Source organism: Microcaecilia unicolor, chromosome 1 (assembly GCF_901765095.1).
Source record: "Microcaecilia unicolor chromosome 1, aMicUni1.1, whole genome shotgun sequence".
Taxonomy (NCBI): Eukaryota; Metazoa; Chordata; class Amphibia; order Gymnophiona; family Siphonopidae; genus Microcaecilia; species Microcaecilia unicolor.
In genome coordinates, this window is record NC_044031.1 from 293292481 (window position 1) to 293436659 (window position 144179).

Consider the following 144179-nt stretch of genomic DNA (forward strand, 5'->3'; position numbering starts at 1 on the left):
ATCCTTTGTGTCCTGGAGCATAGCCAACTAAAATGCCCCTTTCTGTTGTGGAATCCAGCTTATGCCTTCTTTGCTTTGGTATATGAGCATATGCTGTACTTCCAAATGTTCTTATGTGTGTCAGGTTTGGCTTCCTACCATGCCATGTCTCATGTGGTGTGCGCTCAGCGCCTTTAGTTGGCATTCTGTTTTGTAGGTACACTGCTGTGAGAATGGCTTCCCCCCATAGTCTTTTAGGGAGATTGCTATCTGACAGCATACATCTGGTCATTTCCACAAGTGACCTAAATTTTCTCTCTGCAATAGAATTTTGCTCTGGTGTATAAGCTACTGTTGTGATATGCTGAATGCCTTCTTGTTCTAGAAATGTGCGCATGCTTTGTGAAGTGAACTCACCACCATTGTCGGTCTGAAGAACCTTTGGTTTTCTTTCAAATTTATTGCTCACCATGGCTACGTATTTCTTCAGCATGTCTGTGACTTGACTTTTTTCTTTCAGCAAATAGGCCACACAGTATCTAGAGAAATCATCCAAGAATATTAGCACAAATCTGTTATTTCCCAATGATGGGATATTAAACGGTCCACATAAGTCACTGTGTATTAAGTCCAGCACTTTATTACTCCTATTTCCTGTGTATGCAGGAAATGAGGGTCTTACACCTTTTTGAGTAACACAGTCTATGCATTTCTCCATTTTACCAGCATCCGCACTTATCTGAATGCCTGTGGCTAGTTGCCCACTGTGAAGATCCTGGATCACCTTAAAATCACGATGTCCCAGGCGGCGATGTCAGATTTCCAGACTACATTTACCATCATTCTTCCTTACTTGCGCCATATGTGAGGCTTCACCTGAAATGCTCAATTTATAAACATCATTATGCATAAAAGCTTCAGCATACACTTCATCATTTTTAGAGATTGTGCACTTACTGTTTTCAAAATGAATCACAAATCCCTTCTTATCTAATGTAGATACACTAAGCGTATTGCAAACTGCTTGGGGAATATACAAGACATCACTTACAGGAATTTCTTTAACTTCATTAGACACTTTGCATTTTAAGAATCCAATGCCTTTTGCTTGGATCTTAGCAGTCCCTGCGTTTGCAGTTTTAAGAATACCTTCTTCTGGACACATTTCCTGAAAGAAATCCTTACAATTGGTTAAATGGCATGTGCTCCCCGAATCCAAAATCCAAGTACTTTCATTTGAATTATTATTTACCATAGTCAAAGATTTTTCTGCCATTAGAAAGCTCTTATGTTTATTATTGTCCTTCATACATTTCCTGGTTGGAGAATTCTTTTGTTCCATTGGCTTAGGTGAGCTAGAGGGGGTGTTTTGTGTTTCCTTACACCATTTAGATACATGTCCCTCCTTTCCACATGAGTAGCAAATCAGCTTGCCCTTGGGTGGAGTTTTCCCATAGCTCCGCCTTCCTCTGTTCTTTGCCAAGAAATTTGTTTCATTTCTCTCTGACTGACTTTGAGAACACATCTCCTCAGAATCATTAATTATGCATTCCTGCCTCAGTTTTGATGCTGCCTGTTCAAAAGATTGCCCTTCAATGGCTTCATTTACAGACCTAAAAACATCAAACTTCTTTGATAGTGAGGTAAAAAGAAATGTTCTTTTCAATGCATCACACATGGGAATTCCAGAAAGTTCTAGCTTTTGAAATGAAGACATAAGATGCATAATGTGATCATTACATTTACTTTTATCCCTTAATTTGGTTTCATTCAACTCTGCCAACCAAATTGGTTGCTGTTTTGCATATGTAGTTGCATACATAGTTCTCAGTTTATATAAGATGTCCTTTGGTGTATCTTTTCCCTCCACTAATATGGCTTGTTTCTCTGAGAGAGCTTCCAAAAACATGCACTTCACATAATAGTTTGCATTGTCCCATTCAGCCATATTTTCAGCTGTTCTGTTTTGGTCTAAGCATATATTTAATTTCTTTGCTTGAAGGAGACATATGAATCTTAGTTCCCACTGCTGATAATTAAATTCAGTTAATTTAGGCACCTTGAGAGAGTAGAAAAATGGTGAATTTCCTCCCTCAGCCATTTTCTTAGCCTTGCCTGCTGTATGGTGTGTGGGGGGAGAGAGAGACAGACTGAATCTTTCTTTTAAAACCTAAGAGAAAAATGTGGCTTTTTTACTGCCTGGTAATATTTCTCTTCCTTTTTCAATTCCTGGCCCTGGGCCCATAACCCTTTTGTTGGATTATTTGTAGTAAATAATTAGCAGATTTTTATACACACAGCTTCAGCTTTAGAAATGTTAATTTCTTTTCTTCATCTCTCTCTCATTCACCCCAGAATAATTCACTGCTGAGTCACTTTAAAGTTGAAGTAACAAAACATCTGTTTACTCACAGTTTGTAGTTAGATTATATTCAGACAGGCTTATATATACATAATACTATACATTTGGATTATCAGCTCTTTCCATGTGCTTAGATGGTAATGGATGCTCACACCACCATAGATCCTCTCAGCTTAGGAGAGATCATGAGCTCCATGTGCTGTGTCTAACCCCCACAGGAAGTTGCATGGGTGTGACCTCTCTAAGTAATTCACATCAGAGGTCACAGAGTAATCACAGAGAAAAAACATTTCTGACAGGCAATGCATGTTAAATACAATACATTCCAACAGCTTCCCCCCCCCCCCCCATAAAAAACTTTTTTTCAAAAGATTCTTGTGATGATTTGAAATTTTGCAGCAGTATACAGCCATGTCCTGACATACATCATTGACCTGAATTTGATCATGTTGGCTTTTCTGTGGAACAGTGATTGCCAGATAATTGCTATTTATATGCAGCTTTTTAAAAAATGTTTTTTGGCACAAAATAATGGTGGAGGATAAATTATTAAAGACTGTGTTAAATAAGAATTTAAAGAAAAATTGGGACTTAGGTGTGCCTGCAGCATCTAAGGCTGTAGGCTCAAAAATGGCCGAGCTGAATCCAAAATGGTTAAGGGAGAAGGGGACTGGGTTTCAAGGAAAAGGATAGGATGAGTTATGGTGATTGGCAGGGAGGGTGGGCCAGGGAGGAGTTTGTAGAAAGAAGACTTAAAAGGTGCTTTTGGGGGATTTGTTGTTTCGGTTGGTGAGGCAGGAGGGTGAATGGCATTTGCGGATGTTTTATGGAGTTCAAACTTTGCTGTGATCCGCCGGGTTTTGGGCTGGCAGGAGGCAGATGGGTGGTTGTTTGATGTGATGGGGGGTAGTAGAGTTTAGGGCTGGTGATTGACTGTGTTGGTGCTTGTGTACTGCAGGGGAATGGTTTGGTCACTGTGCTGGGGAGTCAGGCGTGGGGAGTCAGGGTGGTCAGGATTATCTCACCATTGTACGTTTGGAACCTGCATGTCTTGCTAGAGCCTAGTGCTCAGCAGTCACAGTCAGCATTTAAAATATATGGTGAGATGTTTACATTCAGTAGCTAGAGTGGCAGAGCTAGCACTCACTTCACTTAAGGATCATACTCTGTGTGAGATCACGCCTTTGGATTGTCAGCTTCCTCGGAAATTGAGAGAGAAGATTTTACAGGAAAGGTATTTTTCTTTGCCTGAGCAAGTGGGTGCTAGGAAGAAGAAAGAGGATAACGCTAAGGATGACAGTAAACTATATTTAATTGGTTGTTGGGTTTCCATGTGTTTGCTAGTGTGTTGGGAGAGATGAAGCCAGGGCTTTATCCAGCTTTGTTGTGACTTGATTCTGAATGCCTATAAGACATAAAGTAGATGGGCATGGCTTAATTATGATGAGAAGTTTAAGAAGAGTATGGCTAAGGATTGGTCAATTACCTGGGAGTTTCAGGATGTAGATCTATGGTTAGCAGAGTTGATGCTTTTGCGTCAGTGGCCCTTTCAGATGGGGTCCTCCCCTGTAGTGCCCTTGGGAGGTCTGGGATATCTGAAGTATAACCCATGGAGCCAGTTGTTATCCATAGAAAATGTATAAGAAACAAAGTTGCAGGTACAGAATTCTCTTCCACTGAAAATTCCAGTAAAGTTGAAACATCTAAAGGGGAATCCAAATTATTTACTGTTGACTAATTGAGCTTAGGCAACAGTAAATAATAAATTTTTGCAACAGGTGGAACCTGATCAACCAGAAGTTTCAAATGCTCATTCAAGTATTTCTTAAACAAATCCCTTGATTATATCAGATTTTGGAAAATTAATCAATGTCAAATTAGAACTTCTCATTATATTTTCTAGAAAATATAATGGGAGGGGTTTTCTGAGTGGTTTATCATTCCTTTTTCTGGCCCCCAGTTATCTCATTTTTGCAGGAATGCTCCATCTGTTAATTGCTTAAAGAGGTGATATGGGCTAAGCTGCACAAGGAATTGAGTTTAGGGAGGATTACAGGTCTTTTCACAGTGCCGCCATTTCCTGACTCTGTGGTATCTCCTTTGGGTATGTTGTCCCAAAAAAGAACCGGGGCATTCACAATTTGTCTTATCTAGCAGATCATAGTGTCAACTCTTTCACCGACTGCAATGCACATGTTGTTAAGTTTAGGTTGTGAAGCTTTGATGGTCAAGGCCAACATTGAAGTGGTTTTCTGGTTGCTGCCGATGCACCTGCAGTCCTTCCAGTGGTTGGGAGTTTGGTTTGAGAACCATTATTATTTTGACTAGTGCATGTCTATGGAGGTGTGCAGTGCCTTACACATATTTCAAGGCTTTCTCTGCGTTTGTACACTGGATGGGTCAGTGTGTATCTGGAATGGATTCAATTGTGCACTACTTAGAAAAAATGGTTTGTTTGGAATGATGGCTGACTCAAAGTAATGTGTCTCTCTTACTGTGGTTTTTCGGTGGGTGGTTTGGGAATTGGGCATTCCCTTGCAGAAGGAAAAATATGAAGACTCGTGTACTAAGCTTATTTTGGAGGCATTGAACTTGATTCTGTTAGAATGGATTCTAGGTTGCTCTACAGCAAAGTGCAAGCCTTGTGTGTGTGTGTATGTGTGTGGTAGGTTATTTCAGTAACCTCTTTTGAGAAGAAATTTACGTTACAGGAAATTCAGTCTTTAGTAGGTTTGTTCAATTTTATTTTGTGTGTGATTCCTATGGGCTGGGTTTGTCCAAAAAGCATTTTCGAGATCATATTCATAAAGGAGTCTAGAATAATTCAAATTTGTTGGGGGGGCTATTTCAGGAGCATTAAGGGGGGGTGTATGGCAATAGCCTCAAGTACCAAATGTTAACTTGTAATTGTTCACTGATGCCTCAGGAGGGCACAGTTTTGAAGTGTATTGGGTGGGGAGGGGCTCTGTGTGCTCAACCGTGGCCTGATTCTTGGTATGCACTGGGTTGGTATAAGAATATTATTCTTTTGGAGCTTTTCCCAGTATGAGTGGCTTTCATGGTTTGGGGGCACTGTTTGAAACATTGGTGAGTTCTATTACATTCTGACGATACAGCAGTTGTGCAGGATATAAACAGTTAGTGTGTTGCTCATTGCTGTTTGAGGTGTTGTGCTTGGTTGTCTTGCACTGTCTGCAATTGAATTTGATGCTTGCTGCATGATATGTTCCTGGTGTGAATAAATAAATTGCTGATGTCTTTTCTCATTTGCAGTGGACTTGCTTCCAGGCCCTTGCAACATGTGCAGATGATGTCTTAACACTTATGCCTCCGGAGTTGTGGGAGCAGTTATGGCGGGTGTGCAGAGTTGCTGAAGAGTTCTTTGGCACTTAATAAGTGGAATGCATATCGGTTGGGGTGGCAGAATTTGCAGGGTTTTTTTAAGATGGGAAGGGAGATCATTTAGTGGAAATTATATTGTTTGCCAAATCGTCCAACTAATCCTTGGGGTAATTAACAAAAGATATTGTGAGTATGCCTTCTGTATCTAAATTGAATGGCTGCCTTATTCTTGGTAAAAAAACAAAACAAACTTCATTTGTGGCTTTGGTTGTGTGATAACCTGGTTGAGTGTTTGGCTGCCATGACTGCCTATTTTATATGGTGATTTGATAAGAATTGGGGAGGCCTTGACGGCTGTGTGTTATTCTGGTTTTGAAGTGCTTCTTTTCAAGTTGGCATTTTCAGTGACATTCTTTGAGGCATTGTGGGATGGGGAGCCAGTGGCCTCCTTTAAGTAGGCTGGGGGTTTGACAGGCTTGTTATTAGGGATGTGGTATGACATTCTTTTCTTCTGTTTATTTGCATTCATCACTTCAAAACTGTTCAGATGAGGCATGGTCTTTTGGATCCAGTTGTGTAGGGTGCCTGGTTTACAAACCTGTCTAGTAACATTGGCTGGGGAATATTTTGGAGACAAGCCAGGCAGATGGATTTACTGGTTAGTCCATATAGATTGGGTACCTCTTACTAGGTATCAGTTTGCTGGGTGCTTAAGCATTTTTTAAAAAAATTAGGATTTATTTACCACCTTTTTGAAGGAATTCACTCAAGATGTTGTTCAGTAAGAATAAATCAAACATGAGCAATAGACAATTACAGCAGTAAAAATATTCAAATAACAGTACAAAATATGGCACACAATACTTCTTACAAAGTCAACATAATACGTAACAGAACATTTTAATTGACAGTGTAAGGTATAAGTTAAAATGGAATATATAGATAGGTAAGAGAGTAAGAGGAGTTAGAGAATAAGGTGACTAATTTAAAGAAAGGTGCACATGAGGTCAGAGAGATGGCTAAATATTATCTCAGCTAGCATAGGAATGGATAAACATGTCCTGCTGCAGCATGTGCAGCCCGTGTCACTCGTGTGTATGAGTGAGACTAACAAGTTAGTTTACTTGCTATTAACATAATGTAACCCTTAGGGGTTAAAATATATATTTTTAAATATAAATAATAAATGTACCTGGGGCTTGTTCAGAATTTGTTGTGGCTTTCAATGGCCATTTCTAGTGGTCCGGTGTGGCTGAGGTGCTTCAACCTCCGGGGGTTGCTGCTCTGGTCAGCCCGGACGTGTTTCGGCCATTTGGGGCCGTCTCGTTGTTGCCCAGATGGTCCGGGAATCATTGGGCCCATTTTGTGCCACTTTGTAGTTGAATTGGTAGTCAGGGGAGCTCCGAAGCCGGAGCACCGTTAAAACGCATCCAGCCGCGAAGGCATGCTGGATGCGAATGACGGTTCTCAGGCTGAGTCCCGGCCTAGCCTATTGGAAGGGAGGGGGGACTGAGTGAGTGCAAAGTTCGCACATGCTCAGTCCATCTCTGGAGCTCCGATTGGGCCTCACTGAAGTCTAGGGCCCGATTTTAGAGCTGCCCAGCCGGAGTTCCAGGGATCCTAGTGCTTTGCATGGTCTTTTTATTTTTGGACACAATTTTTGTTGGGGACCTTTGAGACTGGAACCATCAGGGGACTCTGTGGAGTCAGGTAAGGGGTCCGTTGGTCTGAAAAGTTTGTTTGGTTTATTTTTAAATTGTGGATTTTGAGATTTAAATTTGTAGAAATTAAAGGGTTAACGGAATTTTCATTATTTTTGTAATTTGGGGTTTAAGAGAATTTCCTGAGGATTACTGGGGGGGGGGGGGGGGGGGGGTAAATTTGATAAAAGATTTTAGTGGTAGTTTTCCCGGGGGGGGGGGGGGGTCTTAAAGGGGGTCTTTGGCAGGGTTTAAAAATAAACCACCGACGGAGTGGGTGTCTAAAGAGTTAATCAGATTTTTGATGGGTACTCTGATTTATTTTGGAATTTTTAAGGGGGCTAAATTATAGAAAAATGTGTGTGTGGGGGGGGGGGGGTCGCTCAAAGGGGTTAATTTTGGAAAGTAAAACCATGGTAATGTGGGCATTGTAAAGTATGATTGAAATAGTGAGTTTGGTGCGGTTTGGTGTAAGAATACATCTAAATATCTAGTGAATAGCAGTTTTCCATTATTTTCTATGGCAAAATTAAAAGTAAAAATGGAGAATCAGTTAAGTTCAGACAGGGTTCTATACATCCATAAAAAAAGGTTCTAAAGGAACATTTCTATTGGTCAAGAGATGCCAAGTATTCTAGCTGAGTCACCATTGCCTAGGAAATGGCGGGCTTGTGAAAAAAAGGGCAGAAGCAGCTGAAGAGAGAGAGAGTGTGTTGGGAGAGTGTCTAGAGGAGAAAACAGGAGAAAGCAATTCAAAAATATTTTAAGAGGGACTTCCAAGGTTTACTAGGGAACCTGAAATATAGTGATGAATGTGAATATTTTCATTAATAAATGTCAGAAGTTCTGGGAAGTGAATAAATTATTTTGGCTGATGTAAGTAGCAGAGTGAGTGAAGCTTAGTAGAGAAAATCCAAAGGAGTATTCTTCCTTGAGAGGTGTGGATGGATGCAGTGTATAGTAAGCCTCTGTGTTGTTTTTCTCTGAATGGAAGTAAAAAAAATGAGGTATGAAATGTAGTGTATGGAATTGAGTGTAACAGTGTTTCAGCTGTATTTGCTTCTGTTTCCGCCCATTTTAGTGAAGGGAAAGTAAAAGAAAGGTAAGGCCTGGAAGAGAGGGATTTTCCAATTACTTTTATTTTCATTAGTTTAATTGGCCAAAGTATTTGCATATCCCTTTAAAAGTCACTTAGTATAGTTGTTTTTTTAGTGACAGGAAGATAAGGTTTTCTCTTCAAATGTAATTTGGTTAAGCTAGGTATAGGAAGAAGTTCCACCAGGAAAGGAAACCAGGGACTACACATCACTTCTTGGAAGGAAATCTTCTGGCCCCCACGCAAGAAAGTCTCACGCTTCCGACATCATAAGAAAGGAGACTACAGCTAAGTAACTGATTAAACAGGAGCATAAACTGACATACTTACCAGAATATCACCTGGGTTTTTCCATGGTGAAACCTGTGAACATATAGATTATTCACAAAGAATCAAATTCCAATTAAATTCTAAGAATTCAAAAGGTTAAAAAAGAGAGAGTTTATGCATACTAAGGTTAAAGAATTTTTACTTATCTGATGCTTGTGCTGGTTCTGTAGTGTTTTGGATAATTCTGTTAAGAGAGAAAAAGTTAGTATAAAAAGTTCTTTTGGGAAAATGTGTGTTCAAATGTTAAAAGCTAACAAATTATATTGAATTTCTAATATATAATAAAAAAAACTGACCAAAGTTGGTTGAGAATATATAATAAGGATATAAAAACTGAATTTGTTTTTGCTTTTTCTCTTATATCTTGAATGTCGGGGATTAAGTTTAATGTACACCCGCCCTTTACTCACAGCGGTGTGATCCTTGGCCCTTGGTATGATTATAAATATTAATATCCTTTACACTGGAACTCATTGTTTGCAGTGAACCTCAGAGGCGGGGGTGGTTACATTTTGGCGTAGTCGGCAGGATTGGGCCTCACTTTATTAAAATAAAGTGAACTTGGTGTACACATATATAATTGTGAAGGGATATTTACCTTGTTTACCTGAGAGTTCAACACTGGTCAATGTAAAGATAATTGTTCATTCCTGTTTGAAAGAGTTATTAAAAAAAATCAATTTTAGGAGGGTTAACCTCTGAGTGGGGAGTAGAATTTTGTTTTGTTGTTAGATCTCACACACCAGGTGACAGGGAAGGAAATGGAGGAGTTACAGAGGCAGATTAATGAACTGAGAAATTCAATGGAAGGTTGGGAACAGAGTGGACCGAGTCAACAGCCAACCACAGTTCTTATCCAAAAGGAGAAAAACATTCCTGACTTTTATGGATTCCCTACGCATGTTGGAGATTTAACAATAGAAGAATGGGTAGAAACGGCAAGATCAGCTCTAAAAATTCTTCGAGTACCAGTAAAAGATCAGTAGGAAATTTTAAAAGACCACATAAAAGGTCAAGCGAAAGACACCGTGAAGTATACGGCTCGAGAACGGGGACAAACCATTGAAGCAGTATTTAAACTGTTGATGCAGGTGTATGGAGACAAAGTCCCATTGGGATTAAGAGTAAAGGAATTTTATGACCGGCGACAATGAGATAGAGAAACTATTAGGGCTTTCGCTTACCAATTACAAGAAAAGCTGGAAGCTATTCGAACCAGAGACAGCACCAGAGTGGGATGTCCAGAGAGCATGTTGAAGGAGCAGTTCCTATTAGGTTTAAAAGATGACACATTGCGAAGGAAGATGACTCGTCACTGGGAGGAAAACCCTGAAATCAGTTTCACTGATTTGATGCAGGCTGCCTTCAGATGGTCAGAGGAGGAACGCATACCCGAAGTAGGGTCCTCAGGTGTAAGGATCTTACAGCGGGGCCTTAGTGAAGCACCTGAATGTTCCATGTCAGCGGAGACAGAGGTGTTAGTGTCAGCATTATCTGAGATAACTAAATTACTTGGACAAATGGGAAAGAAACATGATGAGTTGTTGGAAAGACAAAGAAAAAAGAGACAATATGCTGTTCCGAGGACATGAGAAGAGAAAGAGCAGTATTATATAGGAGTGCAAATCAGAGAACACCTTTGCATAATGTTAGGGGTCTGCTGATATGCTACAGGTGTCAAGAACCAGGACATATAGCTAGGTTCTGTCAGAGTGAGAGGAGAATGACTTCTGAACTACAACAGACGGAGAATGTTAGGAAAGATAGTCAGCAGCAACCTAGTACAAGCAGTATAGAGTTTGAAAGAAAAGGAAAAGCACTCGGAAAATCTATAATGAATGATGGAGAAGTTCAGAAGACTATAGTAAGGATGCAGACTTTACAAGGGGAAAACTCTAAATCTGATTGGGAAGCCTTTAAAGAAAAAGCAATTGGAAGTAGTCCAGTACTAACAGTATCCTTTTGTGGAATTCATACCAAATGTATTGTGGATAATACAGGGTCAGATGTCAACACAATTGTGGTGAGTCATTTTTACAAGTACTTCAATGATATAGATCATTGCAAGATGCAAGTTGCATCACCTTAACAGCGGCAACGGCACTGATTTACCCGTGGTGGGGTGCATTGAAGCAAATGTGGAGTGCTTGGGACAAATGGTGGCTTTGTGCTGTATTTTCATTGTCTGGTGGGATAACATGCTTCTGATTTCCTACTGAATATTGTTGCCATAACTGAGACCCTTGGTTCAAGGCCCGAGACTTTGGTTCAGGATCTAAAATGAGAGAAAACCTTACAGGCCCATGAATTTAACCTGAACTACAAGTGTGACTGCAGAATTCATGATCTGTTGTGACATTCATGCAGCAGAAAGAGTAACGGGCGTAGGTGGAAAAACAGAGTAACATCGTTTGGCAACATTGTGGTCACAGATGTTTTGGTGAAAAACACTACTACTACTACTACTACTACTACTACTACTACTACTACTATTTAACATTTCTAAAGCGCTACCAGGGTTGCGCAGAGCTGTACAATTAACAAAGATGGACAGTCCCTGCTCAAAGGAGCTTACAATCTAACGGACAAAAAGTGCAGTCAATCAAGATTGAGGCAGTCTAGATTTCCTGGATAGAGGTACAATGGTTAGGTGCTGAAAGCGACATTGAAGAGGTGGGCTTTGAGCAAGGATTTGAAGATGGGTAGGGAGGGGGCTTGGCGTATGGGCTCAGGGAATTTATTCCAAGCATAGGGTGAGGCGAGGCAGAAAGGGCGGAGTCTGGAGTTGGCGGTGGTGGAGAAGGGTACTGAGAGGAGGGATTTGTCCTGTGAGCGGAGGTTACGGGTAGGAGTGTAAGGGGAGATGAGGGTAGAGAGGTAGTGAGGGGCTGCAGATTGAGTGCATTTGTAGGTTAGTAGGAGAAGCTTGAACTGTATGCGGTTCCTGATCGGAAGCCAGTGAAGTGACTTGAGGAGAGGGGTGATATGAGCATATTGGCCTAGGTGGAAGATAAGACGCGCAGCAGAGTTCTGAATGGATAGAAGGGGGGATAGATGGTTAAATGGGAGGCCAGTGAGGAGTAGGTTGCAGATACCTCCTCAGGAAGATGACTTAGAGGGGGATAATCAAACGGGGGCACCCATCTCTAAGGATGGCCCTATAAAGGGGCGGGGCAACCCGTATTATCGAAACAAGATGGACGTCCATCTTTCGTTTCAATAATACGGTCGGGGACGCCCAAATCATGAAATTTAGGTCGACCGTAGAGATGGTCATCCCCGGTTTTCGGCGATAATGGAAAGTGAGGACGCCCATCTCAGAAATTACCAAATCCAAACCAATTGGTCATGGGAGGAGCCAGCATTTGTAGTGCACTGGTCCCACTAACTGAATGGAAAAAGCCCTTCCCTTACCGATCCGGAAAGGAATGGGCATGTATGAAAGAAATTGCATGCAAATGAGCTGCTCTCTGTTAGCTCATTTGCACATGATTTCCTTCCTAAGGAGGGGAAGCGACGCAGTTGAGGATGTCCAAAATGTGGATGTTTGTGAGAAGGACATCCATGCCTGCTACGCCTCTGACACCCCCTTTATTTATTTGGATTTTGGTTTACAAGTAGCAGCAGTGGGATTTGAACTGGCCACCTCTAGATTGCAAGACCAGTGCTCTAACCACTAGGCCACTCCTCCATGCCCCCGAAATTTGGCCATCCCTGTGGGGGGCAGTTGAGGATGTCCAAAATGTTTGAAAAAAGAACATCCATGCCTTTGTTATGGCCCGCCCTGTAAGGCGTACAAAACCCCAACCTTGGCTGACTTCTAATATCCGCTACCTATGTTCCTGTACCCGCTCCGCCGAACGCCTCTGGCGGAAATCTCGGGCCCTTGCTGATTTCTTACACTTTAAGTTCATGCTGACCTCCTTCCAATCTGCTCTTTTACGTGCCAAACAGGATTATTATATCCAATTGACCAACTCTCTTGGCTCTAATCCTCGACTTCTCTTCACCACATTGAACTCTCTCCTCAAGGTGCCCCCTCCCCCAACTCCCCCTTCATTATCTCCTCAGACCCTTGCTGAATTCTTTCACAACAAGGTTCAAAAGATAAACCTTGCTTTCTCTACCTCACCAGCTCTCCCTCCACTAGTCCGTTCCCCTCTCTCTCCTTCCCCTCATTCCCTTTCCTCCTTTCCTGAAGTTACTATTGAGGAAACTACACTTCTCCTTTCTTCCTCAAAATGTACCACCTGTTCCTCTGATCCCATTCCCACCCACCTTCTTAATGCCATCTCTCCTACTCTTATTCCTTTTATCTGTCACATTCTCAACCTCTCACTTTCCACTGCGACTGTCCCTGCTGCCTTTAAACATGCTGTGGTCACACCTCTCCTTAAGAAGCCTTCACTTGACCCTACTTGTCCCTCTAATTACCGACCCATCTCCCTCCTTCCTTTTCTCTCCAAATTACTTGAGCGTGCTGTTCACCGCCGCTGCCTTGATTTTCTCTCCTCACATGCTATTCTTGACCCATTACAATCTGGTTTTCGCCCTCTCCACTCAACCGAAACTGCGCTTACTAAAGTCTCCAATGACCTATTACTGGCTAAATCCAGAGGTCAATATTCCATCCTCATTCTTCTTGATCTTTCCGCTGCTTTTGACACTGTCGATCACAGCATACTTCTCGATACCCTGTCCTCACTTGGATTCCAGGGCTCTGTCCTTTCCTGGTTCTCTTCCTACCTCTCCCTCCACACCTTTAGTGTTCACTCTGGTGGATCCTCTTCTACTTCTATCCCTCTGCCTGTCGGCGTACCTCAGGGTTCTGTTCTTGGTCCCCTCCTCTTTTCTATCTACACTTCTTCCCTTGGTTCATTAATCTCATCCCATGGCTTTTCCTACCATCTCTATGCTGATGACTCCCTACCTTTCTACCCCTGATATCTCACCTTGCATCCAAACCAAAGTTTCAGCGTGCTTGTCTGACATTGCTGCCTGGATGTCTCAATGCCACCTGAAATTAAATATGACCAAAACCGAGGTTCTCATTTTCCCCCCCAAACCCACCTCCCCGCTCCCCCCGTTTTCTATTTCTGTTGATGGCTCTCTCTTTCTCCCTGTCTCCTCAGCTCAAAACCTTGGGGTCATCTTTGACTCTTCTCTCTCCTTCTCTGCTCATATCCAGCAGACCGCCAAGACCTGTCGTTTCTTTCTTTACAACATCCGTAAAATCCGCCCCTTTCTTTCCGAGCACTCTACCAAAACCCTCATCCACACCCTTGTCACCTCTCGTTTAGACTACTGCAATCTGCTTCTTGCTGGCCTCCCACTTAGTCACCTCTCCCCTTTCCAGTCGGTTCAAAACTCTGCTGCCCGTCTCATCTTCCGCCAGGGTCGCTTTACTCATACTACCCCTCTCCTCAACACCCTTCACTGGCTCCCTATCCGTTTTCGCATCTTGTTCAAACTTCTTCTACTAACCTATAAATGTATTCACTCTGCTGCTCCCCAGTATCTCTCCACACTCGTCCTTCCCTACACCCCTTCCCGTGCACTCCGCTCCATGGATAAATCCTTCTTATCTGTTCCCTTCTCCACTACTGCCAACTCCAGACTTCGCGCCTTCTGTCTCGCTGCACCCTACGCCTAGAATAAACTTCCCGAGCCCCTACGTCTTGCCCCATCCTTGGCCACCTTTAAATCTAGACTGAAAGCCCACCTCTTTAACATTGCTTTTGACTCATAACCACTTGTAACCACTCGCCTCTACCTACCCTCCTCTCTTCCTTCCCGTTCACATTAATTGATTTGATTTGCTTACTTTATTTATTTTTTGTCTATTAGATTGTAAGCTCTTTGAGCAGGGACTGTCTTTCTTCTATGTTTGTGCAGCCCTGCCTTGTAGCGCTATAGAAATGCTAAATAGTAGTAGTAGTTCGTTATGCCTCCGCTGACACACACATACCTCCCCCCCAGGGACCTGCATAGTACCCCCCTCCCACAGGGATGATCAAATTTCAAGGGAGTGGAATGGAGTTGAGGCATGGCAGGGTGGCCTAGTGGTTAAAGCATTGGTCTTGCAACCCAGAGGTGGTTAGTTCAAATCCCCCTACTGCTACTTGTGATCCAAAATCTAAATAAATAAAAAGGTTGTCAGAAGCATAGCAAAGGCATGGATGTCCTTCTCACAGAAACATCCATGTTTTGGACGGGAAGGACATCCTCAACTGCCATCGCAGGGACGGAGGCACACACTCTAAAAAAAAAAAGACAAAAGTTTTTGAAGTTGTTTTTTCGGGGTGGGAGGTGGTTAGTGACCACTGGAGAAGTCAGGGGAGGTCACCCCCGATTTCCTCCGGTGGTTATCTGGTCAGTTCAGGCACCTTTTTGATGCTTGGTCATGAAAAAAAAGGACCAAGTAAAGTCAGCCAAATGCTCGTCAGGGACGCCCTTCTTTTTTCCATTATCGGCCGAGGATGCCCACCTGTTAACCACGCCCCATCCCACCTTCTGTACACTGCCGACATGCCCCCTTGAACTTTGGTCATCCCCACAACGGAAAGCAGTTGAGGATGCCCAAAATTGGCTTTCAATTATGCTGATTTGGGCGACCTTAGGAGAAGGACGCCCATCTCCCGATTTGTGTTGGAAGATGGGCGCCCTTCTCCTTCGAAAATAAGCAGGTTAGTCTTCCAGTAAGAGCTGGTCTATTATTTTCCAGTAAATACTAATCAACTCATTACAATAGCTAATCAGTGTTAACCATTACATTAGCATATATCCAATAAATGGGATTATTGTCAGAATGACATGTTAATGAGTGTAAATAAGTGATTGTACTTCCTATTTCTTTGGTGTGAGACTGTCACAGCCAGCACCTTTGTGCAAGCAGGGCGGCTCTCTCCCATGAGAAACCAATCAATTGGCAAGTAATCCTATTGTATCTGAATTGGCAAGTAATCCTATTGCTTTCTCATAAGTATCCTTGAGTCTTTTATATCTGTAAATTGGCTTTAGCTGGTAATTTGGGGTGAGGGTGAAAAAGACCCTAAAATAAAACATTAGAGACTCAGACCCAGAGAACACCTATGTGTAGCTGTGGTACTGTATTCCCATGATCATTTGATTGTACATATATTTGGAGAATAATAAATAAAAGTATTTGCCCCTCCGAAGGGACACCACCTTGTAAGTGGTGGAGGGGCTTCCGTGTTTCAATGACTCAGAGGGCTATGCTGAAGGGTTACCCATATCAGACAGGCCTCTGAGGAGAAACCAAAGAGTGTCCCAAACTGGAGGATCCAAGATGGCATCGAGGGAGGATGTACGTTGGTTGAGTTCCCGTTTTACACCAGAATACCTGAAGAAGTAGGCGCACTCCACAGAGAATGGGGAAGAAGAAAGGCAAAGCCATGGTGTTGCCCTCCTCGAACACGGCTGGGGTTCCCACCACTTCTCAGTTTACTTTGGAGAGATTCGGGGTCATAACGTTGGGGATATCAGTTCCTGCTTTGGGGAACAGCAAGGCTTTATTGCCGAATCTCAGTGGAAAGGGAGTGACTTTGAATCCCCCTGTTGGCATGACCTCTCCAAGACCCGGAAACAGTAACGCTTCGCTATGGAGGTCGACAGTGGAAATGCCTGAAGTGGGTTAGGATTTTCACGTGATCCGAGGAGGTCCTGGCGCAGCATTGACTCCGGATAATAAACCAACTGGGGGATCGGAGAGTGAGCTCTGCCCCCAAAGATATCTGGAGCAGTTTCTGTGGAGAAATTGGACCTGGTGAAGCCAAACAATGTCACAATGGACCCACTATGGGAAGTGCTGCAGAGTATGAATAACTCTCTTCTTCAGATGTCAAAAATTTTGTAGGAATAAATATGTGATTATATCAATACTTATCTAACAAAGTGGAAGTCCAAGATAAAAAAATAAAGACTTTGATTTCGGAAATGATTTCTCTATGAAAATCAGTTAATCTGGTAATGAAGGACAATTTATGTTTCTTGTAAAAAAATTGGAACTTCTGGAGAACCAATTAAGGAAAAATAACTTGAGAAAGATAAATTTTCCTAAAATACCCTGTATATAGAGTTATATTATTAGTGACTTTTGCCTTTGATTTAGATAGGAACAATGGTTTGAAATTGTATTTCCGACATATGGCTGATAGTTTTTTGGGGTTCAAAGATAAATATATTTCCTGACATATCAAGGGAATTGCAGACTAGGAGGTGTGAACTCTTGGCTTTTAAGCCAAGAATCATTGCCCTAGGTGGGACCTTCCTAGAGCGATTCCCTTGTGTTTTATTTCCTGAATACTTATTTGTTGAACCCAGGAAATTTGTGGTCTAAAGAAGAAATTGTTATGTTTGCCTTTAAACTGTTTTTTTTTTGTAATTTTTCCTTTTCTGAGTTACCTGTCAAGTGTAATAGCTTGTTAATTAATGAAAATCAATAAAATATAAATAAAAAAAATAAAAAAAAAAAAAAAGAACAGATGAAGAACCCTCTGCAGCAACTTCCTTTAAGTTACCACTGTACCGGCTGTAATTACCGATTAACCTTCCTCCCTCAGAAAATATGAATTGTAAGATTAACCATTCCGTGTTTTTCTTATTTTCTTTGAGATTGTTTTTCTGATCTTGGATCCCCCAATTGTGGACAATAATGTGGACTAACAAAGATGATATTTTTCCTTAATGTTTGTTTTAATTGATATTTTCTCTTTTCTTTCCCATTTATGTATTGGACATAAATATAATATAAAATGAATAAATAAAATAATTCAAAATAGAAAAAAAAAATAAAAGTATTTGATTGCTAGTACATCCTTTAGAGTCTCAGATATAAAAGTAATGTCGTGTAGCAATGTTCTGTACTCTCAGTGAGATACCACTGATCGGTTAATTGTACAAATACTTGATAAGAAATAAGGTATCTAATAAAGAGCAAATGATGCAGCCTTGGATGATTTATTTCTTCCTAGGTATTGGTGGGTGGACCACCATATTGGGAGGGATAAAAGCACCCTAAAAATACACTACCATTTTAACGAAACCCAATCTTTTTGTTGAATCATGTTCCTCAAATTTTTTCCGTTGCTGTATCTCGTGCCAGATTCTCCTCTTAGCTGGTGTTGTACATCTGGGAGGGAATGATTTATGTAAATTAAAAGGGGTGGGCCTTATAAAATAAATTAAAGGGGACTTCTTTTTCCCTCATACCTTATTTGTTTGGTCCTTTATTGTCCCTAGATTGGTATGGAGGGAGCCCAGTAAGGTACAGATGATAGAGTACCTTTGATGCTGGTTTAATGGGGATGTAACCAGTTTTGTAGTGGCTTTGGTGGAGGGGGGCATGGTGGTCACACAGGAGCTTTTAACTGCTGATATTGGGCTTGATATTTTTTTGAGTGTCTTACAGGATTTTTTGGAAGCATGTTATATTGTATTGTAAAAGTGATTTCTTACAACAAATTACTTTCCTATGCATTATTCTTTGTTATGTATCCTATACTGTTTATTGTAAGCCACATTGAATTCAAACTTGTGTGGGATAATGTGGGATATAAATGTCACAAATAATAATAATCACAGTTTTAAGGGTGTTGTCTTCTGTTGTAGGGAGAGTGGTGATTAGGTCAAGGCTGTCACCACTTTGGTGAGAATTTGTGGGAAGGTATGCAATCCCAGATGTGACATTGTGTTGGGTCAAATACTGAGCATTTGACAGCTTGTTTGTAGCACTGTCCCAAGCTGAATTGAAGACTGGACATAACCGCAGGATCAGGAGATCAAATGTATGCTAATTTTGGCTAGTTCGTAAATGTTTCTATGTTATTTGGATTTTTGGATGAGTTTTGCTGTGAGAGAGTGCCGCACTGGGTTGGGGAAAAATGCTTCTTGGTGTTCTTCGGTTGATTGTTAATTTGTTCAATAAAGCTGCGGCCCTAGTTTGTGCCACTTAATAATTTGCTTCCTGTTAATGTATTATTATTGCAAGAGTATTAGATTAGGATGAATGTAGAAGTGTGTGCAAGAGCCAATGTTATGATTAGAACAAGATTAAAGCAGTAATGAGTGTGCTGTGTTCAGCACTAATAAGTGAAGTTGCTGCATTTATTGGACATCACTTATTTCCCCTTATATTATGGTCCAACCACACAAAAAAAAGTTGAAGAAAAAAATTTATAAGAATTATTATTATGAGTTTATTTTGAATAGCACAGTGTTTTTGGATCTACTACTACTACTACTATGGCTGGAGTGTTTTAGAAGTTTTTTTGTGATATTCAAGCCTTCATTTAAGTCGAGAAGTGCACATTTTGGTTTACAAAAGGAACATTCAAGTTAGGATGGTTACAATTCCTCTGAGTATTTCACAAAAGACTCACTGATGTGGAACCTTTTTTTTAGATATCTATAAGGACATGAAGAGTGCACGTGTATTTGCTGCAGTGGGAACCGCAACTTACAAAACAACACATGCAAAAAGAACAGATTCAATGAGAGTGTTAGACATCATTGGAAGTACTCATATATGTAGGAGCTGATTTTGTAACTTATACATGTCAATGCCAGTAAATACATGTTTGAGTACTGTATTTTATAGAAATACATGAACAAGAGAAGTCAATCAAGAAACCAAGGGGTCCTTTTACTAAGATGCGCCGAAAAATGGGCTGCGCTAGTGTAGGCACGTGTTTTGGGCACGCGCAAATCCATTTTTCAGTGTGCCTGTAAAAAAGGCCTTTTTTAATTTTGCCGAAAATGGATGTGTGGCAAAATCAAAATTGGCAAGCATCCATTTTGGGTCTGAGACTTTACCACAGCCATTGACTTAGCAGTAAGGTCTCACGCATTAACTATGCAGTAATCATCTACATGTGTGGAATAACGATTACTGCCCATTTTTTGCCGTGTGCCAGAAAATAAAAATTATTTTCCGGTACGCATAGCGGATGCGCATCAAAAATGAAATTACCCCAAGGGCCACTCGGTAGCTGGGTGGTAACTCCAAATTGATGTGCGTTGGGCACATGTAGGCACCTATGCAGCTTAGTAAAAGAGCCCAAAAGTTCTAAACCTCAAATAACTGTACTTTTGAACTGCCTTAAGCTAGAAAGACAAGCACAATATACACCCAGGAGGAAGTAGGCATTCCTCCTACCTCCGACTCAAGATATGTGGAGAGGCTCTAGGGGTGGAGGGTGAGATTACACTAGACCATCGGGGCCAGTGTTCACTTAGGGTAGGTTGGAGGTACCGCTTGTTTTTAGCTGCTAGGGCAGGGGTTTTCTATGCACTGGTTCTCTGTGCATTGGATGGAATTGCTAATGAGCTTGTTTTAATACCAGGAAGCTCATTGGCATGAGATATTTGGTCACTACGGCTGTGAGACAGACTGATGAAACCAATATGGCGCTGTAGACCACAAAAGCCAGCGCATGTGCTTTAAAAGTCTTCCCAATGTCAGATTGCATAATTGTTCTTTAAAATTGTAATCCTTACTACTACTAATCACTTCTAGACATGTGCCGTGCACCTTTTATGCTGGTACTTTCTCTGTCTCTAGAGGGCTCACAATCTAAGTTTCTTGCACCTCAGGCAATGGACAGGTTCAGTAACTTGCCCATGGTCACAAGGAGCTGTAGTGGGAATTGAACACAGGTTACCAGGATCAAAGTCTACTGCATTAAGCATTAGGCTACTCCTCCACTCCAGCCTTATTCAGTATGAAAGAATGATTATGTAACCTGATATTGAGTCATCTGTGAGTTAGTTTTGAATGGCACTGTGAAGGCTTTTAAAGCACGTGCACTGCTGTTTGTTGTCTTCAGCACCATATTGGTTTTTCCAGCCTGTCTCACACCTTATACAGAGGACTCTCGGTAAGTTGTTTTTCTGTAATTTAAAGTTTGTGAATATATTGGAAATTTGGAAGCCAAATCATATATGGAGAAGCCCCTTCCTATATGGACACTCTCATTAACCTGCCGCCCAGGAACTCCTGAAGGTCAGCCCGCTCGTACCTCAATCTCCACTATCCAGCTCCTAGTGGCCTCAAATATAAGACCATCTATAGTTCCTCTTTCCCTTATCTCAGCACTCAATTGTGGAACGGGCTGCCTCGAGAGGTCAAATTCACTCCAGATCACCCGACCTTCAAGAAGCGACTTAAGACCTTCCTTTTTGGCAGAGCATATGCTGCGAGCCCTTCAGGTGCCTCACCCTTTTAATTCACGACTTTCTCTGTAATAATTCATCACCCCCCTCTCTCCCTTTTCTGCCTCAGTTATTTTCTTTCTCCCTCTTGTGACCTTGTAAACTGTATTTTGTACTATTGTTTGCTTATTAACTATTGTACGCCACATTGAGCCTGCCCATGGGCGGGAATACTGTGGAATATAAATGCCATAAATAAATAAATTCTTTTTCTTTGGAGCCCCTTTTACTAAGCTGTGGTAAAAAGGGCCCTGCGCTAGCAGCAGGAGATATTTTTGCCGCATGCTGCGGCCATTTTTATCGCAGTGGGTAAAAAAGGCTGTAAATGGCATGGCCATGTGGTAAGATTGCCCTTACCATGTGGCCATACGAGGGGGAGCACTTACTGCCACCCAATGAGGTGGTGGTAAGGGCTCTGGCACTAACCTGGTAGCAACTCGGTAGCGTACATTGTTAGCGCCATACTAAAAAATACAGCCCTATTTTCCCCAGCATGAGAACTGGTGTGCACTGGGGCTGGAACTACCACCGGTGCCTGTGGTGGGTCAGTAGTAACTCTAGATCAGCATCCGGTAAGCCCACATTGGGCTTACTGCTGCTTTGTAAAAGGGCCTCTTTATTTTTTAGATTATTACCCTGATGAAGCTGCTAGTCACAACAAAACAGGTCCCATTGGAACCAGGGAGAGAGAGGCTGTTTGTGGCTTTGAATTCTGCCTAAAGGTCTAGTGGTGAAAGGCACTTTATAAGTCTGTGCAGAAGAAAATTTCCTGTCAAAATTTTTTAATTATATTTGGATAAATCTGTGAAGAATTTGAATTTCAATAATAAATATATGTTGATGTTGAGAATTAAGAACCGTGTAGTTATTTAATCTCGCTCCGTTAGCGGTCAGTTAAAGTGTATAGTTTAGTGAGTGGTCTGCTATGTTTTTCACAGTTCCATCACTAATCATAGATGTTTGGTGGGGGTGGTTTGATCAAAATTTGATAATTGATACATGATTCACGTTCCGTTTTTTTGGCCACAATATTTTTTCTCCTTATAGGAGTTTTTTTTGATGATTGTGGTCTTTTTTGGAAGGCGGTAGGGCCTGTGATGTTAGTCAATTCAGTGGAGTCCTATGCATAGGTTCCCTGGGCATCTGAGGCTGGTTTTTCAATTATATTTCAATTATTTTTTGATCATAATCCTGCACCAGCATCGTTTATGAAAAAGGAGTGGCGGTAATAGTTTCTTTAAATAATAAATATATAAAATATATTTGAAGTCGTGAGAGATCATTCTTTCTTTCTTTTTTTTTTATTTTTCATTTATACATTAAGCCAGCTTTTTAAACGTTTACCTGCCACTTATCCTTTCCAAAATGACCTCCACAGTTTTCAAATGTGTTAATGTCAAGCAGCCAGTGGGTTCATTTTTAGATACTGAGTAATTTGTCACCTTTGCTTCATTATTAATGTCAATGGGGCAAGCTATTTTCTTCTAGAACAGAAAGTTTTCCATCCATTTAAAAAAAAAAAATTGCTTAAAAGTTTTCTCAAAGATATCTGTAACAGAGGCAATAGCACTAAATAAACATCGAGTGTTTTTTTCTCAAAATTAACCCAGTGTCCCTGTTCTGTTGATTGCAGCTCTTTCCCTCACCCAAAACCTTGCCATAATACTTCTACTGCAATCTGTTTTTCCTGCACTTACTGAAGAGAATCTTTCTGTTCCCTCTCCAAAATGTTGTACCTCCTCCTGAACAGCTTTTAACCTTCCATCTCTAAATGTTAGCCAAGCTAAATGCCACTACATGTAGCCTTGACTCTGTCTGGCTGAAACTCCCATCACCAGGTCTTCTCTCATTTATGCATGATATTGTTTATACTCAGGAGCTGTTCCAGCTCAATTGAAGACTGCTGTCTTCTGTACAATTCTCAGAAAAGTTCATTTAGATTCTGTTACCCTTAGTAATTATCAGCCTGTTTCTAACCTACCATTTCTTAGTAAAGGGCCCCTTTACAAAACAGTGGTAAGCCCAATGCGGTCTTACCGCTTACTAAAGAAGAAAGGTAGTTCCCACCCCCAGCGCACCGTCATACCCGGCTGTAATTGGGCAGTACCATGCTCTACCTGGTTACCGCTGGGTTAGTATGGGAGCCCTTACCCCTACCTCAGTGGGTGGCAATAAGGGCTCCCCTCCAAAATGGCCACGCAGCAAATGCTTCACTTGCCGCAAGGCCATTTCCTGAAGAAAAGAAAGACCTACCTTTTACCCGTGCAGGCCCCCTTTTGCTTCACCAATTCGATTTTCAAGCTGTCTTTAGTACAGAAACAGTTCTAGCTGCTCTCTTGAGTGCAATTCATAGCAAGTCAGATAGTGGCTTTAACATTTTGGTGGTATCAGATCTCTCTGCAGTGTTCATCCTTCATTTGTTTGGTAGTGAGCAAATCATTCTCTAGATATGACCATTGTTGTAATTATTTTAATCAGAGTACTTATGTCCTGTTATTGCTCCTACTGTTGTGTGACCACCTCTTTCTCTAATAACTTAGAAAGCATAGACAAATTAGAAATTGACCTGTAATTTTCACACATTTTTTCCACCCAGTCCTGATCTTTTTTCATGACTGGTCAGAACTGCCTCCATCAAACACTGTGGAACACATTGTTGCTTCAATGACACATTCAATAAATCTGCCAACAAGCCCGTCATTATATGAGACCCCTCTTTGTACGAGACAATAGGGGCAGGGTCCAATGAGAAACAGGTAGTGTCCAAGGAGGTAACTAACACCTTCACTCTTTCAGCACTACCTTTACAAAACACATCTAACTTTTTATCATTCCTCCTTATCCTCTGACCATCCTCCTCTATTCACTTCGGTAATCGCATTTAATCTTCCTACTTCATAACAAAATTCTGCCAAATCCTCTCTGACACTCTTGTCTCAGTCACTTTTCCTCCCACTGCTCCTTCACCTATTATAAACCTTTCACAATTGCCAACTGTAACTTCCACAAATACATATTTGCTTCCCTTCTCCATTTCGGCTTAATCTCCGTTTTACCCAGTTTGTCCCAGACCATTTACAATTGCCCTTCTGTTTGCAACTGCATAGTTCCTATGAATACCAACCCTATTGTTTAGCATCAAATACTCAAACCAGAGCAATGACATCCAATACTGTACTAGAAGACCTCACCAGTCTTGTACCGATCCTTCGTATCTCTATTCATTTATTTGTGTATTTATTTACACAAGCTTGAAATACTGCAAATTGTAATATATTGCAGCAGAGCGGTTTACAAAATATAAAACCCCATAGAGTGTAGAGTAAAAGAAGGTGGAGAAAGAGAGGGGAGGACAAAAAGGTGAGAGAAAGAAAATGACGTTAACATTAGAGTAGAAAGGTTGAATCATGTCCTGTTTGAATTGAATGCTTGCTGAAAGAGCCAGGTCTTAAACCAGTTTTTTTAAAGGTAGGATAGAGGGGTTTAGTTTTGATTTCTGTGGGTAAAGTGTACCAGAGTTTGGGTACAGCATAAGCAACTGCATTTTCTTGAGTTATGTCCAGATGCATATGAGAAGAAGGAGGAAACTGAAGAAGTACTGACTGGGAGAAACTGAGACAACAAGTGGATGTGTAAGAAAACAATAAACTTGCAGTGTAGTCTGGAGTTGAAGGCTGTAAACCTTTTTAGACTAAAGTCAGTAGCTTGAATTTTATGCAAGCTGAAATGGGCAACCAGTGTTCTGTGATAAGCAAAGGTGCTACATGATCAAATTTGTGTGCATTGTAAAAACGTTTTACCACTGTTGACTGAATGAACTGTTTTAGAGATGACAGTGGGAGACTGGAAAATAAAGAGTCACATTAATTTCACCCCTTACTCCTATCTCACAATGCTTCATCCTCCCATTAAGCCACATCAACTTTACCCCTGACATTCTTTAGATAATCCACTCATATGCTTCCATTATCCCCCTCCCCAATCACAAATCAAAGAAAAAAATAATCCCAAAGTGATCTGAGCAAGGAATAGGACAGATCTTCCATATTTCACAACTACCTTATACTTTAAAGAATTCAAACACAAATACTGGGTCTAATAGGTGATACACCCCCCCCCCCCCCATGAATTAACTCTAATTATCCTCAACAAGCCCTCCCATTTAACAGTAAGTAAGAAATAGATCTTTTAATCTCCTACATCTTCAAAATGAGCATTTAAGTCTCCTAACTTCACCATCTTCTTGTATTGTAACCATAACTGTGGTATGATTTCAGCTACCTGCTCTCATACTACATGCCTAAATCACATACGTGCCCAAATAACAATTTTCTGAAAGCCACTATTTGGATATGAATACTCCCTGGATGCAGAGATTTAAAGGAGCAGAGCTGGGGAGTTGTACTGGTGTGGTATGGGCATGGCCCCAAAATAGAACTATACCTCCCATTTTATAACTGGAAGACACATCTAGATTAAAAAATACTAGTGGTTTTTACACCTATTCCAAAGTAGAAGTGCTAACTTCAAATTTGGACCTGGAAGGTCAGTAAAAAAGGGGTAGATATGAAAGCCAGTATCCCAACAGATGTATTAAAGATGTCCCAGATTATGATCAAGGGATGATTACTCCATTGTCAAGTTAATAACAAAAAAGCCCCTCCCCCCCCAAAAAAAAATTAGCACCTAGAACATCCATAGTTTCTGAAACTGTCACAGATCCTGGTGTCCATTCACTGCCTCCACTGTATGCAAATCTCTCTCATGAATATTCATTGTGGATATTCTAAAAACTTAATTGGCTGGGGTGCCTCTAAGACCAGGTTTGGGAACCACAGGATTACCCTCTTAATCCCCCAGTAGTTCCTGCCCCCATCCCAAATGTGAAACTGGACACCAAGCTCTGTGACAGCTTCAGAAACTATGGACGTTTAAGGTGCAAAATTTATTTTTATGGGTTTTTTTGGGAGGGGGAGAACTTGTCAATGGAATAATCATCCCTTGATCATAATCCAGGACATCTTTAATATGTCTGTTGGGACATTGGCTTTCATATCTACCCAGTGGCGTTCCTAGCGTGGATGGCACCTGGGGCGGATCGCCGATGCGCCCCCCCCCCGGGTGCAGCACGCCCTCCCCCGCCTGAGAAATGACACCTTCCCCACTCCCCGGCGAAATGACACCCCCCCCCCCCGGGTGCATGCCACTGGGGGGGTGCCGTGGCGCGCGCCTGTGGGCTCCGAATGCACGAACTTCACTCGTTCGCTGCAGCTCCCTCTGCCCCGGAACAGGTTACTTCCTGTTCCGGGGCAGAGGGAGCTGCAGCGAACGAGTGAAGTTCGCAAATTCGGAGCCCACAGGTGCGCGCCACGGCACCTCCCAGCGGCGTGCACCCGGGGCGGACCCCCCTTGGTACGCCACTGTATCTACCCTAAGGAGCCTCCAGGATTGGGTTTGGGAACCACTGCCTTAATCCCTTGAGTGGAGAGCTGTGCATTCAGCACCTTTCTGTAACCTAAATGTGCTGGGTACCAGATCTAAACACCTTCCAATTTATTTTCTGAAATTGGAGTTGGATGCCTATAATTTGGCTCCTCCCTAATTCCACCCAAAACATGTCCAGATAATGCTCCCTTGATATAAGATGTAAATTTGTTTTAGATATCCATATCCTAGCTTATAAAATAGGGAGGTGAGCTTCCATGCAATATGGATGTCTAAATTCTGATTTTCAGATGTCCAAAACACAAATAGAGCTTACAAAATAATGGCCATAGGCTCTAATTGTCCAAAGAATATTGTAAACCACACATGATGAAAACAACATGGAAAAACAACAAAATATGTGAGAGCTTTGTTTCATTTCCATTCAGATGAGTGGAAAAACAAAACTGAGCAGCAGAGGAGACCGCAGTGCAGGGGAAGAACTGCACATGTTCAGAACTTTACTCTATAGTTCTGAGCCCTGAAATGAGCAATTGCATCCTAGCACTGTTGGATGACATTACACACTTGTGTACCTAACTCAGTTTTGCTTGATGACAAAACAAAAAAAACTCTGTCTCAAGATAGATGTAAGTATATGAAAGAATGGATGTGCCAGTATTTAAATTATTTACATGCATAATCAGCACGTAAATGTTAGCACCGTATTCATAGAGAGCCCCTTTTACCAAGCTGCGGCAGAAGGGAGCCGGTGCTGGCATCTGTGTGTCTTTTACACACGAGCTGAGGCCCCCTTTTACTGCAGCTGGTAAAAGGGAAGGTCTCGCTTTCCTGCAGGAAATGGCTGGGCAGTAAGTAAAGCACTTGCCGCGGCCATTTCGGGGGGAAGCCCTTACTACCACCCATTTTTATAGCATCGAAAGTGATGGCGCGGTAGGGGTGGGAAGTACCGCCGGGCTGCTGCGGTAGCCTGGTGGTACTTCCGTTATAGCGAGTGGTAAACACGCATTGGGCTTACCTCCGCTTAAGAAAAGGAGCCCAGAATTACCCTCATACCCCCGGATTCTATGTAGTGAGCCTAGTGTTCTGCCCCAAAATCCAAGCGTATTCTATAACAACATAATAATGAGCACTAATTGGCAATATTTAGAATTTACATGCACAACTTGCTAAATGTATTCTATAAAACACCGCACCTAAATTCTAATGTGTGCAGCCAAAAAGGGGCATGCTTATGGGTGGAGAAATGGGCATTTCATGGGCATTCCAAAATTTACACGCACTTTTGTAGAATATGGGCCTGCGTGCCTAAATCTATGTGCTGGCATTTCCGTTGGTGTAAATGGATGCACATAGTTTTAAGCACTGTGATATCAACTAAGCATATTCTATAAACCACATCTAAATATAGGCGCTGCCTATAGAAAACACTTATGTGGAAATTTATTCTACACAGAGTTTTTAGGTGCCGTATTTAGAATCTGGCCCATAATGACTGCTTCTATATAGATAATAACTTTTTAATACAAATATGAAAGGTTGAAAGATGAGTAATTGAAATACGAGCAAAGTATCCTAGAGATATTTCACATTTGGCATTTATAGAGAAAATTGTTGAATATATATTGTCTTGAATGACAGACAAAAAAATAATGTCTAAAAATACAGATGGGAATACTTAATGCAATGTTCTGAGTTTTTATTCCTCACATATTGTTCACAATTACTTCTCGGTAATTGTTCTCCAGATGGATGAACAAGAAAGTTGCTCCCTCTAGATTTATTGCCAGTGTTCATTTCTCTTTCTTTAGTCACTATGGAAGTGAGTCCTCTCTCTTGTACATCACAGGCCTCTAACTATCCTCCTTCTGGAAGCCATTTTTTTATTTGCTTACCATTTTAATACAGCTTGTTCTGAATTCCTGATGTGCTCGCATTTGATATAACATATTACAATCAATTGTGCTTGAAATCTACTAAAGCAGTGTTTCCCAAATCTGGTCTTGGAGGAACCCAAGCTAGTGAGGTTTTCAGAATACCCACAATGAGAATTCATTAGAGAGATTTGCATACACTGTTTTCACTGCATGCAAATCTATCTCATGAATATGCATTGTGGATATACTGAAAACCTGACTGACTGCAGTGCCTCCACGACCAGGTTTGGGGACCACTGTACTAAAGCATAATAAAACAGAAGAAATATATTCACTCTTAGAGATTAATTATGATCTTAGTATATTGCAGTTAGAGAGTCTTTTACTAAGGCATGCTAGCATTTTTAGCTTGCACTAAATGCTGAGATGCCAATAGGACTATAATTCCACTTGGCACATAAATGTAGACAGTAACAGCAAATAAAACTGTAAAATTTCACATTGCAATTCCAAGCTGCTGCTGAGAAATCAGCAAGAAATTCCAGAGGGTTATTTTTTTTTTTGCCTCACCCTGTAGAATTGATCCATGATGCTTTTCTGTATACTGCCCTGAAAACCAGACCATAGTAACTCAAAATTTTGTCAGAACTAAACTAACTTGTCTTATAGTTACTCTGTATTTCTTAATATGGAAGCCATTTAAAATTTGAATTTTCAAGCCTGTAGCAAAACTGCAAAACACAGTGGCCTGATATACAGCTGGTGGTGGGCAGCGTTTTTTCTATCTGCCACTAGCGTTAAACCTGGATATTCAAAGCTGGAGCATTTCTGGTGACCAGGATTGAATATCCAGGGATTTTTAACTATGAAAATGTTAACCGGTTATGCCAATATTCAGCACTAACCAATTAACGTTTTAGTGATTAAAGATAGGTCAGATATTTATGCGGTCCTATTTGAATGCTAAACTTATCCGGTCATGTGATAAAGCCAGTTATGCGCTAGGTGATAACTGGCAATATGCAGCGGAGATATCTGGTTATCTCCCACTGAATATTAGTGGTTAGGAACCAATATGCTAATTAACCAGTCAGCTGCCATGTTTGACTAGTTAAGTACTTTTGAATATCAGGAAGAGTAATTCTTTATAAATAGGAGATACGTTAAGCCAGAACATAGCACTGTATTACAGTAGTTTTGGTCAAGAATTACATCATGGGGATTTATTCAAAGAAATCAGTTTTTTTTACTTTTCTCATATTTACAATCTCAACAGTTACTGTGCTTGGATTTTCAGGATATTGTATACATACAAATTCTATAGAGTAATGTAAAAATACATTGATATGCTAGTCTACAAAATGAATGATGCGTGCTCTTAATTGATAATAGTGCAGCACTTCAGACAAACAAAATGGCTCAGTATCCACACAGACATAGCTGATGTTACATTCAATTATATTTCAGTTATGGAAACAATATTTTTCTGCTCTACATATTAACATGCTAATGCAAATTATCCCATATTGGTTTACATTTTCTTTTTTGATATTACTTAGTGCATTGAGAGTCTAAAAGATGTATATAACTACAGTAAACAAAGAACAATTTATATCTAGGTTGGTTTTGATTTCTTTGCAAGATGATGATAGTATATTATCTTAGTAATATAGGGGTCCTTTTACTAAGCTGTTCAAAATGTCAGCCTGCATCTAAGGCTCTAATGAGACAGAGCCTGATGGGAAGAGGTAGAAATATGGAGACCTATGCAGGAGTCCCATGGAATCAGTCACTGCCACTTTTAGCCACTTTCTGATGCCCTTACCTCTACTGGCATCCTGCCTTCTTTTGTGGTCCAACACTACTAATTCTTTTTCATACCAGTCTCACTCCCAGACTTGCCACCAGTGACAATGAGGTTTTTCTCACTGGTGGCTTGTTCTGGGGCCCACCATTTCCTGTTGTTGCCTCTTCCTGTCACCTCCTGATCTTCTCATGTTTAAATCAGACTGGCTAGGAGAGAGCCACCACAAGTAAATAGACAGAAGCTTAATACTATAGCATCTCTATAGCCATGCCAACTTTAGTTCCCCAGTAATTGTTGCAACAACAGAGACTGCACAATGAGACCAAGGGGCTCATTTTCGAAAGAGAAAACGTCCAAACCGTGTCATAAAGCACCATTTGAATGTTTTTCTTCTGAAAAAGTCCAAATTGGTATTTTCAAAACCTATTTTGCAGACATTTATCTCTGCAATTCATCTGCAGTACATCCAAATCACAAGAGAACATGGTGGGGGCATTTCAAAGGTGGGATTAGGGTGTGCCTAGCACTTGGATGTTTTACAACTTGGATATTTTACAGCCATAATGGAACAAAACAAAAACATCCAGGACTAAAACCAGAAGATTTTGGTCTAAACCTGTTTTCAAAATGAATAAGGCACAAAAAGGTGTCCTAAATGACCAGATAACCACTGGAGGGAATCAGGGGTGACCCCTCCCAATAGCTGCACAGTGATCACCGACCCCCTCCCACCCCCCCCCCACTTCCAAATGTGAATAAAAGTATGATTTACTAGCCTCTATGACAGCCTCAGATGTTAAAGTCAGGTCTATTAGAGCAGCATGCAGGTCCCTGGAGTAGTGCAGTGGTCGGTGTAGTACACAGTGTGGGGACCCAGGTCTTTATCTTCCTCTACCTGTCACTGTTGTGGTGGAAACTGTGACCCCTCCCAAAGTCACCAAAACCCTACTGTACCCACATATAGGTGCCCCCCTTCACCCATAAGGGCTATTGTAGTGGTATACAGTGGGGTGGGGAGTGAGTTTTGGGTGGTTTTTGGAGGGCTAAGTGGACAAGATAAGGGAGCAAAGGTGCACTTGGAAGCATTTTCATGAAGTGCACAGAAGTGCCATCTAGTGTGCCCCATTGCTCTTCTGAGACGTCAGGGGGACCAGTCTACTAAAAATTCTGGCTCCTCCTATATCCCAATGGCATGAATTTCTACATTTTGCACTTATTCATTTTTTTAATGGACCAAAAAACAAAACGTCCAAAGCACAAAACCTTGTTTGAAACGGTATTTTTGAAAAAAAAAAAAAAAAAAAAAAGACATGGCTCAGTATCCACACAACCATAATTGATGTTACATTCAATTATATTTTAGTTATGGAAACACAATATTTTTCTGCTCTACATATTAACATGCTAATGCAAATTATCCCATATTGGTTTACATTTTCTTTTCTGATATTACTTAGTGCATTGAGAGTCTAAAAGATGTATATAACTACAGTAAACAAAGAACAATTTATAACTAGGTTGGTTTTGATTTCTGTGCAAGATGATGATAGTATATTATTTAATAATATAGGGGTCATTTTACTAAGCTGTTCAAAATGCCAGCCTGCTTCTAAGGCTCTAATGAGACAGAGCCTGACGGGAAGAGATGGAAATCCTATTCGGATTTTGGACGTTTTGTGCAAAAACTCCAAAGTCGGACTTAGACGTCATATCGAAAATGCCCCTCCACACCTATTAAAAGGACAACAGACCTATGAGCAGCCTAAGAATGACAATTTATTTGTAATGTATCTGTATTATACAGTTCTGCTATGAATGTGCTGTACGGGGATGCGAGGAAAGAACATGGGTGGATAGTAGGGAAAAGATTTGAGAAGGAACAATGGAGGGGCAGAAAAAAGATGCAAGAAGGGGCCATGGGGGATCATGAGGAAACTGTGTGATACCTTTTAGGGTGAGAAGAGGAAGTCCCTAATCCAAGCCTAGGATCAGAGACATCTGAAGAGGGCAAAGTCACCGGCAGTGTTGTGGAATGGTGCTTTCAATTTCCTAGTCCTGCATTGCGACCTGCATGGTGTGCTTTTCATTTTTGTGACTTTGTGTTGCTATCACCAGATTTTGGACTCTTGTTCTGTATTTGTTGAGGGTATATCTGTGTTCTCTGTATGTGAATGATGTGAGGGGCTCTGCTAGTATATTGTTTATGTGTAGGGATCTAAAGTAGTCCAACGTATTTTGGTTTTCCAGTAGGAGGTATTTTGATGCTCTAGGGAGCAATATCTCCAAATGGGTTCATTTTGGCATGCCAATGACAGTAATGATCCTTACTGCTAAGCCAGGATATGAGGAATGGCCAAAAGGGCTACTGAAGTGGTATATTGTTGAGTACAGTAGGTTTTTGGTGGGTTTTGGAGGGCTCCCCATACAATATAAGGGGGTAACTGTGAGATGTATACCTGGGACCTTTTATGTGAAGTCCACTGCAGTGCCCCTAGGGTGCCCCACTCTCTGCTAGGATGTCTGAGTGGCCAGTCTGCTAAGAATGCTGCTTCCCCCCCCCCCCATACATCCCAATGGACCAAAAAGATAAATGCACAGTGCACAAAAACATCTAGCAAATGGCTATTTTTGAAAAAAAAAAGATGATTTGCTGTTTTGAAAATCGCTATATTTTCTATTTGGATTCTGGATGTTTTGAGCAAAACATCCAGTGTTGGACTTAGATGTCATATCAAATATGCCCCTCCACATAATACCCACTGTATTTGTGCAGGTACCACTTCTTTTTCTTTCTCTTCTTGCACAAATTCTGCTCTTTTCTTCTCTGCATGCACTGTTGAATTCTCACTCATGCCTTCTACTTGTCTGAAGTATGCACAGGTTTAATGATGGAAATGGACATTTACTTTCATTCTTCAAATACATTTTGCATATTTGGACCTGGTTTAAACTTTTAAATAGGCCTAAAAGCCTATAGTTCTATATATATAGGATCTCATTTTCAAAAGGAAAAAACATGCAAAAAATGGCACAAGGGGCAGATGGATGTGTTTCTCACATGAAAAAATGTAAACCATATAATCAAACAAACAAACAAAAAAAAGTATAAGTCCAATATTTGCTCAGAGAAAAGAGTTTTGAGAGTGGATGTGTCATGGGCATGAGGTGGGCAGTATTATGTGATGTAATTTTTGGGGGGATAATGGAAAGCAAAATGATTTCTTGGTGTTGGAAAGAAAACCGTCATGAATTAGACCTGCTTTAAAAGTGAATAGCTCAAGATCAAATTTGTCTTTGGACCCATTTGTGATTTTGCTGAGTTGGAGAGTGGAGAGGCTGAATTGTTGGTTTGAGAAAAAGCGTGGAGAGTTGCTAAGTGATCTGTTACCATATCTGAACCTTTTGCTTCTCACATTTCCTGCCTTGCCTCTTCTGTTTCTCACCTCCTTAAGTCCTTACTCACACCTGCCAGCTCCCCAGCCACACTCATCCCTTCCTCTGTATCTGGTCCCTTTCCCCCACCAAACCTTCATTGTCCCCAAACCCCTGCTCCTCCCATTCAACCCCCCTACCTGCTTGTCTGTTGTCTCTCATTGTTGCTCTGTTTGTATACTCTCAGTTGGGAGAGACTGTCCTATGTGTTGCTGAGGTTTGTGTGAGGACTGTTTGCTGGTGCTGGAAGAGTGAGTGCTGGGTGCTGGTGTTGGGTCTCACTGGGTGTAGTAGGTGGAGGAGTGTACAGTGGTGTTACTGGGCTTAGTGGGTTACATCTGCGGTGTGGGACACCTGCATATCAAGGATGGATGCACTGCATGCTATTGTGGCTGACACTTTCCCAGATGTGGATGAGAGTTTGGAGGGGAGGCCCAGGAGGAGATATCCCAATCCCAGAGTATTTAGGCCCAGGACCCACTTTATGGACCTCACTGACTGGCAATGCCTTACTACAACCCCTTTTCCATACCAGGCATGCAGGAAATATCCAGTACTAGGCTACCTTAAGGTCACTGTCTCTCTCACCTTTCTTGCCATTGGCACTTTTCAGTCAGTGTTACTAATTGGTGCAGGCCTCACCCAGCCTGCCATCTGTCTTGCCCAGTTCCTTGATGCCTTCATCACCCACAACTCACACTATATTACCTTCCCACTAATGTCCAGGCTCTCCAAAACAATATGGTCCAGTTCTACGCCATAGACTGCTTCCATTCAGTCATAGGCACCATTGATTGCACATGCGTCACATTAAGACCCCTTGGGCACACAAAGAGACCTATAAGAACAGAAACTCATATCACTCCATAAACAGGCATGTCATGTGTGATGCCCAGGAGGAGACTGTGGATGTTTGTGCTCAGTACCCGGGATCCACCCACAATGCATATATCCTGGATCATTCTGAAATCTACTGCAGATTTGGCTAAGGGGAGATCATTAGTGACTGGCTCCTAGGTAATCAGTACTGGGATTCTTAACCCCTATACCTACCTATTGCCATGTCACCCACAATGTAGGCCTCCACATCTTATACCGCAGGAGCCAAAGGATATGGTGCTCAGAAACCATGATGCCAGACAACCACACAGTCAGGTAGGTAAAGGAGACATGATAGAGGGAGTAGTCTGGAGAGCTCAGTGAAAGGGCCACAGATGCCTTGAAATCAGAATATCCACTGGTTGGTGAGGGGCCAAGGAGGAAGGGCGAGGGGAATAGGGCCTCAAAAAATGACAGAAATAGCAGGACTCAAACCAGACCTGAGTGCTACCAGACTTAGCCACCCCATGCTGATTTGTTAGGATATAGCCCCTGATCTCCCTTTTGCCTGTAATCTGGATTGCTTTATCCCCCCTTTCCCCCACTTCTCTGTGAATCTGTTGTGCAGCTGGGTTTCCTATAAGCCCCACACACTGTCCAAGCTTGCTGCAGAGAAGGTGAAATAGAGAGAGCAGCAAGAGCATTATTATTCCCCAAGCCTTACTTGATTCCCCTGCTTGTGTGGAGGTGTCAGGTCATGGATGCTGTCTTTGAGAAAGAGTCTGCACACCATGCACTCCATCAGCTGCCTCCATTTTCTTTTGATGTCCTCTATATCCCGATTTGGATGGTGGACCACATTAAGCTTGTGGGCTATTGTCACCTATTCTTTCTGCTTAGTGTAAGCACAGATAGCTTGCCTATTGGGAGCAAACAGATTGGTATGGTATGCCCAGTGGTGTGCTGGTAAATTTTTAACAACAGGCTCTCTCCCCGGTCCACCTCGGCGCCCCCCACCCCCCGTCCACCTCGGCGCCCCCTCCAGCCACCTCTGCGCCCCCCGTCCACCCCTGCGCCCCGCGTCCACCTCTGTGCCCCCCCAAAAAAACAATTGCAGAGCTGGCTATACCCAGGGGGGGGGGGGGGCAGCGGCCAACACATTACTCTCTCCAGGAAAAAAAATTAAATGATCCCAGGTTCCAATCTAATTCATGTTTAATATGGGATAAAATGCCATAAATAAGTAAATAAACATAAACTTTTAACATTCAGCACCTGATTCTCAAAGTGGACATATTCCAAACACTATAATGAAAATAAAATTATTTTTTTTCTACCTTTGTTGTCTGGTGACTTTGTTTCTCTGATCATGCTGGTCCACTATCTGATTCTGCTGCTCTCTATCTGTTCCCTTGACTCCGTTTCCAGGGCTTCCTTTCCATTTATTTCTTTTCTTTCCTCCTTTCTTCTTCATTTCTGGTCCTCCGCATACTTGACTGTACAGTGGATCCAGCTTCCTCCTATTTTCTCCATCCATGTGCAGTTTCTCTCCTCACTTCCTTTTCCCTCATCTAATCTCCTTCCTCTATCTTCCCTCCATGTCCAGCATTTCTTCTCTCTCCCTTCCCTCCCCTCCATCCATGTCCAGAATTTCTCTTGCTCTCCCTGCCATCCATGTCCTGAAACTCTCCTCTCTCCCCTGCCCCTCTCTAGCCATCCATACCCAGCAATTCTCTTCTCTCCCTTGCCCCCTCTGCCCAGCAATTCTCTCCTCTGCCCATTCATGCCCAGCAATTCTCTCCCCTGCTTCCCTCTGCCCATCCATGGCCAGCAAATCTCTCCCCTGCCTCCCTCTGCCCATCCATGGCCAGCAATTCTCTCCCCTGCCTCCCTCTGCCCATCCATGCCCAGCAGTTCTCTCCCCTGCCCCCCCTCTGCCCGTCCATGCCCAGCAATTCTCTCCCCTGCCCATCCGTGCCCAGCAATTCTCTCCCCTGCCTCCCTCTGCCCATCCATGCCCAGCAATTCTCTCCCCTGCCCATCCGTGCCCAGCAATTCTCTCCCCTGCCTCCCTCTGCCCATCCATGCCCAGCAATTCTCTCCCATGCCCCCCTCTGCCCATCCATGCCCAGCAATTCTCTCCCCTGCCCATCCGTGCCCAGCAATTCTCTCCCCTGCCTCCCTCTGCCCATCCATGCCCAGCAATTCTCTCCCATGCAGGGGCAGGGGTTCGATAAGCCTAACAGCAATTATGAATGACTGACTCTGCTTTAAGCTAAGTAGTTGATTTGAAAAATACAAGTGCTAGTTCTTGTAATTATGAGAAATAATGATACTTTAACATAATTTAAAAAGAATAAAACGAACCAATAGAGGTTTTTTGGAAGCCAATGATGATGAAGCCCAGCTCTCCGTAGTAAAATACTAAATTGATGGTATTTACTGGAGGCTTCTAGAGGCTTTTTCCTCTAAATAAGCACTTTATCTTTACTAATATTAAGATTTACAAATAGTGCTAAGTGACGCCACATATGATTATCTCCCCACTAAGTTTTTGACTAAGTTTTTGATAATGTTTACTTATTACTGATTTCGGGAGATTACTTCTTTTCATGATTTAGTTTGATACTTATTATATTCCAATCTCTTGGCTAAAGATTGCAAGGCATGGCCTCGCACCGCTGCATATGATAAAATAAAGTTTGACACTGGTGATGATACCTGATCACTGGAAGCACTCTGTAGTTTGACCAGTGGAGAAGGATATAAAGGAAGACTGTTTAAAAGCACAAAATTATAGACCGATATCAAATCTTTTCAGCTAAGATTGTAGAACAATTGGTTTTAGAACAATTAGTGAACTTTGTAGAAGCAGCAAACATCTTTCATCCCAGGCAGGCTGGATTTAGAGAGGGACATAGTACAGAAACATAAATTAATGGAATGCTTAATGAAGTTTATGAATCATTGGATAGTGGTGATATCGTTCTAGCAGTATCGTTGGATTTAGCCTCCACTTTTGACTTGATTTATATCTCATTATTATTACAGCGGTTAAAAGATATTGGAATTACAGGGATAGTTCTGCAATGGTTTTCTTCTTTTTTTTTTTTTTTTTAAGTAGAAGGACATTTCAAGTTCATTTAATTCTTTATGCTCTCAGGAATATCAGTCTGATTGCGGAGTCCCACAGGGCACCGTTCTTTATCCTATACTGTTTAATTTATTTTTAAGTCCATTGATTACATTGATACAAACTTTTGGTTCAAGTTCTTATTGCTATGTGGATGACATTTTGATCATTGCATGGATATGTCCAAAAACATGGTAGAAGGGATTGCAGGAAGGTTTAGATGCAGTATCGTAATGGCTAAGGTTGCACCGTTTAGTATTGAATGTCTTAAAAACTACTACTACTACTACTACTATTTAGCATTTCTATAGCGCTGCAAGGCGTACACAGTGCTGCACAAACATAGAAGAAAGATAGTCCCTGCTCAAAGAGCTTACAATCTAATAGACAAAATATAAAGTAAGCAAGCAACTAGAGTTTGTTGGTTTACAGGGCATCATGAGATACCCACCATTACACCAGTCTTGTTTGGCTTACCAATGACAGCAGTTGGATATTTTAAATATCTGGGGGTATTTATTGACTCAAATTTGACTTTTGAATGCCATATTAAGAAAGTTGTAAAAAATGGATTTGTGGTATCAAGCAGATTAGTGGAGGAGTGGCCTAGTGGTTAGGGTGGTAGACTTTGGTCCTGAGGAACTGAGTTTGATTCCCACTTCAGGCAGAGGCAGCTCCTTGTGACTCTGGGTAAGTCACTTAACCCTCCATTGCTCCATGTAAGCCACATTGAGCCTGCCATGAGTGGGAAAAGCACGGGGTACAAATGTAACAAAAAAGAGATTATGTTTATTAAAATAATTATTTAGTGAAGCAGCATTACATACATTGTTGCATGTTTTAGTTAAAGCATGGATAGACTATGCTAATGTTATTCATGCTAGTTTACCTGGGTATTGACTGAACAGATTGCAAACTGCTCAAAACGCAGCACTAAAATTATTGGACAGTAAGTATAAATATGCTCATATAACTCTGTTGTTCATGCAATATCATTGGTTACCTATTAAATCCAGAATTTCTTTTCAGGTATTATTATAAATTACAACCATCTTATTTAAATTATTTGGCAATACTTTATATTCCATGTAGGGTGCTTAGAGCTTTACAGGATTTTAGAATGGTGATTCTGTCCAAGGCCAGAATAAAATGGGATTAGATAAGAGAGAGAGCTTTCTCCTGCCTTGCTCCACAATTACGGAACAAAATTCCAAAAAAATATTCCAGCTGAATTGATTCTAGGGAAATTTAAACCTATGCTCAAGCCTATCGACAGGCTTTTAATATTGTTGATGATTCGGACGTATGGACTTACCGAGGGGCCCTTTTACTAAGCCGTGTAAGTGCCTACGTGCGCCCAACGTGTGCCAGTTCTGAGTTACTGCTCAGCTACCATGTGGCCCTTGCAGTAATTTCATTTTTGGTGCATGCCTACTATGCGCATCCGAAGAATATTTTTTATTTTCTGGTGTGCCTCAGCTCCGTGCGCCAAGTGGCATTTGATGCGCGTAGGTCATTACCGCCTGGTTACTGCGTGAGACTTTACCGCTAGGCGGTAAGGTCTCAGACCTAAAATGGATGCGTGGCAATTTTCATTTTGCCACACATCCATTTTCGACAAAAATTTTAAAAAGGCCTTTTTTACAGGTGCACTGAAAAATGATTCTGTGCGCGCTCAAAACATGCGTCTACACTACCGCCTGCCATTTTTCAGTGCGCCTTACTAAAAGGACCCCTGAGTTTACTGCAATTGAGAAGATCTTATGAAATGAAAGCTTGTCTATCTTGTGTGGATGTGGTTAGGCCTTTCCTATTTCCTATTTAGAGTTCTAGTCTATTATATAATAATTGTATTTTATGTATTTGTTAACCACCTTGATCTGACAAAGCTATGCAGGATATAAAATGTTTAAATAAAACATAAAACATGCTACTGTTCATCTTAATGCTTGTTTAAATGGCTTACTGCATAGCATGCTATTTTTGACATTTGCCGAAAGAGCTTTAAAGTGCATATTGAACTTTATTACATAGGCTCTTATGTCCATTCCTAATGTACCATGTTCCGAAAACATAATTGTAACTTTCATGGATGGTTTAACTTGCTCCTTGTAGTTTATTAGAAAGCAAATGAAACACGGAGTAGGAAATGCTCTGAACAACGAAACCTTTATTCACTTCTCTTTTCTCTTTTTCAAGCACTCAGATGTCAAAAGCCACCCACATACCCATCTGTGCCTCTAAAGATATATATTTTTTCAGATTCCAGCACCATTTCTTAAGGCCTTTATTGCACAAAAGCATATGAAAAAATACATAGTAATATGCTCTTTCATTGCTGAAAAGCTATTCTTCTCTCTAGTGTCTGCACTCATATGGAGTAGGTGGAAAGAAAATCCATTTGCTAATCATTTACTGCAGATAAGCATTTGCTGCAATACTGTGGCCAAATATTACTGCTCAATGGCGTACAAGTTGCTGGGAATCTCTAAGCTCTAAAGAAATCAAACTTCAATTTACTCTTTATTACACTGGAGAGGAGAGCAAGCTACTTGTCTTCAACAATAAAACCAGCTGATAAAATCTAGATAAAAAGTCAACAAGTTTTATACTGTCAGATTGTGTATTACACAGAAATATTGGCACTAGAATCTGTAATACTTGGTTAAGCCAATTTTATCATTCTGTGTGCCGGATTTACATATGAAACAAGTAAGGCGAAATACAGATGTTTTTTTTGTGAAAAGAAAGCACAGGGAAAATGGCACTTTCTGCCTTTTAGCATAACCCACTAAAAAAGGCTGTGTGGTGTAGTATCACTTCCATCAAATTAAAGGTCCAAACATACTGAATCCAGGGAATAGAAAAGCTTTTACAGAATAAATTGTTTGCAAAGAATGTGAGGGATCCATCCCTCTACTAAGCTGCAGTAAAAAGTGGCCTTGTGCAGGCTTTCCTGTGCTCTAGTACCATTTTTACTGCAGCCCTAAAATGGTCATTTCTCTGTCCACACCAGACACACCACCTCGCCACCATCCCCAGGCACACCCTCTATCTGTCCCCGAAACACCTCCTCTCTGCCCCAATACACTCTCTATAAACCCCAAGCATACCCATCTCCATTGCCCCCAGACACACACTCTCTCTTCCCCCATATACCCCTCTATCCACCCCAGACACACACCCTCTCCACCGTTCCCAGACACACCCCGCCTGCCCCCCCCCCACAACTTCTCTGCCACAACACACCCCCTCTCTGCCCCCCATACACACCCTCTATCCACCCCCAGACATAACCCCTCTCTACCACCCCAGACATACCCCTTTCTCTGCCCTCCCCAGACACACACCTTCTCTGCCCCAGACCCAACCCCATTTCCACCCCAGACACACCCCCTCAAAAATATTTTTTAGTGCACAATTAACACGCATACATTTTGGCACTTAACACAGGACACTTGAGCATGTCCCGCAGTATTCCATTTAAGCTACATTAGCGCCAAATGCAGCTGAGTAAAAAGGCCCTTGACTGAACTAACCAAAATGCCCATAAATCTAGTTCAGAAATGAATGAAAGGACTCAGAAGTGCCCTTTTTCTAAGGAGTATTAAACTGTACACACATGAATTAACACGTGCTGTCACTGCACAAACATGATAACTGCTGCCATGACAGTTAGCACATACTACATGCAATGTATGGGGTGGCTGGGTGGGTTATGGGAAGAGAATGGGTATAAACTGAACACTGCAGTTAGTGCTGTGTACTTACAGTTGCTGTTACCTGTAGAACAGGTATCAAATGCTTTTGTAATAATTCTAAACAGTATTAATACATGTCAAAGGACTTCAGTTTGGTAACTGCAGACAACTTTCTGAGGACGCCCCCCCCCCCCTCCCCAACAAATACTGCACAGTCTTTGCACTTACTCCCTCATTCTCTAATCTTGGATGCCAAATTTTAAGCTTAAAGTGTAAAATTAGGCACACAAGTAATAGAATGCTTATAGTTATGTGTAGCTTAATTGTAAAATTAGCCAATTGTTGGGGGGGGGGGGAGGTTTTGGTGCTTATTAGAACATAATTTGCAGTTACATGTGTAACGGCACTTAGGGGGGAAGTTATGAACGTGCACAAACGTTAAGATGGGTTATTTTTTACCACAAATTGTGTTCCATTTTATGCAAAGGGATCCTGTGTTAAAACAGCATGACTTGTGGTAAAAGAACAAAAGCCCACGTTGATAACTTCCCCCCTTTGTATGCTGTAATCTTAGCAAGCAAATTCTATAGCACATAGTGTAACTGCAAGGGGATGTGGATGGGGAAGAGGCATAGGAGGGTCAGGGATATGCCCAGCACTTGCACACTAAGGTTACAGAATACCAACAGCTATGCACACAACTAACATTAAGGGGGGAAGTTAACCTGGACTACGTTAAGACGAATTATTTTACTGCAAGTTATGCTATTTCAGCATAGGGTCACATTTTATACAATTAAAATAGCACAACTTATGGTAAAATTAGCCCATATTGATAACTTGCCCCCTTAGTCATGGACATTTACACTGCAGTGACCACTAGACTGCACCTCTGCACTGTTGGGATGTCTGTGTGGTCAGTTCAGTAGGAATGCTGCTAGAAAGATATCCCTGTGGCTTGCTTTTCTACATTTTTCTCTGAGACTTTTTTTTCAAAAATGGTGCTTACAGATGGATGTGTTGAACCTGAAACCTTCTAGCTCAAATCCATAATTGAAGCAGAACTTTAGATGTTTTTCTGGTTCTTTTATGGCTGTGTGTTAGACATTGTTTTGAGATGTTTTTGGCAAAACGCAGTGTTACAGTTACAGCTTTTATAGTCTGCTTTAACCAACTATATTTCTAAGTGGATCACAAATAAAGAAGCTACATCACCTAGCTAGGAAGTCACAAGAAGGACATAAATGACCTTGCTTATAAAACTGATAATACAACTATCTAGACAAAACATATTTGCAAAATAAAATTGTTGCAATTGCTTTTTTAAAAGTATCAAAACTTGCTAAGAATCATAACTTTTTTTTAGGCAAAATAGGGTAGATGATTGCCGCTTGATAGGAAAAAAAAAGAGAAACATTCTCTTAGATGAGGTGCCTTTTGGAGTTGGAAATGACAATTGCATTAGATTTTGAGATATGTAATACTGATTAATAGTTGGTCTGCACCTAAGTGAGAGCATATACTGAGGCATTTTCTTTTCAGTAGAGGGAGGGTTGATGGGGTTACATGCTAAATTGGTTCAGTATATGAAAATAGTTGGTGACTAGATGCATTCTAATAGACTGATTTTAAATCTGAATATGTCTGAATTAATGCTTTTAGGGAAGGATGAAGATTTGTTGCATTGCTAGTCAGTAAAGTTGTGTGAGAATGAATTAGTGGTGAAGAGTAGGATGTGAGTTCTGGGAGTGGTTTTAGATTCCCAGTTGTCTGTGGCATGATCGGATTTTGTATGTAATTCATTCTGCCTTTTTTCAACTGCATCTATTGACTAGTTCAAAACCAATGCTATCTATATGTAATTTCAGGTCTGTAGTTCAGAGTATGGTGATCTCTTGGATCGATTTCTGCCATGTGTTGTATCTAGGTATTTCTAAATCCAAGATGCAGGCATTGCAGACAATTCAAAAAGCTGATCCAAGATTGATGGGTAATAAATCCCAGTTTGTGCATATTTCTCCAGTACTTTGAACTTTACATTGGCTATCTATTCAATTCAGAGTATTGTACAAGATTGCATGTTTGATTCATCAGACGTTGTATTCAGACCCTGCTCCATGGTATCTTAAGGAAACTATTTCTTCGTATCAGCCAAGAAGGGCCTTGCATTTTTAACATGCGATGTTGTTAGAGACTTTGCATTTGCATTCCGTGAAGCTTAACTGTACTAGGAAGACAGCCTTTTTCATAGCTGGTCCACAGGTTTGGAATACTTTAACTGGCACGCTACGGTTGTGTAACAATATGATTGTAGTTTTTTTTACTGATGCAAGATTATTTTTTATGTATGATTTTATTGTGAGATTTTCAAATTTAAAAAATTAATACATTTTATACTTGTCTTCCAGTAGAATAGATTCCATACTTCCTCCCTAGACAAGCAAGATGAATCATTCATACTCATGTAACTATGATGAGAATGGAACATTACTAGCTATATCTAGAAAAGATTTGAATGCCTGTATACATGCATGTTATGAGATCCCTTAGTATTTTTTATTTTCATAGAACCAGTTGGATATGTTTTCATATTGGAATGAAAAAAAAAACCAAAAACAAAAATGAGCAAGTTATAATGTGACCGCACCTTGAATATTGTGTTCAATTCTGTTCACCGTATCTCAAAAAAGATATAATGGAATTAGAAAAGGTGCAGAGAATGGCAACAAAAATGATAAAGGGGATGGGAAGACTTCCTTATAGGAAAGGCTAAAGTGGCAAGGGCTCTTCAGCTTAAAGAAAAGACAGCTGAGGGGAGATATGATAGAGGTCTATAAAATAATGAGTGGAGTGAAACGGGTAGACGTGAAGCATCTATTTACGCATTCCAAAAATAGTAGGACTAGGGGGCATGCGATAAAGCTACAAAGTAGTAAATTTAAAACAAATCTGAGAAACGTTTTCTTCACTCAACGTGTAATTAAACTCTGGAATTTGTTGCCAGAGAATGTGGTAAAGGTGGTTAGCTTAGCGGAGTTTTAAAAAGGTTTGGATGGCTTCCTAAAGGAAAGGTCCATAGACCATTATTAAATTGGACTTGGGGAAAATATTTCTGGGATAAGCAGCATAAAATGTTTTGTACTTTTTTGGGGATCTTGCCAGGTATTTGTTACCTGGATTGTCCAATGTTGGAAACAGGATGCTGGGCTTGATGGACCTTTGGTCTGTCCCAGTATGGCAATACTTATGTACTTATATGTACTTATGACACAATATTCCCTCAGACTGTTTTTCAACATTTTGTTTTAATGTGATAGCCTCATAGTGATAAGTTTTGAGGTCTTTTCTTGTCCTTTAAAAAAGTATTTATTGTTGCTGGTTTTCTTTTCTGTACAATGGCTGAAAATATGATCAGGGTGTTCAAAAGGTATACTAACTGCAATAAGAAAATTTCTATCATTGACCACCCTATCAAATGCATGAATTTCTTATAATTTGAAATCTTATTCTTTTAATCTCATTGGACCTGATATTCAAACCATGGGAGGGAACCCAGCTAACTCCCGCAGTCAGTGGTCAGCCCACATATTCAATGCTGGGTCACTTCCAGTGACTGGCATTGAATATCTGGGTGTTTTTGGCTGGTTTAAATTAAATGCATTTTACTGTCTTGGGATATTGCCAGGTACTTGTGACCTGGATTGGCCACTGCTGGGCTTGATGGACCTTCAGTCTGTCCCAGTATGGCAATACTTATCTACCCGCATAGAGCCTGTTTTAAAATACATAATGAAATGAATGTTTATGCCTCAGTTACCAGCAGGAAAATCCATTTTAGAATCATAAATGTCTAAAATAAGATCAGGTGAACATGGACAGATGTTTATGAGCCAATACATAAACATTTCTGTCAGCCATTTTAAAAACATAAATGCTTATTTTTTCCGAAACTATCACAGATTGCGGTACCTTTTGCCAGTTTTGCTTTCTCGGGAGGGACATCAATCATTGGGGGATTAAGGGGGTAAGCGCCCCTAATCCCTCTTGTAGAGCAGTTATTGATTAGAGTGCTTTTCTGAAACCTAGACACCCCAGGTAGCAGGTGTAAATCCCAATATCTATTGTTTTGGACATAGCCATGAATTCCCCTTCTGAAATGGGGAATACACATTTATTTAGACCCACCCTTGTCTTGCCCCCAAATGCCCACATGACCTATCCTTCCATGTGTAAGTTTTAGAGTTTTAGATATGTATAGGCTGACTTTGTAAAATTGGAATGTAGACATTTGAGAAATATGAAATCTATGGCTTGTGCACATCTAACACACAAACCCCCAAATTCTCTATAAGTTGCTAAATATTGTGCATGTAAATTTGGGTGTTCACCCACTTTGTGTGGGCAATTTAATTGAATAATGAGCCAATTAGCACCAAAAAATAAATGCTATCAATTATTGGTGCAAATTTTCATGTGGTAAAATTAACACACATAAATTTACCTGGCTGGGTCTACACATAAACTTTGCATGTGGGTCCAAAAGGGGATGTGACCATGGGAGGGTCATGGACGGATCAGGGCCATTCCTTTAATTTACGCATATTGTTATGAAATAAAGGGGATCTGAGCCTAATTTAGACGTGATGATTTATACCATGTTTATTGGTGTAAGTGATCATGCCTAAATGGAGTCATGTGGTAAATGAAGTTAGCTTAGCAGGGTTTAAAAAAAGGTTTGCATAATTTCCTAGAAGTCCATAAGCCATTATTAAGATGGACTTGGAAAAATCCACTGCATATCCTAGGATAAGCTGTACAAAATCTGTTTTGCTGTTCTGGGATCTTGTCAGGTACTTTTTCAGCACCAATATTTTAGGCACAATTTATAGAATTTAGCCCAAGTAGTGCTTCTAAAATAAGTACCTTAACACCTGATAATAGGATGAAGTTAAATGTTAGGACATAATAAGTGTAAACTAAATAGCCTACACAGAAGAGCATACCACATTCTCTAGTAAGCTTTGAATGAGGTTTCCTTTTCCTCTGATATTCCTTCATTTATATGTGTATACATGACCATGTCTTTTCAGTCTAATTTAACATTCATGCTAAGCTTTAGTATAGAAAGGTGCTTATATGCTATTCTATATCTGTCTGAGAAATAACACTGAGATTTGAATAGTAGCAGGCAAAATAAAATCTGACAATAAATACGTGGAAAAGTACTTTACTTACATAAACAGATAAAATGTATAGCACATTCTGCTGATTTTTGGCATGTCTCTAAATTACATTTTCCTCTACATAGTGAATACACCACTTTCCTGTAGCTACATATCAAAAAGAGTTGTCAATATCAATGCAATTCATGGAGATCTTATTCCTAAGAGAAAATGTATGAAAGCTTTAAATAAAATTTAGAAGAAAGTGTGGTAATATATGCATATGTCACTCTGAAAACAGAACAAGCATGTTATCTATTATTGTTTAAACATCAGTTTTCTTTTCCTTCTCTTTGGAAAACAGTTTTCATGATTGGTCAGTGAGTGCTCATGGATCAAGGTGTACAAAGCCTGCTCTGTATGTTTACATTTTTTATTTTCAAACGTTTTACAATGCACAAAATAACATAGGTAATCAGTCAATGAGATCTGAAAAAAGAAAAGTCACAAACCTGTCAATGTTTAGTTGGCAGCAGTCAGTGTTCTTATTATGCACTGATCATCGTCAACTAAATTCAACCTGGATATTAAATGTAGGCTACGTCTAAGCACCTGCATTGAATATCTAAGTCTGACTGAACTACTTCTGGTGGCCAGGTCTTATGTGCATTCCAGCCAACATTCAGCTGGGACCAACATAAGGGATTAGGGGCCCTTTTACTAAGCTGTGTAAGTGTCTACGCATGCCCAATGCGTGCCAAAATGGAGTTATCGCCCAGCTACCATGTGGCTCTTGTGGTAATTTAATTTTTGGCACACATCTGATACATGTGTCCAAAATGCGCATATTGGTCGCACTTAGGTCATTACAGCCCAGTTATCACGTGAGACTTTACTGCTAGGTCAATGGCTGATGGTAAGGTCTCAGACCCAAAATGGACGCGCGGCAATTTTCATTTTGCCACATGTCCATTTTCAACAAAAATTTTAAAAAGGCATTTTTTTACAGGTGTGCTGAAAAATGATTATGTGTGCATACAAAACACGTGTCTACACTACCACAGGCCATTTTTTAGCGCACCTTTGTAAAAGGGCCCCTTGCTAAGCTCCACCACCCCCTTCCCCTTTCCGTGATTATAATCTCTCCCTAAGCAATACAAGGCCTTGTAAGCACCGGATAATATATGCACAATGGACCACTTACTGTACAGTTGGCACTGCAGGCATCTTCCCTTTATTCTTCTAAATACTTATAGAATATCAAACAGCAAATGTTGACTCCTCCATTGGCCCTGGCCCCTTATCATACCGCTTTGGACACACACCTGAGGCCATACACCCATGGCTATACGCTGTAGCTTAGGAGTAGTCTTAAGAGCCAGGTCTTCCTCACCAGATGACAGCACCATGGGGGTCAGGTATTCCAAGCAGCACTTACACTCCTCCAATAGATCAATCCCTTATCCTTCCTTGGCAACAGCTACGTTTGCTGATCTTCCAACTTGCCACCAGATGATAGGAGTCAAGCAGCTCTCGCAGATCAATCCTTCATCCTAGGAAACAGGGATTTTGTTCCTCCTTTTTCTTCAACTTGCCACAGCATGAGTGCAGTTTTAAGGGCAGATATATTGAGAAATTTTACTTTGAAAAGCTAATCCTTATCTTATTCTATGTATTTGTATGCCACTAATACCAATAGGACCTAGGCGGTGAGCAACAAAGGTCAACAAATTAATGTTAAGATCATACAAAGAGTATTAACTAATTACAGACAGAACATATTTAAGTACTCAAACTTCAGATACTTATTAAATAAATGAGTCCTTAAATATTTTTGAAAAAAAAAAAACAGAAAAGGTTGAGATCTAGTCTGAGAAGGAATACTGTTCCAGATTTTACTGGGCCGAAAAGAAAATAAGATACTAGCTAAATTGTAAAAATGAATACCCTTCACTGAAAGAAAACCCCAAAATAAAGTAAATGTAAAGCTTGAAGAACTTCTAACAGTAAGATGTCAATAAATTGTTAAAATATTCAGATGTTAAGCCATTCAATGTTTTAAAAACCAAGCAAGAAAGTCTGAGCTCAATGTGAGCCTGAAGGGGCAGCCAATAGAGAGAAATCAACGATGGAAAGGTTCTATCAACTTTATGAGTTCTGAAGGATAATTTAGTATTTTGGAAAAGCTGAAGCTTACATTGACAACTTTGAGAAAACCCTGAGTAAAAAGAATTACAATAATCTAGTTGAGGTAGTATGAAAGCTTAGACTAAAAGTCTGAAATAATTTTGGTTAAAATATGATATGATCACTCAATTGTCTGTCTAAGAAAAACTCTTTTAACTAATATCTTTACTTGTAATTCAATTGATAGACTTGAGACCAAGATTATACACAAAACCTTAGAGGATTTATCAACTCTCTGGAATTAAGTACCAGATTAGCTGGAAAAGGATCAGGTGAGCCCACTAGAGACAGAGAAAGTACTTGCATATAATATATATGCAAACTGCTTTGGCTGTACCACAGAAAGGCAGTATATCAAATATATGACCCTTTATTTTTTATAATTTGCTCAAGAAAATAACTGTTGTCCTTTGTTCAATTTTTAAAAAGTGTAACAGTCCAATTTTCTACTATGTCAATACATTCAATTAATCTAACAAAAGTTAAAGAAGCTTCTGCAAAGCTGGTACTATTACAAATGTGTCATCAGCATAAGAAAAGAACTTTCATACTAGTGGCTGACAAATTGCATCCAAGAGATCTCAGGTAGATATTAAACAAAGAAAGAGAAAGTGGAGATTACTTGGGTCTTAAAAAAGAAGAAATTACATTTTTAATCACTTTATAATTTATTGTGCTCACAAAAAACTTTGAACCATTCCAAAACTGCACCAAAAACTGCTATTTTACCTAACTTATAAACAGTGTATCAAATGTCACAAAGATGCCAAATTGTGGTAAAAAAATTGTTGACCATTACTCAGATGTATTTTATTCTCAGCCATTAATATAAGAAGGAGAGTTCCTGTGCTATGAGAATATCTGAAACCAAATTGTGATGTTTGTAGACATTAGAAACAATCAAGATAAGAAGATAATTGAGAAGACACCACACTTTTCAGTAACTTAGGGGTCCTTTTATTAAGCTGCGTTAGATACTAACGTCCACCTAATGCAGCAAAAAAAATGGACTAAGGTGGGAGGTGCTAAAGCATAGTACATTGGTTTTTACGTTGTCATATGCTAATCATGGGGTAAATGTTGTTTAGAATTATTTTTGAGGGGTGTGTAAGGGGTGAAGAGTGGGTGTTCTTACACTAACCAATTAGTGCATCCATATTGCCATACGCTAACTGGTTAGTGCATGGATAATGCTGAAGCCCTTACTGCCTACATGTGACAGTTGGGGAAGGTGAGCTCTTGGGCTGTGACGAGGTTGGCTCTGCCTGTGCAGCATAAGCGTAGGACTAGGCAGTGCCTAGAGGACAGGATGGAATATGACAGTGGCAGTCTAGAGGTTGGCTCTTAAAAGAGCCCTTGGGAGGACTGGCTGGCACATGACTGAAACAGCCTAGTAGTGGCTCTTGAAAAAGTCCTTGGGGTGTCCCAACAAGTCAGGAGGGAGAGTGGCTTTTAAAAGTCCTTTTGGGCTGCCCAATAGAGTCGAGGCCAGAGAGTAGCTGGATCAGCAAGGCTGGAGACAGGAACAAGCAGGGCTGCAAGTAGGAATGGACCAGGCAATGAATACTGGAGAGGCACAACTCTAGAAGCCTGTTGCCAAAGCAATGGTGGAGCGTAGAGCGCTTTCTTTAATATCCCTTAACCAGGAAGTGAGATCATCTGTCAGCGCCCCATCTAGGGCCATAAAAGGGAAATGCAGCTACCAGAAAGACTCACATGACTATAGACATGGAATGCTGCAGGACTCTAGCAGTTTCCTGAACCAGGTGAGGGGCGTGACACTACAAAATAGGTGGTGATAAATGCTGCTGCAATGATGTTTAAAAATAGCTGCATGCTAATGCTAAAGTTGGACCCTGTAGGAGAACCCTTGATACATATTTGTGTAAACATTAGCACACAGCCATTAATGAAAACAATTGAAAAAGGCATTTTGATGGCTACAGTAAAAATGACCTTGGCATGCAGGAAAGACCCATATAAGGGAGGGCTAAGGCCATTTCTTATCATAGCTTTACAAAAGGACAAGTTTCTTAGTGAACCAGGGTATATTAGTGACAAGCCTAAAATTGGCTGGCAAAGTAAAGTCCAGTGCTTTTTTGAGGGGGTACTTGGGGGTACTGAGTACCGGCACCTTTTCCATTGTCTGCTAAAATTGGCCAATGGACTCCAGGCCTCTAGGAGCTTATGCTCTACACACCAATTTTGCCTTGTCATAGATTCTGTGACTGGTTGCAGGGGGTCTGGCTATTGTGGGGTGGGTCCTTCAGTGATCACCCCACCCCTGAAGAGTGGCCTAGCATTTGAGTACCGGCACATTTTTTGCTAGAAAAAACACACTGGTAAAGTCTGACCCCCTTGATTTAGGAATTAAGATTTGTGCCATTGTATTTACATGTTATGCCACAAACGCACACTCTTACAGAATAGCATTTAGTTGCTTTGCTGCCATTTACGTCAGTGTATACTTACCCATGAAAGTACAGGTATGCCATACATTCACTTGTGGGCACCCAGTTATAAAACTGTCCTCTATATTTTTAATGCACTGTTGTAATGTGAGCGAGTATGGGCTGTGGACCAGGTAAGAGAAGCCACACACACTATGCAAGTTACGGTGCAAACAAATACTTATTAATGTTGTCAGGTAAGAGCTCCGTATGCCTTGTAGCGCTATAGAATGCTAAATAGTAGTAGTAGTAGTAGTAGCTCCTGTTCACTTCACAGGAAAGGAAGAATCAATGTTCAAAACTAGTTCTGTAAATATAACAGTGTCCTTGAGTGGCCTGCTCCTGCAGGGCCACAGCATACATTCTCTCAGCAACAAGTCTTACTGACCTCTGGCTTGGTCCCTGGATCCAGAGTTACCAGCATAGTCTCCAGCAGGCACACAAGGCTGCAACTTTCCAGATCAAAACACAAACTCTTCAAGGTTCCAAGCTAAACTTGGACTACCCAAACATAGTGGTCAAGTTTCTCAGCTTTAGGGTGGAGGCATCTGCAGTGGGCATCCCTGTTTTCCTCTAGACCCCCTTAACCTAGATCTAGCCCAGACTTTTATACTTCCTAGGCCATGCCCTCCTGGCTCCACCCCTCTTATGTCATTTCCCCCTTGGGCAGGATTCTGAGGTTTTAAGGTGGCTCTGACACAGTAAGGAAATGTTCTAAAACAGAAGTGGCAACATCCTATAGACTCCAGCATACAGGCACACAGATGAATCGAATGTGCACTAACCAATGCAAATCATTAGTAGACATAAGGGATGTGAGGAGAGGGGGTGGAGAAGTACGAAAAGAAGAACAGGAGGAAAGGGGAGGAATAAAGGGTCAAAAAGCAGGAGTAAGAGGTAAACAGTAAGTTTAATGATGATGGAAGGAGCTAAGAAACATAACATTCTGAATTAAAATATGTGGAGACAGGGAGGATAGATAAAGGCCAAAAAGAAATAGATGGGAAAAAAATGAAGGAGATAAATGTCTGAGAACGTGGTGCAAAAGAAAAGCTACAGAAAAAAAAAAAGAATCATGCATGTAGAGAGGTATTAAAAAGAAATGCAGAAAGCTATAATAAAAGGAACAAGACAGAGTTGGAAGAAAACATATAATCTGAATGCAACGAGATTGAGAATAGTTGACAACATGGTATTGCTAATTAATGTGCTCTAATAGGCAAATAACATGTTATTGCTAGAAAACCAGCTTGAAGCTTTCAGATTTGATAGTCTAGAGAACATTTAGACAAAAAAATGTGATAAGAACATAACAACATAAGAACTGCTTTTCTGGCTCAGACCAAGATTACATCTAGCCCACTATCCTGTTTCTGACAGTGGCCAGTCCAGGTCACAAGTGCCTGGCAGAGTCCCAAAAAGTCAAATAAATATAAGGGAGTATTCAAAGAGTGTAATGGCCCTACGCCATATGCTTTTCCACTATGCTTTTCTAGTTTATCTATCTATCTATCTATCTATCTATCTATCTATCTATCTATCTATCTATCTATCTATCTATCTATCTATCTATCTATCTATCTATCTATATCATAGAGCAAAGAGGTATCCTTTATAATAAAACGCACCCCCAACATTCTGAAGCTGACTGCATGGCTAAGGCATTCCTGCTCTCTGTATCCATCTCCTGAACTGACATCACTTACTTCCGGGTTCGTCACAAGCAGAAGTGACCAACCACATGAGTTTTCTCGGCTTCAGAATGTTGGAGGTGCATTCTATTAAATAGGATTGGTCAGTTCCTTGAAGCACAGCCAGAGCTCAGCGTCCTGTACAGTAATGCTCAGACACTAGAGAGAGAGAGGGGGGGGGGGGGGTCTGACACCAGAGAGAGGGAGGGAGGGGGAGCCTGACACCAGAGAGGGGGGGAGAGGTATCTCTGTCACACACACACTCTCTTTCTCTCACAGTCAATGTCTTTCTCTCTCTCACTCTCACACACTGTCTCTCACACACTCTATGTCTCACACTGTATCACATTCACTCTCTATGTGTCACACAGTCACTAACACACTCTCTTGGTCTGATACACTCAGTCTCACAGAGAGTCTGTGTCTCACACACACTCTCTCTCTCTCTCTCGCACACACTGTAGCTGTGTGAAACACACTCTCTCTCTCTCACACTGTGTCTCATATATGCACTTGCACACACTCTCATTCTCACACACAGTCTCTCTCTCTCACAGACACACTCGCACCCAGACTCACTTTCTCTCTCACACACACACACTCACACAGTCACTCTCTCACTCACACACACACAGTCACTCTCACATACACTCTCTCAAACATACACACTCCGAGGAAAACCTTGCTAGCGCCCATTTCATTTGTGTCAGAAACGAGCCTTTTTTTACTAGTCATATAATAAAGATTTAGGCTATTGGATCTCTTATAGCCCTCAGCTATTCCAAATCCATAGCACTTTCAAGTATGCTAATCATCTGCCTCTACGCTTCTATAATGTCTTTCATGTCCATAATTTTATTTTAACAAAATATTAAAACAAACAGAGGGGCATAATCGAACGGAAACGCCTATCTCCATGGGCGTTTATCTCCGAGAACGGGTCCGTGAAGGGGCGGGCTGAACCGTATTTTCGAAAAAATGGACGTTTTTGAGCTGGGCGTTTGTTTTATTTTAGCAATAATGGAAACTAAAAACGCCCAGCTCAAAAACGTCCTAATCCGATCCATTTGGTCATGGGAGGGGCCAGGATTCGTAGTACACTGGCCCCCCTGATATACAGGACACCAACTGGGCACCCTAGAGATCAGTGCGGTGGACTTCAGAAAAATCTCCCACATGCATAGCTCCCTTACCACGGGTGCTGAGCTCCCAACCTCCCTCCCCCAAAACCCACTACCCACAAATGTACAACACTACCATAGCTCTTAGGGGTGAGGGGGCACCTACATGTGGGTACAGTGGGTTTTGGAGGCCTCCCATTTACCAGCACAAGTGTTACAGGTGGGAGGGGGATGGGCCTGGGTCTGCCTGCCTGAAGTGCACTGCGGTACCCACTAAAAGTGCTCCAGAGACCTGCATACACGCAGGCCTCTAGGACTTGTTACTGCTGTATAACATTGGCACACCAGTTGACACCTAAAGACTAATCTCTCCGAAAATGTCCTTTATTGGAATAACCGCGTTTACTCACAGTTAACTGCAGATCAGAGGTTCTACCTCACCACTGGCAACGAGTCTCCCTGGTAGTGAGATTAACAGGTCAGAGCTGGCAGAATGCTGTACAATGCCCTCTTTCAGCCACATTCAAGGTAAGAACTAAGTTCTCTAACGTGGCTAACACATGGAAGGGATCTAAAACTGGCTTACAAAAATGGCCACTACTTCATGGACTACTGGAAACACAACAGGGCACACTCTGACCCAGTAGACAGGGGGAAAAGCACCGTGGGAGAAGAGCCTACCAACTACCATCATCGTGAGACTGTAACACAAGCTAATGAAATCATGGAGCCCAATACCCTACACCCACCACAATGCAATGCTGATGTGACCCTGTAGTGCACCCGAGAGCCACATCTGACCCAGGGAAAGGCTGTGAGAGGATTGAACATATTCTGCTGTCATGGAGGTGGGTACGGAATTTGAGGCTGGCATACAGGCTAGGAAAAAAAGTTTTTAAAGTGGGGTTTTTTTGGTGGGAGGGGGTTAGTGACCACTGGGGGAGTCCAGGGAGGTCATCCTCTATTCCCTCCAGTGGTCATCTGGTCAGTTGGGGCACTTTTTTGGGACTTGTTTGTGAAAAAAAGGGTCCAAAAAAAAGTGACCCAAAATCATTATCAGCTAAAGATGCCCATCTCTCCTCGGCTGCTAACCACGCCCCAGTCCCGCCTCCGACACGCCCCGTCAACTTTATTCATTTCTGCGACGGAGTGCAGTTGGAAACGCCCCAAATCGGCTTTCGATTATACCGATTTGGGCGCCTTTGCCAGAAAAACATCCATCTCCCGATTTGGGTCGAAATATAGGCGTTTTTCTCTTTCGATTATAAGCAGGACAGTGACCCAATACTTAGCTAGACTGGATGACCATTATCACAGCACTAGAGGCAGATGATTAACATACTTGAAATAGCTGTGGGCTATAAGAGATCCAGTAGCCTATATCTTCATTATGTGATGCCTCTTTGCACCATGATATCTACATAGATGTAGATATAGATATATAGAGATATTTATATCTATCTATATATCTATTGCATCTATATCTCTATATCTATATATATACACACACACATACATATATATAACATGGAGCAAAGAGGCTTAAAATAACTAAAAAAGGTTAGTGGAAAAGCATATGGTGCAGGGAAATTACACTGTTTGAATACTCCTTTATATTTATTTGTGGCGTGTTTCTTTTCCCTTATTTTGTTTTAGAGTCCCCAAAAGTAGCAAGATTCCATCTTACTTAACCTCAGGAATAAGCAGTGGCTTTCCTCAGGTCTACCTTCGAAATGATTAATGAACTTTCCCCCAGGAATTTGTCTAAACCTTTTCTTAAACCTACATGAATTAATTGCTTTTAACACCGCAATGAGTTCATTTTTCGCTTTATTTCTGTTTATATTCTGTTTTTATCCAGAGTAGAGTACAAACAAACATGCATGATAATAAAAAAAATATATAAAAAAAACTAACAAACAAATCCTTGTTTACAAACCCATTCTAGTGGCAGCTGCACAGCAACACTGACACAGTCCTTTCAAACTGAATGGGCTGTGTGGGCATTGGCGCACCACCAGGCCATTCTTGGAATGGCCCTTAGTTTTTATATATTTGAAAGAGTAAACAATCAATTCACATTTATCAGTTCCACTCCATTCAGGATTTTATAGATCTTTCTCTTTCTGCAAGCTAAAGAACTAGAACGTTCCTCATACGAGAGTCATTCCATTCATTTTGGTTGCCCTTCTCTGTACCTTTTCCAGTTCCTTAATATCTTTTTTGAGATGTAGTAACCAGAATTGTACACAGTATTCAAGGTACAGTCTTACTATGGAGCGATACAGAGGCATTATGATATTCTTTGTTTTATTCTATTCCTGTCCTAATAATTCCTAACATTCTGTTTGCTTTTTTTACCCTCAATGGTATTTAAATCCTTTTCCTCAATGATGATTCCTTTTGTGAAATCTAGCATCACACAGCTATCATTTCAGTTATTCTTCTCAATATGCATTAATTTATGCTTGTCTACATTAAATTTAATTTCCCATTTCAATGCTCAGTCTTTCAGTCTCACAAGATCCTCCTACAATTTCTACTCCTGCCATAATTCTGTGTGACTGCAGAGCACAGAATTTGTGCAGAGTTTCACAGTCATGCAGACTTCCACATGTTTGTGCAGAATCTATGCTCCAATGCTGCCACAACTAACCCCCAAGCCTTGATCATCCCGCCATCTGCTGATGCAGTCGCCACCACTCCGAGCCTTTGCCCTGCCACCCGCCTCCCCCGAGCCTACCTACGTATACCCTGGTGATCTAGAGGCCTCACCAGGGGCAGAAAAGAACCCCACTCTTTTCTGCCTGCTACTGCTGCCCTGGGCCGATGCAGCCGCTTTTTCAAAATGGCCACAGAGATTTCAAGCGGTAATCTTGTGACACTGCCTCTAGAAGTCTCGGCAGCCATTTGGAAAAAGTAGTGGCACTGGCCCAGAGCAGCTGTGGCGTAGCCAGACCTCGCGGTGGGAGGGGGCCAGAGCCTGTGGTGGGGGGCACATTTCAGTCTGTCGCCCTGCCGCCTCACCCCCCCCCACCACCTTGCCACTCCCCATCAGCTCCTCACCGCTCCCCCCCCCCCCGAAAAATCAAATACCTTTGCTGGCAGCGGTCCCCAACACCCACCAGCCGAAGCCTTCTTCAGCGCCGGTCTACGACGCAGCTGCATTTGCTGCCCTGCTCTTTCTTCTTGCTGATGTCCTGTGCACACTGTGCAGCTCTGCTGCAGATAACTCGAGCTAATCTTTAGTAAAAGACCCCCTTTGTGTGCACGATTTTGAATTTTTTTGCACAGAATTCTAATTTTTTTTTTGGTGCAGTCCACAAGCAATGAAACTTTGAATAGTTTTGTATCATCTGCAAACGTGACCATCTCACTCATCAATCTTATTTCCAGTTCATTTATAAATATGTTTTTTTTTTAAATGCTTTCTCCCAGCACAGATCCTTGCTGCACTATACTATTCTCTTCTTCCATTTAGAAAAACTGGCCATTTAACCCTACTTCCTGTTTTATATCTTTAAATCAGTTCCTAATCTTCCTCCCATCTCATTGCTCCTCTCCTATGGCTTTTACATTTTAGCAGGAGTTTCTCATGAGTGATATTTTTAAAAGCTTTCTGAAAGCTTTTCCACATGTTTATTTATGCCTTCAAAGAAATGTAGCAAATTGGTGAGGCAAAACTTCCCTTGGCTAAATCTACGTTGACTCTGTCCCATTAAGCCATGTTTGTCTACGTGCTCAGTAATTTTACTCTTTATAATTGCAGAAACAATTTTGCCTGTCTCTATCATTAGGCTTACCAGTCCGTCGTTTCCAGGATCACTTTTGAACCATTAAAAAAAATTGCCAACTTTCAATCTTTAAGTACATAAAGCGCATAAGCGCACAGTCATTTCTAAAAATTACCTATTAAGGAGGCAGTAAAGGCTCCTACATTATCCTTGTGCTAGACAGTTAGTGGATGGTAAATGTAGATACACTAACTGGTTAGTGCAGGAATGCCCACTCTCCATCCTTCCCACGTCCCCTTAAAAAAGTAGAAAAATTATTTGCATGCAGTTAGCGTGCACATGTGGCAAAACTTACATGGAATGGAATGGGTCATTTTTTGCTGTGTTAGAAGTGTGTTAGCACCTTCTATTGATACTGCCTAGTTTTCAATAAGGTATTTTACTGTTTTTGTCCTCTTATGGTTTTGAACTTATTTTGTTTTATAGTTATGTCCCTCCTTTTCCCTGTTGCTGCTGTATGGGAAGAGTGTACCACCCTCTTCTTCTTTATTAAAGATTTTAATTTTACATTTCCCAGACAGAACATAGGATAATGTAAGTGAAAAATCCCTCTGTTTAGAAAGCTGCCAAAAATGGCAATGCCGACACAGCCCATTCCAAGTGAATGGGTTGTGTTGGCATTACCGTATGGCATATGCTACTGCAGCTTAGTAAACAGGGGGGTATGTGTAGACATTCCCAAGGGCATAGTTTTGCCAGACAGGAGGCATATTTATAATATATACACATTTGTAAAATGCATTTGTTTATGCATAGAGCGCACACCCAAATGTACACGTTCATCAAAGCAGGTACATATATAAGCATCAGCATCTGTATATCATTGAGACTGGTTCCAGGTGCCTAATTTATAAGAGCACATTATTGCCTGGTTGAACCTGTCACATTCAGTAGGCATTCTGTTATGTAATCAAGCCCTTAATTTGAAATTTAGGAAATTAAATAAAAGCAGGGTGGAAAGTGCAAAAATCCTAAAAGTCAGTTGGCCTGCAGACAATCTGTCTTGGTTTTCTTCTTATCTATCCCACCACACTCAGTGTATGCTCTAAGATACTGGTGTGGAGAGGTAGATCTGGGAGTCATCAGCATACTGAAAACCACGGGAGAATATCAGAGTACCAAGGGAATAAGTATAGAGATAGAAGAGGAAAGATCCCAAGACAGAGCCCTGAGGTACATCAGCTGATGGTTGAACAGAAGGCAGGAAGATCCACTAGTGTATGTGGTTTTCAATAGTGTCTTTATACAGATGAATCCCAGATCTACTTCTCCACACTGGAAATTTCACCAGGAATCCAGGCCCAAGTCTCAGCCTGCTTGTCTGACATTGCTGCCTGGATGTCTCACTTCCATCTAAAACTGAATGTAGCCCCTCCTTTTCCTTCATTCTCTCTTTCTGTGAATAACGCTCTCATCTTCCCTGTCTCATCAGCTCTTAATCTTGGGTTCATCTTTGGCTCCTCTCTCTCCCTCTCTTTCTTCTTACATATCCAACAGATTGCTAAAACCTGTTGGGGTCAATATTCAAAATAATTTATGCTGCCAGAAGAGGCTCCTGGCTACTTAAATCACCTGTGCATCCACCAATAGTCTGCAACACTTAGGGGCCCTTTTACTAAGCCACATAAGCGTCTACATGAGCCAAAATGGAGTTACCACCCAGTTACCATGTGGTTCTTGAGGTAATTTCATTTTTGGCATGAGTCCGATGCATGCAGCTGAAAAAATATTTGGACGCATGTATTGGACATGCGCCAAGTGGCATTTGATGCAAGTAGGTCATTACTGCCCAGTTACCGCGTGAGACTTTACTGCTAGGTCAATGGTTGGCAGTAAGGTCGCAGACCCAAAATGGATGCTCAGCAATTTTGATTTTGCAGCACATCCATTTTCGTCAAAAATTTTAAAAAGGCCTTTTTTACAGGCGTGCTGAAAAATGGATCGGCACGCGCCCAAAACCCGTGCCTACACTACCACAAGCCATTTTTCAGCACACTTTAGTAAAAGGACCCCTTAACCAGTTAGTGCTGCTAAACTGATAGCCAGCTATTTTATGGGCTTTGGGGGGGGGGGGGGGTGGAGTTGGTATTAATGCAATATTCAGTGCTGATATTGAGTACTTAATCACCTAAGTTAAGGGGTCAAATCAGACCACATAAAAGTTTCCAAGTTTATCGCAAGCCTTGATATATCGCTTAACCCATTAGTGCCCAATGTTCCCATGATAAGCCATAGGGGAACACATTGAGAAGGGTAGATAGTGGGGTTCCCAGGCGTCTGTGCTGCTTTTTAAGATATTTATAAATTCTCTGGAGATGGGAGTAATTAGTGAGGTAATTACATTTTCTGATGACACAAAGTTATTCAAAGTTGTTAAATCACAAAAGGATTGTGAAAAATTACAAGAGGACCTTACGAGTCTGGGAGACTGGGCATCCAAATGACAGATGTGAGCAAGTGCAAAGTGATGCATGTGGGAAAGAGGAACCCCGAACTATAGTTACATGATGCAAGGTTCCACATTAGGAGTTATTGACCAGGAAAGGGATCTAGGTGTCATCGTTGATGATACATTGAAAACCTCTGCTCAGTGTACAGCAGCGACTAATAAAGCTAATAGAATGTTAGGTATTATTAGGAAAGGAATGAAAAACAAAAATGAGGACCTTATAACGTCTTTGTATTGCTGTATTGTGTGACTGCACCTTGAATATTGTGTGCAATTCTAGTCACCGCATCTCAAAAAATATATAGTGGAACTGGAAAAGGTACAGAGAAGGGCAATGAAAATGATAAAGGAGATGGGATGACTTCTCTATGTAGAAAGGCTAAAGCGACTAGGGCTCTTCAGCTTGGAGAAAAGATGGCTGAGTGGAGATTTGATAGTGGTCTATAAAATAATGAGTGGAGTGGAGCGGGTAGACATGAATGCTTGTTTACTTTTTCCAAAAATACTATGACTAGGGGGAACGCAATGAAGCTACAAAGTACTAAATTTCTTCACTCAACATGTTATTAAACTCTGGAATTCACTGCCAGAGACTGTAGGTAAAAGCAGTTAGCTTAGTGGAGTTTAATAAAAAGGTTTGGATAGCTTCCTAAAAGAAAAATCCATAAGCCGTTATTAAAATGGACTTGGGGAGATTCCACTGCTTATTTCTAGGATACACAACAAAAATCAGATTAAGGACTATTGCAATAAGGAACTAATTGGCTGTAGAGGTTATCTCATAGTATTTTAGACGTCCATATATACCATTGGTTGGTTTGGTTTTAGGGACTATATATGTTTCTAATCATTGATAGCCTCCAGCCAACCAGTAGTACAAAAGAGTGTTTATGTACGTATATAAGCTTCAATATATAAGCTTCAATCAACCATATGTACTACTGGTCAAATGTTTCAAAAATTCAACATTATTGCAAAAAACGCAAATAATGCACTAAAGGTACTTAGCTTGCGAGCTTCAGGTTCTATCTTGTTGTTTTCTGAAGCAGGAGTTTCCCAAATACCATCGTAACTAGTAAAGTTTTACTGGCAACTTCGATACCGTTGTGTGCCCGACAGGACCCTGTTTCGCGGTCTCTGGCTTTGTCAAGGGCATAAATCACTAAAAACGGAAACGAAATTGTAAATATAAAAAAACCATTTAGTTAACAAACATTTGCTAAACTTTCCAGGCGTCTGGACTCACCGTATTATCTGTTGTATTCAAAATGTTGCCGGCAAAAATGGCGCTGGCTTGTTGGATTATATCTGTTTAGACTCCGCCTCTAAAGGCTCCGTCAGAAGTGACAAATTTGAATAAAGGCAGTCTGGCTTTGATCGTAGTGACAGTCATATTTAGATCGATGTTTTTCTAGGCTTAATCTCTGGAGGTTGTGCGCCATACAACTGATTATATTAAAATTAAAGCTAAAGTTAAAGTTAAAAGAAGCTGTTCCATTGTAAATAAGCATTCAATCCATATGGCTCAAGTGTGTTTAAACGAAAAATCCATTGTGTTTCTCTTTGCAATAATAATCTATTGATGTTCCCTCCACGAACACTGGGTGTGATACAATCTATTACCATACACCTAAGCGATTCCATAGAATGCTGGTTAGAGATGCAGTGTTGAACAAGCGGAGCTCCTATAGTTTGAGTGGAAATTCTTGATCTGTGTTCTACTATTCTAGCATTCAGCGATCTGTTTGATTTCCCAATGTATACTTTGCCACAAGGGCACTTGATGTAATAAATAATATGTGTGGTACGGCAGGTCGTTTGCTTTCTGAGTTGAATCCGATGTCCATTATGATAAAAACTTGTTGTTTCGATAGTCAAAGGGCAGGTTCTACATCCGTTTTTATTACATCTACTGTGACCGCCTTGTGTGTTGAGCTTGCTTGCTGTCGGATCAGGCAGATCAGCTGGACTTAAAATTTCGCCCAGATTGTGTGCCCGAGAAAACGCCATCCTTAGACGGCAATTTTCAAAGGTAGGGTGCGTACGTATAATGTCCCAGTGTTGTTTGATGATGCGTATGGCAGCTTCTCCACCTGATATATATCTCATGGTAAAGGTCATCATAGGATCTTCTCGTGGTTCTGGGATAGTCTTTTGTAGGAGTAGATCTCGATTAACATATTTAGCTTTTGTATATGCTTTATTTAACGTGGATTTTGGGTAACTACGTAGTGTCAGTTTGGATCCAAACATAGTGGCTTGCTGGTGAAAATCTATTTCATCTGTACAGATCCGTTTGAATCTTAAGAATTGGGAATAAGGTAAGCTTTGCCGAAGGGCTCTAGGATGACAGCTACCATATTCCAAAATAGAGTTTCTGTCGGTGGGCTTATTATAAACCCTCGTATGAAATCCATCTTTTCTAAGGGAAATGTCAACATCCAAAAAATGGATTCTATTGGTAGAAAATGTCACCGTGAATTGAATCCGAGGATGGCAATTATTTAGAAACATATATAGTCCCTAAAACCAAACCAACCAATGGTATATATGGACGTCTAAAATACTATGAGATAACCTCTACAGCCAATTAGTTCCTTATTGCAATAGTCCTTAATCTGATTTTTGTTGTGTAGCCTTACAAAGTCTTTTCAAGATTAAGTGACGCCATTTTTTGTAATGTTGTATTTCTAGGATAAGCAGCATAAAATGTATCGTACTGTTTTGGGATCTTGCCAGGTACTTGTAAACTGGATTGGCCACTGTTGGAAACAGGATGCTAGGCTTGATGGGCCTTCAGTCTGTCTCAGTATGGCAACACTTATGTTCTTATGGCCTTATGTTAACAGAGTAATGAGCCATTAACTAGAAATAATTGGGCACTAATAACCAATTATTGCAGCTAATTGGCTTCAATTGGGATTTGCGTGGGCATCTTTGTTGGGATTTTATTCAGTGAATCATCAGGATGTTTGGTAGATGAAATGGAAGGAGCAAACCTGCTGATTGAGATAAGTGGCTTAATTTCAACTGTAGAAGTGCATCTCAATGTATTTGTGCTGTATTGTGCAGACTAAATATAAATGAAAAGTTGGAGTATTTTAATGCCTAGGATTGTACTTATGTATCAGTATTCAAAAGAACTTTCGTGTTGACACTCACCAGACAGGACATAACAAAGATCTGGGTTTTCCAGCCAGACCTCAGAACAAGGCTTCCAATTCTTCAAATCAAAAGTTTGGCTTACCTCAGACAGGTTACTTTAGCTAAATGTATGTCCTTAACGGCATATGCTGGGGCTTCAGTTCTTCCTTCCCTTGACCTTCTTAACCCCACTCTGGCCCTGCCTTTTATACTTCCTGGTTCCTGTCCTTTCAGCTCCTCCCCTTCCATATCACTTCCACCCTGGATGGGACTAGTGGTTTTTAGGTGTCTCAGACTACCTGAGATGCTATTCTTAAGGGTGAGGGACAGTGTTCTATAAACCCCTTCACATAGTTGTATGTCTATTTTGGGGCGGCTCAGAATTTAAAGGAAAAAATGAGAGTTGGTATTATGAGATATAACTTCATTAGAGTGAGATTCTTCAAAAAAAATCTACAATAATTTGACCAAACCTCAAATATAAGTTCTTAATTAAAATCGGACCTCGTCTGATAATTAAACCTGCAGACAAAGGGGATGCTCTGGTGATCTGGCATCGTATGGATTATTACCAAGAAGTGAATCAACATTTAAACAACTTACAATGGTATATTCCTCTAAGTGGGGATCCTACTATGTATTTGGCCAGTAAAATAGCTACAGTTGTGGATGAAGCTTTTTTCTCAAGGGCAACTTACCAAAGTTGTGGAGTAGAGGAGTGGCCTAGTGGTTAGGGTGGTGGACTTTGGTCCTAGGGAACTGAGTTCAATTCCCACATCAGGCACAGACAACTCCTTGTGACTCTGGGCAAGTCACTTAACCCCACATAAGCCACATTGAGCCTGTCATGAGTGGGAAAGCGTGGGGTACAAATGTAAAAAAAAAAAAGCTGAACAAAAATTTTTGAAAGTAAAAATTCCTAATATCCCAAAGTTTTACATGGTTCCCAAAATACACAAAACCTTAAATAAACCCCCGGGAAGACCTATTGAGGGGCATAATCGAAAGGGATTCCCAAGTTTTTCTGAGGACGTCCTCACAGGATGTCCCTGTGAAGGGGCGGGGCAACCTGTATTATCGAAACAAGATGGACATCCATCTTTCGTTTCGATAATACTGTCAGGGATGCCCAAATCTGGAAACTTAGGTCAACCTTAGAGATGGTCGTCCTTACACTTGGTCATTTCTGATTTTCGGCGATAATAGAAATTGAGGACGCCCATCTCAGAAACGACCAAATCCAAGCCCTTTGGTCATGGGAGGAACCAGCATTCGTAGTGCACTGGTCCACCTCATATGCCAGGACACCAACCGGGCACCCTAGGGGGCACTGCAGTGTACTTCAGAAATTGCTCCCAGGTGCATATCTCCCTTACCGTGTGTGCTGAGCCGCCCAACCCCCCCCTCCAAAACCCACTACCCACAACTGTACACCACTACAATAGCCCTTATGGGTGAAGGGGGCACCTAGATGTGGGTACAGTGGGTTTATGGTGGGTTTTGGAGGGCTCACATTTACCACCACAAGTGTAACTGGTAGGGGTGATGGACCTGGGTTCGCCTGACTGAAGTGCACTGAAACCCACTAAAACTGCTCCAAGGACCTGCATACTGCTGCGATGGACCTGAGTATGGCATTTGAGGCTGGCACAAAATATTTTTAAACTATTTGTTTGAGGGTGGGAGTGGGGTATTGACCACTGGGGGAGTCAGGGGAGCTCATCCCCGATTCCCTCCGGTGGTCATCTGGTCAGTTTGGGCACCTTTTCATGACTTGGTCGTAACAAAAAAAGGACCAAGTAAAGTCGTCCAAGTGTTCGTCAGGGACGCCCTTCTTTTTTCAATTATGGGTCGAGGACACCCATGTGTTAGGCACGCCCAAGTCCTGCCTTCCCTACGCTTCCGACATGCCTCCGGGAACTTTTGTTGTCCCCGCGACGGAAAGCAGTTGGGGACGCCCAAAATCAGCTTTCGATTATGCCAATTTGGGTGACCCTGGGAGAAGAACCCCCATCTTCCGATTTGTATCGAAAGATGGGCATCCTCCTCTTTTGAAAATAAGCCTGATTGTCTCCTTAGGGGGCACAGTACTAGAGGCACTGTCAAAGTTTTTGGACCATTTCTTAAAACCTTTGGTGTTGCATATTGTGAAAATGATGAGACTACTGTGAAGATGAAGCTACCACCTCAGGATCCCAGGTCCCTCTTTCACTCAGGGTGAGCTGGTTCTCAATATGCAGATTTTATGCAAATTGGTCTACTACCCTTTTCTGCTCAGGGTGACCTGCTTCTCAAAAAGCAAACATAGTCAGGTCTCACCAATCAGGCTATTTTCATACACATCTTTATTCCAGCCTCTGGGGCACACTTCTTTTAGCTTAAAACACTTTCACAAGCTTAAACAGTTCTTCCAGCTTAACCATTTCATTTCTTCCTACTCAGTGCAATCTTCCATTTAAACATTTCTTCTGGCACAGTTCAATATCCATAGATTTCTTCCCCCTGAGCCCTCTCACCCAGACACTTGGGCTCAGTACTAACTCAGTCCCTGGACACACAGTCCCTCCTTGTAGTTCACTGTTCTAGACACACAGTCTTTTACTCTGGGACACACAGTACCTCTTCACTGTTCTAGACACAGTCTTTTCATCTGGGACACACACAGGGCCGGTCTTAGCAAGTGCGGGGCCCTATGCAGACCAATTTGATGGGGCCCCACCCTAGCCCTGCCCCCACCTAACTCCGCCCCCACCCTAGCTCCAGGGCCGGCTACCCCTCCCTCTGAGTTCCCGGGCTGCTCCCTCTGAGCTCCAAGGTCCCCAGCTCCAGGGCTTCCCCCCCTAGGGCTCCCAGCTCCAAGGCCCCCCTCCCTCCCGGTCATTTTTTAACACCCCCTCCAAAATCCACTACTAGGTATGCCGAGAATACAAAACACTCTAGGACCTATTGAGCAATTCTACCATACCATAAGCAGTCATTTCTACGAATCACACAAAGAAAAGGAAAACATCTTAAAACACTACAGTGAGCACTAGAACATCAATTCACCTATTGTAAAATGAAACCTGGGGGGGGAGTTTCAAGATGGCGGACGCAGCTTGTTAGCGTTCGCCGAGTCTCCCTGGACCTTTCCTTTTTGACTTCTGAAACAAGATTTCTTCGTTTAAAATGCCCCATACTAAAAGGAAAGGGGTGGTCAAGAGCTTACCACCCGCAGCGACGACCACCCGATCGGTCCAGTCGACCCTCGACGTTTTCGCTACAAGCACGCCACGGGCTACAGCGGTGAGGAGTTCTGCTGTGGAGGGGGTCGGAGGAGCGACGCCTTCCCTGGAACAGGATGCCATCACTCTATCCTCACCGGATATTTCCCCTCCCCCGTGTCCCGCGCACTACCGAGAAGCGGTGGATTCTCCAACAACGTCCGAAGTTGACATTGTGGACTATTCGGCGGCTGGCGCTGCTGAGGCAGTGAACGGGAGGGATCTTCAACAACAAGAGCATGCAGCTCACACGGAGGTAACCCTTGAGGCCATATGGGCAATGTTAAAAACTTTAAATCAAACAGTTCTAAAGGCAGCTGCTGATACAGCTTCTTTAGTGATTAAAGTAGACTCTTTGCAAACCTCATTTGAAAAAATCAAGCAAGATACTGCTATACAAAATGAAGTATTTCAACAAGAGATTTCTACTATAAAAAATACAACACTCTCTCTGGTAAAAGATAAAACTTTTATTCATAGCAAAATAAATCAATTGGAGAACTATAATAGGAGACTTAACCTGAGAGTTTTAAATTTCCCCAAAATGGTTGAACTGAGTGGTTTGGAACTATTCAAAAAATATCTTACTGAGGTTCTCGGTTGTTCCTCTGAGATGATTCCTCCTATAAATAAAATATATTACCTTCCAATACCAAAAAAAAAAATGGAGGAACAAGGGAGAAAATCAGAAGAACACGGAATCCAAGCTGAAGGATTACAAAACTTAACGGCTTTTCTGGAAAATTCATTACCTGCAGTTTATACTCGTTCAACTTTACTTGTTTCTTTGGTCTTCGAACAAGACCTAAATTCAATTATGAAACTGTATTTCAAAAATGCTCAAAAAACTTTTTTGGGATCTCGCTTGTGGATTTACCCAGATGTCACTAAAATTACCCAGGAAAAAAGACGGGAGTTCCTCTTATTGAGAGATGAAGTTAAAGCTCTGGGGGCTAGCTTTTTGCTAGCATATCCATGTAAATGTCAAATTAAATATTTGGATAATAAGTACATTTTTTTTGAACCTGAACAATTGAAAAGTTTTGTTGAAACAAAGAAGATTGTCAAGTGACCTCTTGGACTAAGGGGAACAATGAAGTATTGAGAACCCGTGGGGCGGTCTAGGTCCTATTACCTAAATAAGGGAAATAATTTGATTTTGTCTCCTCAAGTTCTTTAACTCCCCCTTATTTGTGGTCTAAGATAGGAAAATATTGTTTCTAAGGATATGTGAAATATTATTGTGATTTCTTTTGAATGATTTTTCAATTCCGAGTTATCTTAAACAAGTATATCTTGTAATTATGTGAAACTTATAAATAAATAAATTAAAAAAAAAAAAAAAATGAAACCTGACAGAATAGTACAGATCGTCGATCCTGCACAGTCAATGCCAACTGAAAGCCATGTCTTTTTCACAAACACAGATACACCCTAATCCACTATAGAATAAGTAGTAATATTTAAACTTTCTATTTAGACAAAAATTAAACTGAACCCCCAAGATGCCAGACTCTGCATACAATGCAACACCACAGAAACAGAAAATGACCCCTAGTACTGTGCAAAATATAAAGACAGCAGATGTAAATTTGAAAAAACTAACAAATACCAATCACCACTTTACAAATTAACAAATAGAAATAAAACAAATACAGAAAATAAAATAATCCCATTTTATTGGACTAATACATTTGGCTTCCAGAGGCCAAAATCTCCTTCCTCAGGTCAATACAGTATAGTACTGTTACAGTATCCTATCCTGACCTGAGGAAGGGGGTTTTCTTCTCTGAAAGTTAAGTCGAAATGTATTAAAATTAGTCCAATAAAAAGATTACCTTACTTACATGTTCTATTTATAAACATTTATTAACACAGCTACAATACTATATCCTAAAGCAAAAAAATAAAAATATATATTTTATTTATAGTTTGTCGTCTCTGGTTTCTGCTTTCCTCATCTTCTTTTCACTGTCTTCCTTCCATCCAGCATCTGTCATCCAGTGTCTGCCCTCTCTGCTGTCCCCTCCATCCAATGTCTGCCCTCTCTCCCTGCCCCTTCCATCCACATCTGGCCTCTATCTCTGCCCCTTCCATGATCCATCCACCATCTGCCCCTGTCTGCCCTCTCTCTCTCTCCCCCATCCATTCACTGTCTGCCCTTTCTATCCCTGCCATCCACTGTCTGCCCTTTCTCTCTGCCCCTTCAATCCACAATTTGACCTCCCTCTCCCATCCATCCGGGGTTTGCCCTCCCTCTCGCTACCCCATCCAGGACCTGCCCCTCTCTCCGCCCCTTTTTCAGTCCCCAGTTCCAGCCCCACTATCCCACCAGTCCCCCATTTCAGCCCCAGCCCTTTTCTCCCACCAGTCCCGAGCTTCAGCCCCCCAGCCACTTCTCCCTATCCCATTTTCAGCCTCCAGTCCCAGTACTAGCCCCCTTATCCCACCTACCCTCCTTTTCAGCCCCCAGTTCCAGCCCCCTTCATCCACATGCCTTGTATTAGGGCCCCCTTTTCAGAACCATTCTCCCACCTGATCCACGCATGCCCCATTTTCCCACCAGCCCCAGGCATGGCCCCCATTTTCCCATATGGCCACTTCTCAGACCCCAGTGCCTGCCCCCTTCTTCCATCCGAGAAGCCCCTCCCCAGTCACCTTCTCCCATCCAAGAACCCCAGTCCCCTCCCCACCCGTCCCCTTTAACCATCCAAGAACCCCCTCCCCACCCCCTTCTCCCATCCGTGAACCCCCTCCCCACCTCGGTCCCCTTCTCCCATCCAAGAACCCCAGTCCCCTCCCTACCCGTCCCCTTTAACCATCCAAGAACCCCCTCCCCACCCCCTTCTCCCATCCATGAACCCCCTCCCCACCTCAGCTTTAGAAATGTTAAGTAGTAGTCTCCTTTCCATTTGAGAACCCCCTCCCCACCCTTCCCCCACCTGAGAACCCCCACCCTAAACACCCTTCTCCCATCTGAGTCCCCCGCCCCCCAACCTACCTACTAGCTTTGTTCTCCGGTCCCCACCACCCTCACTGGCTTTAAAAAAAGAATTTGGAAGCGCCAGAGGGACAGGCAGCACCTCGTGTCTGCCCTCCCTGCTACTAAAAATGTCTTCGACGTCGTCATTGGGCCTTCTCACATTGAGTCCCGCCCACCCTCGCGGTAATTGGAAGTTACCTCAGAGAAGGGCGGGACTCAATTTGAGAAGGCCCAATGACGACGTCGAAGACATTTTTAGTAGCAGGGAGGGCAGACACGAGGCGCTGCCTGTCCCTCTGGCGCTTCCACAGTCTTTTTTTAAAGGTAGGACAGGGTGGGAGCAGCGGGTGCAGGGCACCCCCCACCCGCTGACAGCCGGGGCGGACCGCCCCCACCACTCCGCCGTCGCGCGCCATCCGAGGGAGGGAGGACTGGAACTCGGGCGGTCGGGGCGGGGCGACCTTAGGCGCGCCGCGCGGGGCCCCCCTGAGCGCGGGGCCCTATGCGGCCGCCTCGCCTTAAGACCGGCCCTGGACACACAGTACCTCTTCACTGTTCTAGACACAGTCTTTTCACCACCAGGCCATAGGGCTCAGCCAGTACTTCTCATGGGGATCCCTCTGCTTCAGTTACCAGCCCCTTCCTCAGCTGCCAGCTCTCCTCTCCCCCTCACCCTCTGGTGGGGTATTAAGTGGTTAATGACCAAACAGGACCCAGCCCATAACCTGCTGCACCTGTTTCCACCTCCAGGACTCTCCCCGGTCCTAGCGACCTCCAGCTATACCTCCCCTTTCTGGCTCCCTTCAGCACTCACCCAGCCCTTCTCCCTGGACATTTTAGGGGGTCCGCGCCCTCTAGGGGCCCAACCAGGGTAGGACAGCCTCTTCCTTATCACAATATACAATCTTACATACGTGATACCATGGATTTTTTAGTCAAAATCCAAGCTATCCATGTTCTTACTTCTAATTGGTTCTTAGTGACTATGGACATCAAGACACTTTATACCACTGTTCCCCAGACTGCTGCTATTCATCTGGTCAAGAAATGTCTAATGAATAGACCAGCTGAACATAGAGTGTCCAACCATTTTTTGATCACTATAACAGCTCTGATTTTCACAAAAAATAATTTTGTGTTTGACAACAAGTTTTATCTGCAGAAACAAGGAGTTGCTATGGGTACTGCAGCTGCCCTTAGTATTGCTAACCTGTTTGTAGCAGAATTTGAATAGCAATTTATTTATACTTCCAATTGAATGGCTAAGATTTCTAACTGCATAAGATTCATTGATGATATATTTTTTATATGGATAGCTTCAGAGGAACAATTTGATGAATTTATGATCTGGATTAATACTCTTGACCCCCATTTACAGTTCACTCACACATACAGTAAGGGTCAGATTGTGTTTCTAGACACTAACATCTTGAGAGTGCAAAATCACCTTATCACTACTGTATATAGAAAAGTAACTGATAAAAACAATTATCTCCAATATGATAGCTGCCATCTGCCTCGCTTAAAGAAATCAGTTCCTATTGGTCAATTTATGAGGATTAGAAGAATCTGTAGTATGTTGGAGGAATTTCATCAATAAGCTGAAATTCTCACTCAGCGGTTCTTAGCTAAGGTTTATCCAGCCCGCATAGTCAAATAAGCTTATCGCCGAGCCTGATATGCTAATCCTGAACTGCTATTAAAATATACAAATAAAGAGCCTCAAGATAAACACATTTGTGTTTTGTCCCTCTCAGATAAATCAGCTGCCATTGCTCAGAATATACATAAACATTGGCATGTCCTCCAACTTCATCAAGTATTCTATTCTCATCCCTGTATAGCATTTTCGAGGGGCAAAAATGTGTCTAATCATCTTGTATCCGTTCAATTGGAATTGGAACATAGGAATAGTGGATACTGCAAGGCTTGTCCCATGTCTTTGACCCTTAATGGTTGGCAACATTCAGGCACCTTAAAAATCTACAAATTAAGAGCGGATACTAACTGCCTGTCAGCCAGTGTAGTTTATGTTGTCATATGTCCTTGTTTGAAAATGTATGTGGGATGTACCAGTAGAATGACTAGACAACGCTTGAGTGAACATCGAAGCAGATTGAAGAATAGAGTCTAAACGGCCTCTATGGTGAGCCATTGTATTGAACATGGTCACACTTTTGAGGATATGCAATGGTTTATAATTGAACAGATTACTGAATATTTCTAGGGGGACCGGAAAGCCTACCAATCAATGCGTGAACAATGCTGGATTTTTCAACTGAATTCGGTCACCCCGCCAGGTTTAAATGACAGCATTGAATGGAATGCCACAATTTGACTGCTTATTTGCTTGCATTAAGGATGATGTATAAACGTATTTGACGCAGGTCTGCTGTCTTTTAAGGAACTTCGCCTCGGCTGGATCAATTCAAGATGGAGAATTCATCAGCATGTTACCACTGGCGTCCCTGAGGATAAAATTTGAAATGAAAATTTCTGTAGGATGTAAGAAACTTACAGTTTATGAGTGACGGAGTTGCGAGTTGAAAATTCAGAGAAGTCTTTATTTTCCATTGTAAAGACTCTTCTTCACTCAACAATTAGTAGTTCATTTTTCTCCTCCATAAGGTGGACTCTGGCGATGCAGGACATTAGTAGAGCACATTATTATTCTTATTTGGTTGTGATTTCGCATTGCACTGTGTATTTATGCACTTAATCAGAAATTTGGAGTACCATTTGGGGAGTGTCTCATGAAGTATAGAGCTTTTCATGCGAGTCACTTTTGGGGTGGCCTGACTCACTGAAGTACTGCTCGGCTGTATGTACAGCCTATACTGAACTCTCCTTCGGACTCTTTAAAAACGTATTAAAACTTATTTTCTTGAATTTAGTTGGATAGTTATCTAGTATTGTCTATTTGATAGCATCACCAGACTCTCACTGTTGAGATTGACTCTTTGTGGTTTGATTAGTTTTGTCTCTCCCTTGGGATTCCTTCAGCTGTTATTGGTTGGTTTCGGCAATTTCTCCAATAATTTAAGAGCATAACGTTAGGATCTTAGCTTTTTTTTTTAATATGGGCTCTAAAATTCTAGGGACTGCACAACCTCTGATCAGGAGAGGTCCCCTAAAGTGAAACTGGCAAGCAGAAGGAGTCAGAGTTGGGGATACTCAGACTGGTTCCAGGGAACAGAGAAATAACAGTCCACCAAAAAAGCACTATGGAGTTTCCTATGGTGCAGATGCCATGAGCTGAATCTACCTTGGGTAATAATGCTCTGAGCTTAGAAGAAAAGAAAACATGCTGACTGGGATAAGGTGTTTTGGGGACAGAGTAGTCTGAAGCCTTTTTCATTTCTATGTAGAGAAATTTCAAGGTGAATATGGGTCTCCATAAAACTTAATTTACCTGCTCAAATTTTTTAATCCCCTCCAGCCACCTCTGAGATGGCATTATAGCAAACTCTCGCACAGCCTAATTAATGTTTACAGATGCATGCTCTTGCAGTACAATTATATCCTCTAATGACGTGACTGGTGGTAAAAGATGCTGCTGAGAAACATGAAACTGAATTCCTGACACACAAATAAAAAGCCAGTATCTCTTCCATTCAAAAATCAACATGTTAGGAAATGGATATGATATAGGAGACTGTAGCATTTATTATGAATTAGCAGGGCGTCATTCATAAGAAAGCTGGGTTTTCATTAATGTCAGTCTGACATTTGCAAAATTGATTTGTGTTGACATTTAGAGCACTTCTGCTGCAGTATGGACCCATGCCTGACATTAAACACAGTAAAATTTATTTGTTATACTTAAAAACTTCCCAATTTACACTGTTATTTTACAAGACAGAAAGCATAGCTTTAAGTGCCAAACATGTTCAAGGAAAACAATGCAAGCACAATAATTAACATAACGGTCATATTCATAAGCAACTATGAAATCTTGTTCACCTGGACCTCTGATATTCCCTGGTTCACATTAAAGGTATAGAAATATGTTCATCTGTGGAAGGTCTACCAGTATTCTGGCTACTACTAGCTACTACTCAATTACTACTCAATCTAGCTACTACTCAATTACCTCCCCTTGTTCCTTCTCACCCAGTACTTCCCTCACCCTTAATTGTCTTGTCTGTCTGTGTTATTTTTAGATTATAAGCTCTATTGAGCAGGGACTGTCTCTCTATGTCAGGTGTTCAGCACTATGTGTGTCTGGTAGCGCTATACAAATGTTAATAATAATAATATTTGAAATTGTGTTGGCTGAAATCAGCCTCAGAATATTAGGAGCCTTTTTGCTATGGGCTTAGGTGCCTATGCGCATCCAACCCGTGTCAATTTGGAACTACCACCTGACTACCGTAAGCCCCAGGTGGTAGTTCTATTTTTTATACGCGGCCGATATGCGTGGCAGAAAATATTTTTTTTATTTTCTACTGCGTGGCACTAACCGGGCAGTAATCAGCAGTTTACGCACGCTGACGATTACTGCCCAGTTAACGCATGAGATCTTACCGCTAAGTCAGTGGGTGGCAGTAAGGTCTCAGGCCCAAAACGGACGCTCGCCAATCCCCCCAAAAAGGCCTTTTTTGCATGTGCACTGAAAAATGGACCTGTGCACACCCGATACACGCATCTACACCAGCGCAGGCCATTTTTCATTGCACCTTAGTAAAAGGACCCCTTAATTATTGTTGTGTAGTGGCATTTTAGAAAGTACATTCAATTCGGAAGTTCAGTCGAGACATCTGACATCCTGCTAGTAGCTTGGATGAGGATCTGCTGAAGTACTACCTGTTCTAAAATACATGGTGAAATGGACATTCCTGTGCAGGTGACATGCAGCATGAACATACATTTTAGAAAAATAGATGTCTAAAATATCAACAGGGCTACACAGGAACATAAACATCTCTGTGGCTGCATATGAACTTCTCTGTTCTGAAATGGCAACATAGATGTTTATGTTCTGGAACATAAATGGTTATGTCAGCCATTTTAGAAACATAGACATCTACTTCTCCCAAAGTTGTTGCAGAGTCCAGTATCCCTTGCCAGTTTTCCTTTTTGTGAGTGTGTAGGGGGGGGGGGGCACCAAACACTGGAGGATTAAGGATATGACCTCCCCTAATCTTTATAATGGAGCGCTGCTCAATAGGAGCACATTTCTATAACCTGGACCTCCTGGATAGCAGATCTAATTCTGAATTCCATCTTTTTGAACATAGATGTTCATTCTCCTTATGAAATGTGGAAAAAAACTTCTATTTTTTTGGGACCACCCTTCTCCTACCCAAAATATACCCAGGCACACTCCTTTGCCATTTTAAGTTTTAGGCATCCATATCCTGGCTTTGTAAAATTGGAACTTAAATGGGCATCTAAGTGCTGGTTTATAGATGGTCTAAATTCAACTTGTGCTTCTAAGGTAAGTACCACAGGATAAAAGATATATGACATATGAGGATGAGTAATATAAGCAGGACACTTTGAGGCATATTTTCAAAGCACTTTGGGAGGCTAAGTTCCATAGGTTTCTATGGAACTTTGGGAGGCTAATATCTGTGTTCCGTGATTCTACAGGTGCAGCAAGGGCTGTGAAACCCAATCTTGTCTTGGAATTCCCTATTCCTCATGACCTATGAATCTCACTTACCCATGACAATCTAAAGTTTGGCATTAGGAGGGTAGTGGTAACACAGTGCCTCAGACTGTATCTTCCTTCTCTGTTGCTGGGAACAACTGTGTTATGCTTTGAAATGTAGGGCACTATCCTGCTTATTTTCAAAAGAGAAAAACGCCTATAGTGTGACCTAAATCGGGGGATAGACGCTTATCTCGCAAAGGCGCCCAAATCGGTATGATCAAAAGCCGATTTTGGGCGTTTCCAACTGCACTCCGTTGCGGAAACAAATAAAGTTGACGGGGGCGTGTCGGAGGCGTGGTGGAGTCGGAACTGGGGCGTGGTTATCAGCCGAGGAGAGATGGGCGTCTTTAGCTGATAATCGAAAAAAAAAGGTGTTTTGACCGCGATTTTGGGTCACTTTTTTTGGACCCTTTTTTTTTCACGAACAAGTCCCAAAAAAGTGCTCCAACTGCCCAGATGACCACTGGAGGGAATCAGGGATGATCTCCCCGGACTCCCCCAGTGGTCACTAACCCCCTCCCACCAAAAAAAAACCCACTTTACAAACTATTTTCCAGCCTGTATGCCAGCCTCAAATGCCGTACCCACCTCCATGACAGCAGAATGTGTTCGATTCTGTCACAGCCTTTCCCTGGGTCAGATGTGGCTCTCGAGTGCAGTACAGGGTCACATCAGCATTGCATTGTGGTGGGTGTAGGGTATTGGGCTCTGTGATTTCATTAGCTTCTGTTACAGTCTCACGATGTTGGTAGTTGGTAGGCTCTTCTCCCATGGTGCTTTTCCCCCTGCCTACTGAGTCAGAATGTGCCCTGTTGTGTTTCCTGTTGTAGTCCATGCGGTAGTGGCCATTTTTGTAAGCCGGTTTTAGTTCCCTTTCCTGTGTTAGCCACGTTACAGAACTTAGTTGTTCCCTTGAATGTGGCTGAAAGAGGGCATTGTACAGCATTCTACCAGCTCTGACCTACTGCTCATCTCAGTACCAGGGAGACTCGTTGCCAGTGGGGCACAACCTCTGATCTGTAGTTAACTGTGAGTAAACGCGGTTATTCCAATAAAGGACGTTTTCGGAGACATTAGTCTCCAGGAGTCAACTGGTGTGCCAATGTTATACAGCAGCAACAAGTCCTAGAGGCCTGCGTGTATGCAGGTCCCTGGAGCACTTTTAGTGGGTACCACAGTGCATTTCATCCAGGTGGCCCAAGGTCCATCCCCCCCCCCCCCACATGTAACACTTTTGCTGGTAAATGGGAGGCCTCCAAAACCCACTGTACCCACATGTAGGTGCCCCCTTCACCCCTAAGAGCTATGGTAGTGTTGTACATTTGTGGGTAGTGGGTTTTGGGGGAGGGAGGTTGCGAGCTCAGCACCCGTGGTAAGAGAGCTATGCGTGTGGGAGCTTTTTCTGAAGTCCACCGCACTGACCTAGGGTGCCCAGTTGGTGTCCTGACATATCAGGGGGGCCAGTGTACTACCAATCCTGGCCCCTCCCATGACCAAATGGCTCGGATTAGGACGTTTTTGAGCTGGGCATTTTTAGTTTCCATTATCGCTAAAAAAAACAAACGCCCAGCTCAAAAATGTCCATTTTTTCAAAAATACGGTTCGGCCCGCCCCTTCATGGACCCGTTCTCGGAGATAAACGCCCATGGAGATAGGCATTTCCATTCGATTATGCCCCTCCACGTTATCCAGCAAGCATAAAGCAGAAGATACAACCAGAAGCCTAGTGCTGTCTCTGTTTATCTTCCAATTTTCCCTCTTCCATTCCCTATATAGCATGCTCCCTTTATCTCCTGCTGCCCAAACCCTCATCACTTTCCCTCTCATCCTTCTTCTGCTCATGATCCTCCCTCCCTCCTTCTGCTCTCCATTTCTTTCTCTTTTACCCCATTTCCATTAAGGAATTCCTTCTCCATTTTTTTCATATGAGATCCCCTCTCTGTCTCCTACCCCTTCCACAGCACCATCATTCCGCCAATAAAGTAAAAGAGATCATTGTTATAAATCATGCTAAGCTTAATGCAGCAGTTTATTTTTGGTTTAGTATAGATGTTTTGGTGTGCTAAGATGACTTCCATGTGGCAAGGGCTTTAACACACCCACAAATAAAATCTGTGATAATCAAAGACTAAAGGGCTAGATTCGGTAAATGGCGCCTAAACAAAATCAGTGCTGACCCTCCCCCCCTTAAGCAGTATTCTATAAGCCTCGCCTAAAGTTCAGCACAGTTTATAGAATAAAGATTAAGTGATATGGCTGCACATAAATTTAGGTGCCACCATTTCCACCAATGAAAACATGGTGCAAAAGCTCATGCTTAAATTTACGTGCAGAGCACCTTTATTCTATAATTACGCATATAACTCAAAACCGTGCCCCCCATTCTGCCTTGAAACTCCCATGACCATTCCCTTTCTCTGTTCCCTTTTTCGGGCTGCCCCTAAATTTTAGGTGTGGATCCTGTGCCTAACTTTACCCATTTAGCACCCAATTAAATCTGGGCATGGCAAATGACATTTAATGTGAGGAAATGCAAAATGATGCATGTGGAAAAGAGGAACCTGAACTATAGGTACATGATGCAAGGTTCCCCATTAAGAGTCACCGATCAGGAAAAGGATCTAGGTGTCATCATTGATGAAACGTTGAAACCCTCTGCTCAGTGTGTAGCGACGGCTAAGAAAGCAATTAGAATGTTAGGTATTATTAGGAAAGGAATGGAAAACAAAATGAGGATGTTATAATGCCTTTATATTGCTCTATGGTGCGACCACACCTCGAGTACTGTGTGCAATTCTGGTTACTGAATCTCAAAAAATATATAATGGAATTAGACAAGGTACAGAGAAGGACGACCAAAATGATAAAGGGGATGGGAAAAATTGGCTATGAGGAAAGGCTAAAGTGGCTAGGGCTGTTCAGCTTGGAGAAAGGATGGCTGAAGTCTATAAAATAATGAGTGGAGTGGAATGGGTAGATGTGAATCACTTGTTTAATCTTTCCAAAAATACTAGGACCAGGGGGCATGCAATGAAGCTGCAAAGTAGTAATTTTAAAAAAATCAGAGAAAATATTTCTTCACTCAGTATGTAATTAAACTCTGAAATGTATTGCCAAAGAATGTTGTAAAAGCATTTAGCTTAGTGGGGTTTAAAAAAGGTTTGGATAACTTCCTAAAAGAAAAGTCCATAAGCCTTTATTAACATGGCCTTAGGGAAAATCATCTGGTTATTTCGAGGATAAGCAGCAAAAAATCTGTTTACTGTTTTGATATCTTGCCAGGTACTTGTGACCTGGGTGGACCACTGTTGGAAATGGATGTTGGGCTTGATGAACCTTTGGTTTGTCCCAGTATGGCAAATGCTTATATTCTCATGTTCCTATGTTTTTAATTAGTGTCAATAATTGCTTGTTAAAAAACAATTATTGGCACTAATTGGCTTGTTATTCAATTAAATTGCATGTGTAAAATGGAACAGTGCCTAACTTTATGCATGCAATTTTTGGCAACATTTATAGAATCAGGGGGCAAATATGCACTAATCATAGCTCAAAAGTCAATGGACGATGCTCCAGATGATGAAAACTGTTTATTGAAACAAGACTCGAGACAGCTGTGTTTCAGCCAACTAGGCCTGCATCATGTATTTCATTTATTTATTCATTCTTGTATCCCACATTATGCAAAACCAAGTTTCAGTTCAATGTGACTTACAATTTAGTAGGTAATACTGTACAAAATAGTCGGGTGGATAAAGAACCTCTTAAACCAAATGCTAACGGTACATAAAGATTTATGGAGAGCAATCTAGGAAATGTTTGACAGAACTGGTTTGACAAAACCAGTAGAAACCCTTATTGATCACTTGTGAAACCTGATGATTAAAGGCAATGATTTCTAGTCAGGAAAATGGTAAATAAATAAGAAGCAGAGCAGTTCTCCCTCTGCTCCTGCTCTAAATGGCTCCAAATTCAAAATAGCATCACTGAACCGTAGTGGTATTCTTGTGGTACCATCGCTAAGGGTCAGCCTTCCACAGATGGGCAAGATAACATGGTGCCCATGTGTAAACTATCTGCCCTGTGTGCTGAATTCAGGTCAGCAGCAGAACTCTCTCCTGCATTGACTGCACAGGCTTTGCATACAGTTTTTACTGTTAACCTGTTGTAAGTACAAAACCTACGACACTTTAGTAAAAGATCCCTTTAGGCTACTAAGGGGGTCCTTTACTAAAGGTTAGTCGCATGTTATCTGCCACAGGACCCAGTTTATTCCTATGGGCTCTGTCACAGATAGCATGCGTTAATCTGTAGTAAAAGACCCTCTAATTTTGGATGAAAATAGGTCCCAAATTTAGGAGTCTTATGAGTCTAAATTTAGGTGCTTAACTTGTTTTTTTTTTTTTAATTTCAGGCCTGTTGTTTTTCATGATCGGTCACTGCTTGGCAAAGATGACTCACAAGAGCCTTGCTGGTGGCTCCATAAAATGTAATGGGATTTTGATAGGTTTCCTGTAGCAATTCTGAATATCTATCACAGTTTTATGGTACACAGAACTGAAAATCTATCACAGTTTTATGGTGCACAGAACTGAAAGACTTAGCAGTCTAAGACAAGATTTACAGCTATTTTGGTCAGGTTTGTAAACTATGCGTAGGTTATTTCTCCTTTTCCAGTCATGAAGGGGGATGTAATCGTCATCTACTGTTAGGACATGTTAATTTACTGTTAACCTTAGGTGTTAGTAACTGTATCTTATTGCATAAAATGGAATCTGTGCTAAAATAAGTATGTTAGTGATAAAATAACACATCTTATCAGTAGCCCATTTGATAAATATGTCCCTAAATAGCAGAAAAATGTGCAAAATCCCTACTCTCCCCCCTCAAATTATACAGAAAAACAAATTAAAGCATCATGATGCTCTGTCATAATTTTTTGTTATTAAATATGCCATTGCAAATATTCCTATGCCTAAAAAACAGGTTATTTTTCCTATCATATATAATAAACTAGGGGGTCCTTATACAAAGGCACACTGAAAAATGGCTTGCGGTAGTGTAGGCTCAGGTTTTGGGCATGCACCGATCCATTTTTCAGCGCGCCTATGAAAAAGGCCTCTTTTTTTGCCGAAAATGGACGTGCGGCAAAATCAAAATTGCTGTGCGTCCATTTTGGGTCTGAGACCTTACTGCCAGCCATAGACCTAGCGGTAAAGAATCTGGGTGGTAATAACCTGCGCATGTCAAATACCACTTGCGCGTTACGCGTGCCAGAAAATAAAAATTATTTTTCATACGCGCGTAGCGGATGCACACCAAAATTGAAATTACCGCAAGGGCCACACGGTAACCGGGTGATAACTCCAATTTGGCGCACATTCAGCGCGCATAGGCGCCTACATGGCTTAGTAAAAGGGGCCCTAGAAGAGCTGATAAATGGTTTCATTTGAATTTGCATTTTGATACCATCCTGCAGATACCATCACAAACACATGAATACGTTGAAACAAAAATGCAACACTGAAATATAAACATTTATATAAACAGTAGGCTTTGTTAAAATTTGAGAATATTAATTAACTTTTTTTTCTGGTTGACAATGTACCATGCAGCTGTATTTGTAAGGGAAAGAAAATCAACTTCCCACACATGCAAATACCACTGTTAAGGATACAGCTAGGAAGCTGAGGTGCTCTCCAGCACTTGTGACTATAGATGAGTGGACCTGGTTTTCAAACAACACATTATCTGCCCCCATCATGGGTCATTCAAGAATGAATAAACCTGCATTGTAAACTGCTGAATGAAAAATGCCTGCTGTAGAATTTTGACTTTCCACTAATGTGGATGTTAAACCGCCACACTGTGCATAACACTTCCAGGATGTGAAATCTTTGTCCTTGGGGAGGCAGCTATCACCGCTCTTAATAAGTATCTGTATTGATTGGGCATTGAGAAAAAAAAACTTTTCTCTTTCAAATTTTTGCTAAAAAATGACTTAAAATATTGACTGTTGGGGTCTGTGCCATTTTAATTTTCAATGACTAATGAATATCAAGTGCTTGGGAATAATTGGAAAGTCCACACGTAATTACTGGGAGGCAAACTGAGTTATTAGACTGTGACTTACAATACAGAAGCTTACAGTCCTGAGTACATGATTGCCATTGTTATTTGAGATGTATAGCTGCGTGATTGAAATATCAATAATGGAAGGCAGTCCCAAGGAGTAATGCGAAAGTATGGGCTTCCATAGAAGAAGACATTGAATGTGATCTGCTATTGATAGGTCCATATCTGCAGAATTGAACAGAGCAGCTGCAGGGACAATGTCACGCAGTACTTAATAAATGCATAGGAGCTTTGAATTAAGAATGATAGTTCCAGGTTTAGAGTCTGACACATTGAGTTTCCTCAGGGACATTGTGACTTTTATACATCATTATCTTTGCTCTTCTTTCTTTTTCAGACCTTTAAAAAATGTGGCTTTTAAATTTTTTGTTTTATAACTTTGATCTCTAGCAATTCTGACTACTATTTAAAGTAAAACCTGTGTCATAGCTCACCAACTGCAGTTCTGCTAAAAGATCTTTTCCAATAAACCAGGATATAATGTTTACAATATAGTGAAAAGTCAAATCTCTGGTTGGTGTGGGGACATCCCCCATTACGCTGCTATTACAAGAACAAAGAGGTGTTAAACATGGAAGCCACTGGTCAAATATATTGGTTGAGGGGTTTGGTTGGGGAAACACTGGGGGGGACTTAATTTAGGGGACAATAGAGGGGTTTTTGGTTTGGCGGAGATGCTCTGGACACTACTACTTCTTAATGGTGCCAGCTCCTTTAACATACATCCCGGGAGCATTGGGCCACTAATGCTCTCAGACTGATGGAGTAATGCTGCTTGTGAGGTAGTTCACAAGCAGCATTATTCATTTACCACAGGAGTCAGCAACCTGCGGGACTGAGATACTGTGGGTTGGTGACTCCCATGGTAAAGGTTGAAGGTAAAGGCCGAACGAGGGAAGCTCACATCCTGGAGCTAAATGTGTGGCTGCGTTGATGGTGCCAACGCAAGCGCTTTGGTTTCATGGACCACAGGATGATTTTTCAAGAACTACTGAGCGGCGATGGTGTCTATCTCTCATGGAAGAGACGAAGTGTCTTCAGTACCAGGCTTGCTAATGTACTAAAGAGGGCTTTAAACTAAATTTGCTGGGGATGGGTGAGAAAAGCCCCAAAGTCATTAATAATCATCAGGAAAGCAAAACACTAAATACCCTTATAGAAAGGGGGAAAAAAAGTAACATCTGGAGAGCCTTGTATGCCAATGCCCGGAGTATGGGAAACAAATGTCTATAGACTGCAATGATAGAAGCTGATTTGGATTTAGTGGCGGTCATGGAGATGTGGTTCACGGAGAATCATGACTGGGATATAGTTACACCTGGCTATAATCTACTAAAGAGTACAGGGTAGGAAAAAAGGGTGCAGGAGTGCCATTTTATGTTAAGCATAATATTAAAGTGATAGAATTACAAGATGTATGGGGTAAGGAAGAAGCACTGTGCGTTAAACTGGAAAGAGGAAAAGGAAAATATATTTACATTGGTGTGATATACAGGTCACCTTCACAGTCAGAAGAATTGGACAGATATTTAATTGAAGACATCCACAAGATATCTAGGCAAGGGGAATTACTACTGATAGATGATTGTAATATGCCAGATGTTGATTGGGGTGTCCCTGCTGCGGGATCATCTAGAAGCAGAGAGATCATAGATTCTCTACATATTAAGTAGCAATACATAGTACAAAAATGCATTAACTGCAAATATGCCTTGATGTTTAAGTTCAGGGATGTCACTGTTGGTTCTAGAGTAATTCAACCAGAAAATAGATGTGACCGGAACAATTTAAGACATTTAACACAATGTGTCATGGATTATTTCACTCTGCATTGCACTCTATAGCTCAGTTTGTCTATCTCACCATTGTAAATGTCCATATGGGTTAGAAAGTAAAGTATGCTTTTCCATGGGTGACACAAAGGTTGGCAACAGAATGGACACCCCAGATAAAGTGGAATGCATAAAATGAGTTCTACAATAATTAGAAGCTTGGGCTAATGTTTCACAGTTAAGCTTTATTTGAAGAAATGCAGGGTGATGCATTTAGGGTGCAAAAATCCAAATTAGATGTATGCAATAGGAGGAGAGAGGTTAACATGTTCAGATAGGGAATTACTTTGGGGTAATAGTGTCTGAGGACCTCAAAGTGACAAACAATATGACAAAGTGGTGGCCAAGACTTGACTTCAGTGAGAGGGCCATTACCAGCAGAAAAATGGAAGTGGCAATGCCTCTGTACAAGTCATTGGTGAAACTGCATCTGGAGTGTATGGGTGGTTGCTAGTATGAGAGAGAGAGAGAGAGAGAGAGAGAGAGAGAGAGAGAGAGAGAGAGAGAGAGAGAGAGAGTGTGTGTGTGTGTGTACATATGTGTGTGTGTGTGCATGCTGTATCTTGCCAAGAAAAGAAACTCAAAGCTATTCAGAGGAAAGTGACCAAAACAGTATGAGGTCTGTATCAGAAGACATATAAAAAGAGACTAAAGACTTCAATATGTACACACTGGAGGAGAGGAGGAATAGGCAGATATGATATAGATATTTAAATTCTTGAAAGACATTAAGGAACAGAATAATCTTTTCCAAAAAATGGAAAGGCTATATATGACATGAAATAAAATTGCAAGGAGGGAATCTTAAAAGCAACATCAGGATTTTTTTTTCCCACAAAGAAGGTGCTGAATGCCTAGAAAGCTATTCCACAAGAAGTGACAGGGTTGAAAATGAAATTCAAAAAAGTTGTGGTATCAAAACAAAGGTTCCCCACATGGAAGGATGATGAAATAACAGCATTGAGCATTTCCACTCACAGTAAAACTTACTTTCACACTTAAGGAATCATCATTATGATAATAATAATAGGCATAGGGGGGAGGGTAGATTGCACCAGGTGTTAGCTATAATACTAAAGACAAAATTTGGGGGGGGAGGGATAACACATATGGAGTCACAGGTACAATCCTGGCTGCCTTTCTGGGCAGAGTGGACGGACCATTTTGGTCTTTATTTGCCATTTTTTACTATGTTACTATTTCACAATGAATTTCTGGGAATTAGTAGAGAGTAGTTAATACTAAAATTCATTTGGTATAAATATGGGTTACAAATAAAAATGTTGAGATCAGTATGCAAAGACATGTATGCAATTTGAGGCCATTTAAGTCGCTAGGGAGTGAATTCAAAAATAAATAAGTAAATAAATAAATAAAAAGATGTTTTATTTACATGTCTATTACATGTGTAAGTGATTGGAATAATGGCATACATTTATTGATTTATTTCCAAGATTTTCTATATGTGCTGTAGCTGACAAGCAGAGCAGAGTAGTATACAGAGTAAAAATAAAGAAGGAAAGGAACTCCATCACATTATAGGAAAGCAATACAATCATATCAGAGGTTAAAGAAGAAATAATTCAATATAACATGGGAAGAAGGGGAAAATTAACATCATATTGGAATGTAGAGAAAATGACACGCAGAGGAGAGTAAACGGCAGAAGTGAATGGACTAGCCAGTGCTTAACAAGTCAGACAGTCTCCCCAAAAGCCTGCTGAAAGAGCCAGGTTTTTAAGCCTGCTTTTAAACTCTTAGCAGAGCTATTACTTCCTAGGGTGAGGAGTAAACTATTCTAAATGTGTGGGGAAAGAAAGAAGAAAGCCCTGCACCATGTAGATTTTAGATTGGCTAGTGGTGGAATGGGTGGTACTAGCATATGATCATTTATTGAATGGAGAGATCTAGTGGGACAGTAGTGGATAGTAAGGCAGGACAGATTGCCAGGGATACCAATATGAAGAGCCTTGAAGGTACGTAGAGAACTGTATAGATGATCCGTTGTTCAACAGGAAGCCAGTGATATTTTTTCAACAGTGGTGAAGTATGGTCTGAGCTGTGAGCCTTGCATAATAACCTAATGGCCATGTTTTGTAGTGTTTGCAATTTCCACAGCGACAGGTGAGGGAGGCCAGCATAAATAATGCTGCAATAATCAAATCGTGATGTAAAGAAAGCAAGGATTAGTGCCTAAAAGTTTGAAGTATCAAAAAGGTGTTGGATAGTCCTGAGTTGACGAAAAACCAGAAAATATATTTTATTTATTTATTTATTTGTAGAATTTGTATCCCACATTTTCCCAACGATTTGCAGGCTCAATGTGGCTTACATTTGCTGTAATGGCGGTTGCCATTTCCGGGTAACAGAATTACGAATGGTGTTGCATTAAGGTGTAGACATACATGGAACATAACATATATGGAACAGATCATGGTTTGGAATCCTGTTCAGAGGCCACAGGCCAGTGAGGTCTGTTGCAGAGTGGGAGCAGAAGCCTCATCTTCACAAGTGGTGGCAGTGGTGGGATCTGCACTGAACTTCCACGTGGGTGCAGTTGGGTTCCAGATCAGATCAGACCAGATGAGGGGCCGGTGTGAGATGGAGGTGTCCTTGGAGGTTCCAGAGGCCAGTGTTCCAGAAGCCCGTCGAGGGGACCAACACTAGCAAAAGCACTTTGCTCACCTACCCCAGGCTGCACCCCATTGGACAGCCAGGAAGAATGGAGGCCTGAGAAGCCGAAGGAAGGTCAAGCCGGAGTGAAGAAGGCCAGGGCTTCGGGAGCACTTGCCTGAGTCGGTGGCCGATGGAGAAAGAACAATAACAATAGCTGTTCCCATCCCGCTAACTGTTCCTTGAGAAATTCCCCCATCTTGGCAAAGTTAGTTCCTTTGAAATCCAGAACCTTCAATCTCGAATGAGTCCTCTCTTCTGTTTTAATATTGAACCATACCATACGATGATCACTAGATGCCAAATGATCTACCACCTTTACGTCAGAAACGTACTCTCCATTCGTAAGCACCAGGTCCACAATAGCTCCATCCCGCATCAGTTCCATTACCCACTGCTGGAACAATTCTTCCTGTAGGGAATCTAAGATCACTTTGCTTGTAGATGACCCTGCAGCCGGGACACCCCAATCAACATCCGGCATATTGAAGTCACCTATCAGTAGTACTTCCCGTTTCCTAGCTATCTTGCGGATATCTTCAATTAAGTCCCTGTCCCTGTCCTCCGACTGTGAGGGTGGTCTGTATATCACTCTGATATAGATACATTTTCCTTTTCCTCTTTCCAGTTTAACCCAAAGTGCTTCTGCCATACCCCATATGTCCTGCAGTTCTGTCACTTGGATATCATTCTTAGCCAGTGTGTTTTTTCTAGAAAAAAAAGGTGCCGGTACTCAAATGCTTGGCCACCCTTCAGGGGTGGCATAATCACTGAGGAACCCACCTCACAATAGCCAGGCCCCCTACAACCAGTCACAGAATCTATGACAAGGCAGAATTGCTATGTAGAGCCTGAGCTCTTTCATTAAAACTTGTGGACCATGGGTCAATTTTAGCAGACAATGGAAAAGGTGCCGGTACTCAGTACCCCCAAGTACCCCCTCAAAAAAAGCCCTGTTATTAGCATATAATGCCACATCTCCACCCTTTTACCCTAATCTGTCCTTTCTGAATAGATTATAGCCAGGTATAGCAACATCCCAGTCATGGTTCTCCGTGAACCACGTCTCTGTGACCACCACGAAATCCAAGTCTGCTTCCATCATTGTAGCCTCAAGATCTAGACGTTTGTTTCCCATACTACAGGCATTGGTATACAAGGCTCTCCAGATTTTACTCTTTATATTTTTTCTATAGAGGCATTAGATGTCCTACTTTCCTTGGGGTTAATTTTGGCTTTGTGGCCTTTTATACCCATCCCCATCAATTTTAGTTTAAAGCCCTCTTTAGTACTTTAGCCAGCCTGTTGCTGAAGACACTCCTTCCCTTCCTTGACAGATGGACACCATCACCGCTCAGTACCTCTTGAAAAAGCATCCCATGGTCTACGAAACCAAAACACTCTCGTCGGCACCAACCACGCAGCCACGCATTTATCTCCAAGATGCAAGCTTCTCTCATTTGACCTTTACCTTTGACAGGAAGGACCGATGAGAACACCGCTTGGGTATATTTAAGAAGTTAGAGCAATAATTAATTGATTTTTTTATAAGCAGTAGCATGTTCAGATGTTGTTGTTTTTTTAACCTTTGTGTATTTTTATCATTTGTTACAGTGACCACATTTTGATCCCCCAAGCAGGTCGTATAGACCAAAACACCTGGGACATTAGCTGGCTTCGGGATTCTTTCAGGGGTTCATAGTGCTGTACCCATGGAAGTGGTTGAAGCTAAGTGGTCATTTCTTTACAGTTCAACATTCGATGTTGTGATTCTATTTCTATAGACATAACGTTCAAGTATTCAAAGTATAGAAAGTATTAAATGATGATTTTTAGTTCCAGTTGAATAAGCGCTTTAGAGGCAAATGATTGATGACAAGATAAGAGAGCGCGGATTTGAAACAGCTGTGCACTGTAAGAGATCCAATAGCTCTTGTTAAACACTTTTCTGATGCCTCTAGGCGTTATTTGTGCTACTTCTAAGTTCTACTCCTCTTTTTTTTCTTTTCTTTTTTGATCTTTTGTTGTAGGAGTATGTTGTTTGATGGTCCCCCCCCCCCCCCCCCCCCCCCGTTAGTAGCAACATTTTGGCTGGCAGTATTTTCAGAGAATAATGTAGCTTGTGGTCTTCACTGCAAGCTGCATTATTCAATTTACATTGCAATGAGTTGTTCTGCATACATTTGCATGTTTTGCACCTCATTACTGTGTATCCCATGGTACCTAATACTAACATGTGTTATGGTAATATAACATGCGTTATTACCTTTTAACAAACATTAAACATCACATGTATAGTTACCTCCCTATACTAATTCTATAATCTTAGAAATGTAAGTGCCATTTGAGAGCTAAAAGTATAGAATACTAGCACATATGCAGGTGAATGTTAAATTCATGCTCCTAAGTGCTAGGTGCACGCTCGATAATATTTTATAATAAGAACGTGGAAGTTGCATACCACCAATTCTATACAGATCACTCAAAGTTGGGTGCATAATTTTGCGTGTAGATCCCAGATTTGCACCCAAACTAATTGGCTTAATTTATGCTTAAAATCAATCTGTAGGGGCAAGACCCCTGCTTATATAACTATAATGGAAGCTCAGTAACAACCTTGGCACCAGAAACGGCAAGTCATGCCTATACAGCATATACTGTTCCCTACTAAGGGAAAAACAGGATTGTTTATGAACTGCTAAACCACTACAGTCATCTGATTGCATTCCTGCGCAGTGACATGCATCCTAAGTCACGGTGACTCAGTTGGGCCTGGAGATGGAATTGAGGCCACAGAATGCACATCTCTGGGCCACTTGGAGCCTGAGACCCCAGGATTGCAATTTGCTGATTCTACATGACTTTGCAATAAGTCCTCAGGTCAGAAGATCTCGAATATGGGGAGGAGCTTGCCAGCTTCAAGGACTTCTGCCTCCACCAGAACTACATAAGGAGGCATTGGGAACCAAAGAACTGGTTCTTCCATCCGACCTGAACTACCATCATTCAGGTTTCCTACCAGCCATCCACTTAGCACTGCACTGCTGTGACCTGCTGGAGTTCTTCTGGAATTCAGTTGCTCGTCTGGTAAATTATTGTACATGTTTACTGCTTCATAGAAAGAGCAACAATCAAACAACTGAATGATCAGAATTTCTATTTCAGATTGCCCAATATCTCTTTTGCTGACAAATGATAATGTCTGGAACCGTAGCATGGACACCAAAGCAAGGCTTTACACATAATGAATTCATTTTGGAATGGAAATAAAATGTGTCCTGAATTAAAGAAAAAAAAAAAGACTGCTGATATTCATAGTAAAGTATACAGGGCATTTCTGTTTATAGCTGAATTCCACAATGAAAATGATTATAACGGTGACACTTTTCACAGTTCACTGGCTAAAAATTGCTTTTCACAGGCAAGGAAACAATCCAGCTCCCATCTTTAAAGCACCACAACCTTGTTGTGATTTATTTGCATAAATATAACCGCAGTGGTAAGTCAACCAAGCAAATAATAAGTTGCTCCAACTTGCTCAACTAAGGAGTTCTTGTTAACACAGCTTACAGGGGAAACAAAGGTTAAATGGACTGTCAATGTAGCTGAAATTTCAAGATGAACTTTCAGTATAGCCCTCTCTGGTAATTATGCTTTGAAATACATATGGTTTACTGCAGATCTGTATTGTATGTACACAAGTTCAGTTCAAGGGAATAACTTCTAAACACATGAATTATTCAGATGACTAACCATTTGCTTGTAGAATGAATTTAAGATGATACTGCTGAAATATACGATAGTCACGGGGTCTTGACATTTTGGCAAAAATGTCTTTATTCAGATGTCCACAACTTTTATAAAAGGGTGCTGAAAAGCTTACGAAAATAATAGAAATAGGTGAGGGTGATATTCAATGACATAGTCACTGCATAACCTTTTGGGTGTAATATTCAGTGATGATACTCATCATATTAATACTAGCTGTAATATTTAAATTAATACATATATTTAGCACCACTTTGCATACAGACCTTGGTTTTAAAAAGCATCTGTGTGTAAAGCAGGGCCACCGAGAGGGGGGGCAGGGGGGACAAAGGCCCGGCGCCACAGTCCCAGCCACCCTCCGTCGTCGACCGTCTGCCACTGGGCAGGACCCCTTGCATTGAAATCACAGCGCCTCTCACCTCCATGTGAATGTGCTGCAGGCAGCATATCGCCTCCCTTCGGGCCTCCTTCCCTCCCTGTGTCTCGCCCTCCTCTGACGTAACTTCCACGAGGGCGGGACACAGGGAGGGAAGGAGGCCCGAAGGGAAGCGATCTACTGCCTGTAGCACATTCACATGGAGGTGATAGGTGCTGTAATTTCAATGCAGGGGGCCCGGCCCGGTGATGGATGGAGGGGGGCGGGTGGGGGGAGTGGCGACCTCGGGGGCGGGTCCCCGGGGGCGACCTTGCCCCGGGCCCGGCCCAGTCTCTCGGCGGTCCTGGTATAAATAATGTGTAAATTTAGCTTTCCAAGTTTATTAGGGGGTTTACTATCCCGCCTATCAAAGTTTGTGTAGTGACTGTTGCTACTGCTAATTATTTAGGGCCCCTTTTATAAAGGCACGCTAGCATTTTTCATGCGTGCAAAAATAAGCATGCAGTAAACGATAGAGATGCCCATGTATTCCTATGAGCATCTCTAACATTTAGCATTCACTAAAAATGCTAGTGTGCCATTGTAAAATACCCCCATAGTTTGGGCCTGATGCAACTTATCCATATCACCTCAAGATTCTACAAATGGCGACTAAAGTTGCACATGCAAATCTGCATGTGTAGCCGATTTACACGCACAACATAATTGTTTAACAAGATAATCAGTGCTGATAATTGGCCACTAACAAACAATTATCAGCACTAATTGGTTCTAATAAGAATTTACACATGCAAGTTTCTAAACATATACTGTAAAGTAATGAGTGTAAATACTAATGCACGGATCACAAAAGAGGAGTGACCATGTGCACTATTACACAAAATGCCCAATCTGTGCTTAAATAAGACATGGGCTGTTACAGGTTTTAGTCAGCATAAACGGTGAGTCTAAATTTTAGTCACGAAACAGCTACTACACGTATTCTATAGAATAGCATTAAGCGTAGGTTTTTTTTAGTGCCAACTTTTTTGGCACCATATATAGAATCTGGCCCCATAGTGGAGGAGTAGGATTTTGGCTAGAGGTTTTGGAAAAGGAAATATTAATGCAGCAAAGACAAATGAACAACAGTATTTCAGGGGGGGAGGTATGTTTTTCTGGATTCTTCAGAATTGTTTTCTGATTTTTGAGTATTGTTTCAATTCATTTCAAATATTCATTTAAATAACAAAACATTAACAGGCATTACATATTTGGAAATGTTAGTGTGTGGTTCGGTTGTTTGTAATATTTAATGGCGTGGACAAAAAACAAGAGGGGGTGTGTTGGATGGAGAGTGGGCATTTCTGTGCTAATCAATGCATCCATATTACTACACACTAAGTAATTAGCCCAGGATTGCTGAGGGAGCCCTTACTGTCTACAAAATAGATATTGCTTGCAGTGTTAAGAATTCACTTTTCTTGTCATGGCAGGAGGGAGATTCGGACTAAATCTTAGCAGGTATCACTATAGCCTGGAAATATTGAAACCCGTCTGCACAACTCACAAACATCAACACCCCATAGATAATGCAGGTTTGATTTCCTTAATGACTTTGAATTGGCTTACTCCACTAGCAAGAAAGGCATACTGATTTTCACAGCTTCGAATGCATGATCTCTGGGATCTATCTTATCATGAGTCATCTGAAGTAAATTGCCAAAGATTTGAAAGACTTTGGCAAGAAGAACTACAGAAAAATGGTGAAGAGAAGGCTTCCCTGGGACGTGTGATGTGGTACTTTAGCCAAACCCGATCTTTAGTAGCCTTTTGTTTTCTGATGATTGCCATGCTGACAGGCTTCATTGGTCCTTTCTTCATTAAACCATGGTATTGAGTTGGGAGGTAGCTGTAGATCCATATGTTTTTATACAGTCACAGGTCATCTTCATAAGGAGACTGTTGGAATATTCACACGCTTCAAAATCAGATCTTCTGTATGGTTTGCTCCTTACATTTGGCATTTTCTTAGCAGAACTGATCCATTCTTGATCATTTACCCTAAACTGGGCATTGAACTACAGAACAGGAATTCGGCTTAAGGGAGCAGTGTTAACATTAGCTTTTAAAAAACTATTGAAACTGAAGGATGCAAACAATGTGATGGTTGGAGAAGCTTCTGGCCGTTGCATCGGAGTTGTTCTCCTCGCCTGCACCGCTGGCCGCTCAGCTGTGCGGCTCTTTCTCTTCTGTCGGTCCGTCGGAGCGGAGACAGTTGCCCCTGGTCTGGAGGGCCTCGTCGGTTGAGACTATGGAGAAGCAACGTTTGAGTCTGCATCGCTGTGGATCCCTCTCCGTGGTGTCTGGATCGTCGGTTGCAGTTCAGCGACTCCTTTCTTGCCCACGGTCCTTCGTAGCTAAACCAGGAGCAGCCACTTCGCCGACATGATCAGCTGGGTCTCCGTTGCAACTTCGCCTTGCCGTGAACTGCTCGAGCCACTCTGGTCCATCTCAGCGTCTAGATTTCCACCGTCCATCTTGTCTCTCTTCCCTTTTCCTTTCCCTTCTTATCCTGTTCTTTCTTCCCTATCTAATGTAATTGTAACTGATTCTTCTGTGCATTGTAAGCCACTTTGAGTCTGCTTCAAGTGGAAAAAAGTGGGGTATAAATGTTCATAAATAAATAAATATTTTTAACATGCCCAAATAAATTGCACATGCCTTAAGTTTGTTTCCACTAACTGGCCAATATTTAACTCCATGGTAAGCAGTTCTTTAAAAAGCTAGGTATTCTTTTTAAACCTATGCCTTTAACACTGGATGATATCTGTATACAGTATAATAATAATAATAATAATAATAATAATAATAATAATAATAATAATAATAATAAATGCATTTATAACCTGCATTATCATAAAGTTCTAAGCAAGGAATAGAATTACATACATAATAAAATAACACATTACAAACAATATACCACAAGACAAATCATCAAAACAATCAGCAGTGTAAAAAACAGCAAAATAGGCAGGAGACAGTTCTCAGCACATAACAAAAATGTCCTCATTGTTCTAATAATCCATATACCTGGATAAAAAATGAATATATTATGGTCTCTACTGTTATGTGGATAAAGGCGATATTGAAAACTGGTATCCAGATAACTAATTGGTTAACATAGGACAAACTTTGCTTTTTCAAGTTATCTGGATGCTGACAGTGAACATTGCTGCAATCCAGCTATTTCCTGGCTCCACCTCTTGTCATTTAAGCTTCAATAATTGGGATTATGCAACCTATAATTGTATTTTTTTTGCATTTATTTACTGAGTGAAAGTACTCATTTGATGCAGTTTTATATTGTTATAGTATTGTTTAATTTGTGACCAAGTTTTAAATCTGCCAATAGAGTGTATGCTGCCATTTGTTCTGGCTTGACTAAAATCTAACTTGGAGCAGATTTGAGGAAGTTCTATTTCCTCTTCCCTTGACTGCAGCAAGTGAATGGGAAAGAAGTGGGGTTGGAGCTCACACTGAACTGTTTTTAAATGTCCTTTGTTTGAAATGTGTAAGCGGTCCTTTTACTAAGGTGCTTTGAAAAATGGGCTGTGCTAGTTTAGGTGCATGTTTTGGGCACGCACAGAGCCATTTTTCAGCGCACCTGTAAAAAAGGCCTTTTTAAAATTTTTGCCAAAAATGGACATGCGGCAAAATAAAAAATTGGCACGTGTCCATTTGGCGAGACCTTGCCGCCAGCCATTGACTTAGTGGTAAGGTCTCTTGCATTAACCATGCAGTAATTGCCTACGCACATCAAGTCAGGGTTACCGCCTGATTTTCACCATGTGACAGAAAATAAAATATATTTTCTGGCACGCGTAGCGGACGTGCGTAAAAAATGAAATTACCACATGGGCCACACGGTAGTCGGGCGGTAACTCCAAATTGGCGTGTATCGGGTGCGTGTAGGCGCTTACACAGCTTAGTAAAAGGGCCCCTTAAAGATTTGTGTTGTTTGGCTCTAGAAAAGATGTTATTTTTATTTCCTGATTCTAGATTCAGTACCTTTATTTTATTTTTGATGTTCAAAAAATTCTCTAATGTATTGCTTGTTTGTTACACTTCCTACACACAGCTGCTTAATTCAGGAAGCCACAATATCAGAGGATTAAATTTATGTTTTCAGTTGTAAGCAGTAAAGCTATGAAGGGGCTGAAGGATTTGAAAATATCATGTTAAAGGTTAATGGTTAAAGATATGTTTGAGTAAATGATAAAATGTACTTGTAATGAGAAACATTTTTATTACTGTGTTAAAAATAATCACACTGTGAACAGCCCCATAACAAGGATAGGATGGACACTACACAGATTGGGAAAGATGTGAGGGATGCTAATAATATTACTAATAAAAAGCTTTCTAGAAGTTATGTGGAGGCTGACTGACCTGTGGCCCTAAAAAGTATGAGACCCGCATTGCAAATAATAATGAAGATGGCTGATGTGTTTTAACTGATTTTGCTGTTTTGACCCCATCTGATTTGAACTACTTTTTGCACTTTTGCGTAGACTTTTACACAAACCTAATTTAAAATTTGCTGAAGCCTTCCATTCACAATCTCTCTAGGTTCATTCTTGTCAAGGAAAAATTACTCCCAAAAGACCAGGCTATGTGAAAGATGCCTCAGCGCAAGTTTCCATTGAAATCTCACAAAGAAGGAAAATAAGGTCTATGGCTAAATAACAGCCCAGCATGGATCCTCATAATTTGTTGCTGTCACGACTGTGGTCGTGACTCCACTTTCAGTCTCACCTTGCCTTCTGGTGGTCAGCTTCAGAGGTGGCTCCATTCTGTTCTTTTCCTTTGCATTGTTGCCCCTGCTGCTACTTCCTGTGTATTCCAAGCCTCATTCTGGTGTTCAGTGTGCATCAAGCCGCTTTCCTGTAGTGCTTGCACTTCCTGTATGTTCCAAACCTCACTCTGATGTTCAGTGTGTGTCCTGTAGTTGTGACATCATCATTGAGGGCCTTTATAAGGAAGTTGAGGACATTCATTCAGGGCCTTTGCAAAGCCAAAGGTCTCCAGGTTTGTCAGTGTGCTTGTTAGCACTTCTGCCCTGTTTCCCAGTTGGTGTGCTTGTATAGCTAGGGTTACCATATGGCTCCAGAAAAAGGAGGACGGATTGAGCCAGCTGGGTTTTACTTCCATTGCTTTGAAAGCAATGGAAGTAAAACCCAGCTGGCTCAACTACTTCCATTGAAAGCAATGGAAGTAAAACTCGGCTGGCTCAATCCGTCCTCCTTTTTCTGGAGCCATATGGTAACCTTATGTATAGCACTTCTGTCCTGTTTCCTAGTTAGGGTGCCTGTGTGGCACTTCAGCTTTAGTTCTTCTGTTTGTCTCTGTGCTAGGGTTAGCTCTTCTGCTTTAGTTCTTCTGTTTATCTGTGTGCAAAGCTTAGCACTTCAGTCTTAGTTCTTCAGCTTGTCTGTGTGTTGGTGTTAGCACTTCTGTCTTGGTTTGCCTGTTTGTTCTCTTGTATGTTTGTGTGGCCATGTGGCTAGCCTTGAGCTCTGCCTAGTCTGTCCAGGCTTGAGCTCTGCCTAGTCTGCCCAGCCTTGAGCTCTGCCTAGTCTGTTTCACCTTGAACTCTACCTAGTCTGCCTAGCCTTGAACTCAGCCTAGACTGCCTTGCCTAGAGATTAACCTAGTCTGCCTGCCTACAGTATCAGCTCCAGTCCTGTTGTTCCAGTCCTGCCTGCCTTCAGCTTCAGCTCCAGTCCTGTTGTCCCAGTCCTGCCTGCCTTCAGTTTCAGCTCCCGTCTTGCTGTTCCAGTCTTGCTTGTTTAGTCCAGTCCTGGTTGGAGGGTTTTGCCTGCTGCTGCTGCCACTCATTGACAGCAGTTCAAAAGCTCACGTTGTTCCTGAGTCCGTGACAGTTTGCATAGAGCCTGAGACCGTGACAGATGCATCAGGATCTTCTCATTAGCTACTATACTGAATGACTCTTGCAGGCTCATCTGCCACTAGGCTCACTGTATACAATTGCAGCAACATTTTTATGAGACAACAGTACAGCTTCATAGCTTGTTTTTGTTTTATTTTGTTGTTGGTGGTGTTTTTTTTTTTTTTTTTTTTTGCAACTAAGGACTAATTTTCATTCCCTTTGATATTTAAACCAAGTTTAACGCACCCTTAAGCAAGCAAGTAAACCTCTCCTATATAATCTAAGTTCTAACTGGAGGAAAAAGACTTCAGATGCTCAACATTCTCTGCCAATATACATGTAAGCAGTGAATGATTGAATGCTTTTTATCCACTATAGTAGAATCAGCTTCTTGATGTGGATAGTGCATGAGCTACTCATGAGTCAAAAAAACCTCTTTAACAAGTGAATTTGAATGCTTCCTAGCCCTTTATCATGTTAGAAGGGCATTCTATTTCATGAACTTCTACTGAAACTTTATCGTCTGTACTTATCTGAGTTGTAGTGACGACTGTGGCCTGGAGTGCTCTACAGAAAGCTTCTGTTTCGCTTGAGCTTCTTAAGGAGTGAAATCCTGGCTCGGCCTAAGTAAATGCTATGAAAAATACACAAAGCTCTAGATCAGAGAGGGAAAATAAGGAACACAGCAATGGAACCTGTCAAACACTTACCAATTTATGTCCTGCCTATCTTCTACGCAGGTTTTGCCTAAATGATAGCTGCCTGCTTTTAAACAGATGCCTTCCATGCTCCACCAATCATAGGGGAGATTACATTCTTAAAGGGACAGTTTCTCACTCCCAATCTAAAGTGGCCCATTGCAGTGCATAGGAAACAATCACATTAAATGAAGGCTTGCCACTCAATTTGATTATTTAGTCCTAAAGAAACCAGAGATTTAAGCATATATATCCAGTGTTGTTCTATCTGGTGAAGTTTACGGTCCTGATCCCCTCCTCTTATTAATTTTAGCACATGATCAATTACTATACATTTGAAATCTTTGAAGACATGTGACACTGTCCTGCTATGAGCTATAGAAATAAGTATAATTAACAAAGAAACCATTACTTGTCTATAGTTCACAATACTAGGGGATTGTCACAATTTTCAGGAAATCAAATAAGATTTTTTAGAAACCAACTTCTAAATCTAAACATGGTGGCTAGTATAAGCATTCCAGGCAATATAAACTATTTATGGGGTTGAAGTTGTTAATATCAATGGTGATGGAAGCTGTGAGTCTCTCAGCTTTCCTTCTAAAAAAGAGTTTAATTGATTTGCCTCAAAAAATACATACTTAATTGAATTTAATTTTATCACGCACTTGCAAGGAAAGTTCAGCCAGAATAATGCTCCAAGTTGCATTACCTTTGGTCTCAGTTTAAGAAATTATTTTCTTTTCTTTTGCGTAGTTCTTGAGACATCCGGATACATTCTAATTTTACACTCTAGGAAATCTGGTCTTTTATTTAGAAAAAATTGTTTTAAGTATCCAGTTTCTGTCCGGTTGAAGTATGAAAAACACTTTAAGTTGAGCAGTTGTTAGACCCACATTGTCTCCTTCAATAATTTGAGTCAAATTTAAATCCAAAGATTGGGCATTTACTTCCTCTCTTTGTGATAGTTCTTTCTTCCGAGATGGTTCTATATAGAAAATCTTTGAAATTGGTGGATGTGATTTTTCTGGGATTTTTAGAACCTCTGTTAAATACTGCTTGAAGGTTATCAATGGAGAAATGGCGACCTGCTTAGGAAAGTTTATCAGTCTGAGGGCATTTGATCGTTGGTAATTCTCTAATATTTCAATTCTATTTTGAAGATGTAAATTTTCCTTAATTAAATTAACTTGTATTTGTTGAGAATTTTTAATTACTGAAGAGTTGGTTTCCACATCTTTGCCTAAAGACTTTAATCTCATGTCCATTTCCACAATTATTTCATTGTCAGATATGAATTTCTTATTTAACTGAGTAAACGTTTGAGTAAATGAGGCTTCTAAACCTACAAACGCTTCCCAAATGTTATCCAACGTTATTTGTTGAGGCTTTTCAGGCAAAAACGACTTACTTAATGTAACCTTTTAATCATGCTGGCTGTTAATAGAGCTATTATGTTGCAAACTATGTGTGATTCTGGACAAAATCAAAGGGGGGGACTGTGGAAGAGGTCCAGTAGGGGACCAAGGAAAAGTGCTGAATTTGTTTCAGTGAGGTCCAGTAGAAGACCAACTTGAAATGAAGAGTTTGGGTCAGTAAAATCAAGAAGAATTATTAAATTCTTATAAGTACATAAGTATTGCCATACTGGGAAAGACCAAAGGTTCCATCAAGCCCAGCATCCTGTTTCCAACAGTGGCCAATCCAGATGACAAATACCTGGCAAGATCCCAAAAAGTACAAAACATTTTATACTGCTTATCCCAGAAATAGTGGATTTTCCCCAAGTCCATTTAATAACGGTCTATGGACTTTTCCTTCAGGAAGCCGTCCAAACCTTTTTTAAACTCTGCTAAGCTAACCGCCTTTACCACATTCTCTGGCAACAAATTTCAGAGTTTAATTACACGTTGAATGAAGAAACATTTTCTCCGATTCATTTTAAATTTACTACATTGTAGATTCATTGCATGCCCCCTAGTCCTAGTATTTTTGGAAAGCATGAACAGATGCTTCACATCTACCCGTTCAACTCCACTCATTATTTTATAGACCTCTATCATATCTCCCCTCAGCTGCCTTTTCTCCAAGCTGAAGAGCCCTAGCCGCTTTAGCCTTTCCTCATAGGGAAGTCGTCCCATCCCCTTTATCATTTTTGTCGCCCTTCTCTGCACCTTTTCTAATTCCACTATATCTTTTTTGAGATACGGCGACCAGAATCAAACACAATAGGTGCGGTTGCAACTTGGAGCGATACAAAGGCATTATAACGTCCTCATTTTTGTTTTCCATTCGTTTCCTAATAATACCTAATATTCTATTTGCTTTCTTAACTGCAGCAGCACACTGAGCAGACGGTTTCAACATATCATCAATGATGACACCTAGATCCCTTTCTTGGTCCGTGACTCCTAACGTGGAACCTTGCATGACGTAACTATAATTCGGGTTCTTCTTTCCCACATACATCACTTTACACTTGCTCATATTAACGACTTTGAATAACTTTGTGTCATCAGCAAATTTAATTATCTCACTAGTTACTCCCATCTCTAGCTCATTTATAAATATGTTAAAAAGCAGCGGTCCCAGCACAGAGCCCTGGAGAACCCCACTAACTACCCTTCTCCATTGAGAATAATGACCATTTAACCCTACTCTCTGTTTTCTTTCTTTTAACCAGGTTTTAATCCACAATAGAACACTACCTCCTATCCCATGACCCTCCAATTTCCTCTGGAGTCTTTCATGATGTACTTTGTCAAACGCCTTCTGAAAATCCAGATACACAATATCAACTCGCTCACCTTTATCCACATGCTTGTTCACCCCTTCAAAGAAATGTAGTAGATTGGTGAGGCAAGATTTCCCTTCACTATATTCATGTTGACTTTGTCTCATTAATCCATGCTTTTGAATATGCTCTGTAATTTTGTTCTGAATAATAGTCTCTACCATTTTGCCCAGCACTGACATAAGACTCACTGGTCTATGATTTCCCGGATCTCCTCTGGAACCTTTTTTAAAAATCAGCGTTATCTATAATTGCTGAACCAGAATGTACTATACAGGATTTTGAGAAACAAGGAGTAAGGGAGGAAATGTGTGTATAGTCTGGCCAGGAAATGTGTATGTAGTCCAGCCAAAGAAGATAAGGTGGACTGTGAATATTGCAAGCAATGTGGGAGAGAAAAGTATATTGTTCACCAAATTTGTAATTATGGATGGAATGTGCCATCATGCTTGACTATTGCTAATAAAAAGCCAGAGCTTAGAAGGGAAGTCTGAAGTCAGTCGAGCAAGGCTACTGAATTTTGCAGTTGTGACACTTACTTCCCCAAGGTCTTGGCTAACTTAGTGCCCAAATTTGGGTGCTGAAAAAATGCACATTGAGTACTTTTCTATAAACATTGCTCTGAATTGGGTGCCATAGCATGTAGTGCCAGGATCTGCACCCAGTTTTTAGGCATGAGGATTTACTCCAACTGAACCCTGGCATAAATCTCCATGCTTAAATTAAGTGTGGATCCTCCAAATTATATAGGTGTGTGCATCTTGAGTGAATGCCCCTGACTCACCCATGCCCCTCTCATAGCCATGCCCCCTTTTCAGTTGTGTGCTAAAAGATATGCTAAATGCTCAACTACTTTTTATATATATATATAAAAGAAGATAATATTTGAGAATAAAGGAATATTTGGAATTTGAATACATCGTGTTGATTATTTAAATATTTACACTGGACTCTTCACTTGCTGATGGTCAATTAATGCAGCCATTTTGTTTTACACAAGGAAGGGAACTGAAGAAGAAATAGTGAGCCTCCACCCTGAAGAAGTTTTCAAACCTGGCCAAGTCGGCTGAGGTTCTTAACAGGGGAACTGCACGTTCTATGACCAGCTGCCAGTTAAGTAATAAAGGAGATATGTTGGAAGTTGTAACAAATGAATATAAGATAGTATGAAGAAGTAAAATATTGGAATTATGTGAAAAAATAGATGATTAAAACAAGAATAAAATAAGATTAAAACAAAGTAAAAAATTGGAAAATATTGACAAAAATATTCATTTAAAGGATGGAAGAACTTTAAGAGGATTAATGAGGATTTGAATCTAACTACATAAAAATCATACGATCTAGTTGCTGAGATGCATTAGGTCTGAAGATCATAACATACTTTGTTTTATAATGTTCCAGATCATTAAATTTTAAGTGTGCTTGGCACTGATTTAAAAATAAATACGGTAATAATTGATTAGCACCCAATTATTGGTGCTAATAGATGTGGTACTTAATTAAATTGCACATACAAATTGGGTGCATACCCAAATTTGTGTGCACAATTTTAAGCACCATTTAATAAATTCCACTGCACATGTTTAAGATGCTAAAGACTACAATGTCAATTTTTCAGAGAATTCAATAAATGGCACTCTTCACAGAATACTAGATTAGCACGCATTTCTTGCCTAACATTGGATGTGAGCACTTATGCCTGCCAAAGACTGGGGTAAATGCTGGCACCCAACTAATGTCAGTTAGATGCGCAAATGCAGATATTCTATAACACGTCTAAGTTCTGTGAATACCCTTGACCCTTCAATACCCCTCCTATGACCATACTCACTTTGGAGTTGTGCACTATGAAATGTAGGCATTTATGTTATAGAATAGGACATAGACCAGATCCATGTGTATCTCCTAATTACTGCCAATGAAGTGCTTGTTAACACCTATATTTGATTGTTAGCACCTAACTGGCCAAATAGTTTGTATGTGGATCTGGGAATCATGCCCAAAATTGCACTCCCAACTTTTGGTGACCTTTACCAAATTCCTCCCTTTATTACTGAAGCTCTGGAATGCAATTGAAACATAAGAGAACTTATCTCAACCTGCATTACCCCAATTGCAAAGGACTCAAGTACAAAACCTACCATGGATCCAGCTTCCCCTTCTTAGGCAGCCAACTCTGGAATGCACTCCCCAGACCTATCCAATCTATTAGAGAATATCTACCCTTCCGGAAATCACTAAAAACCCATCTGTTCAAGCAAGCCTACCCAAATGATCCAAACTAATCCTTTAAACCCATCTACCCAACTCATATCCACTTATACTTTCTCTATCAATACTCCATAATCCATATTATTATGTAAGCCACATTGAACCTGCTTTGAGTGGGAAAGCGCGGGTGCAAATGTAATAATAATAATAATAATATAACTAAAGACACATCATGGAATTTTTATTAGTGAGTATTGATATGCCACTGCAATTGTACATTCTCAAGCAGTGCTTCTGAAATGAGCCCTTATGACACATCTAGCCAGTTAGATTTTCAAGGTATCTATGATGAGAATGCGTGAGACAGACTGGCATGTACTGCCACAATTGTAGTAAATCCATCTCATGCTTGTTCAAAGTAAATAGCCTGAGAAATGTAATGTGTGGGTGTGTTCTGACAACTGGTTTGAAAACTACCACACTGAAGTAATTTATTGTGAATGTGAATCTATTTTACATCCAACCTTTAGCTCTATATGCTGAAGCTAGAATGATTGCAGTAGGAGTGAATTTGATCATTATGACAGTGGTTTTATAAACCTTTTTTTTTTTTTAACATTTTATGCACAGCAATAAGCTGTTATAAAGTGGTCCTGGGTATACATAAGCAAAAGGATGCACTGATAGTCTACCTGCATCAGCTTTTATTCAGAATTTGTGGAGATGTTCTCAAGACTGGATTTGGGGTGAAGTTTGGGTTGAGATATGACATGTATATATCATAAAATGTTTGCAAATCCAGGTAAAATAAAACAGGAGAATTGTGTGAGGCTGAGAGCAGAATGTGCAGATACTGGAGGGATAAGTTCCATAGGTTTCTATGGAACTTTGGAAGGCTAGGTGCTTTGAAAATATGCCTCATAGTCTATAAAGCAGACATGTACCTTATCTAAGTCCTCTTTATCAAATAGCTGTAATTTAGGGGTTGTTATACTCATATCACTGGCTTCCGATCAGATACCGCATTCAATTCAAGCTTCTCCTTCTTACCTACAAATGCACTCAGTCTGCTGCCCCTCACTATCTTTCTACCCTCATCTCCCCTTACGTTCCCGCCCATAACCTCCATTCACAGGATAAATCCCTCCTCTCAGTACCCTTCTCCACCACCGCCAACTCCAGGCTCCGCTCATTCTGCCTCGCCTCACCCTATGCTTGGAACAACCTTCCTGAACCCTTACGCCAAGCCCCCTCCCTGCCCGTCTTCAAGTCTTTGCTTAAAGCCCACCTCTTCAATGCTGCGTTCGGCACCTAACCCTTACCGTTCAGTGAATCCAGACTGCCCCAATTTGACTGCCCCTATCGGACCGACCGTTCACTTGTCTATTAGATTGTAAGCTCTTTGAGCAGGGACTGTCTCTCTTTGTTAAATTGTACAGCGCTGCGTAACCCTAGTAGCGCTCTAGAAATGTTAAGTAGTAGTAGTAGTAGTAGTTATGTCCCAAAGGGAAGGCAGCCTATTTATAAAATCATCCTCTAAGAACTAGAAAGGAGTCTGTAGTAAATAGTTCATTCACCTAATAATTTATGTGGCTTCTCAATAACCTGAATAACAGTTATTGGACTAATCATAAGCATGCAATGAGGGATTTGGGCTAGGCATTTTCTGCAAAGTGGAATGCCTTATTTGCCTCATTATGCCTCCATTTGGAGCCGGCATATTTGTTTTGATGATGTCAGTCACCAGAAGATTAAGGCATAGCATACACAGAATATGATAGGATGAGATAAAGCAAGAAGTGAAAACTGCTTGCCTATACCTATCATAAATTCCCTTCATTAGCGTATGGCCTGAAACACTTACAGTGGTGGAAATAAGTATTTGATCCCTTGCTGATTTTGTAAGTTTGCCCACTGACAAAGACATGAGCAGCCCATTTATAAATGACCTAGAGATGGGAATAACTAGTGAGGTAATTAAATTCGCCGATGACACAAAATTATTCAGGGTTGTCAAGTCGCAGGAGGAATGTGAACGATTACAGGAGGACCTTGCGAGACTGGGAGAATGGGCGTGCAAGTGGCAGATGAAGTTCAATGTTGACAAGTGCAAAGTGATGCATGTGGGTAAGAGGAACCCGAATTATAGCTACGTCTTGCAAGGTTCCGCGTTAGGAGTTACGGATCAAGAAAGGGATCTGGGTGTCGTCGTCGATGATACGCTGAAACCTTCTGCTCAGTGTGCTGCTGCGGCTAGGAAAGCGAATAGAATGTTGGGTGTTATTAGGAAGGGTATGGAGTCCAGGTGTGCGGATGTTATAATGCCGTTGTATCGCTCCATGGTGCGACCGCACCTGGAGTATTGTGTTCAGTACTGGTCTCCGTATCTCAAAAAAGATATAGTAGAATTGGAAAAGGTACAGCGAAGGGCGACCAAAATGATAGTGGGGATGGGACGACTTTCCTATGAAGAGAGGCTGAGAAGGCTAGGGCTTTTCAGCTTGGAGAAGAGACGGCTGAGGGGAGATATGATAGAAGTGTATAAAATAATGAGTGGAATGGATCGGGTGGATGTGAAGCGACTGTTCACGCTATCCAAAAATACTAGGACTAGAGGGCATGAGTTGAAGCTACAGTGTGGTAAATTTAAAACGAATCGGAGAAAATTTTTCTTCACCCAACGTGTAATTAGACTCTGGAATTCGTTGCCGGAGAACGTGGTACGGGCGGTTAGCTTGACGGAGTTTAAAAAGGGGTTAGATAGATTCCTAAAGGACAAGTCCATAGACCGCTATTAAATGGACTTGGAAAAATTCCGCATTTTTAGGTATAACTTGTCTGGAATGTTTTTACATTTGGGGAGCGTGCCAGGTGCCCTTGACCTGGATTGGCCACTGTCGGTGACAGGATGCTGGGCTAGATGGACCTTTGGTCTTTCCCAGTATGGCACTACTTATGTACTTATGTACTTATGTAATTGAAGGGTAGGTTATTGGTAACAGTGAGAGATAGCACATCACAAATTAAATCCGGAAAATCACATTGTGGAAAGTATATGAATTTATTTGCATTCTGCAGAGGGAAATAAGTATTTGATCCCCCACCAACCAGTAAGAGATCTGGCCCCTACAGACCAGGTAGATGCTCCAAATCAACTCGTTACCTGCATGACAGACAGCTGTCGGCAATGGTCACCTGTATGAAAGACACCTGTCCACAGACTCAGTGAATCAGTCAGACTCTAACCTCTACAAAATGGCCAAGAGCAAGGAGCTGTCTAAGGATGTCAGGGACAAGATCATACACCTGCACAAGGCTGGAATGGGCTACAAAACCATCAGTAAGACGCTGGGCGAGAAGGAGACAACTGTTGGTGCCATAGTAAGAAAATGGAAGAAGTACAAAATGACTGTCAATCGACAAAGATCTGGGGCTCCACGCAAAATCTCACCTCGTGGGGTATCCTTGATCATGAGGAAGGTTAGAAATCAGCCTACAACTACAAGGGGGGAACTTGTCAATGATCTCAAGGCAGCTGGGACCACTGTCACCACGAAAACCATTGGTAACACATTACGACATAACGGATTGCAATCCTGCAGTGCCCGCAAGGTCCCCCTGCTCCGGAAGGCACATGTGACGGCCCGTCTGAAGTTTGCCAGTGAACACCTGGATGATGCCGAGAGTGATTGGGAGAAGGTGCTGTGGTCAGATGAGACAAAAATTGAACTCTTTGGCATTAACTCAACTCGCCGTGTTTGGAGGAAGAGAAATGCTGCCTATGACCCAAAGAACACCGTCCCCACTGTCAAGCATGGAGGTGGAAATGTTATGTTTTGGGGGTGTTTCTCTGCTAAGGGCACAGGACTACTTCACCGCATCAATGGGAGAATGGATGGGGCCATGTACCGTACAATTCTGAGTGACAACCTCCTTCCCTCCGCCAGGGCCTTAAAAATGGGTCGTGGCTGGGTCTTCCAGCACGACAATGACCCAAAACATACAGCCAAGGCAACAAAGGAGTGGCTCAGGAAGAAGCACATTAGGGTCATGGAGTGGCCTAGCCAGTCACCAGACCTTAATCCCATTGAAAACTTATGGAGGGAGCTGAAGCTGCGAGTTGCCAAGCGACAGCCCAGAACTCTTAATGATTTAGAGATGATCTGCAAAGAGGAGTGGACCAAAATTCCTCCTGACATGTGTGCAAACCTCATCATCAACTACAGAAGACGTCTGACCGCTGTGCTTGCCAACAAGGGTTTTGCCACCAAGTATTAGGTCTTGTTTGCCAGAGGGATTAAATACTTATTTCCCTCTGCAGAATGCAAATAAATTCATATACTTTCCACAATGTGATTTTCCGGATTTAATTTGTGATGTGCTATCTCTCACTGTTACCAATAACCTACCCTTCAATTATGGGCTGCTCATGTCTTTGTCAGTGGGCAAACTTACAAAATCAGCAAGGGATCAAATACTTATTTCCACCACTGTATATAGGAGGCTTTCATAAGAAAAAAGAAAATGCTAATGGAAAATGTTAGAGGAAAATACTTACATCTCTTAACTAGAGAGAAGAGAGTCAGTTTTAAAAGGGTTTAGGTTCCTAACTTAATAATACAGGCTCAGAAATAAGCCTCTTTGCAGGGCCGCTGAGAGGAAGGACAAGACTCCCCAGGGTCCGGCCTCTAAGGGGGGCTGCCAAGCACTAGCGTGGCTAATTGGTCTCCTGCTCCTGTATACAACAGTTCCGGGTTCTCTCATTATCGCATTAACCCTGCTCTTCCGGCCACGGGTCCGTCCTGTTGCCTCATCCCACCTCCTGAGGGAAGTAATTTCTGTTTCCACAAACACTGGAGGGGATGCGGTGGAAAGAAGAACCTGTGTGGCAGAACAGAGTTAACACGGTCCCGGCACACAGGAGCAGGAGACAAGTGTTAAGCAAGTAAGCAGGCCTGAGAATGGGAGCCTATTCACACATGTGGGGGGGGGGGGGGGGGGAGATTTGTGGGCTGGGGGGGCACTTACAGGGTTCTTTGAAAAATGGCTACAACTGAGTACCTAAGCATAGATGCCTGTTTTTTTTTTTCAATTAAAGATCAATTTAAAAACAAATATAGGGACCCATTAGTGAATGCCACTAAAATTTGCAGTTAACATGGCTTAATGCAGGATTTTACCATGAGGTGGCTGCAAATTGAACACAGCACCTATTGGGGGTGTTCTCACTAATTTTCTTTTTAGTTTGTGCATTAACATTCTTGATTAACGCTCCTGGTTAATGTGGTAGCAATTAGAGGGCAATTCTATAAAGAATACTGAAAGTTATGTGCCCAAATTAGTCTATAATGGAATTTGGGTGCCCAGATTCTGTTATTGAATCTCTATTCCATTCAATATAAATGCTCCCTTTTCTTCATCTTAATCACCTGAAAAGGTCCACTGAAACAATATGTTTTAAAGACGTTTTAAAATAAATCTAATGGGTGACAGACAGGGAGAGATGGATGGGTGCTAAGAGGGTGACAAAACAATATAGTTTTATGGTTTGTAATGTGATAGAAAACCCAGATCTTTGTTAAGTCCTGTCTGGTGGGTGTCAAAATATTTTATCATGTTGACTTCAAAGGTCTTATGTTCCTGAATTGTCTTATAATTTCCTTTTAGTATTCTCACCTTAAGGTCATTGATGCAGTATTCTGGATTTGTAAAGTGCTCTCCCACAGAGGTGACATCCTGATTGGTATTGTGATGTTTGATATGATGTCTATGTAAATGGATTCTCATCTTTAGCATCTGGCTTGTTTCTCCAATATAACATCCTTCTTCACATCTTTTACATTGAATGACATACTGTATATCACATTTGAAGATGAAAATGTGAAGGATCCCTTTATGCTGAATATTTTTCCTATGTGAGTGGCTGTGGGATCCTGTGAATTGTGACACAGTTTGCAGTTTAGTATATTGCAGGGACGTGCACCATTCTCTTCTTTCTGAGCTTCTGCTGGGGGTTTGCTTTAAACTAATTTTTGTTTCAGATTGGATAGTTGTCGGAAGGCCAGCATAGGTGGAGCTGGGAATATTTCTTTCAGAAAGTCATCCTCCAGGAGTAATGGCTGTAGATCTTCTCAGTTTTTCTAGCCCTAGGAGGGGGAGTCTCTCTGTGGTTTTCTTTTCTTTGTACTGCAATTAGCTTTCTCTGAGTGTTTTAAGGGAACAGGCAATATTCTTGGAGATTATTTGGGGGTTGTAGTCTTTTTGTTTGAATGATTCAGTCAGGATATTGAGATGCTCTTCTTTGTCTCTTAGGCCAGAGCAGATACGGTGGTATCATTCAAATTTATTTTTTTATGTTTTGTTGTATTTCTATATATTACTTTTAAAAGCAGGCTACCATGGATATCACACCATTTCACATAATCCTTCAGAACTCTCAAAAATAACATTTTGATAGTCATCAAGACAAATTATATGAAATGTAAGGAAATCCAATAAATCTGCTGAGGCAGGTCGTAAACAGCTCACTGGTTGGTGCAAGTGCAAACTTGAGGAAATTATAGAAAAAACTAAGGGGGTCTTTTACTAAATAATAGCTTGAGTTATCTGCAGCAGGGTCCTTAGTATCCCTATGGGCTCTGCTGCAGATAACTCGAGCTAATCTTTAGTTTAAAAAAAAACCTTAAAATGAATCAAAACTTTGAAAACAAGCAGTAACACTTTAAAATGTATTCTAGCCTCAATCAGTAGCCTCAATGATATTACGTTGGAGTAATATGATCATACTCTAAGTCACCACCCTCATCTAATGTTGCAATGTGAAACCTACTTTACCAATTAGTAGTCTCTCTGGCTAAGGTACCTCAGACTCAACCCACTGAGGGTGTAAACACAAAACACTAACTTCATCTGGATGAGCTAGCACCAATCCAGAGGAAAATAAACTAGTTTAGAATTAAATGTGTATGAGAGAATCGGTTATGATGTTACAAGACTCTCTATAGTGTCAATCAGTGTATGGATAGAATAGATGCTAAGAGGCCCTTTTACAAAGCTGTGGTAAGCACTTATACATGTTTACAGGAGCAAACAATGGAATACCTTGGGGTGAGGTGAGGCATTTCATGTTAATTTTACCATGTATGTACACTACCCATACGCTAAAAAATAAAATGTATCTTTTGTTGCATGGGTAGCATTTGTAGTCTTAATTTATAGTCAATGAATTTGATGGAGATATCCTGAAAACCCTGAATTGCTGGGTGTGCCCTGAGGACTGGGTGAAAACCTCTGCTCTACAGGATTATATAAAAACCCTAATAGGTAAGTATGTGGATGTATGACTTTTTTTTCTTCCTTTAAATATAGTTTACAGGAAATTCACCAAGGTGTGGTAAAATATTGCCCTTTACCTCATCTTGATGCCCCATGGGATTCAGCAATCTGTGAGATCCTGATACCGCAGGTTGTTGAATCCTGCCTTACAATAATAATGTTGCTTTCAAGCCACCTCACCAGCAGCCCATGACCTGGGACCATTAGACTGCAAAGCCATGGCCTAATGCTCCTGGACCACAAGGAGAGGGTCCCCCCCAGTACTGCCTGCTCCTCCCTCGACATTAACCCCCCCACCGCACAAGTCTTGCGCATCTCCCAGGGGCAACCTCTTAAAGAGTACTGGTGGTCCGGGGGGATCTAGAGGTTATCAGAGTTCTGGGGGGAGGATCATCCAGCCAACTGATGAGCATCAAGCATGCCTACTCTCTGCCCCCCAAACACGCAGAAATCTGAATTACTGCTGGGCGCCTAAGTGTGCCCTGTGATAGTGCATTTTGGCACACAGGAGACATGCATTAGTGCCTACTTCTGCTTAGTAAAAGGGCCCCTATATATTTTAGGGAAATAAGAATAATACATTTAGAAAGGATTCATAATTAAGGATCTGAAATCATCTTTTTAATGCATATATTTACCTCATATAGTAAGGGCTTCTTTTACTAACCAGATCATTTTCAAAAGTGATCGCCGGCCATTTCCCGACATAAATCAGCGATCTCTCAAAAGCGGCCAAATCGGTATAATCGAAAGCAGCTTTTTTGACAGCATCACCGCTTTCCCATTGCCTCGCCGGCGAAAGTTCAAGGGGGCATGTTGGCGGCGTAGCGAAGGCGGGACATGGGCGGGCATGGGCATGGCTACCAGATGGCCGGCTTTCGCGGATAATGGAAAAAAAAAGTGGCGTTAAGCAGTATTTCGTCGGGTTTACTTGGTCCTTTTATTTTCACGACCAAGCCTCAAAAAGGTGCCCCAACTGACCAGATGACCACCGGAAGGAATCGGGGATGACCTCCCAGTACTCCCCCAGTGGTCATCAACCCCCTCCCACACTAAAACAATAAACCTAAAAACTTATTTTGCCAGCCTGTATGCCAGCCTCAAATGCTGTACCCACCTCCATGACAGCAGAATGTGTTCTATCCTTTGACAGCTGTTCACTGGTTGTGATGTGGCTCTGGGGTGAGTGTGGCATCTTTTCTGTTAGGTGCCCTGCAGAGTCACATCAGCAATGCATTGTGGTGGGTGTAGGGTAGTGGGCTCTACTCCCATGGTGCTTTTCCCCCTGCTAACTGGGTCAGAGTGTGTCCAGTTTTGTTTCTGGTAGTCCATGATGTAGTGGCCATTTTTGTAAGCCATTTTTAGAACCCTTTCATGTGTTACCCACGTTAGAGAACTTAGTTATTACCTTGAATGTGGCTGAAAGAGGGCATTGTACACCATTCTGCCAGCTCTGACCTACTGCTCATCTCAGTACCAGGGAGACTCTTTGCCAGTGGGGCACAACCTCTGATCTGCAGTTAACTGTGAGTAAACGTGCTTATTCAAATAAAGGACTTTTCAAAGAGATTAGTCTCCAGATGTCAACTGGTGTGCCAAGGTTATAGAGCAGCAACAAGTCCTAGAGGCCTGCATGTATGCAGGTCCCTGGAGCACTTTTAGTGGGTACCGCATTGCACTTCAGGCAGGCGGACCCAGGCCCATCCCCCCTACCTGTAACATTTGTGCTGGTAAATGGGAGGCCTCCAAAACCCACTGTACCCACATGTAGGTGCCCCATTCACCCCTAAGAGCTATGGTAGTGTTGTACATTTGTAGGTAGTGGGTTTTGGGGGAGGGGATTTGGGGGCTCAGCACCCATGGTAAGGGAGCTGCTATGCATGTGGGAGCGTTTTCTGAAGTCCACCGCACTGACCTCTAGGGTGTCCAGTTGGTGTCCTGGCATGTCAGGGGGGCGAGTGTACTACGAATCCTGGCCCCTCCCATGACCAAATGGCTTGGATTAGGGTGTTTCTGAGCTGGGCGTTTTTATTTTACATTATCGCTAAAAAAAACAAACGCCCAGCTCACAAACGACTAAATCCATGGCATTTTGATCTGTACAAACTGTATTTTCAAAACAAAAGATGGACGCCCATTTTTTTCGAAAATACAGTCTGTCCCACCCCTTCATGTACCCGTTCTCGGACATAGATACCCATGGAGATGGGCATTCACGTTCGATTATGCCCCTCCACATCTCTATTTGTGTGGTTGACCACATTAAGCTGCTGGCATTTTGTCAACCAATCTTTCTGCTTGATGTAAGCACAAATAGTTTGCCCCTTGGGAGCAAAGAGATTGGCATGGTGTGCCACTACCTCCTTCACTGGGAGTTCTATTTCAGCATCAGAAAAGGTTCAAAGAAGAGCAACCAAAATGATTAAGGGGATGGGATTCCCCTCATATGAAGAAATACTTAAAGTTTAGGGCTCTTCAGCTTGAAAATGAGATGGCTGAGGGGAAATATGATAGAGGTCTACCAAATCCTGAGTGGTGTGGAATGGGTAAACATGATTCAATTGTTTATTCTTACAAGACTAGGGGACACTCAAAGCTACATGGTAATACTTTTAAAATGAGTAAGAGGAAATATTTTATCACTCAATGAATAGTTACATTTTGGAACTCGTTACCAGATTATGTATAACAGTTTTTAGCATATCTGAGTTTTAAAAAGGTTTGGATTAGTTCCTGGAGGAAAAGTCTATAGTCTGCTATTCAGATAGAAATTGGGAAAGCCACTACTTATCCCTGAGGTCAGTAGCAAGGAATCTTACTACCAGGGGTGTAGCCAAACTTCAACGGGAGGGGGATCCAGAGCCTGAGGTGAGGGAGCACATTTTAGCCCCCCCCCCCCCGCTGCCGCCTGCCGCCAACTTTCACCCCTCCCCCCCGCAGCCACAACCCTCTCGACCACCCTTCACACTGCCAACCCTCTCCCACTGCGTACCTTTGCTGGCGGGGGACCCCAACCCCCACCAGCCGAAGTCCTCTTCTCGGCTGCGCAGCATTGCTGTCCCCCCCACCACCGCAACCCTCTCGACCCCCCTTCCTGCCGCCAACCCTCTCCCACCACGTACCTTTGCTGGCGGGTGACCCCTACCCCCGCCAGCCGAAGTCCTCTACTCGGCCGTGTGGAGTTGCTGACTCCCCCCCCCCCCCGCCGCAACCCTCTCGACCCCCCGTTCCCACCACCAACCCTCTCCCACTGTGTACCTTTGCTGGCGGGGGACCCCAACCCTCACCAGCCGAAGTCCTCTTCTCGGCCGCGTGGCGTTGCCGAATGATCTGATCAAGTTTGAATCTGTTTCTGTGCGTGAGTCTGACATCAGACGCATGCACAGAAACTTGATCAGATCATTCAGCAAGCAACTCCGCGCGGCCGAGAAGAGGACTTTGGCTGGCGGGGGTTGAGGTCCCCCGCCAGCAAGGGTACGCGACGGTGGTGGGGGAGTGTTGGCGGTGGGAAGGGGGGTCGAGATGGTCACGGCAGGGGGGTCCTGGGCCAAATCTATGAGGGCCCATGCCCCCGTGGCCCCATGATATATACACCCCTGCTTACTACTATTTGGGACTCCACCACATATGTGTGACCTGAATTGGCCACTGCTGGAAGCAGGATACTAGGCTAGATGGACCATTGTTCTGCCCCAATATGGCTATTATTATACTCTTATATTACCTGCCAGACACAGTCCATGCAAATTCCCTGCCCATTCCATGCTATGCGGTTACTGCAAACATTACCATTTTGTTAAGAGTCAAGCCGCCATGTTAACTGTTTTTGCAGCCATGCAAAAACAGCAGAAGCTCTTCCCTGTGTTCACTCCTCATTGCACACATTATTCACTTAACTGACAATGAAGAGATTATTCCTTATTTGGAGGTTCTGAATAGGGACTGCTCTCTTTACTGATGGTTCATTGAATATGTGAAAGACAATCCTATAACTTGGCCATGGGAAGTTGTGTGCATAATTGCACAGGAAAGCGAAACTTCTGAGCATAAGTCTATTCTATAGGACAGTGTGTAAGTGCTATAGTGCATAGCTGCAAGGGGTCATGGGTTATGAGAGGGGCATGGACATGTTTACAACATATATGTGCAACTTATAGAATACTCTCATTTATGCACATACTTAGGTGCACCCATTTACCCCTGCCATTGACCTGGTGTAAATAGTCTTGACTAACTTTAGGTGCACTAATGTGGCTTTATGCTTGTATTCTATAACAGAACCACAGCACATAAATGCTGTAACATAATAAGTGCTCCCTGAATAGCTTATACTGAGGAAGGATTTCATGGGTTCAGGGGTGAAGATTCAGATGGGAACACAGAGTTCTAAAACCCATAGTATTTGCAGGATACTTGAAGCATAAATACACATATCATTCTTTTCTTTTTTTATATCTTTTTATTGTTCAATCAGTTTATATTACATAAATCAAGATGTCACTTGATACAGAAAACAAGTTGTCAATGAAAGAAATTAAACTTCAAGATAGAAAACATTTTACTAAGCTGCACTAAAAAGTGGCCTTAAGCCCCTTATGCAGCAGGTCTTTCTTGCATGCTAAGGGCCATTTTTAATGCAGTGGGAAAATGGCTGATTTTCCATTTTTTGAAATAATGGCCATGAGCTAATTTTGCCATGAGTTCGGAAACACCCACTCTCTATTCCCAGATACACCCCATCTGAGAAAAAGTTAAAAATATTTTTTAGTGCCCACTTTATGCATGCAGATTTCAAAATTACCACAGGATGCCTCAGTGTGTCCCACGGTAAGCTCTTTTAAGCTGCGGTAAGCATCCACTAGGGCGTACCGCAGCTTAGTGAAAGCACCCCTAAAAGAAGAGGAAAAAAAACATTCAAAGACAACTAATCCACATGATTGATATAATATAGAGTCTGAAACAAACTAAGGGCCCTGTTTACTAAGCCATGCATTAACATGTTTAATGCATGTTAACCATGTACGCACATTAACTGAGTATGTGCCTACAATATCCCTATAGGTGCTTACACGGTTAGTGCGTGTGTTAATTGTAGGCACATTAAAAAAGCTAATGTACCTTAGTAAACAGGGCTCTAAATAGGAAAAAAAAGAAAAGCTTATTCCATAATGAGGAATATACCTAAGGGAGGAAGGACATCAATTCCAGTTTAATACAAATAGAAAAGTAAGGTTAGCCTTGAACACCCCCAGCTGCTCCGGCTTGATTACATTGGCCCTCGTGACAATTTTATTACTAAGAAATGTTACTAGTTGTGAAGACTCAGAAAAGACATAAGTAAGATTTTGATATTTAATGATACATTTGTAAAGAGACTTAAAAAATAAAGCTCCCAGAGTCAAAAAAACTAGGCCATATCAGAAGAGATTTACAACCATTCTAAGTTTTGCCACATCTGGAAAGATTCACACATTAAGAGAAAAAAATTGAGGACATTTATGTCTACAGTAAAGTTTCTACTGCCGATCTTGGTCAGCATTCAAAGCCACAATCACTAAAAGGTTAGAAGGAACAGCTTTTCCCTCTTTAGATGATTCCAAAAGAGCAGTAAAATTCATATCTTCAAACATAGGGGACAAAGCCTCATGTCCACCTTCTCATTCTTTCTTTTCATTTTTTCTTTTTAAATGATGTTAAATGAAATATTCTTGTCACTTACGGAATAGATTAAGGAGAAACATATAAACATTCTGGTAATATATTTTGAACATATGCTATCTTAAGCCAAAATTCCTGGTGTATATGGAAAATTAGCCGATTTCCAAATTTTCAACATAGAGTGTCCCTTCACCGAACATTCAAGAGTATTTTCCATCCTTCCAAAATTCTGTTCTAACTTTTCCACTCACAATTGTATTACAGTGGTTCTAGAGTCTTAGAACTCCAATTTACCCTCTAACTCAGGGGTCCTTTTACAAAGGCGTGGTAGCGTTTTTAGTGTGCGCTAAAAATAAGCATGTGCTAAACGTTAGAGATGCCCATATATTTCTATGGGCGTCTCTAGCATTTAGTGTGTGCTAATCATTAGCGTGCATTAAAACCACTATGCTTCTTTGTAAAAGACCCCCCCCCCCCCTCAGTTATTTGAACTGAGAGATTCTAGCCTAGAACAACCACCCAGTTCCATAATTCTTTAAAGAGTAAAATATTGTAGGTCTTACCAGATTAAGGGGGTCTTTTACAAAGACATGCTACTGGTTTCAGTGCACACTAATGATTAGCACACACTAAACGCTAGAGATGCCCATAGAAATATATGAGCGTCTCTAACCTTCAGTGCGTGCTTATTTTGAGCATGCACTAAAAATGCTAGCATGTCTTTGTAAAAGAATCCCTAAACAAAGTATTTGATTCTACAGTGCCTTCAGCCTTCTATGGAGGCTCCTCAGAACTTTGTTCCTTGGCTAGTCTGTACTACGCAGTGTTAGAGGCACCTACAGGTTTTTCCATCTCTTGGTGCTCACCTCTTCCCCCCCCCCCCCCCCCCCACCGGTGCAGTCAGGGTCATTCCAATACAGTCACTAAAGTAAGGGGTAATGATGTCAGGAGGCTGAGATGGAACTTCCCCTTTGTGGCTCAAGTAGGTAAGTACTGGGTTCTTTGGATCCCTCTACTCTTGAAGGGTTAGCAAACCACTGCACTCAGTGTTGAAGGCTGTGGCTCTCCCCCAGACACAGTCAGCGAGCTATCCCCATTCGATGGGATTTTCCAACAAATGACTCAATAGTCATCTGAATCAAAAGTGAGGCAACTGAGGTCACAAGGATCCTCACACAATGAGTATATGAACTACCTTTCTTCTCCTTAGGTATTTCGAACTAAGAAGAAACAGACCTCTTGTGAGAGCATCCTTCCCTATGGTGCCTTCTAGCCCCCGTCATTCTTTTTTGAAAAATAATGCATGTGTATATGTCTGGAGAAAAGCAATAGCACAATCTTTACAGCAAGAACACATCTCAGAATAGTAATTGCTGAGAAACCTGCTGTGACTGTCCAGATCTACCGATCCAATAAAAGCAAAAATACATTTTCCTTCAAATTTGTCACTAGAATGTTCTGTTCTATGTACACGATTCTATACTACTGCAGAAATTCAAATAAACAGAAAGCATTCAAACAAGGCAGGCTTAAATGAAATCGTTGAATATGGACTACAAAAAAACACTATAAATTCATAAAACACTTTATCTATGGATAGTTACATTTACTATTACAAGTGGGGTTATATTCTTGCACTCTCAAATAAAAAGAAGGACAATCCTTGCTCGATTTTGGTCCATTTCTAGGTGCTGCAGAATGAATCATTGTGAATATAATAAGTGCCACTGTTATTTCTTTAATACATTTAGAAACTTTGAGAATTATACTCTTTTAAGTTTAATGCTCATCTTAATCTGTTCCTTAACCATTCTGTTATCTCAATGTAGTCACATTTCCAAAAATGTATGCAATTATATTCTTTTATTCTCAGGCACATAAGGAAAATCCTGCATCAAAATATTATTAGTGACTCATTCCTAGATGTCATTTGCATGTATTAGCATCTTCCTTTTACAAGATTTTCCTTAATCATAATCTTTCTAATAAAAAAATCATAAAATGCACAGAATGAACATAAAAGTTTATTTTGGCATCATGTGGCATTAGAAATTGCTTTCTGTAGGGTGACTATTTTATGAGCCCTAAAAATGTTCAGGTTGTGATATTTCTAAATTATTGTTCATTATTTTTCATGCAAGATTATTTGTCCTTTTTTTAATACTGTCAGTATTTTTCACTGGTGATGTACATTAGCAACTGATAATGCAGGTAAATTATGGATAAAGTTTTAGAATCTGACCAGTGGGATAAAGACCGGTTGTGTTCTATTCTTTGCAATCATCATGGAGTCTTATTATATTGTTAATATGGTAATCTGAATTTGCTTTTTCCCTCCCTTTCAACTTAAACTTACTTGATACACTCATAAATGCAGATATGGCTGATTTCAATGGAAACAAATAACTGCAGCTTTACTGAAACCTTGTCAAAATAATTACAGTCTATGTGTCACGTACCTGGAACATCAAACATGGAGTCAAGCCTTCTTCCCTCAAAGTTGCTTGATACTTCCCTTCTGATGTCTACATTTTTAACGCACCTACATTTGTACTTGCCTACTCGGTACTACCTACACGCCTATGTTTGTGCGTGCCTATGTTTGGGCGCACCTACACTCTGGGTACACCTATCCTGATGTCAAATGGTGGAGGAGTAGCCTAGTGGTTAGTGCAGTGGATTTTGATCCTAGGGAACTGAGTTCAATTCCCACTGCAGCTCCTTGTGACTCTAGATAAGTCACTTAACCCTCCATAGCTCCTGGTACAAAATAAGTACCTGAATATATGTAAACTGATTTGAATGTTGTTGCAAAAACCTCAGAAAGGTGGTATATCAAGTCCCATTTCCCTTTCCCTTCCCTTTTTAACCAGGAGATTCCCTCTTCTCTTTGCCTCAGCTACTCTTTCCTGGTGTCTGATTTGTTCTGGTTATTCTGACCTTTGCCTGTTCTGACTCTTGCTTGGACCTGACCTCTACTGGATCGCCGCATGCCTCAACCTCAGCTTGGACCTGACTTCTACTGGATTGTTGCCTGCCTTGACTACTGCTTGGACCTGACCTTTACTGGATTGCTTCCTGCCTCGACCTAAGCTTGGACCTGACCTCTACTGGATTTCCGCCATTCCTTCAACACAGCTTGGACCTGACTGCTACTGGATTGCCACCTGCCTCAACCTCAGCTTGGATCTGACCTGCCTAGCTTGCTGCCCGTTTCTGGCCACCTCCTGAATCGTCCTGTCAGTCCCTCTTCCAAATCCTGCTGGCTGCCTGAACCCAGGGTCTCAACCCCTGGGGAACGGTGTTTTTTTTTTATTTATTTTTGTTACATTTGTACCCCGCGCTTTCCCACTCATGGCAGGCTCAATGCGGTGGGCAATGGAGGGTTAAGTGACTTGCCCAGAGTAACAAGGAGCTGCCTGTGCCGGGAATCAAACTCAGTTCCAGAGTTCCCCAGGACCAAAGTCCACCACCCTAACCACTAGGCCACTCCTCCTGGGTTTTCTGACTGCTGGTCTCTGGATCAGCACAAGGGCTCACTTGCTATTCCTGACATTCTGACACCCTCCTAGTTATGCACATATCCACCATGGAGTTCATTCAAGGGGCCCTTTTGACTAAGGTGCCATAGACAGTTACAGTGGGAATAAATGCAAACTACCTGTTTGAACTTGGCATTGGCATGACAGCATGCACTAATTGATATTGTAACTGGATACTCTGGAAAGGGACAGGAAGTGGGTGGGTTATAGGTAGGGCTGCTGTAAGAGAGTGGCAAACAGGGCAATTGCCATGGACCCCCATACCATAGGGGCCCCGAACCTGCCTCAATCTAAAGGAGGTATAAGCCGAACACCAGCCTTTGGGCCCCCTCCTCAGTTTCTGCCCTGGGCCCCTGAATGTCTAATACCAGCCCTGGTTATAGGCAAAGAACAAGCTAAGGCAGACAATCCACAAATGTAGAAAGAACACCAGAATCCAATGGGAAAGTATACAACAAGAAACAGGAGTCTGAGACAAATCTGGGCACTTCAGAAACAGACCAAGGAACACTAAATGTGAGTGGCCTAATGGTTAGTGCAGCAGGCTTTGATCCTGGCAATCTGGGCTCCTTGTGACCTTGGGCAAGTCACTTAACCCTCCATTGCCGCAGGTACCAAAAAACATAGATTGTGAGCCCTCTAGAGACACAGAACGTACCTGCACATAATGTGTACAGTGCTACATAGTAGCGCTATAGAAATGATTATTAGTAGTAGTTATTGATAACTCTTAATGATGACTTGACATTGCACCATGTTTCAGCGCAAATGTGCCTCCCTCAAAAGTTTCTTGACAATATCGTGTTGTCACAAATGAGTCTGTCATCAAAGGCTGAATTATTAAAATGGTCTTGAAAAATACCATTTTAAACAAAGTTGCAGTCTCAAACACATATGCTACTGCGTAGTAGGTAGAAAGATTAATCTTCATCTTTGGTGTTCCTTGATCTGTTTCTGAAGTGCCTGGATGTTTCCCACTCCTATTTCTTGCAATTAAGGCATGCATAGTCACAGCACTGCATGTTAACAGTTAGTCACTTACCCCTGGATTCTATATAGCGCATCTAGAGTTATGCGCAGTTATGCATGCAAATGTAGGTGTGTTCTATAACTACGCATACAGATTAATGTTTTAACAAGCTGTTAAGCATTGTTAATAGTGCTTGACAAGCAATAACAAGCACTAATTGACAAAAATTAGAATTTACACTCGTACATTGCTAAGCATAATGTACTGCACCTAAATTCTAAAGAACGCAGGCAAAAAAGGGGCATTCCAAATCGACATGCTTTTTTATAAAATATGGACTAGTGCATGTAAAGCTACACACAGGGATTTACACCAGCTTTTTGTTAGCGTAGATTGACACACATGGATTTAGTCACATGGACTACCTAAGCATATTCTAAATACCATGTGTAGATTTATATGCAATATTTAGAATACACAGGCGCAAATGCCTAATGCATGTTAATTTTAGGTGCAATATATATAATATCAGGCCCTTAGGGACCCTTTTACAAAGTGGCAGTAAGCACTAACATGTGCTTATTACACACTAAAAAGGTACAACCACAGGATGTGCTCAGGTGTCCCATAATCAGCGTACACCAATCCTGCGCTATAAAATATAAAATGTTTTTTTAGCACAGAGGTGTGTTTGGAAATGGAGAGTAGGTATGCCCTGCACTAATCAGGTAGTGTGGGTAAATTTCTGTGCACTGTCCATTTAGTATGGGGTTAGTAAATAGGTGGCAGTGAGACTCACACACTAATGGCCATGTGCTAATTGGGAAATTAGCGTATGGCCATAAAGGGGAAAAATAGAAATTGAGGCCATTTTACTGCCATGCTAAAAGTGACTTCAGCGTGTGGGAAACCCATGCGCTAAAAAGAGTGTAGGCCACTTTTTTGCCTGGCTTAATAAAAGAGACCCTTAGACATTTGCATTTTAAAAAGTATTGGTTCTGAGCACCTAAATTTTGGTGTATTAAATGATAAGATTCCAAAATTAAGGTGCCTTAAAAGAGAGTGGATCTAACAGCAGAGTCAGGATAGATGAATAAAAGTAGGCCTTAATGAGGGAGGGAGTTAATTCTTTAAGGAGAGCGCCAAAATGTTGTTGCCAAGAATGTACGTAAACAATCAGCATCGCGGTATTGCACAATTATATGCCAATATTCTGGCTACCCGCATTCTATAAAATGGTTCTTAAATGTGATGATGCATAGCTTGGAAGTGAAGTCTGATTGGACTGTGGGCGGAATTACACATTTACACATGTAAATTGTAGAATATTATAATTTTTGTACTCTTTTAGTAATCTAATTGTGAGTGTTTGTTCTGCTACCTTTATATTCTATAAACCAGGCATTTTCAAATCAGGCCTCGGAACATACACAGACACTCGGTGGTTGGGAGGCGGGGCTAGTGCTGGGCAGACTTCTACAGTCTGTGCCCTGAAAATGGCACATACAAATCAAGGTCAGGTATACATATAAAGTAGCACATATGAGTTTTTCTTGTTGGGCTGACTGGATGGACTGTACAGGTCTTTCTCTGCCGTCATCTACTATGTTACCATCCTGCTTTTTGTTGAAGAAGGGCGGCCATCTTCCGACACAAATTGGGAGATAGGCGCCCTTCTCCTAAGGGCGGCAAAATCGGTATAATAGAAAGCCGATTTTGGCCGCCCTCAACTGATTTCCGTTGCAAGGCCGGCCAAAGTTCAAGGGGGCGTTTTGGCAGTGTACTGAAGGCGGGATGGGGGCGTGGTTAAGAGATGGCCGTCCTCGGCCGATAATGGAAAAAAGAAGGGCGGCCTTGACGAGCATTTAGCCGACTTTACTTGGTCCATTAATTTTCAGGACCAAGCCTCAAAAAGGTGTCCAAATTGACCAGATGACCACCGGAGGGAATCGGAGATGACCTCCCCATACTCCCCCACTGGTCACCAACCCCCTCCCACCCTAAAAAAAAATTTAAAAACATTTTTTGCCAGCCTCTATGCCAGCCTGAAATGTCATACCCAGCTCCATGACAGCAGTATGCAGGTCCCTGGAGCAGTTTTAGTGGGTGCAGTGCACTTCAGGTAGGCAGACCCAGGCCCATCCCCCCCTACCTGTTACACTTGTGGTGGTAAGTGTTGAGCCCTCCAACTCCCCCCCCAAACCCACTGTACCCACATCTAGGTGCCCCCCTTCACCCATAAGGGCTATGGTAGTGGTGTACAATTGTGGGTAGTGGGTTTTGGGGGAGATTTGGGGGGCTCAGCACCCAAGGGAAGGGAGCTATGTACCTGGAAGCAATTAATAAAGTCCACTGCAGTGCCCCCTAGGGTGCCCCGTTGGTGTCCTGGCACGTGAGGGGGACCAGTGCACTACAAATGCTGGCTCCTCCCACGAACAAATGCCTTGGATTTGGCTGGTTTTGAGATGGCCGGCCTTGGTTTCCATTATCGACGAAAACCGAAGCCGGCCATCTCTAAGTCCGGCGATCTCAACATTTAGGTCGACCATCTCTAAGGTTGACCTAAATGTTGAGATTTGGCCGGCCCCAACCGTATTATCGAAACAAAAGATGACCGCCCATCTTGTTCGATAATATGGTTGGCTCCGCCCCTTCCTGGGGCCGTCCCCAGAGATGGCCGCCCTTATAGATGGGCGCCCCTTTTCGATTATGCCCCTCCATGTTACTCAGGTTTTAAGGATATCCACAGTGAACATATATGAGATAAATTTGCATTCACTGACTCTCTTGTATGTTTATCTATCTCGTACATATTCATTGTGGATATCTTGCAAACCAGGCTGACTTAGGGGACCTTTTATGAAACTTCAATAAGCACCAACATATGCTTACTGCAACAAAACATGGTGTACTGCAGGGTGCAATGAGGCACAGTAATTTCAGGATGTGTGCACGCTACCCATGTGCTAAAAAATACATTTGTTTTCACACTAGGGGTGTGTCTGTGGATAGAGAGTGGGCATGTTCTGCATGAATTGGTTAGCACAACTGTATTGCCACATGTTAACCGATTAGTGTATGATTAGTGCGTGAGCCTTTACACCTATAAAATGGATGGCAGTAAGGGCTCATGTGCTAATCTGTTTTAATGGCCACATGCTAATGACATGGCCATTAATACGAAAAATGAGGAGGTAAAAATGGCTTCAGCACACAGGAAAGACCTGTGTAAAGGTGCAATGAGGCCACTTTTTAACTCTGTTTGCTAAATGGGCCCCATAGTGGTGTCCCAAAGACTGACAACCCTGCTATAAGGGAAGTAGGCACCTACTTTTGTTTATATAACAGGCCTTCTTGGTGCCTGAAAATATGTGCCTCATTATATATTTGCCCTCTATGATGTGTATTTCTAGTTATGCACCTTAATAAAGTAAGCCTATAGCAGGCCGATATTCCAGCTCCTGGCCAGTTAATTTGCACTTTGCTGGCAGAGCGCTAACTGTTGCTGATCCTAGGAGAAGGGGGTGTTGCTGATGCTGGGTTTGGGATGAGACTGATACTGAGCCAGGAGAGGGGGGTCTGATGCTGCTACTGGGGCTGGGAGAAAGGGCTGGTCATCATAAAATGTGTCTTGTATTTTATTTATTTTTATTTTAGTTACATTTGTACCCCGCGCTTTCCCACTCATGGCAGGCTCAATGCGGCTTACATATTGTATACAGGTACTTATTTGTACCTGGGCCAATGGAGGGTTAAGTGACTTGCCCAGAGTCACAAGGAGCTGCCTGTGCCTGAAGTGGGAATCAATGGCACAATTTTTAGAGGGAGAGGATTATGCAAATATACCAATAAACCCCTATTTTTTTTTTACAATGGGAAAGAATCTAATAGCCTCAAAAGAAACCCCTAAATTTCCAAATGAGAAACATCTAGGATCAGAAGCCCAATAAAACACCCCGATGAAGTAAATAATACATAAATAAGTGTTTTATTGGATAAATACCGTAAGAACATCACTTTCCCTAATGCTCTCTCACATTTCCCCTGGTTTGTCTTGTTTCCTCCACTCTGTTCCTTTTCCGTGCTAAGGACTACAGAGTGACACAGCATGATCAATTCCACCAAGAAAAGTGCCCGGCAACAGTACACCGATAAACACTGATTATTTGTAAGCTTTAAAAATCTCTGATTAGCTGGAAAATACTCATACACTTAGGGGGTCTTTTACTAAGGTGAGCTTATGTTTTTGGCACGCACTAAAATTCTAGGCACGCTAAACGTTAGAGATGCCAATGCATTCCTATGGGCGTATCTAACGTTTAGCGCACCCATAATTTTAGCGCAAGCTAAAAACGTGAGCACACCTTAGTAAAAGATGCCCAAAATATTAAAATGTATAAACATCTAGGAATAGAAAGCCTAGGAATGCATCCATTTATAGTGGTTCTAAAATCACTAATTACACATATGTGACCATTTACACCTATTAATCAGCATTTTGCCCGTGCAAATGGAGTCTTTTCCTTCTATAACCAGCTCCATGAAGATGTTGTTGAATGAGTTGATTATGGTCAACATAAATGAGACTCGATTTAGAACTGATTCAGTACACATGATAAAGTGTTAATGTGGATTAAACCCCAAAACTTAACTCTACCTCCCCAAGGTCTACTTAAGGTCTTCTGCTAAAGCAATATAATTTGCAAATTTTAACATGTATAATTGTTCACTGCACTAGTAGGTAATGAGTTATTTTACATACTTTTGCATCTCATCATCTCATTAATGCAGATTTTACATTAACACCTACACAAACCACACTTTCAAGCAGTATTAACTGCTTGAAAGTATGCAGACATTTTTGCTTGTAAATGTTTTCATTACAGTTAGTAATAATAATATTAATCATATCATAAATGTATTATTCTGTAGAGATTGCATTCATTCGAAATGACATGACAAATGCAAAGATATTTCCCATTTTGTTTCATGTAGTTTTAAACCCAAAATGATAGGAAAAGGCATCATTAATGTGCACTATTTTGCTATAGTGCTCTTGGACTCATTTTCAAAACAGAAAAATGTCTAAAAAGTGGCATAAATCAGCATTTTGACATTTTTCTCAAAAAACCCACTCTACCCAAATATAGGTGCCCCCTTCACCTGTAAGGGCTATGGTAGTGGTGTACAGTTGGGGGTAATGGGTTTTTTGGGGGGAGGGTTGGGGGGGCTCAGCAGACAAGTTAAAGGAGCAATGGTGAGATGTGTACCTGGGAGCATTTTATGAAGTCCACTGCAGTGCCCCTAGGGTACCCTATTTCTGTCCTGGGATGTCAGGGGGACCAGTCTACTAAAAATGCTGGCTCCTCCTACATCCCAATGACTTGATTTTGTGAGTTTTGCACTTGGACATTTTTTTTTTTTTTTTAAATGGACCAAAAAACAAAACAGTATTTTCTAAAAGAAAAGATAGACATTTTCTTTTTGAAAATGGCCTTCTTTCCTATTCAGATTTGGATATTTTTTGCAAAACTTTCAAAGTCGGACTTAGACGTCATATCGAAAAAGCCCCTTTCTATTTCACAATTCTGCACATTATCTTGCAATGGTGTGCACTATGTGAGAACAAAGAGTGCACTATCATAATACTGAACACTATTTTGCAATCATAAGTACTATTTGAAAATAGTGAGTTCTATTTCAAAATAGCGCTCATGATTGTCAACTTGTGCTTATTATTGTGACACAGTGGGGCTAATTTTCAAATCACTTAGGGGGTCTTTTACTAAAATTTAGCTTGAGCTATCTGCAGCAGGGCCATAGGAATAAAATGGGCCCTGCTGCAGATAACTCAAGCTAAGCTGTAGTAAAAGACCCCCTAGACTTACAAAGTTCCATAAATTACTATGAAACTTTGTAAGTCTCAGGGCTTCATTTTACAAAGTCATTTCCCACACCGCAAATGAGAGGAAGACCATAGGAATTGAATGGGCTTCTTTTCATTTATAGCACAGGAATTTCTAGCTTAGCTTTGTTTAAAAAAATAAAAAAGCCCTAGTGCTTTGAAAATATGCCTCCACATGCACTATAGCAGAAAAGTGAGCAATGAAAAAAAGCATTGCCTAAAAAAAGACAAAACAAAAAATTCCATAAACATGGAAACAAAACAAAATTAGAATGTGTGTTCCTCTATACCCTTATTACTCTTATTGGCCTGATATTCAAAGGAGTCGCGCTCCTAACTTTGGTGTCCTTTCACTAAACTGTGGTAAAAAGTGACATGCGGTAGGGTGGGCACATTTTTGGGGGCACACGCTGGGCCATTTCTTACCACAGCTGGAAAAGGGGCTTTTTTTGAATGGGCCGGTAAATGGTATGCGCTAAAATGAAAACTAGTGTGCGTCTATTTATAGCCTGAGCCCTTATCGCCACTTAGCGAAAAAGGGCTCAGGTGCTACCCATGCGTTAAACGTGCAGTGTGTGCCAATTGCTGATTACCGCTGGAATGCTCCTGTGGTAGAAAATAATTTTCTACCTTGGGATTTGGAGCACATCAAGACAGTGGCATATCCACAGGTGGGCCTGGGTGGGCCAGGACCCACCCACTTAGGGCTCAGGCCCACCCAACAGTAGCACACATTTAGTGGTAGCTGGTGGGGATCCCAAGCTCCACCAGCTGAAGACTTCCGCCTGATGGTAGCGAAAACGCTACTTTCCACGATACTGGCACCTGCGCATGCTCTGTTTTCAGTGCGTGCCTGCTGCAGACTGCCAAGATGGAAAGAAGCATTTTCTCACCAGCTGAGATATTTTTTGGGTGGTGGTTGAGGGGAGGAGGAGAGAACACTTGGTGCCCACCCACTTCTTGCCTAGGCCCACCCAAAATCTGTTGTCTGGCTACGCCCCTGCATCAAGCTCAGAATTACCACCGGGCGCATGCACTACCCCAGCTGTAGTGCCGAACTGGCATGCTCTGCCTGTGCGTTAGCCCTCCGTGCCTTAGTAAAAAGGGCTCCTTTGAAAACTATGCTCCTAAACTGACCTGTTTGAAAATTTGCTAGAGCTGAGATAATACATTTTTACTCAAAATTTCACTGAACCCTTAAATTTAGGTGTATATAAAGTAGGTGGCAACAGGGGTGCATTTAGGATGTGGAAAAGAAGTTAGGAATTAGGGGCATAACCTTTAAGCTCCTAAGGGGCCCTTTTACTAAGGTGTGGTGAAAAATGGGCTGTGCTAGTGTAGGTGCATATTTTGGGCATGCGCAGATCCATTTTCCAGCGCACCTATAGAAAAGGCCTTTTTAAAATTTTTGCCAAAAATGGGCATGCAGCAAAATAAAAATTGCCACGTGTCCATTTTGGGCCTGAGACCTTACCGCCAGCCATTGACTTAGCGGTAAGGTCTCAAGCGGTAACAGTACGGTAATCATCTACGTGCATAGAATGATGATTACAGCCTGGTTTTTGCCGCACGCCAGAAAATAACAATTATTTTCTGGCACGCGTAGCAGACACAGGACAAAAATGAAACTACCGCAAGAGTCACATGGTAGCCGGGCGGTAACTCAAAATTGAAGTGCGGTGGGCATGTGTAGGCACCTGGTGGCTTAGTAAAAGGGCCCCCTAAATTAGGATACATTTTCAGCTGAAAAGTTATGCTCCTCAGACTAGCTGGAAATAGAGCACAAATTTAGCAGGCCAGTTTAGTAGCATAATTTAGGATTAAAGAATTTTCTGAATATCGGGCCTATTATTTTTATCTACCTGCACACCAAACTGCTGCTCAAGGTGATTTACAGTTAATATTGATACAAAGAACAGCATGTTGATCATTATTTTCTTAAAGACCCAGCAATTAAAACCAGAGTACAGAAAACATGAGCAATGAATGGTCATTGAAAATTTAAATGAGCCCTCAGATTTGAAGTTTTCCATCCTGACTGGTAACCACCTCTTTTTCTCCAAGACCATAGCCCAGGGGCCCAGTTTGGGTTTAGGCCCACCCAGCAGAGCACCTTCGTTTAAACGGCAGCAGAGGGAGCAGGCTGAGCTCCCCCGATCCTGCATCTGCCTCCCTCTGTCCCACCGCAGCGCTTCCCAGACGCTACCTACCTACCGCCGCCACGATCCTCCCGTTTCAGCAGCAGCGCGGACCAGCGGTAGCGATTCATGCTGCTGCTGCTTCGTTCTAACCCGGAAGCGTCTCCTCTGCAGCGTCCCGCCCCCATTATTACAACTTCCTGTTTCTGCTGGGGCAGGACGCGGGTGCTCGGCAGAGGAGACGCTTCCGGGTTAGCACGAAGCAGCAGCAGCATGAATCGCTACCTGAATCGCTACCGCTGCTGCTGAAATGGGAGGTACATGCTGGATCGTGGTGGTGGAAGGTAGGCAGCGTCTGGGAAGCGCTGCAGTGGGACAGAGGGAGGGAGATGCAGGATCGGAGCTCAGCCTTTTAAGGGTGGTGCCCCATTTAAGAGTGGGAGAGTTGGGGGGAGGTCTCCATAAGATACATGCTGCATGGGGGGGGGGCATGAGGTGGAGAGGGGCAAGAGAGAGAGAATTGTGGGACATAGGGTAGAGAGGGGTAAGAAAGTTAAAAATCTTGCATGGGGAGGGGAGAGGGACAAGAGAAGGAGAAATGTTGGACATAGGGGGTAGTGGGGAGGGAGAGATGGTAAATGTTGGACAGGGGGTGGTGAGGAGGAGAAGATAGATGGTGAAAAATTGGACATGATGGTGGAGGGCAGGAAGAGATATTGTAGGAGGAAGCGAGAGATGTTGGATGGGGCACAAGGGAGGGGGAGAGGCAGAAATGTTGGACATGGCACGGCAGTGGAAGGGAGGAAGAGAGAAAATGCTGCATGGGGGGAGGGGGGAAGAGAAGTGTTGGACCCATGGCACAAGAGAGGGAGAAATGGTAGAACGTGGGAGAGAGGGAGATATATTAAACCTGGGGGTGAATGAGAGGGAGAGAAAAACACAGGAGGTGGAGAGGGAAGAAAGGAGGAGATGTTGGATTCAGGAGCAGAAGGGTGATGGAGAGATGCCGGACAGTGGGAGTGAGGGAAGAGAGAGGGAGAAATGTTGGAACATGGGGGAGAGGGCAGGAGGGAAGAGAGAAGTAAGGCTACAAGAGTGGGGTGGGGAGAAAGAGGGAGCAGATGCTGGGCTACAAGGGTGGAGGGAAGGAAGATGGTGGACCATGTGGGAGAGGCCAGGAAGGAGAGGAAGCGGGTGACACGGAAATAAATAAAAAGATAGTGATTACAGAGGATAGAAATATGGTAATGAAAGGGAATGGAGGGCTGAGGAGGAGTGAGATGGGGAAATGGAAAAGCTAGTAGGTGAAGAAAAAAGATGAAAATCTGATAGGTAGCTGTAAACTAAAAAGGAGGAGAACAGTGAGAGGGTGAAATTTGAGTTGACAGCAAGGCAGAAAGAAGAAAAAAGAGAGAAAGAGCTAAAAATAAGAAGTCAATATGTCAGAAGCATGTGTAGTGAAGGTAAAAGAAGACAAATGGACAGCAGCCGCTCGAAAGAGAATTAGAAGACAACAGACAGGGAAACAGAAAAGAAGCTGCAACCAACATGATGGAAAAATACAATGTCCAGACCACAAAGGTAGAAAACAATGTATTTTGAATGTTTTAACTGGAATATGTTGGCTTTGGGAAATCTACATAGCAAATGTGTTTGTATCGTGTTCAGGAGAAAGGAAATGCATTTCTATTTTTATTTCTCCAGTGTTGAAGTACATGCTAAGTTTAACTTTTTGGGGTTCCGAGTTCAATTTTTGTCTAAATATTTTTATTTCTGATACGTGATCCCTTGTTCTGTATTTGGTGAGGGTCTGTTGGTGTGACAGTAATGGCAGGTTGGGAAATTGGAGGGAAGGCAGGGAGGAGAGGGGATCAGGGAGGGGGCCCTAGCATGTCTAACACCAGTTCTGGCCCTTGCTGTATAGCTGGTAGGGATCCCAAGCCTCCCCAGCTGAGGACTTCCTCCAAAGACGGCCGAACTTCCTTCTACCAAGCTCTGCAGTCAGTGACAGCATGCTTGAGGTCACCGATAGCTAAGCACGCATAGGGTGCTGGCATCAGTGGCTTACGGATGTTGCTACTGCCTGTCAAGTTTGGTAAAAGGGAGTTCTGGCCACCTTCAGAGAAAGTCTTCAGCTGACAGAGATTGAGGAACCTTATTAGCTAATGTATTTATATTTTGCGGTAGGGCAGGGCGAGAGAAAATATTGTGCCCACCCACTTTGGGCTCAGGCCATCCAAAATTGGCTGTCTGCTACGCCACTGCCATAGCCTACATGATCAGTTTACCTGAATGTAAAGAAAGTGAGCATTTTGGTCTATTGAAATTTGTGCTACCAGGTTTTCTTCTTTTTTGATATTGTGAAAAATGTTTAGCACATGTACCTTAGGGGTTCTTTTACTAAATTGTGGTAAATGCTTTATGGAGCAGCTGGTACAGGAGCTGACAGAGAAGGAAAAATTCTAGACCTTGTCCTTAGTGGAGCGCATGATCTGGTGCAGGAGGTAATGGTGCTGAGGGCTGCTTGATAACAGTGATTATATTTGATCGTATTGATATTAGCTTTGAAGTAAGTATACAAAAGAAATGAAATACATTAGCATTTCACTTTTAAAAAGGAAACTATGATAAAATTTTTTATTTATTTTTATTGTTACATTTGTATCCCACATTTTCCCCACCTATTTGGCAGACTCAATGAGAAGAACAGTGAAAAAAAAAACTTAGAGGAATGGCTGAGAGGATCAAAACTTTACATCAGGCATGGATGCTGTTCAAAAACACCATCCTGGAAGTCCAGGCCAAATATATTCCGCGTATTAAAAAAGGAAGACGGAAAGACCAAACGACAGTCGGCATGGTTAAATAGTGAGGAGAAGGAAGCTATTAGAACTAAAAGAAAATCCTTCAGAAATGGAGGAAGGAACTGACTGAAAATAATAAGAAACAGCATAAGGAATGTCAAGTCAATGCAAAGCAGCTGATAAGGAAGGCAAAGAGGGACTTGACAAAAGATTGCGTTGGAGGCACAAAACACATAGTAAAAGTTTTTTTAGGTAATTAAAAGCAGGAAGCCAGCAAAAAAAATGGGTAGGACTGCTAGATGACCGAGGAGTAAAGGGGGCGATCAGGTAAGACAAAGCCATAGTGGAGAGATTATCAGGCTTAGTTTCGAAAGAGAAGGGGCCCATCTTTCGACACAAATCGCAAGGTGGGCGTCCTTCTCACAGGGTCGCCCAAATTGGCATAATCGAAAGCCGATTTTGGGCATCCTCAACTGCTTTCCGTCGCTGGGACGATCAAAGTTCCCGGAGGGCGTGTCGGAAGCATAGCGAAGGCAGGACTGGGGTGTGTCTAACACATGGGCGTCCTCGACCGATAATGGAAAAAAGAAGGGTGTCCCTGTCGAGCACTTGGACGACCTTACTTGGTCCATTTTTTCTTACACAGTCTCAAAAAGGTGCCCAAACTGACAAGATGACCACCGAAGGGAATCGGGGATGACCTCCCCTTACTCACCCAGTGGTCACTACACCCTTTACACCCTAAAAAAATATTTTTTTTTCCAGCCTCTATGCCAGCCTCAAATGTCAATACCCAGCATCATGACAGCAGTATTCAGGTCCCTGGAGCAGTTTTAGGGGGTATTGCAGTTCACCTCAGGCAGGCGGACCCAGGCCCATACTCCCTCTACCTGTTAAACTTGTGGTGGTAATGTGAGCCCTCCTAAACCACCACAAACCCACTGTACCCACATGTAGGTGCCCCCCTCATCCCTAAGGGCTATGGTAGTGGTGTACAGTTGTGGGGAGTGGGTTTTGGTGGGGTTGGGGGCACAGCACTCAAAGTAAGGGAGTATGCACCTGGTGCTTTTTCTGAAGTCCACTGCAGTGCCCCCTAGGGTGCCCGGTTGGTGTCCTGGCATGTGAGGGGGACCAGTGCACTATGAATGCTGGCTCCTCCCACAACCAAAGGGCTTGGATTTGGCTGGTTTTGAGATGGCCGGCTTCAGTTCCATATTGGGGAAAACCAAGGGGGGCTCTTTTACCACCCCTAAACTATTATATATCAGCCACCCACAATTTGGACTGATAAAAAAACCAGGCTACATGTTGAGAAAGCAATCAAATTCATTCTTTATAAGAAAAACAATTCTTTTATTATTGATTGCCAATGCAGATACAATTGATTAGTTTCTCATGGGAGAGCAGCCCTGCTTGCACAAAGGTGCTGGCTGTGACTGTCTCTCATTCAATGATCCAAAGACCATTACTTTATACATTACTCTTGATTAACAGTTCATAGGCAGTTCATATGAATAAATAGGTGGTTAGTACTTCTTTGAAAACCTAGTCACCTTACTCAGGAATTATCTTGTTCTCCTTTTGGCCATCTGTTTTCCCCAAGTTACACTCCTAAGTTGCTAAACCATTTTATCCTGACATGCAACTTTTACCACTTCTTTTTTTCTAGGCCTGTTTTCCCCCTTGTCCTTCTCCTTTTGTCTGCACGCAAGGGTGTCTGCACATATCATGAGGTCTTGAGTCACACAGGCCTGTGTCAGCCTTATTTCTTTTGGGGTCTGTTTCAAGTCGTCCTTTTTAATTCTGTTTCAAAGTGCCCTCACCTTCTACATCTCTTCAAGGTGCCTTCATATTCTACACTGGTTGGTGTCCTGGCATGTGAGGGGGACCAGGGCACTACGAATGCTGGCTCCTCCCATGACCAAATGGCTGTGCACTAATGGTTGTAACAAAAGAGAGGGAACAAAGTACAAACTAAAGTCCAAACAAAAAAAACAGCACCACGGGCCTTTAAAAATGGAACACAGTTCTTTAATGAATGAGCCTTGACAAAAAGACCCGACACGGGCCGTGTTTTGGTGACTAGCACCTGCGTCAGGGGTCACAGTGATGACGTGGAAAACTTGGGGAATAACTCGAATATATTCCTCTACAATATATTATTCCTTACCCCACGTCTCATGTAGTAAAAGTAAAAGTGAAAGTGCCTTGGTGCTTTGTAGCTTTTACTACATGAGACGTGGGGTAAGGAATAATATATTGTAGAGGAATATATTCGAGTTATTCCCCAAGTTTTCCACGTCATCACTGTGACCCCTGACGCAGGTGCTAGTCACCGAAACATGGCCCGTGTCGGGTCTTTTTGTCAAGGCTCATTCATTAAAGAACTGTGTTCCATTTTTAAAGGCCCGTGGTGCTGTTTTTTTTGTTTGTGCACTAATGGTGACATTAATGTATGCAAAACAAATAATCCCAATAACTCACTGGTAAACTAATATGAGCACCAACCACAACCAAGAGAAAGCACACATTAAAATTTAAAGAGTAATACCCTCAGACATTTTGATCATCCACTTGGCAGTCATCATAAATAACCTCTGCAAGGTAAAATTTTGCAATTCTTTCACCAGGCAACTTACTCCAAGTAGCAAACAGTCCAATCATGTGCTACAAAATCAAAATGTACACACCAAGTTTTAAACATTTTTTAAGACTGTTTTTAACTGTTTTCCTCCTTTTACATATCCATCATACTCAACCATTAAATCTGAAAAGGCAGCAAGTAAAATATAAACATAAAGCATCCCACCAGCAGAGCTTTTCAGATTTAATGGTTGAGTATGATGAATATGTAAAAGGAGAAAAACAGTTTAAAAAACTATTTAAAAAAACAATTTGCATGAACATTTTGCTTTTGTAGCACTATTGCACAGTTTGCTACTTGGAGTAAGTTGCCCCAATGAAAGAAGTGCAAAATTTCACCCTTTTGCTGTTATTTATGTTGACCGCCACATGGGTGTTCAAAATGTCTGAGGGTATTACTCCTTAAATTTAAACTTGTGCTTTCTCCTGGTTATGGTTGGTGTTTACATTAGTGCATGGCCATTAATGGGGAAAAATAGAAAATCGACAATTTTACTCCTGTAATAAAAATGGCTTTAGCATGCAGGAAAAAACCCATGCAAGGGCATGCTAAGACCACTTTATAGTGGAGCTTAGTAAAAGGACCCCTTAGATTCCTCTGTCCTAACAAGGATGCTCATGTTAGTATTTTCTAAGTTGGATGACTGTCTGGACATGTTTATGTTCTTTCCCCTAGTGGTAATCGTTGTAAATTCTATCTTCCTTCAAATGTCATAACATTCCTCTTAATTTCTGTTCGAAGAGCTTTCCCATGAGACAAGCTCTGCTGTACCCATATTATCTGCTTGCTTCTAGCAACAATAGTAACTAATGTCTCAGAGAGATTTGTGAGCTGGTAATTGACAATAGCTGTTTCTGAAACAATTTGATGTGATTTGCAGTTATCAAAATGTTACGAATGTCTAAGTGAGACTGCCAAGAAAGTTGAAGTGGGAAGGATGTAACACGAAAATTTTACATCCTTCCCACTCCATTAGGTCTAATAATGACTAAAAAATGCAAAGGTTTTCAAGAAGTGCTAATAGGAAATGATTCTTCAAAAAAATGTTGTTTTTTTTCCACATTCTTGTTTTCTATTGCTACAACTAAATGTAGCAGGTAGAAACTTGGAACAAATCTATTATCACCTGAAAAGAAGTCTTATCTTCACATTCCTGTTTTTGATTCTACAGTAAAAAGAAGAAAGCACTAAACTCCCTGTATGTGGCTATCACCAGTGTTTAGGGCTGTGGGCAGAAATGTTATGGTCCAATAGTTAATCAGCCTCATTAAGTTTAGACATTGCAGTTGCCAACTGTTTCCATTTGTTCAGAGTTAGTTGATCCAGTGCTATTTTTACTCAACTGCATTTAATGACTTGCAGTCTTGATTTTTTTTTTCTGGGAACTAGAACTGAAAGCCTATGCATGCAAAACAGTTAACGAAGGACTAGATTGACATATCTTTAAAAATAAGTGACTATGGGTAACCCCATTCAATAAACATTGAGGCTAAGGGAAAGAGAATGAAATGAGTTACTAGTTCCACTGTTGCCTCACTCTATAGAATTCATCAGTGTATTAATGAAAAATGCCGCCTTAGTTCAGGATCAGTATCTGAATACAAGAACCTCCCATGGCAGTATTTTGTAGAAGAGCAGCCTAATGATTAGTGCAGTGGCTTGAAAACCAAGGAAACTAGGTTTAATTCCCAGTGTAGTGCCTTGTGACTCTGGGTAAGTCACATGGAGGGGCATAATTGAACGAAAATGTCTATCTCCATGGGCGTTTATCTCCGAGAACGGGTCCGTGAAGGGGCGGACCGAACCGTATTTTCGAAAAAATAGACATCCATATTTTATTCGACAATTTGTGAGCTGGGCGTTTTTGTTTTTCAGTGATAATGGAAAATGAAAGCGCCCAGCTCAAAAATGAATAAATCCAAGGCATTTCTTCGTGGGAGGGGCCAGGATTCGTAGTGCACTGGTCCCCCTCACATGCCAGGACACCAACCGGGCACCCTAGGGGGCACTTTTCCAAAAACAAAAAAAAAGGTAAAAGAGCTCCCAGGTGCATAGCACCCTTCCCTTGTGTGTTGAGCCCCCCCCAAATCCCCCTCAAAACCCACTGCCCACAAGTCTACACCATTATTATAGCCCTAAGGGGTGAAGGGGGGCACCTACATGTGCGTACAGTGGGTTTGGGGGGTTGGACGACTAATAAGCATTAAGCAGCACAATTGTAACAGGTAGGGGGGATGGGCCTGGGTCCACCTGCCTGAAGTCCACTGCACCCCCTAACAACTGCTCCAGGGACCTGCATACTGCTGCCAGGGAGGTGGGTATGACATTTGATGGTGAAAATAAAAAGTTGTGAAACATCATTTTTTTGTGGTGGGAGGGGGTTAGTGACCACTGGGGGAGTCAGGGGAGGTCATCCCCGATTCCCTCTGGGGGTAATCTGGTCATTTAGGGCACTTTTTGGGGCCTTATTCGTGAAAAAACAGGGTCCAGGAAAAGTGCCCTAAATTCTAGCTACAAACGCATACTTTTTTCCATTATCGGCGAAAGGCGCCCATCTCTCCTCGGCCGATAACCATGTCCCAGTTCCACCTTTGCCACGCCTCCAACACGCCCCCGTCAACTTTGTACGCTTCCGCGATGGAGTGCAGTTGAAAACGTCCAAAATCGGCTTTCCATTATACCGATTTATTCATTTTTGTGAGATAAACGTCTATCTCCCGATTTGGGTCGAAATCTAGGCGTTTTTCTCTTTCAATTATAAGGTGGTAGCTAAAAAGCCTGAAAAAGAAATGACCATGTGTTAAGTTGGAACTTCCTGCATGGCCATTTTGGGAGGAGCACTTATCATCACTCATTGAGGTGGCAGTAAGAGATCCCATGCTAAACCAGCAGTAACCAGGAAGTGTACGGTTCTGCCTATTTACCGCTGGGTAACTCCCAGTGGTAATATTGCCATGCATTGAGGAGTGAACTACTACCAGAGGCCACGTTAGGCCTTCAGTAGTTCTGATTTGCTGCGCGGCAACCCTTTAGTAAAAGGGCCCCTTAACCTTACATTGGCCCAGGTACAAAGTACCAGTATATAATATGTAAACCACTTTGATTGTAACTACAGAAAGGCGGTATATCAAATCTCATTCTCTATCCCCTTTCCCATTGAAAATATATAATTTTAAAATTAAAAAAAAAAGTGTAGCCAATATGGGGGATATTTTTCATGTCATGTCTTCCTTCCTTACTTCTAAAATGGAAATATTCAAAATTGTTTCTGGCTTTTTGAAAACTGCCTAACCTAAATGTGGGTATAATAATGTATATTATTTTAGGAACAATTCAATGCACCCATAAACTGTTTGAGGGTTGTGCAAACAGTTCCAATAATCTATTTTTAAAAATGCAAGTCAGTATGGAGTCTGGAAAACTGTAATCCAAATTCAAATACATTTTATGATTAGCAGAGATGCCAAGTTACCCAATTCCAGGCTGGAGACTTTTTGGCCAATCTTAGTTTTGAACATATAATCCAAAATCAGAGTGGGATTTGTAGTGCCTAATCCTGCCCTTTGAAACAGTGCTATAAATCCCATAGGACTAGATTCTATATATCACACCTAAAAAATCAACGCCAAAATGAAATACTTCTAAGCTAATTCTACAAAGTATTGCTTTAATTTAGGTGTACTTATAGAATAAACCTAAATTTGCACGAGGTTTATAGAATACGCAGAGCACCTGTCTGTACGACTAAATTTAGTTGCAGGCAGCTCCGCCAAGTAAAACTTGTGGGCTCATTTTCGAAAGAGAAGGGCGCCCATCTTTCGACACAAATCGGCAGATGGGCGGACCAAAGTTCACGGGGGCGAGTCAGAAGCATACCGATGGCGGGATTGGGGCGTGCTTAACACATGGGCATCCTCAGCTGATAATGGAAAAAAGAAGGGCGTCCCTGACGAACACTTGGCTGACTTTACTTGGTCCTTTTATTTTACGACCAAGCCACAAAAATGTGCCCTAAATGACTAGATGACCACCGAAGGGAATCGGGGATAACCTCCCCTTACTCCCCTAGTGGTCACTAACCCCCTCCCACCCTAAAAAATGTTTATATATTTTTTCCAGCCTCTATGCCAGCCTCAAATATCATACCCAGCTCCATGACAGCAGTATGCAGGTCCCTGGAGCAGTTTTAGTGAGTACTGCAGTGCACTTCAGGCAAGCAGACCCAGGCCCATCCCCCCTACCTGTTAAACTTGTGGTGGTAAATGTGAGCCCTTTAAAACCCACCAGAAACTTAATGTACCCACATCTAGGTGCCCCCATTCATCCCTAAGGGCTACGGTAGTGTTGTACAGTTGTGGGGAGTGGGTTTTGGGTGGGGTTTGGGGGCTCAGAACACAAGGTAAGGGAGCTATGCACCTGGGAGCTTTTTCTGAAGTCCACTGCAGTGCCCCCTAGGGTGCTCGGTTGGTGTCCTGGCATGTGAGGGGGACCAGTGCACTATGAATGCTGGCTCCTCCCATGACCAAAGGGCTTGCATTTGGTCGTTTCTTAGATGGGCATCCTCGGTTTCCATTATCGCCGAAAATCGGGGACGGCCGTTTCTAAGGTCGACCTAAATGTTGAGATTTAGGCGTCCCCGACCGTATTATCGAAACGAAAGATGGCTGCCCATCTTGTTTCGATAATATGGGTTTCCCCGCCCCTTCGCGGGGACGTCCTACAAGGACGCCCTCAGGAAAACTTGGACACCCCATTCGATTATGCCCCTCTTGGTTTAAATCCCGATGCCTAAATTAGGCGTGGACTGAGTGTATTCTATAACAATGCATATGGACTTTAGAAATAGCCATGAACTGCCCATTCCACGCCCATGGCCACACCCCCTTGTCAACTATTAGGCTCATTTTCAAAAGAAATAGAAGTCCAAAAAGTGACATAAGTCAGCATTTGGACGTTTATCTCACAGAAACGTCCAAATCAGTATTATCAGTGTTCAAGGTGGGACTTGAGCATTCCTAAGACATAGACGTCATTCAGCAATAATGGAGCAAAACAAAGATGTCCAAGACTAAAACTTAGGCATTTTGAGCTAGGCCTGTTTTTATAATGGAGCGCTGCAATGGGACTTGAACCTACTGATTGGCTTGTTAATCAATTAAGTTGTGTACCATTTATAGAATTTGGGAGTTAGTGCATTTCATCCTGGCACCTAACTTTAGGCCAGCTATAGAGAATTATTCCCTTTGTGTATTCAAGGAAGATCATTCACAGTGTAGATAATACCTCTTTATGGCTGGATCATCACCAACTAATTGAATGGCTCAGTACAGTGTGGAACCTGATTGAAAGGGGTTAATGACTGGTTTATATGCAGGGGTGAAGCTTAAAGGGGAAGGAACTGTGAGTCAGTGCAGGAGATAGTTTGGGTAAATGGGATAGTATGCACGCACGTTTAATTGTTCTTTTAAATGGAATGTTGAATAAAGTTGAGGTCATATTTTACCATCACCCCTAGATAATGTTTTGCTCAGTTGTTGAAGTGAGGAAAGGGTACAAATACCAATGTTAGCTTATTTAGCACATACAAAGGGAACAGTCATCTTACCAAGAACATGTTAAAAAGAAAGCATCATGCAGGGTTTTTATTATTTAAGTTTTATGACTTTTATTGTGTAAATGGTGATTTTGTATGAAAGTGCCAGCATATGTACAATGCCAGATTTTAGGGCTAGTATTAAACACTCTTGCAAACCCCGGGTCAAATGACAAACTAAGTAACAAATAGAAGGAAATATTTTCTCACTCAACGAAATTAGTTAAGTTCTGGAACTCATTGCCAGAGGATGTGGTAACGGCAGTTAGTGTATCTGGGCTTAAAAAAGGTTTGGTGAAGTGCAAAAAATGCAAACAAAACCTATTCTAAATTTCTGAAAAAAAGGAGATGAAAAGACCTCATTCAGCTGGTGCAACTAACGTAGCCAATCCCACATAAGTGAAGCTCAATTTGCCCCCTCACTTACCTCCAGCAAAAAAGTAATCATAGGTCTAAACCTCTCTCCTAAGAAGTTCCAAAAACTTTATTCAATTTTTAGTCCCACACTTAAGAGTGAATAAAAAAGCACACTTAGCTTGTTTCCAATGTCACTCCATTGAGTGTATTCTCATTCAGTGGGAAACTGGCAATTACAGCGTTCTCTTCCCACTGTGAACTCCTCTTTCGGGTTTTCCTACTTTGTCTTCCACTTACTGTGCGGCACTGCCTCCAGAATGATACAGCACTAGAAGTTATGTGTCCCAATGGGGACCTGTTTCGCTAATGGCTTCTTCTTGGAGACCACACTGTGCAAATATTTAGCACTTTGATCTTCCCTGGCCCAAGGTCTTTTCCTCTCCTTTTTTCAGAAATTTAGAATAGATTTAGTTTGAATTTTTTGCACTTCACCAACTCCTTTTAAGTAGTTCCTATTTATTATTGGTGATTAAGATCTGGTTTGAGTTTTTCTTAAAAATGATTTTGGACAAATTCCTGAAGGAAAAGTCCATAGTCTGCTATTGATACAGACATCGAAGAAGCCACTATTTGCTTGGGATTGGTTAGCATGAAAAGTTGCTACTATTCGGGTTTCTGCCAGGTACTTGTTACCTGGATTGACCACTGTTGGAAATAGGGTACTATGCTAGATGGTCCATTGGCCTGACCCAGTATGGCTATTCTTATGTTTATGTTATGTTCTTAATACACATGCCTCAGAGCAGATGTAAATGCTTTGTCTAGATTAGTGTTTTTCAACCCAATCCTCAGGGACCATTTGGCCAGTGGGTTTTCAGATACCTATCATGATATGCTTGAGATGTATACCATACACGTCCTCCATTGCATGCAAATATCTCTCATGCATATTCATTGTGAGTATCCTGAAAACCCGAATGGCCAGGTGGTTGAAAACCACTGGTCTAGATTACTTAAAGCATACATGTATTGGCATTGGAAAACTGAAAATATAGACATAGGTACCAATATTAAGCTAGAGATAATTGAGTAGGAAAGGCTTCCACCTGGTTATCTCCCACTAACTGGGGTGATACCTCGTTTCTCAGCAGCACATAATTGGATAGTATCACTGAAAATCCAGGGACATAGTCCAGATAGTTATCTGGGTACCAGCGCTGAATCTAGCTGGCACCCTGACACTTCTGGTGGCCAGGCAAGTCCCATGTATTCAGTGCAAGTAAACAGACTAGGCCCGACATTGAATATCAAGGTCAAATTCTACCCACAGAGGTCAGTGCCTTAAAAATTGCTGATGGCCATGGACTGAATATCTGACCCACTAGTTTTCTGGTCCACCGAAACCTCATTCACATGATAGCTTGTACGTGCTGCAGATCTACACATGGAAGCAGCAGCTTTTCTAAACTTTACATGCATAGAGCTTTTACATGTCAAATGCTACTATTTATTTATTTTTTAAACTTATAGTTTTTGTTTGCAAATGCTATTACTTATAAATGCCACACAAGCTTTCTAAAATCACCTTCTAAAGGACATCTTTTTATATGTGTTTCTGAAAAAAAAAAGATACGTAGAAGTGAAATAAGTCTGAAACACAAAAAGAAAGAAAATGTGAAGGTGAAAAGTGAAAAAAACCCCCAAACATTTTGTTTATCAATATTCTCTGAAGTAGTGATTCTAGAAAGACCACAAACTGATTGCGAGGAATTTATCAATCCTAAAGAGAGTATATGCATGAAGACAGCAAAACTGAAAATAAAGAAAGCAACAACAACAAAAAATGATATACATTTTTAAAAGGGCCTAGTCATGTTAGAGGCATAATTGTCTACATGGGTTACCATTAAGATGGGTTATTTTACTACTAATTTGTGCTATTTTACCACAGGCCCCATTTTACACAATGAAAGCTAGGGGCCCTTTTAATAAGCTACAGTGAAATTTCCATTTACAACAGCTAAATGTGGGATTTTACCCCACAGTAGCTACAAATTTAATGTGGCAGCTGTTGGAGGATGTGCCCAGTATGCCCTATATAGGTTGCATGTAAAACAGCCCATTACTGCTCAGTAATTGATGTGTAGATTCTGTGGAGCCACATGGGAGGAGATTCTTTCTATGGCGCCTACGGGACTGAAATCAGTGCCAACTAAGTGTATTCTATAATCGGTGCCTAGATTTAGGCGCTGATTATAGAATATTCTTAGTTCATATTTCAGCACCTAAATCTAGATGCATCCATTTACACCAACGAAAACTTGGTGTAAATCCCTGCACGTACATTTAGGCGCACTAAGCCATATTCTATAACTAGGTGCGTAAATTTTGGAATGCCCTCAAAATGCATATTTCTCTGCCTATAACATGCCCCTTTTTGCCCGCATGCCTTAGAAGTTCAGCGCACTTGATTACAGAATACACTTAGCGAGTTGTGAGCCTAAATTTTAATCAGTTCCAATTAGTGCTCATTATTGTTTGTTAAGTGCTGTTAGTGTTCATTAACTTATTAAGCTTGTTAAATGACGTGCATTGTTATAGAATCTGCGCTGATTTTGGCGCTGATCTTTAGGCCCACTATATAAAATCTGGAGTTAGTGCCTCCTGTTTAAGAGGTGGTAAATGGCCCTGTGTTTACTCTATGTTAATCAGTTAACTCACGGTAAGCACAGAGTATTAACTACCAAATATCTTCCATATAGTTTCTGCCCATGCCATGCCCCCTCTGAAAAAAGCACATAATACATGTTTTGCATGAAAAATCTATAAAAGTCGCTAAAAATTGTGTGCACAAATTTCGGTGTGTGCCCAATATGCACATGCAATTTAATTGAATAAGAAGCTAATTGGCGCTGATAATTGGCTTCCTAAAAAGAAACTATTGGTTTTAATTGGATTTAATTAAAATTGATGTGCTTAAATTTAGGCATGGGATCCATGAGTAAATTTTACATTTGGGTCCAAAATGGGGGTATGGCCATGGGAGGGTCATGGGCAGATCAGGGGCGCTCCTTTAATTTACGTGTGTTGTTATAGAATAAAGGGGATCTGCACCTAATTTAGTGGTCCTTTTATGAAGCTGCGGCAAAATGGGGCTTGCACTGGCATCGGCACATGTTTTTGACATGCACCGAGACCCCCTTTTACCACAGCGGGTAAAAGGCAGGGTTTTTTTTTAAAGAAATGGATGTGTGGATAGTGAAGTATTTGCTGCGTGCCCATTGAGATGGCAGTAAGGGCTCTCGTACTACCCTGGCGGTAACCAGGCAGCACAAGACACTGTTTGATTACCGCCAGATACATCGATGCTGTAGCACTGGAAATGGTGCATGCAGGGGGTGGGAACTACCACTGGGGTGCTGCGGTAGCCTGGCGGTACTTCCGGTTTAGTGAGCGGCAAGCCCGCATTGGGCTTACCGCCTCTTTGTAAAAGGTTTTGATGGTGTAAATGGCTGCATCTAAATGTATCATACTTCAATTTCCACAAACCCAGTTCTTATTCTTCCAACACAATTTCTTCACATTTTTCTTTACCATCCACTTTTTAAAAATAATTCTTTAAATAATTCTTCAGAACTTTTACATTCTCGCCTCAGTAGTGCAAAATTGCCTAAACATAATTTTATGGCAATTCTAAACTGCACTAATTTCTTCATCGGCTCTTATTGCTTATATATCATTTTATAGCACTTATCTTAAGTATATTCAGACTGGGGGCTCAAATGTGTCCGACATGCATGTTTCGCTTTCCAGCTGTGTCAAGGACCTCCCCTACAAAAAACATTTCAATAAATATCACCTTATCAATATTATGTATGAATAATACTTTTCCTACCCACACATAATAAACCCCTTAAATCATTCTCTTATATTTACCCTTATGCCATTCTAGCGCCAGCTTGACCAATTAATCAAAGGAACAATTCCTGTCAAGATGGCCGCGGCGTCAAATCTGAGGCTATGTTTAGGCAATTTTGCACTACTGAGGCGAGAATGTAAAAGTTCTGAAGAATTATTTAAAGAATTATTTTTAAAAAGTGGGTGGTAAAAAAAAAAAGTGAAGAAATTGTGTTGGAAGAATAAGAACTGGGATTGTGGAAATTGAAGTGTGATACATTGAATTTCCCAGTAAGAGATTTATATATAATACCGTTTGGACTTGCATCTAAATGCAGTTCAGGGTTCCTGTCTTTAAGTACTATTTTTATGCCAGTTTTTAGGTGCCATATATAGAATTTGCTCCTTAAAGTGCAGTATCTGCCAAATTATCGCAAAGGCCCTTAACACAGATGTGCATTAGCAGCGCTATATGGTAAACCCCACATTAAGGGCTAGATTCTATATCTGGCGACTAAAATCTAGGCGCATCCAATTTAGGTGCCTAGTACTATTCTATAAACCATGTCTACATTCAGACTCGGTGTATGGGCCGGATGGATGCACTTAGATTTAGGTGCAGCTATTTACGCCAGTGCGAGTGCTGGTGTGGAGGTGCATCCCCTAATCCCACCCAACACAACCCTGCACTCCTCAATAGCAGTTCCATGCCCCCCCACAACAGCCCACCCCCTGACACAATACCCTGTCCTATCCTGTACAACCCCACTCCTGCCATCAAAACTTACCTTCCAGCACAACCCTTCCCTGACCCCAGTGGCATACTAAGGGGGGGGGGGGGGCGGGGGGTGCGGTCCACCACGGGTGCACACCGCTGGGGGGGTGCCTCGATCCTGTACGCTACGTCTGTTCTGTGCTCCCTCTGACCCGGAACAGGTTACTTCCTGTTCCAGGGCAGAGGGAGCATGGAAACGAACGAAGCGGACAGGCGCGGCACCCCCCCCAGCGGCGTGCACCAGGGGGTTCTTTCGCCGAGGGGGGTCGCACTGCACCCGGGGGGGGCGGGGCACATCGGCAATCCGCCCCGGGTGTCAGCCCCCCTAGGAACGCCACCTCCTGACCCTCCTTATATGGAAAGATGGCACCTAGTGATGGTACTTCTATTATCTACTACTAGAGGTCATTGTTTCCATTCTGGATGACAGAGTCAACCTTGATGGCAGCAAAGGGGGCATTGCTGCCACTTAGTATCCAGCCGATACTAATGCTGATTCCTGGGTAAATCCCAGGGGGGAGGGTTTGTGAGGTGGATTAGGGTTGGACTGGAATGGGTTGCTTGCAAGGAGTGAGGTTGTACAGGAAAGGGCAGAGTATATGTGTCAGGAATACAGGATTTTGTGTGTGTGTGGGGGGGGGGGGGACAACTTGGAACTGCCATCGAGGAGTGCAAGGGTATCTGGAACTGCCATGGGGGTGGGTTTTCTTCTGTATATTAAATTGGGGGCTGCAGGTAGGGTTCAGGTGCTTTCAGGGGTGTTTGTGTGACTAGGAGATCAGAGAGAGGGATGAGGGACAGCGCCACCATGACTCAACCTTTGTTGTTGGTCCTGTGGCATGCTGCATACAGCAGCAGGTAGTGCAGCTGCTCCCATGCTCTCTGCACATGCATGTAATATGGTATTGTGCAGTGTGTAAGCATCTGCTTGATGCACTAAATGCAGGGCAGATCCTGGTCACTCCCCCTGCATTTACTGTAC